Genomic DNA, 144,179 nt, shown 5'->3' with positions numbered 1-144,179 from the left:
ATTAGATTTAAGATAATTATTTTAATTTCATTTATTTTTTATTAGATACAGTTGATTTCCCTAATATTAACGCGGATCGTTTTTGCTATTCGTAAAATCTTATGTAACGCCCCGAGTCCCTCAGGTTAGTTAGTCTCGAATCAGGAGATTTTCATTTAATTTTAAATTAAATTTATATATATCGGATTCCGTGTGATTGGTTTTATCTTAGGTTGGGATGAGTTTTTTTTTTCTTCTTTTGGGCTTGGTGATGTTGGGCTTTTAGTTTGGGTTGGTTTGGTTTTAAAACAAATGAAAAGAAAACTAATAAAAACAAAAACAAAAACCTAAACCTAAACCTAAGTTTACTTTCTTCCCCTCCTTTTGTTGCCCTAGCCGCCACCCACCCCTCTTCTTCTTCTTGTTCACCGGCGACGGTACCACTCTGACGGCGGACGACTCCTCACGCAGCAGCGCACGTGGTAGCAGCAAACTCCGACGTCCCTCTCTGCGACGGTGCGACGAAACTCATGCGATTTCAGCCCCCACCCGCGTTGTTGAACGGATCTGTTGAAGTTCGACGGCCGGTGACAAGCTCTGATCAAAACCGGTGGCGCGACAGCACTCCTGCAGCAGTCCACGACAGTCTGAGTTTCGATCCAGTGGCGGCGCGTTTTCCTTCAAAACCCGACGGTATCAGTGGCTGCCAATAAGATCCGGAAAGTCCGACAAACCAGCAGCGTTTTCGTTCAGATCTGACGTCCCACTAGCAAACGACGATCAGCTGTAGTCTTCTCTTCTATCCACGACCCCTCAACGACCCACGAACCCGCGACCAGCACGTGAATCAACGCTTCGGTGACCCGTTTTGTGATCCCAACGCGAGCAGTAGTATTCTGGCGCATTTTGGCTTAGACCCATACCAAATCGGAGCTCGATTCATGATACTCATCCTTGTTTGAAGCTAGAATTAAGTTACACACACCTATACGAAGTCGATTTTGTGGTAATGGGTCGTTTGAGCCCTCTTAGAATTGATTTCGAAGGCTGAATCATATATGTAAGTTACTCATCCTAGGTGTGAGATCGACGCAAAACTTAGGTGCGCGGTTGTGGGTAAGTAGACAAGAGGCGTGTGCGTGAGTTAATGTGTGTTAGTTGGTTTCTAATGTGTTGTTCTGTGATGCTTAATATTGATTTTGATGCGCTATTGTGCTAGGTAACTCTCGTTTGTGTTAATCTGTATACTTGGTGTAGTGTTGAATATTCGTTGGTGATAATGGTGGAATCTTGCCTTGTTAAACTGCTGAGAATTGTTGTGGGATGATGTGTGTTTACAAAGGATGCACGTTAAAATGGAATTATTGCGATTATGCTTTCTTATGATGTGGGCGTGCTAGTATAGTTTATATAAATGTTTCTTTATGATGTGAGCGTGCTGGTTGAGCATATATAAACGTTTCTTTATGACGCAAGCGTGCTGGTCTGAGTCATATTATTTTCTTATAAGATGTGGGTTTAATAGAAGCATATTTTCGGACCCTGTTTGCAGGCTAGGGGTTGATGTGGAATGGGTTATGAAGAGGAACGTTGGATTATTGGGGAAAGTGAATGGGTGAGTGTCAGGGCCTCGGGTATAAATGGTCGGGGGCTGATACGACACTAATTGAGTATCGAGGCCTCGGGTAAAAATGGTCGAGGGTCGATGCGATGAGTCTTTTGGAAGGAAAACTATTGGGGCCTTGTGTAAAAATGGTCAAGGGCCGATAGATGGTGAATTATCGGGGCCTTAGGTAAAAATGGTCGAGGGTCGATGCAGCAGTGTCAGGGCCCTGGGTAAAAATGGTCAGGGGCCGACTCTACTCGAAAGAGTTAGCTTTGGAAAGCTAGGATAGCTGTGATAAGCGTAGAGGTGCTTGAGATGTTAGGGAGCCTCGAGGTTGGTAGTTAAATTGTTCATGGTTGTGGTTATCGCCGAATCTTATAGAGCGTATCTATGTTTGATTGAATAATGTGATGAAGAGCATGACTATGAATGTTTCATGATTTTTGTTGAGCATGATGTTTGTGTGTTGTTGGTGAGGGCTACTTACGGAGTATATTTTATATACTCACCCCCCCCCCCTCTACAATTATTGTTTCAGGCGGAGGATTCGTTGGTGACCATGGTGATGAAGCGGAGGAGACATGACGAGCGAGGACCATAGGCTGCGTAGTTACTCTTGCTTAGCTTAGGTTTAGATGGTTAAAACTTTATGGTTTGGTCACAAACTACTTGTTATTATTTGAATAATTGGGAGGTTCCCACTCATTGTCTACTTTATTTCGGAATAGGTGTCTATTTTAGTTTTCTTCCATTCATTGAGTTTGCCTACTTGGAATAATGAAATTGCATCATGGGGTTGTCCACGGATGATGTTTGATTGATATTCTGTAAGGTTGATTTGTTGGTAAATTGATGGGAGTTGAAGCTTTATTTTACATAATTATTTCACAAGGAGTTGTTATCTCGTGTTTGGAGTTAAGGTTAGACAGGTGGGTAGTTAACGTGACCTAGAAGCGTGTGGAACGTTCTGGGGCATTACATCTTAAATCCCTAAAATTATGTATATATACCTAATTGGTTACGATGGTATATTTGTCAAAACATTTTCTCAGTATTTTTTAAGAAAAAATCATTTAAGCATTATTGCAATATCTCATAGGTTTAGCCATTTTTTAAAGAGATTAGTACATTGATGGTCTATTTAGGAATCATAATTACGTAAAAGGATTGAAAAGTATAGAATTTACACTTTTGTTATGAAACAATCCTAATTAAGATGGTACTCATCCCACAAATTACTAGTATATCCTTCAAGGATCCACCTCAATATTAAATAATTTTTAAAATCTAGAATTGGTAAATTGGGAGGTTACAATGTAAATCCCTTAAAATGTGCTTAATTATACTTTGCAAAATAAAAAAAAAATACCAAAACCCTAAAAATCCCAAAATCATCCATTTTCGAAACCCCTTTCTTCTTCCTCTGACCGTCTGTTCTTCTTCTCCGACTGTCCATCTTTGTTTGCGTTCCTTTCTGGCTGGCTCCGTTTTTCTCCGTTGCTAGAGCATCTCGTCTCTGTTTATCCCGTTCGAAAGACATTTTTGTCCGTTCTTCTTCTCCGGTCGTTTATGCCTACCTTTGTCTTCGGCTGATGTTTGTCTGCCTTCCTCTCCGTTCGCCTCCGTTTTTTTCCGTCACCTAAGCAGTTCGTCTCTATTTATCCTGAGCATTCCAAGGTTGTTTTCGATTTTTGATTTCATGTGAACTGTTGTATATATGGAATTTAGTTTATATCTGGATATATCCGAGGGTTGTAGTTGGAGAGTGAGTTGTTAACAGTGATTTTAGGAAGTTTATATGAAATTTAGTTTACATGCGGATATATCCGAGGGTTGTTGTTGGAGAGTGAGTTGCTAACAGTGATCTTAGGAAGTTTATATGGAATTTAGTTTACATCCGGATATATCCGAGGGTGGTTGTTGGAGAGTGAGTTGCTAACAGTGATTTTAGGAAGTTTATATAGAATTTAGTTTATATCCGGATATATCCAAGGATTGTAGTTGGAGAGTGAGTTGCTAAAAGTGATTTTAGGAAGTTTATATGGAATTTAGTTTATATCCGGATAAATCTGAGGGTTGTAGTTGGAAAATGAGTAGCTAACAGTGATTTTAGGAAGTTTATATGGAATTTAGTTTATACCTGGATACATCTGATGGTTGTTGTTGGAGAGTGAGTTGCTAACCGTGATTTTAGAAAGTTTATATGGTTATCCGGATATATCCGAGGGTTGTAGTTGGAGAGTGAGTTGCTAAAAGTAATTTTAGGAAGTTCATATGGAATTTAGTTTATATCCGGATAAATCTAAGGGTTGTAGTTGGAAAATGAGTTGCTAACAGTGATTTTAGGAAGTAGTTGGAAAATGAGTTGCTAACAGTGATTTTAGGAAGTTTATATGGAATTTAGTTTATATCTGGATACATCTGATGGTTGTTGGTTGTTGTTGGAGAGTGAGTTGCGAACAGTGATTTTAGGAAGTTTATATGGAATTTAGTTTATATCCGGAGATATATGAGGGTTATAGTTGGAGAGTGAGTTGCTAACAGTGATTTTAGGAAGTTTATATGGAATTTAGTTTATATCACTAGTAGAAATTCGATTTATCGCGACGTTTTTTTAACGTCGCAAAAATCTTTCGTGACGTTTTTAATGTCGTCACGTATGCGCCCATCACAAAAGGTATACGAGACGTTTAAAAAATGTCACAAAAATTAGCACACGTGACGATTAATTATCGTCATGAAAGACATGGACTTCCTTGACGTTCATAAAACGTCATGCAAAATGATTTCGTGACTGTGATACAAGGTCACGGAAAGACCTTGAACAGGGGAGGAGAGGTCACGTGACATCCTTTAGTACATTGATGGTCTATTTAGTACTGTATATAGCACATACTAGTCTTCTCATCTCTCCATAAATCATATCTAACTTACAAAGATAAGCACAAATTGTTTGAAAAATTAAATACAAGACTATGAAATATTTCAACTTGAACTAAAATACCAACCAATTGAACTAGAGATACGAAGCTTCCATTGCTCTAAATCCATCACTTGCTTCTATTGATTTTTTGTTGTTTAATTTTCTCCCTACTCCACAAAATCTAGAACATGTATTCCAGAGAAATAAGTTAACTCTTGAAATAACATAGCTCTTGAAACAAACATTCAGGCCAAACACTAAGAAAACTACCTTCATAGCTTGTTTCTGTCCAGCGTAATTAAATTATGTGAAAGGCATCATTTTGACGGTTAATTAGAATGCTATGCTTTTACATACAATATCATAGTAGCCCTTCAAGAATTTTAGGACTCAAGATGCTTGGAGATAATCAGTAGACTATAGAAAAATTGCATTTCAATATAAACTATTTTTCATGTATTAGAACCACCACGAATGTTCGTAGCTTCATAGCTTCCCTAATGGAATGTTCGTTTTTAATTTATATTTTTCATAGCTTCCCTCATGGAATGTTCATAGCTTCCTTAATGGAATGTCCGTCATTAAGAAACATGCAATTACTAATTACCTAAAACAAATGATATACCACTCATCTCTCTCTAAAATAAAACTAAACATACAAATATATCTAATTCACTAGGAGGATTCAATACCCATTCATCAAACACAAATCAAACAAAAAACTAAAAATAAAATTTCAGCATGTCTTATGCTAGAAATTACCACCTTCTTTATAAATATAGATTATTGTCCTAGCTATCAAGTGAACTATTAGCAAAAGGGAAAGACATTTTCTTCTCAGCTTCACAAACTCAAGATTATGGTATATTACAAGCAGAAACAACAACAACAATGAAGCTTTAGAAATGGAAGGACAAAATCGTTCTCACTCAAGGAAAAGAAAAATCAATTAGTCTTATCTCATTTATATTGATAAATGTTGTATATCAATAACTAGTGAATAACATTGGCTAATAAAATAACCTTACATCTATTGATGTCAAAGTGTGATGTAGAATTGTTGCACATGACAATTGAATATAAAGATAAAGGTAGTTGAAAATACACCTTTCCTATGAAAGCCAATAAACCACCAACCACATAAGAAAAACCACCTACAACAACGTAAGCAAAACCACCATCAGTAGGAGCTTTCTTAAAATAAGGAGCTTCAACATGTAACTTACAAAGATATGCAGAAAATTGTTTAAAAAAATCAATACAAGAGACCTTTCCACTTGAACTAAAGACCAACCAATTGAATTGGAGGTATGAAGCTTCCATATTGCTCTAAATCCATCATTTGCTTCCATTGATTTTTTGTTGTTTAATATTCTCCATACTCCACAAGAAATCTAGAACATGGACTTAAGAGAAATAAGTTAACTCTTGAAACAAACATTCAAACCAAATGCTAATGATTACTAATTTGAACTTAATGCTTCATCTTTAACATAATGAGAAACAAGATTTAATCATTCTAAAACACAATACTTAAGCGTGTCAATCAAAATCATTCATTCACAAATTTATCTAATCTACAATTCAAACAAAATGGACATGGACAATGAAACGATAGTCAAATATAATTATAAAAAAATGTTCATTTAGTAGAAGACTAAAACTGTACAATTCATAGCATTCACATATTGCAACTTGATATTGAAGTAATGGCAAGGATCCTTAGGATCTGCTTGCTCTGCAAATAAAACTATAATCATCGTGATAGTTCTTTAGCTGCAAAAAGAACATCGTCATAATGAATTTGAAGATCGAAAAATAGGTCGATAACACCACAATCATTTTATATCGAGAAGTTTAAATGAGTGGAGGGTCCCTAATACTTGAGAGCTGTAAGATCATAAACTCTTGTTGAGGATCAAGACAAGAACTAAAATAAGAAATTAACTTCTAAGATTGTAATTTAACCATTACGGAAGAGCATTTCAGTTTAGTCGAAAATCACAATAGAAACTCAACATATAATTATTCAAGATTAGAATAGACACACTATTTACCATAGAGTTAAAATGGTAAAAGTTGAACTCCACAAGAGGAACTCAACATGGAAATATTCAAGATTAGAATAGACACATTATTTACCATAGAGTTAAAATGGTAAAAGGTTCTCAAACATCAGATAAATTCAAAGCTTGTGCTAGAAAACACATTGCTTTCAAATTTATGAGCTTTGCTTCCCTGAAAATGAACAAAGCTTTCACTAAATTTACAAATTCTCATATTCCCATGTTACTTGAATAGAATCTATATTTGCTTCTTGTACTAAGCTAATTGTGTCTCTCCAAACCTTCAATGTTGGCGTCAACCATTTTCAATCTATAATTGAATAAGTAGAAAAAGATGATAGAAAGTATGGGGCAAAATGCAAGTTTTTAGACTTTATTATCAATTAAAGTTGAGCTAATGAGCTCAATAACATATGACATTGAGCAAGAATTTCCTTCTATAAATGGTTCATTGACAATGAGGAATTGGTCCAATTTGAAAGCGACAATCTGAGGTCCTGCATGAAACCGAAAGGCTGATAGAAAACTCCTTATCTAGCATGCAAAGGAATCCAAAAAAAAAAAAACACACAATTTTTAAGAGTAGTAATACCAAAGGATACAATATAGCTCGAAATAACCAACATAAGAAACAATTTTAAGGTCAACAATTGGTTGAGGTAGAGAGGATCTCACAACAAAAGCCAGACAGAAAATTCCTAAACAATAACTACTAGAGTAATCATGCTTTGATAACTAAACACATAAAGAACGTAGAAGAAGCAATAACCCACCATCATATTAGAAGGGGCAAGAACCCACCAGTAGAACTTCCACCGAATATATAACAATTTTTCATTAGAAGTCACAAAAATAACATGACAGAAAAATCAAATAAAATACAAAAGTTAGAGGTAAAAGTTCAAAGTCCAGAACTTCACAAAAAACATCTGAGTATATATTTGTAGGTAAAATTTAATTTGACTGAAGTATAGACCACCGCAGCCAACATACAATATATATATTTATAGCTTTCACTAGTTGCATAGAGGGGTTCATGGTATCAATCACCATAATTCTCAATCTCATTTGATATAACTTCTACTCAAAATAACCATAAACACCATTCCAACTTTCAAACAACCATCAGTCAAATGAAAGAGATCAATTAAGATCACCATATAAGAATCGAAATCTGAATGTTTGACCGGAGAAATTACAGAAGATTTGCTTGACTGTTCAGATATGGGTTGTGTCGTGCTCACCTTTTACATCTGGTCATCGTGCTCACTGTTCGACTCCTGGAGCTCGCCTCGATTTCACGTTGTAGGGTCGCCGTCGTTCAGATCTGAGTTGTACAGGCGTTGCCGTTCGATTGCAGAAGAATCGTGCATCTTTGAAAAAAGTACTGCTGTCCAGCAACGTGGGGTCGCCGCCGTTCGCGCTGCCGGAGTCTCCGCCGATCTTTGCTTGGAACGCTGAAAGGGACGGTGTCGTTCGTGCTTTAGGTCGTGGGGGTCGGGAGTCGTGCGAGTGAGACAGGCTGAGAAAACGTAAAATGGTAACCAAAAAAATGAAAATTGGGTAATTAAGTTGGGTTCACCGGCGTCCAGCGGCGACGGCGTTCACCGGCACTCTTAACACTAAAGCGGCTGCGACTGTGTTCGACCCTCAACGAGATTCAGCGGTGTTGAACGACGTCGATCTTCAACAGCCGCGTTCGATCCTCACCGGCGGCGACTAGCGGCGACATACAGCAGCATTCGCGGTGGCGGATGATCAGGCAGCATGGTCTGAACAATGGAGGAAAGGGCGGCGGTTCTTCACAATGGAGAAAGAGGGTAAAGAGATTTAGGACAGAGGAGAAAGGGTAACGATATTTCTTTAAGTAATTTTATCTTCTTTTTTTAATAAAGTCAAATAAATTATATTTCTTTTAATAATAATATAGTATTATATACTTTTTTCTACATTTTTAATAGCGTTCCATGAAAGGTTTTATGCATTTTTAAGAGGATTTTAATAACCTTCAATTAAAAGTAAAAGTTTTTTTTTACTGATAAAAAAACAAAAAAAATTAAGAGTAAAAGTTTTTGAACATTTTCCGGAGGTTTTCGAGTCACCTTTAGTAAAAGAAGTTAATATCTTTTTTGGCAACCTTTGGAAGTTAATAATTTCATAACTTTTTTTAAGGCTTCGACCCTCACCAGCATTGGATTCAACCGGCAGCGTTCGATTCCACCATCGGAGGCCTTTAATTCGACAGCAGCGCTCGATTCCACCGGGTGTGTTTAGTCTAGCAGCGTGGAGGTCGAAATCGTGCATAAAGGGTGAAGGGAGATTTAGGGATTTAGTGTAAAGGAGAATTTTTTACAAAGGGGTAACCTTTACCCTTTAGAGAATACAAAATAATTTTTAAAAGATTCCTTTAGTTAATTTTAATTTTTTCCTCTATTTTTTCTTTATGTTTTGAAATTTACATACTCCAAAAAAAAATTCTTTTTTTTTTCAAGATTTCCTTTCTTAAGATTGATTAAATTTTTTTGGATGGAAGGAAAAAAATATATGAAAATTTTGGGTATTAAATATATAGGTAAAATTACAAAGTACAAAGAAAAATTGCAATTATTTGGCCCTCAATATTTAAATAATATTTTCAGTGCAAAATTTCGAATAAATTTTAGGCTTTTAGACTTTTATGTTTTCTTAATTTAAATTCCAACAAATTAGCATAAAATGTCTATAAGTTAATTTCTCTATTTTTTTTCTCCAGTTTTGTAATTTACAAATTTCAACAAAAATTTACATTTTACTTTTCTTAAGATTTGCAATATCAAATTGCAATCTATTGTATTGAAAATGTAAGCATTATTTAAATCTTTTTGGATTGATGAAAAAAAATCCATGGAAAACTGACTCTATCACGAAAAGCAACTTTTAGTGACGTTTTATCAAACGTCACTAAAATATAGTTTTCCAACTTATAGTGACATATAAACAACGTCATGTAAAGCCATACCTTTTCACGAATAAAACTGGAATCTTCTTATCGTATCGTGATGATTCTAAAATGTCACAAAAAATAATATTTCGTGACGTTTTCTACGCGTCATGAAAAGCCGCCAATCCGAAAAACTCCGTCTTTTCCCGCCAAAAACGTGCCTCAAGTTTTTTGTAACGTTTTTTAGACGTCACGAAAAATAAGTTTTGGTCAACTTATCATGACGGATAAAATTCGTCACGAAAACACAACAATCCAAAACACTCCGTCATTTCCTGCCAAAAACGCGCCTCAAGTTTTTCGTGACGGAAAAAAGCGTCACGAAAGGCCAAAGATCCAGAACTCTCCGCTTTTTCCCTCTAAAAAAGCTTTCGTGACGTATTTAAACAACGTTGAACAGTATTTTACTGTTCACTACCGTCAAAAAATCAAAAATTCTAGTAGTGTATCCAAATATATCCGAGGGTTATTGTTGGAGAGTGAGTTGCTAACAGTGATTTTAGGAAGTTTATATGGAATTTAGTTTATATCCGGATATATCCGAGGGTTGTAGTTGGAGAGTAAGTTGCTAACAGTGATTTTAGGAAGTTTATATGGAATTTAGTTTATATCCAGATATATCCGAGGGTTTTTTTTGGAGAGTGAGTTGCTAACAGTGATTTTAGGAAGCTTATATGGAATTTAGTTTATATCCGGATATATTCGAAGGTTGTAGTCGGAGAGTGAGTTGCTAACAGTGATTTTAGGAAGTTTATATGGAATTTAGTTTATATCCAGATATACGTGAGGGCTGTTATTGGAGAGTGAGTTGATAATAGTGATTTTAGGAAGTTTATATGAAATTTAGTTTATATCCAGATATATTCGAGGGTTGTAGTTGGAGAGTGAGTTGCTAACAGTGATTTTAGGAAGTTTATATGGAATTTAGTTTATATTGGATAAATCTGAGGGTTGTAGTTGGAAAATGAGTTGCTAACAGTAATTTTAGAAAGTTTATATGGAATTTAGTTTATATATGGATATATCTGAGGGTTGTTGTTGGAGGGTGAGTTACTAATAGTGATTTTAGGAAGTTTATATGAAATTTAGTTTATATCCGGATATATTCGATGCTTATAGTTGGAGAGTGAGTTGCTAACAGTGATTTTAGGAAGTTTATATGGAATTTAGTTTATATACAGATATACCTGAGGGTTGTTGTTGGAGAGTGAGTTGCTAACAGTGATTTTAGGAAGTTTATATCCGGATATATTCGAGTGTTGTAATTGAAGAGTGAGTTGCTAACAGTGATTTTATGAAGTTTATATGGAAAAAACTCACATAGTTCTCGACATAATTTTCAACCTACCATGTCCCTTAAATCAAGAAAATCAATCTTTTTAAAGGAGTAAATTAAGGTTTTGAAGGAGTGAATTAAGGAGTTTGTGTTGAAATGTAGTATGTGTTGGGTGTGTTGCCCTAAACTTGTAGTTTGTATTTTGTAAAAACAAATGTCTATTTAATAAAGTTTTATTCAATAAATTTGTTGTTGAATCATAGCTTTGCATTGTTCAAAATTCAATAAACTAAACATCCAAGGTTATTTATGATGTAATTGGGACAGTATATATACTGGGTATATAGTTGATATACGGGGTATATATTTGATATACCCCTGATATATGAATGGATAATGTCCTGTGAATAACCTAAAGGGTCTATAGTATATGGATAAGGCTGGGTACCTTATCCTAGCAACACTATGGATACGACCCACTCTGTAAAGGTTACAGACGACTCGATCCAGGTCGTTCGTGTGGAGACATGCGAGTGGGGGTATCATATACAATGAGTTTGTATAAGACCAGACCACGAAATAGGCAATCTTTAGATGTAACACCGTTAACTAATAGGTTGCTATTTCTTAGGATGACCAGGCAACTCATTCTCAATCCTGAATGAGTTATGGACTCCTGCCCATGAGGGCTCGTCCTTTGATCTGTATGGGTGAGAGTGGCCCGAGTCGCAGACTCAACATTCCTACCATTTTGGGGACGAGATCGAGTGGGGAGCTGGGAACCTAACTTCACAAGATTGAATTCACTCCTCCCCAACCTTAGGGGAGTAGATGAGTGTTCCCTTAAATGCTCACTCCGGGACTTGAACAAGGGGCCCCACCCTCTCATTGGCCGAGAGGGACTTCCTGTTATTGGTTGGACCATAACCGGGTTGTTCATTAGAGGAGCAGTGGTGTTTAAGGAGTAAGATGTAACTCAGGGGTAAAACGGTAATTTGACCCAACTTGAGTTACGAACACTCGTGAAGGATTGACTCGTCATTAATGGTCAAATATCCATGGACACGAAAACATTCTGCAGTGAGAAGAGTGCAACTGCGGGTCTTTAGTGGAATGACCCGTAGTTAACGAATCTAGATTAACTCGGTCAATGAGTTTGACCGATTAATTTTGCATCGTTGGAGCTTCGGATCTGTAGGTCCATTAGGTCCTCTTGCTAGCTCATAACGGGTAAAACGATGATCAATTTTTTTGGAAGAATTTGAATTGTTCAAATTACTTAAGGGATTATATGTATATTGATACATTATAATATATATAGTTAATTGTAAATTAAAACTATATATTATGAGAGATATTATTTGAATGAGATTCAAATAAAATTAATATGAATAAGATTCATATTAAAACTATAGGTTAAAAATAATGTGCATAAGATGTACATTAAAACTATAGGTTATACGAGAGAAATGTTTTAAAATATGATTCTAATTTTATAATAAATAATTAAGTGTTAATTATTTATGTATATATATATTTATTAATTATTAATTGGATTAATAATTAATTATATTAATTAATTTGATTAATTAATTATATATATATTAATTATTATACATATATATTATTATATATATTTTTAATTATTATTATATATTATATATATATTACTATTATTATTATTATTATTATTATTATTAATATTATTATTAATATTATTATTATTAATATTATTATTAATATTAACTCCCTGCAAAATTGCAGGGGAGTGGGAGGTTTTGTGAGGTGGGGAGTTACCCCACGTCACCCTTCTTCTTCTCCAAGTGTTAGAGAATTAGACAGAAGGTTACACAGAACCAAAAAAAAAAAAAAAAAATCTCCCACCAATTCTCTCAAGGGTTCTCTCCATCTCTCCCTCTCGTTCCAAAGAAATTCTCCCACAAGAACGATCTCGTACCCAGAGGATAGCGAGGAAGGCTCGGTGGTGGTGTTCGTCGGAAATTTGTTGAAGAAACGTTCTTCAAAGGTATTGAATTTCCTCTGTATTTTTCTTCTTTAAACTTCGATTTTGTATCCCGAAAATCAGAAACGAAGATCCGCTTCCGCTCCGGGAATTACATCCCTTCAGTATGGACTCACAATAATTAAAGGATCATGATAATAATTTATGGAATTAAATCTTTTATATTTAAAAAAACAAATAACTATAATAAATGTAAATGCAACAAATAAGAGTAAAATCAGAATTAAAATAAAATCCTACATACAGAAATATAACCCCCTGTTTGGAAACTCCGATTTTGAGGGATTTCAAAATCTGAATGGATTTTGAAATCATTTCACGTGTTTGGATATATAAAGAAAAAAGAATTTGAAATCCCGAATGATTTTAAATTTAGTTTTTCGTTCAAATATTTTTCGTTCCAAATAGGTCGGATTTGTGAGGGGTTTAAATTTAAACTTAACAAATTCCGATTTTGCCCTACTTTGGTGGAAAAAAATACGTATCACTCCAACCTCCTTTGCAGATCATCATCAACCAAATTAATTTCAAATTTTGATTTGTCCTACTTTTTTTTTTAATTCTAATAACTATAAACTGACTCTCCTTATACATTTTTTTCATCACCATTCAAACAAACTAAGGTTGATTTTCTATTTTGTTTTTGGTGTATTTAATTTTCCTCATATTTCAATATTGTTTAGATCTTTATATTATGTTTTTTATTTAAATTGTTATGTTTAAGTTTTTTTTTTGTATGTTTTTCTTCTTTTTAATATTTGAATCCAGAATGCTAATAAAAACTGAATCAAGAGATTTGCAAGTTTTTTTTTTCAGTTTAGTTTTTAAAATAAATGTGACATTGATAAGTTTTAACTTTTGTTCAGTTTATTTGATTAAATTATTTATGTTTCCATGGTTGATATTACTCGTTTATTAATGATTTAGAATATTATAATATAATATTCTGCAAAATATTAAGGGCATAATAGTAAAATATTATACTTTGTTTTCATTTACTGTGAACATCCAAACAAAGGATTTTAATTTTAATGATTTAGAATCATTTTGGTTCCAAACGCAATTAGGAATTCGAAGTCATTTCCGTCATTTAAAATCCTGGAATTTGAAATCATTTCCTACCGGTTCCAGAGGCCAAACGGAGTATAAAAGACAAATTATATCCATGGATATAATGACTACATGCAACTCGATCCTTCACGAGTTGTTCATAATTATAGTTTGGTCAAAAGTCTGTTTTACCAAGACAATTACATTTTATACCTAAGTATCACTAATCTTCTAATGAACAATGTGTTATGATCAAACTATAAACTAAATCCCTCTTGGACCAGCGAGAGGGTGAGACTCTATTGTTCAAGTCCTGAAATTGGCACTTAAAAGAACTACTTATCTACTTAACTTATATGGGAAGAAGTGAATTACATCTTGTGAGGTTATATTCACAGCTTCTTATTTAGTCATGTCCCTAATTGTATGGCTTATTGAAACTAGTTATAAAAGCCATCATTATGGGCACGCTCTCACAGACATGAATTTATCATTAACCCAAGATTAAGATCGAGTTGCACATGATCATTACACTACTACAAAACTAGCCTTCCATGACAAGTAAAAATTGTCATTAACTTAATTCGTGACAGTTAATAACTGCATGGATTAAGACATCAAGGAAATGGAGAATGTGACAATGTTTTAACATTGTCATTAATGCATTTAAAATGATTGTTATATTTTGTCACAAATTGATCCTCCACCACAATTTAAAAATGTCACAAATAACTCATTTGATGATAGTTTGTAATTGTCACCGAATGAAGCAAAGACTTTGCTCTCCAGTCATCAAAAACATATTTATGACAATTTATAATTGTCATGACGACTATTTTGATGACATTCTTAATAAACATCACGACAGTATGTATAATGACAGTTTAACAATGTCATGAAACATATATTTAATGGTGACATTATGTAAACAGTCACGGCAATATGCATAACGACAACTTAAAACAATCATGGTACATTTAATAATGACATGTTTTAAATATCACGAAAATTGGTATAGTGACAATTTATGTTTTTGTAATTCACTTTTATCTTCTTTATTAACGAATTTATAACAAGAGATCAAATATTTTGTGGTCCAATCTTATAAACTCATTGTATATGATATCCCTACTCACATCTCTCCGCATGAACGATTTAAATTATTTGTAAAACTATTACAAAGTGGATTGTATCAATAGCCTTACAACGACAAGACACCAAATCTTATTCATGTACTAGTCATTTGTTAAATATGATTATCTTGTATGGTAACTATATATTGTTCAAGTCAACTAGAGCAAGGGGTATTCACGGGTTGGGCTGGATCGGGTTAAGGACATTTTCTGGACCAACCAAAATTTTCAGGTTGACCATCTTTACGAACTGATAGGCCCGAAATTAATGGCCAAATCAACCCAACCCAACCCAAAATTTGTGGGTTAGGTCGGGTTGCCATAATTTTTTTTACCTGGACTGAAGAAAAATTACAGAAAAATTGAAATCTTAATTCATTGGTGACCATGCGGATGGCTTCATGGCGGTAAGGGACGTACCGATATGGGTCAGCGACGAACAGATATACAGCTCTAGTCACGGGTGGATGGATATGCGACGACGGTTCACGGTTGCTCACATTTGATGGATCTGCAAACCTTATTCACCGGCGACGGTGCTACTACGGGGAGAATCAATGCACCTGCTTGGCTACTTCACCGGCAGATGGCTCACAGTGAGTCGCGGTTGCTACAGCGACGATGAAGTTCACATGGCAGCGACGATGCCAGACGAGATTCAGGGGTTGCTACGGTCGCGATTGAAAATGGAGGGTAGATTTGGGAGGGAAGAAAATGGATGAGAGAATAAGATACTTGACTTGGGTGAGATTGAATGTGGAAGAAGAGAAGATAAAAAGTTAAGTTGAAAGCCTTAAAAATAAAATGAATTGCTAGTATTAAAACAAAATGAAGGGTTGAGGGGTTAAACTTACCTATTTTATTATATATTTATTATTTATAACTAAAATATATATTATTCAGGTCAGATCAGGTTGACCCAACTTTTTAAATGGATAACCCGCGACCCGATTCAACCTGGTCGAGTTGGAATTTTTCCAACCCAACCCAAATCGAGCCTTCATCTAACTGAATCCAACCTATAGTTTGGGTTGGATTCGTCGAGTTCATTGGGTTGTTGGGTTTTTTTAACACCCCTAATCAGAGCATAGCTCAAAGAGTTAAGGTACATGTATCCAACCATGAGGTTGAGAGTTTGAATCCTCATCCCCACATGATCTATTAAAAAAAACTATGTATTGTTGAAAATTATATTTAGTAATTTTGGATTTTTACAAAATTAGATAATATTGCACATGGTAATAAAATAGTAATTAAATAATTATTTTATTCATGAATGAGAAAATGTTTACAAATTATGAAGTTTTAGAAGATAAATTCTTAGAAAATTTTCTAAACCTATATCCAAAAAAGTTTTGACTAACTAAGCCTAACCCATGCCCCAAACATCTATCTGTAATATATTAAAATGCTACTATCTGAGAAAAAACATTTTTACATCATTATGTCCCTTTACAATTTTAAAATTTACTAAATATACCATTTTTTGTTTTTAATAACTTTAATAAATAATAATATAGAAGTTATGAATATGAAGAGCTTAAATAGGAAAAGTTTGGTTTTTTATATCAACAATTTATGAATTTATATTTAATTGGAATTAATAATAGAATGTTGGAATCTCAAAAGTTTCCAACTTATATTTCTCCTACATGTATATATATGGAATTTCCATATCTTAGTTTACTTCTTTTTCATATCTTGATTTCTTCTAAGTTGTATAGCTTTAGTAGTGTATATTGATATTGCACACTCTTAGGTAGATGAAGGGGCTTTGTTTTTTAATAATGTAAAAAAAAAAGAACAAAAATAATGTATGTTTGAAAGTATTTCTAAAAGTATGGTAGCTAAATCGTGTACATTGTACACAATTTAGCGAATTCATGTCCATTGGACACGAATTCAGTAAACTCGCGTCCACGTGACGTGGCACCAATTGTGCAATTTGAGCCACGTGGGCGGTTAAATATCGTGTGTGATGCACACGATTTTCTCAACTACACACGAGTTCACTGCATTCAAACCCTAACTTTCAAAATTTCTGCTCTCTCGCCCAATCCTCCGCGGCCTCCGCCTCTCCCACCCGCCGCCGCCTACACCTGCGACCGCCTGCTGCCGCCACCTACGACCGCTTGCTGCCGCCCGCCGCTTCCAATATGCGCTCAACCCCTTTTCTTCTTTTTTTTGCTCAATCTTATTGCTTACTGTTTTTTTTTTCTCTCTCTCTTTTGTAATATAATATATTATTTGTGTTTGTTTTTGGTAATATTTTGTATTAGTAGTGTTTGATTTGAACATATTTGATTTTTTAATATTATTTTGTAGACTTAAATATTGAGTGATTTGCAAGTTTGTGACTTTTTTTATTCTTTTTTGTAATATGGTGTATTATTGGTGTTTGATTTTTGGAACGTGTTGAATTTTTTGGACGGTTTTGGTATGACTTTTTTTTAAGTTATATTTTTTTATCATTGTTTTGTACTATTATATGTTATTTATTGGTTGTACAAAAAGTTGACTATTTTTTATTTATTTGGATTTGTGGATTTTTGTTTGTTAATAGTGTGCTAAGTAGTATTTTTATTCATTTGTAGTGGATAGTTTTGATAATTATCATGTTTTTGTACTATTAGTTTTAAATTATTTTGTACAATTCTAGGTTAAAGATTTAGACTCATAAATCAAATTGACCAAATATGTCATTACTAGTAATAATATTGTTGTACTTGAACCTGGAAATGGTGAAGATACTGATATAGAAGTAGAAGTTGATGAGTTGTTTGGAACGGAATTATGCATGAATGCCCCAATAAACAACCCTTCTCCATGTCAAAATGAAGAAATACCTTCGGATATATTCACACAAATTGATTTTGAGACAGTTGATTCTATATGTGCAGAAGGGTCAACATTGGAGGAAGGGTTAATGTTTGTAGAAAATGATTCAAGCGATATATATATAAAGGTAGGAAATTTGTGACAGAAAAAGATGTACAGCTTGCAGTAAAAAAATATTGTGTTGCACAACATTGCCAAATTACTGTGGCAAAATCAAACCAAGATATTTGGTATGTGAAATGCATACAATGGAATGAAAGTTGTAAGTGGAGACTTCGAGCTAGTCGACGTAAAACCCACGGAATGTTTGAAATCACCATACTTGAGATGTAATGACCCCAATTTTTATATGTCATTAATAATATAATATTGAGATAATTATTCATAAAACATAATTTCATTAAAATAAAATAAGATAAAAATTTGTATTTTCATCTAATTATGAAAACGATAACTTAATAAGACTTAACTTATAAATCTTTAGCAGTGGAAATCACAAAGTTATTATCCTTAAATAAAACAAGTAAAAATGTGGTATAGTCATAATTAAAAGTATATATTATAAATAAAATTCAACTGTGTCTCATATCTTCTCCTCGTCAATGCCCAGGTCATCCTCGACGTTATTCTTTTCAACTATATAACTATCTGTAAAAAAATTGAAAAAACATGGAATGAGTATAAAAAAATACCCAATAAGTAATTCACATCATAAGGAACCTTTCATGCTCAAATACACATATCATGCTTATATGCATGCATACATCAACCTAACATATAAACCAACGAAAAACTTAACTTAAGATACTTGTGCTTGCTAGCCTAAACTTACATATCTAAATCCTTAATTTGGCGCCATGCTATGCAGAAATACCCCATACCATAACCGTCAATTCCGCATGTAATATTTATAGGGTAATTACCTCGCACAAGTACCATTAACATGAACTAATTTGTTACCTAGGGCCCAGCCTTTAGCAGAAACCATACATGTCATATCATACATCTAGCTGCATAACATAACTGCTTAATTTGGGTATTTCATGCATAACATTAATCTTACCTAAATCCATGACACATAAGACTACTAACTTAACTATGAATGCAATGCATCACACATTATGGCATGCTTTACCTAAACATGTTTTGCTATTAAACATACTTAAAATGACATGATAAAACCACGTAATCATAACATGTTTTGCAATACATCAAATTTAACCACAATCACCATTCAATAGCATAATATATTTAAACAACATGAATAATATAATTCAATAACAAACAAGATAACAAATAACATAATTCACTTACAGTCAAACATAATACAACAAAACATACAAGTAACTTATGATAGAATCCACTTACCTGAACTTCGTAAACTAAAGAAAATTCCTTAAAGCTTCCTAATAACAATTAACACAACTAAAATTAGGACTCAATTACCTAAACTAAGCTTTCTCCAATAAGTTCTCATAACTAGATATTAGAACTATTCTACTAGTAGAAATCCTTAATAATTAACCTAGTCCATAATAATCATAAAATATTATATATATATATATTTGTGAAAAGTAATTTTAAATCTTTATATTAGCCTCTCATTTATATACTATAATATCGATAAAAATAATTTACTGATTTTGCAAATTTACAAAAAAACTAGAGAAAACATGTAGCACTAGTTTTCACAATTTTAAACCGTAGGTAAAACTAATCATAAAAATCAATTTTAATACATTCAAATACATTTAAGGTTAGTTTAAAGGTGCCGGTCATGGTCTCAAAAATTCAGAATTAACAATCCAAAATTTGATACTAAACAAGTTAAGACTATGAAAATAACATAAACCGTTAAAAACTATTATGAAGCAATTTTATGAACATTTTTAGGACCTTTTAAATTCTGATTTTCAGATCTCAAATCAACAAAAATAAGGCCTAAACAGTACCTATTTTATCTTAATAATGAACCCTTAAAATAATTTACACAAGGAAGAATGATGCTTACCGTTGGTACGTTTTCCTCTCTACCGTAAAGAATAAAAAGAGAAAAGAGAGCTTGAAATGATGATGGAAACCTTAGAAAATGGATATGAACATTCTTAGGTTCTATAAAAATTATTAGGAAAAATCTACTTACAAAACTAGACTAAAAGAAACCGTTCTTATCGAAAAGACAAAACCGCAATGAACGATCCTTGAAGGGACTTGGAAAAGCAAGCACAACTCCTCTAGGGTGTGATTTAAAACATAGGATAGATGATTGAGAGGAAATTTTCAGATTTGTTTAGAAATATTCTTGGAGGAAAATGAATGAAACAAATATAGGTAACTTAAGGAGAATGACTTGGAAGATGAAACAAACATGAATCTTGGAAGGTGGAACAAACTTCTTCTCTCTCCTCATGCATGGCCAATTACTTAATGGGATTGTTAGAGTTTCTTGGTCTTCCTAGCTAACTTAATTACTACATGTGTCTCTTGGGTGGTAGGTGGGTTATATTGCCTAATCATGGTTAGTGGAAGGTGAGTTATATTGCCTAATCATGGTTATGAGTTAAGTAAAACTCTCTATATTCCCCCAATTAAGTTAATTTAATTAAGGTAGAAAAATAAAGAGTAAAATAAAAGAAATATGGGGCTTTACTTTGGTTAATTACCTTAAAATAAAACTTTGGATAAAATGTATGAAACTTTATAAATATTCAAATAATGCTACCATTACAATTACCATAATTCACAACATTTATCTAATTACTAAAGTGGTATTGTTAATTTTGTTACTTGAAATACAATTATAATCTCACTAATCTTATTAATCTCTTATGTATATTTATTTTTGATTATCATACTTAATTAATTAAATATTGATAAGATTAATCACTAAATTTTGTTGTAAATTTCTTTTAATAAGTAAATAAAATTAACTTGAGCTTAATTAATTAGAATATTGGAAGCCTACAATTATTAACTAGGATTGATTAAAGTTTATTGGCATAAAGATAATTAGATTTGACTAGCTTACCTAAAAAAAACAGTAATAATATAAAATCATGAAAATACCCTTATAGGTAATGCGGGGCATTACATGAGAAACTTCATTCGTGTTTATATTTAAGGGTCACAAAGGATCACTCACAATTGGATAGCTGCACAACAAGAAAACTATAAAAAAAAAACACTAGTTAAAGTTTTTGGTGATTGGGAGAAATCATATGAGGAACTTCCCTATTGAGTGAATGCTGCAGTACATTACAATATATGTACTAGAGTTGTATGAGATTTGATACCATCGCATGCTTCTGGATTCGTTATAGTCTTTGTCACGTGGCAAGTAACTTCAATAAGAAGTATAAATCGAGTCATCTGAAAGATTTGGTGTATCGTACGGGTTGTCAACATCAGAAGCATAAATTTGAAAAATATATGAAAGAGTTGGAATAACTAAGTCCAAATTGTTTTGAATTTTTCTCCCATATAAATGTAGAAAAATAGACACAATCACATGACAAAGAGTTTCAATATGGTTGGATGACAACTAACCTAGCAAAGTTTATTAATGATGTTTTCAAGGGAGCTAGAATGTTGCCGACCACTGCATTGGTTAAGTTCACGTTTTATCAAACAATTGCATATTTTGAGAAACGTAGAGAAAAGATTGATGAGGCATTAGCACGTGGTGAACAATATACGAAATATGCTTTGAATAAACTCAACAAGTGGGAGAAAATAGTAGCTTCACATTCAGTGACATCTATTGACCGAAGCACGAAAACTTTCCATGTTGAAACGGGAATGAATATGTTATCTCCTTACAAGGGTCAACATATACTCAAATTGTTTGTTCGACAGACAATACATATACTTGCAATAAGTGGCAATCATTCAAGATACCTTACTTTCATGCGATTGTAGTTTGCAAAAGTATTCGTTTGAAACATATGCCCTTTTTTGAGAAGTTGTACAGATTATCAGAATATGAACGATCTTATAAATCTCAATTTCACCTTATACAACATAGGGACTACTGGCCAGACGCAAAGTTTGATATCATTCATCCTAATCCGAATTTATTGAGAGAGCATGGTCGCCCAAAGACCTCGCACATTCACAATGAAATGGATTGGCGGGAGGCGAGAACAAAGCTTCATTCTGGACTTTGCAAGTGTCAAGGACACAATAATCGCACTTGTCCACCTCGTAATTCAAGCGTCGCTTATTCTAGACACATGGATGGATAAGGTCTTTTTTTTTTCAACTTCCCGTAATTATTTGTGATATTTTATTAATATTGAATTTAATTATATTATTTTATACTTACATATGGAAGCATATGAGATTACTTGATTCTCACTATCAAAATGGAATGTTTGGAGTTGTAATATATTAATGCAATTGCTTGGAGTGTTTGGACTATATTATTTATATTTTATTATGCATGACAATTCGTAGTATCTTCATTATTCGTTATATTCAGCATTAAATATGGATCAAGGACCTATAGATTTGACCTAATTATATTTACAACGTACACATCGATCAAAACATATATGAGATACTGGATCTACAGTAATTTTGAATTGTTGAAGACGAAAGGCTGTAGTTTGTTGCAACATTAGTTTAGATCAATGTATGATTCCATATTTACAACAATCTGGCTTTTGGGGAGTCGCTTAAATATGATCCATCCAGTTAGATTGACATCTTATCACAACTTTAGTTGAGCGGTGGAGGCAAGAAACGCATTCATTTGATATGCGTGGTGGAGAGTTAACCATTACATTACAGGATGTCGTAGTTCAATTTGGGCTACCGATTAATGGAGAGCCAATTACTGGATCTTTGTAATATGATTGGATTATGATGTGTGAGCATTTACTAAGAGTCTGACCTACTCAACTTAAGGGGTCTAGATTGAATATTCCATAGTTAGCATAGCAATTCACAGAATTACCACAAGATGCTAATGAAATTACGATACACAGATATACCAGAGCGTACATTATGCAGCTTATAGGAGGGTATCTGTTTGCTGATAAGTCTAACACATTTATGCATCTCATGTTTCTTCCTCTCCTAAGCGATGTTGAGACAGTTGGACAGTATTCATGGGATATTGCATGTCTTGCATGGTGGTATCGAGAATTGTGTCGAGCTAGTCGATCTGATGCTTTAAAAATAGTAGGACCACTTGTACCTTTTGCAAGTATGGGATTGGCATAGATTTCCCATCATTGCTCCACAACAACATTTAGTGACTCCTAATCAATACGTAAGACGTCCTCTTAGTTCTCGGTATGTTTATTATTTTTCTATGTTATATGCTCAAAATTTATATAATAAATTATATGTTATATACTTAAAACTCATTCATTTCATAAACTTGGAGATGGAATGGAGTTTTAATTGCTTCTGAGCAATTCACAAATATGTTGATCCAGTGTCGTATATGTTTTGATCGATTTATGCCCAGTCAGGTAAAATTTGCATTTTATTTACTACTTATGAATAAATAGATATCTATGTTATTAATACATTTATTATTAATTTCAGATTAATTGGGAACCATATACTCACCATATTATGACTTTATTGCTTGAATATTGTCACAATGGTAGAGATATATGGTTAACTGAAGGTTCTCTTATATGTTTTCATATTATCAAGTTTCATCAATCAAATCGGGTCTTACGACAATTTGGGCTAAGACAAACTATTCCATCATATTGTGATACGGACTCACAATTACATAAATTAAACTTGCAAGGAAAGCATGATCATGATTGGTGACACCAGCATGCAGCATATATAACAATGTGGCGTCAACGTCGTAACCAATGTATAATTGGTGATGTAACAGATAGGCCGACTACCTTGACTATTCAAATTGGTATAATTCTGTCATGAGAAAATATATTACACATAGAGTGCTTTTTACGATCAAACGGTGAGTATTACATTTCTTAAATTAATTAATTATGATATTAATTTAAATTTATATACTTTTTTTTAGAATTTTTTTGTCAATGAAGTGCAGAACGTTGCATTACCGCGGTTGGGTTCTTTATATGAGAACTTTATTCAAAACATAAACATCTAGGAGGGCACTAGTAGACCAGTTTCTTTCAACTTTGAGAGGCGTGCTCATCGTAGGCGACAACCACCTATACATGATAACATTAGAGATCTAGAGCTTCCAATAGTTGAAGATCAGATTACGACTACCACAGTTTAGTCAGATTTTATTATGATTCCTACACCTGTAGTTCATATAGACATCGCATAAAGTTCAATTCATCCACAGTTATCACCTATTGAGGTAACGCAGTAAGATATCGATAATATGATTCATCATTCATCATCACACATTGATAGGCTTCAACCTCATCGTGTAGGTCACCAGAGAAGACAACGACCATGTGGTACATGAGTTTTTATCCATATTTTGTAATATTTCAGTTTGTTTATTTTTCAACCAACTCGTGTAATGAACTCTTATTATTGGATTTGGATTTAGTTTGTAATTGAAATTAAATTTAAGTTTGTATACTTTCCGAATTCAGCCTGCAAATTATTATGGTTTAAAGAATAAATAACATAAAAAAAATTGGGTGAACTCGTGTAAATAGCCAACTCATCGCTTCGCATTATCTGGATCTAAAAAATCAACCAGGCAAGATATGTTATATTGGTAGCAAATAAAGCAAAGGCCTCCTCTTTTCGTCCGCTCTTCCCGAAGTGAGCAACTATACCGGTAGGAGCAATGGGATATCTTGCACCTGAGTGTGCAAATTTCTGGTTGCGGACCCGGAACCAGAAGTGATTCATAACTCGAAAGCTTCTCTGGCTCTTTGCTAAGAGGAGCTAAAACTCCAGAAATTAGAAAAAAAAATCGATAACTCACTCGTGAGAAAAGTTCTTCCCGCTTCGGCAGATCGCTTAGTCCCGTTCATCGTCGGCGCGATTCCTCTCGATCTTTAATTCAATACACAAATTAATTCCAAAAATCGAGTGTTGTCAAAAGGTGTTGGTGTCGATTCTTCCGCCATCCTACCGAATGAATTATTAGGATTCGTTTTCAAGTTCTTTTTCCCAAAGAAGTCTCTCTCCGCATAAAGGTTCCGATTCGAGCGAGAGCCCGAACAAGGGAGGCCGGTGGGGAATCCTCCCGAGTTGTCGCTCTGCTGCGTCTAGCCCCCTTGCCTCACCTTTTCTAGCCTCTCCTTCTTGCTTTCTTTTTCAATTCATCCATGGATTGTCATTTCTTATTTTTTGTCTCATATCATATAACAAATATAAAATATAATAAGAAAGAATTCAGTTCAGATGTGGGATATCTATCCAGAAGTTTTCGCAACTCAATCATATATGATGGAATCATCAAAGATTTGACAAATCCCTCGTAAGACTCCAGTTCCGGTCAATCGTGCTTCAGAATAGTAGAAAGCATTACAAGAGATATATACCCCTTTTCAACGATTTCTTTTTTTGTTCTAGTCACATTAGACATTTTTATTGTTGTGCTGGATCCGCAATTAAGCTCGTTCCAAGTTCGAAGTACCATTTGTACAAATAAGAACCCCCTTCGTTACATGGCTTCTCAGGTGATCGATCGGAAGGGCGAGCTATTACGCTTTCTTCAAAGGATGGCTGCTTCCAAGCCCACCTCCTAGCTGTCATCTCTCGATAACTTCCTTTTCCACTAAGTTATGTTTCTCATTCATTATACTCTTTCACAAGCGTATCTGAGCACTGCAATCTTTTTCTGTCCATGAGGATTCCAACAGAATCACACGTGCAAAATCTGAAAAAATACCACATGAATACTCTACCATAGTTGCAGGTTTTACATGAAGAAGATTGGGCTCAGCATGTTCTATTTGTGGGGTAAAGAACGATAAAAAATCGTTAAAAAAACACGCTTCCCCTGTAGTCATTAGCTCGTTCTTGACAGATCCAATTGGGAGAGAATCAACCGATTACTTTTCGGGAGCGATTCATCCTTCCCGAACGTTGCATACAACTCTCCATTGAACCTTTTGAATCACTACATTACTTGATTCAAATGGTTCTCACAAAAGCCCATGTTTGCAATTGAGAACATTGAAGCCGGGAATAAGTTTGTAGAAATGATCAGGCAATACTCCCCACGATTCCGATGCAGAGTATGCGCCTATTTCTAATTTTATAAAAAAAATTATTCCATAATCATTCTGTAGGAGAGTTGGTCGAGTGGTTGAAGGCGTAGCTGGGCACGAATCCAGTAGCCAGTTTCCCTAGCAGGCAGATCACACACTAATGTCGTGGGGAAGGTTTGGAACCCGAAAAGCTCCTTTCCTCGCTTTTGATGTACACGGTTTAATGTAAATTGTGTACTGTACACGATTTAGTCTACATCACCTTACATGTGTAAAATATATACATTGTCCACAATTTTTAACTTTGACTCAACTACCCTACTTTTGTCAATAGTTTTGAAATTCACCCTATTTTAGATTTTTATTATTTTATTTACATTTTTAATTATATTTTGTAATTTACCTTAAATTTGTAATTTCTTTTTTAAATTATATTATTTGAAAAATTAGCCCGTAGATGTGCAACTCTTCAAAAAGAGAGAGAAATAAAGTGACATATGTTTTGGCTCAATTAGCATTGAAGAACGAAGATCATCGTGTCTCACTCGAAGATTGGCAAAAGAATATTGCTTCCCTTGTGCAATAGGAGTTTGTTCCTCTTTCTTATGTTTATCCTTATTTTTTCTTTTGTCTAAAGAAAAAAAAAAGTAATATCGTAATTCATAATGCTCTATCATATTGAGAATTTCGATGTGTAAGAGTGACGAAGTAGTGTCATATTGCATAATGGTCTATCACATTGACAATTTCGATTTGTAAGAGTGACAAAGTAGTATTGTCCTACAATTAGATGTCATTGGATCCTATAAAATGGTTGATCTCAAATATCTACCAAATGTTGACAATCTTATATATTATTTTGAAATATCAATGTCTTCTATACAATCTATATCTATACTATATTAAAAAGTAACGATTTTTTAAAAACAGTTTTAGCCCATAACACTCTTTTTAATTAATATAAATTACAAAAGTGCCATTTAGAAATAACAATAGATGCATTGAAAATTATTAATATTAATTTATAATTATTTTATTACAGCTTCCACTTTAATAATATTTTTACAAATACATTAAACCATTCCATTGAAATGAAACCACCGTCCAATAAATTTCCCGTTATTGATAAAGTAATTGCTCTGAATTAATGTTATTATGTTAATTAAAGACAATTCAATTACAAAAATTAAAAAATTATAATTGTAATTACCAAAATGTAACTTAAAACTATTCCAATTCCTAATAGAATATATAAATATAACAATATTAGATTCAAACAAACTCCAAAAACTCAATTTTCCCAATTTTATAATTTGTGCAAGAAGAAGAGATAGATACACATGACACTGAAATTGGTTCTAACTAAGGCAGTTTTGGTGATTTCCAACAACAAGATGGAGATAGAGGGAGGAATGTAGCAAAAGTAACGGAATTAGTAATGCATCCTTGATGGCCAATGAGTAATGACAAAAGCGGGCAAGCGTGCAACAACGACGACGACAAAGGCATGCTATAACAAAAACGACGAGCTAGATACAGCAAATGCAGCCGAAGAAAATCAACTGAAATCCTATTTATTTCTCAGTGAGTAGAAAAAGTGGTAAAATGAAGTGAGAGTTTACTAGAGTTTTGAGAAAAAAAAACTCATTTCTAGAATTCGACTGTGTTTTATTTCTTTTTTATACGTGCAATAATATATTTTCTCAATTTCTTGGTTCAAATTTGTCATTTGAAATAAGAATTTTACTTTAGTATATATATATATATTCTCTGCCGGCCATCATATTTGTAAATGATATAAAAACTACATTTTTAGAATTATTTTTCTTTAATACAACATAGCTCAGCGGTAATTGACATATACCTCCAACCGGTTCTGAGTTTGAATTCCCTCCCGAACATGTTCTACATATTTAGAATTAAAAGTAAGAATAAATTGAAACGTACAACTCATAAATTTAACCAACAATTAATTAATTAATTAATTATTAACAATAATAAATATATGTAAAGTAAAAAGGTAGACTACGAAAAGTTTGGTTGTTTCATTATTCATTAATTTAAATATTTTGTTCTTTAATTTTAATTAATATTAGATCTCATAAGTTATGAATTCAAAAAGTTTAGTAATTTTTTTCATCATCTATTATAAAAAGCTAAGCTGTTTATTTCTCCACCAACATTTTAACTTCATTTTTTCCTTTATTTTTAGCCTTTATTGATCTCTCAATTTTCTTTAATTTTCTTGATCTCTCAAAGTTTCTTTAATTTTAAAATTAAAGTAGCTTGAGACATAATACATTAAAACAAAATCCTATTTTAAATTGTATATATAGATATAGTTTTGTTTCTTTACGTACTATATTACTTTTCATTTTTTTAATAACTAATATTATTTTCTAATTAAAACATTTTTCTAGTGCTTCTAATTAATACATTTGTGCACGAATTTGTTAACTCATTATAAGTTCAAATTTCATAAGAAATTTAGCATATTTTTGAAATATTTTCTCTTATTTTTTAAATAACAATTATCTAAAATAATATCATAAATAATTTTTTAAGTAAGTTACCTAATATTTGAATATTAGACAAAATTATTTAATTTAAAATGCAATATTCAATGTTTTTTTTATTGTAAGAGTCTATTAAAATTTGTAATAAATTCTAATAAAATTTATAATTTTATAATTTTATTTGAATGGTAAGTTTAAAAATATTATTAGTTCTAAAAAATATATCTTTTATTTAAATAATATAGATATGTTAATATAACACATTAACCAAATTTTATAAAACAAAAAATTGTATTATATTCTACCCATTATAATTAATCTATTGTTTGTATTTCATCTTAAAAATTATTCAAATAGTTAAATAAAAATTCGTGCATGACACGTGTAACTAACTAGTGTTTATAAATGGTTTCATAATTAGTTTTATTCTTATTTTTATTTAAAAAGTTTATGGAGAGTTATAAATTTGAAATATAATTATTACTATAATTTTTTTTATTTTTATAATTTATTTGTACTGGTCGATGATTATGAGTATAATTATAGTGTACTGGGTATCAATAAACTTCTAGCAAAGACAAATGAATACAGATAAGAATTGACCGACAAGACAAGTCCCTGACTGATGTCTTATCTCATTAGTAGAAAGTTGGTCTCCATGACAGTTGTGAACAGTAAACAAGATTGGATGAAAAAAAACTGTCATAAATGATGGGGGCGCGTTTTTGGCGGGAAAAAACGCTATTTTTCGAATTTTGTAAGTTTTATGACAGTTAAAAACGGTCGCGAAAATCGAAATTTTAATAACAGTGAAAAACTGTCACGAAATGGTGGAGGCGCGATTTTGGCAGGAAAAAACGACAATTTACGAAAATTTTCATGCTTCTATGACATTTTATAATTGTCAATGAAAATAAAAAAATTTCAAGTATTCCATGACAATTATCTAGACCATCTTGAGAATGTACGACATACAAAAACAAATGATTTTGAGCGCGTTTCATTTCTGTCGGAAAAACTGCAGCTTTGTTAACGATATTAATTATTTCGGGATTGTCCGGTCGCAATTCAAGTGAACACTGATGTTAAACGGTTTGTATTGGCCATATAGTGGGGTAAGCTTTTGAGTTTTTTCAAACGCTTTTATTCTCGATGCTGGGCAAACATCTTTTTCCCGATTAAAGAATAATAGTCGAGACTTTGCCGACTATTGACTCAAATAATCAGGAAAGGAATATATTTTTGACCTTTTTATCATCGACACTGGGTGAAGTTACTCTTACCGACGCTTTTGCCTAATAGTCGGGTAAGATTTTGTTTTTATATATTACCACTCCCGACGATTTTTGAAATAGTTGGTAGAGGTTTATATTCCCGACTATTTTATTATATAGTCGGACAAAATTTTTCTTAATTTTTTTTAAATTACCACTCCCGACTATTTTTAGAAAAAAAGTTGAATACTGGACTTTACACCAACTATTTTCGAAATTGTCGGGAAATATTAATATTCCCGACCATTCTAAAATAGCGTCGGTAATATATATATTTTTTAAATATTACAATCCCCAACACTTTTGAGAAATATGAGGCATCTAATGTTGGGGAAGAGGATATTGAGAAATATGATATCAGTACGTAACGTCCCATGTTTTCAAGTTATTTTTATTTTAAGATTTAAATTGTGCATTTGGATGTTCCCTTAAGCTGATAATTAAATTATTGGATCTTCTAATTTCAGAGATCTATTTTTGGGTAAATTAGAACTTAAAGTCCAATCTCGTTAGAGTGAGATGGATTAAGTTTTAAATTTTTTTACTAAATCTTAATCCAACGTTTAGGGAATTTAATTTTCCCTTTTGGATTTTATAGTTGGCTTTTGAAAGTTAATTATTTTTCCCAAATCCTTTTTGGAGTGGGATTTCGTTTGACATAAAGAATTTTAATTTATTTCAAATTTATTCTAAATTATTTCTTTCTATTTCATTTTGTTTTTTTATTTTATTCTGGATTGACGTGAGTTTGTTACGAATTTTAATTCTAATTGCGTTGGTGATTTCGCTTTGGTTTTTCTTCTGTAAATCGTAAGTTTTAAAGAAAATTAGAGTTTTAGTTTTACCCACGGGCCTCTTTTTAATTTGGGTCTTAGAAAAAAAAAGAAAACAAAACAAAAAAAAAAAAAAAAAAACAAAACCTAGACCATCATCTCTCTTCCCCTCTCTTTGTGACCAGTCGCACCCCCCTGGTTTGACCCCCCTGGTTTTCTTCTCTTCACAGCCCCCCCCCCCGGTTCCCCCCATTTTCTTCTCTTCGCAGCCACGTCTCTCTTCCCCTTTCTTTGTCACCAGCCGTGCCGCCCCCCCTCCCCGGTTCCCCCCGTTTTCTTCTCTTCGCAGCCGCGACTCTTCCTCGCTTTAAAGAGTCGACGACCCACGATGGCTTCTGCGTGATTTCACGGCGAGTCCCGTCGATTTTCTCTGCGGCACAGCTATCCAACGGCAACCCACAAACCTCAAACACACGCGCCCTCCTCGTTGTTCCTTTGGTGACTGAATCGACCTGCGGCAACTTTCGAACAGCTCGATTTTAGGTGCGTTTTCTTCCTTCAGATTTGACCCATAAGAAAATGACGTCGATTTGTGATACGTTGTCCCTGCTTATTAATTTTAGCGATTTCAGGGAATTTACACAGTAAGAACTACAACAATTATCCCTTTAACTTAATACTTCTTGAGACTCAGTTATCAATATTCGAATATTCAAGAACATCTTGATTCTTCTCAGATGATTCTCCAAAGTAGGCTTTCAAATTACACTGAGTACATTCTCCATTATACTCTCAATAATACTATGAAATCGGAGTATGTTTTTTTTTAATAATATATTTTTTTGTTCATTGTTTTTTTTATGTATTTTATAATCAAAACTTTAGTCAGATATATGAATTATGTAATTTATAACAAAATCTCGCTAGTCCTTTGTTAGAAAGCCAAAATAAGTAATCATTTGAGAAAGTGGCACAAGGAAAAAGGGCAAAATACTAACCGGAGATATTGTCGGACCAACATTGAGAGTTTTTAAGATAATTAATTATGAACTTATGATTTTATAGCAATAATGCCACAAACTGGCATTACAATACAACCTGTATTATACAATTTAATGGTTTGGATGGATATTATATATTGCAGGACTCGAGCAAGTTTACAGTCAAAGATGCGAAGGAAGAATAGAAGAAACAACCAGTGGAGTTGACTGCGAGGTAAACTGAACTTATTTCAAATTAAAGTAAAATTTAAACAAGTCTAGAGCATGTGATCATTCAATTACTTCATTAATTCTAATTGGCCACGAAGTTGATATTTTAGGTTTAGATTCTCTGAGATTGCAGTTTGTGTTGTTATTCAACAATATTGAAAATGTGATAAGTTTGTTAATATTTGAAAACTTTTTGACATTTTTTTCCAATATTGAAAATGAGATAAGTTTGCTTGTAAAAATGTTTCGTTTGTTGGTTTAGTAACTACATGCTATTGGTTACTTCTGTGTGTTTTTCTTTTTGGGGTTTTGATGAAAGACCAACGACCATAAAAGAAGACATGGGGTCTTTTTTTTTCTTTAAATATTTTTAATAAAGCGATTCTTATTTTTTCCATCTCCTTTTACTTTGGTTTTGACTCTGTGTTTCTGGATCAGGACAGCAGCAAGAATTGGTAAGATAACTTTATTTTGTTTCTTTTAACTTGTTCTTTAATGGTCTCTTTGACAGCTTGGCTTGGTTCTTCCTTCTCTCTTTTACTTGCAAAAATATTTATTGTTCAAAATTGGCATGCCCTCTAATAATAATTGAATAGGGTTTTTAAATTCACTCACATATTGCCCAAATTGGTTCAGCGAGATTTAGTAGGTAATGAATATTAAGGTGTTAGTGACGCGTTAGGACCCTTTGGTTAGTAGTTCTTAAAGGTAGTTAAACTTTAAATTACACTTGCTATATTGTTAATAAACTATTGGATACACATGTTGGTTCTTGTTTAGTTCTGAACACGTGGGATTGAATATTTTTTTCTGGAATTGATGGACGTGTTTCTGAATGGTGTTTACTAAGTTGCTTGCTTGTTTATTTGCTATATTTTAGGGAATATGAAATAGGAATAGGAATAAGAATAGGAAGGTTTCTATTTTTTCCATGTTAGTTTAGTTAAATTATACCTTATGAGAGTTGTCTAATTGTTAAACTAACCAAGTTAGATACTATATTTAGATATTTGCTAGCCTCCATATCTTTGCAAGTTTGTTTGTTTCTAGGAAACTTCTCATTTCAATGACCATTATACGTCATGGTAGTTTCTTTATTGGGATGGTCCTCCCTACGATGCCTTTCATGGGATGATCTCATGCTCTTGAAGTTTGACCACAAGTTTAATCATACTGTCCATATTTGATGCACTTTGAATAAACCTTAAAATTAGTCTCGACTTGTAGTTTCTTTCTTTTCCATATTATCATCAGCAAATTGTTTACCTCATAATTTAATAAGTTATCTAATATCAGGACAATGGACAAATCATGGATGAAAAAAAATAGATTGTCTGAGGATTATGAGTTAGGAGTCGAGTGTGGTACTTTATCGAAGCATGAGCGAGATGAAAACGTTTTAAAAAAGGAGAATATAGATGAGGTAAGTGTTTATGTTACCAAGTTTTCTTATAAGAAATGTAATGCACGTAGTTACCAATACTTAACTGATGTTACTGTATGTGTTCACTTGAAGATATTGGACAAGGAAGAAACTTTGGAGTTCAAGGTAAGTGTTCACCAGCTTTTCAATTTAAGGAAACAAGAAATATAACGTCGTCAACTGCTTATAAATATTGTTATCGATACAGGAGGGAACTCATTGTCGTCTGGCACTTGGGTCCATCGATAATGTTGTCGTTGCAGGCACTATATTTGAATCTGGGAGGAATGATGGAAACGTGAAAGTGTGCATAGACGTGATGGTTCATGACGACTCTCGACTTCCAATTCCGACGCATGGAGGAAATGATATTCTCTCGCAAGAAATAGGTTCACATATATTATGGCCACAAAGTCTAGTCATATCTGATAATGAAAAGGTAACATCTCGTAGTTGATTGTAAGAATTCATTAGTTCATCGTTAACAACCATATTATCTTGAATTGAAGAAAATAAAACATTCGATGGAGCTGTTCAGATTGGCAAGTGGAAAATCTCAAACACAACCTGCGCCCGTTAGTCTAACATTTTTAACTCGTGAGATAAACTACATTGGAAGGGCAATTCAAATGATTATATCAAAGGATGTGTTCGGTCATGAACATAAGTTGTTTATCATGGTGGAAGATGTACAGAAGTTGTTTCATATGGAACCGACAACTACTCTGTGCATTGATGCCTACACGACGTAAGCTAATTGCTTTCAAGTTGATTTTTTGTTGGTTGTAGAGTACATTATGTTGATCAATATATTGCTTTATTAAATACTGAACTTTCAACGCCTTTGTGTAGGTTCTTACATAGATCGTTGGGCAATGAAAATGAATCAAGCCCGTACAAGTTTCTAGATGCTGGGGTCACTTCCATAACTAATCTGTCTAAAGAAAACCGCATGCAAGTATTGACTAAAAGACTCTCAGAATTGGAGTTGAACCAACTGCTGATGTCTCCATATCATTTCGGGTAAGTTTTCGTATTGGCCATAGATAAATATTTTGTACGTGTGAATAAGTAATTATTAACTTGGATTTGTAGAGATCATTGGACATTGATAGTGATGTCTCCTGCAAAGAATATGACATTTTTCTTGACTCGATGAGAAATCGCCTGACAGATGATATTCTTAGTGTCATCACCATGTAAGTGTACTGCATGCCTCCTCATGTAGTATTGAATATTTCTTAGCATATATAATGATGAAATATCTTATATGAGTCACTTGGTGTAGGGCTGTAAGAAATATACAGAAAAAACCATTTACTCTAAAGCGTGTACCGGTAAAGCGTTTTTCTAGTTCAATTATTTGTCTGGATTTATATGTAATTTATTAATTGTGGTGTATTATTTATATGTTATATTCACAGTGCCCAAAACAACCGAATGCAGTAGAATGTGGATACTATGTCATGCGATTCATGCGTGATATAGTCTTCGCTCGTAACACAAAAATCCCAGAATGCATACGTATATAGCCTAGTGTGAATGTTTGAATAATAATATATATTCTCACATCGCATTGATTTGACTTTGATATAAATATGTATAGATGAAAGGGGCACCACAATGTTACACACAGGAGCACTTTGATGTGATTAGAAGGGAGTTGGTAGAGTTCATACTCTCGCACATATACTTTTCGTAGTATATGTGCTATCTTGTTTTTTGGCTTCACCGTTTATGTAACTCATTGTCGTTTTGTTGGTCACTGCATGTTGGAGATTGAAAATTTTTGTTCAGTGAAAGGTTCCATCAAATACTTTTGGGCAATACCCTCGGCATGAACCACATATACTGTAACGGTATATTGAGGTATGGTTCTCAGTCACTGTTAACGCCTCATGTTATTGACTATATTCTTGAGCTGAAACATATCGTATGATCTTGAGAAGCATGTTGGTCATAGTTGAATTATTTGTTGTGTCATTTACCACCCCATCAAATCAGTTAAACATTATGTTTTCATGTCTTCTGAAGGAATGGAGAATGTATATATAGTTTCCGTTTGTGTTTGTTAAAGCTATGTTGTTTAGATTGGTGTGTTCATATCTTGTTTCTGGTTGTCTTTCTCTCCCGTTCTGGCTACTTATGTGGTCTCTTTTGTGAATATCGTGCATTGATTTTAGGCTTGACTTGCTTATGTAAGATTGTGCAAGTAGCCAATTAAGACTTGATGTTTATATGTGTCATGAATATAGTATAATGTCTCATTGGATAATTGTGTAGTTGAAAGTTTAGTTGGATAATTGTGTGACTATCCTGCAGCAAAGATAGCCAATTACGATTTAGATAAGTAGATTGTTTTTGTTTGTTAGTGTTCAACATCTGTGTTGTTCCTAAATCAGTTTTATTTTGGTAAAGTCTTTAGTATTTTGAGAATTTCAAAAACCGTTTGATATTGCCTTTTTGTGCATTTGTTTTTGTGAAAGAAGGGTTTTGTATGAGTGATTTGAAGGAAAGAAAAATATCTTAGGTGCGTATTGTGATTGTTAGCTCTCTGGCACTGCATAAAGGCTATGAAAGTGTGTTGATTCCGAAGGTCTGAAATATAATTTTCTTTTCTAGTATGCTAACCTTTACAATGAGTAGAAAGAGGAAGTAAACTCAGTGTAAGAGATTTGAAAGTTTAGGTTCTCCACTTTTGTGTATGTTTGCTGAAGTTAGATTCGTGTTTTCTTAATTGTTTATTTTGAATATGTTGTTCAGCATGTGGGAGCAAGGGTTGAAGGAAGCAGGGCCGAGCGTTTCTGTAATATGTTAGCTACATTTTGTAGTTTGACCTTTCACGTTTACACGGTATGAACTCTAACAACATATAATAGTAATATGTTAGCTATATTTGTTGTAGTTTGACCTTTTGCATATACTGTTGTGAAATATTTGAGGTTTTTGTCCATTGCTTAGGTCTTCCAAGAAGAGTCTGGAGAACCACGACGGGTAGCTACTTGTAATATCTAAAAGATGATTGTTGGGCCATTTTTTGTTCGGTTAGTAGTTACTTGGTATAGTTTGTTTATGTACAGGGTTGATGGACATGAAAAACCTTCGTTCATGTATATATAATTTACTATATGTATACACTTTATATTTGTAGGTGGGTTGGTGTACTAATGGATATATGTTCTTGTTTGTAAAATATGTTACAATTGACAGGTACAGGTACAACTATGGAAAGCGATTTTTAGAAACATTTCAAAACAAGTTTATATGAAATGTTACATTTATAAATGTCAACAAAATAGATTTCGTGACAAAACAAAATTAAAACTGTTTCTTGACAATTAAATGTTGACATTATCAAGTACATCATGATAGTTCTAAATTGTCGTTGTAAACCTTTACGTGACATTTATCGAATGTCATTATTTAATGTTGCATGACATTTTTAAGTTGTCATTATACAATTTTTCGTGACTGTTAAAACTGGCAATATTGACTATTAAAACTATCACTACAAAAAGTTTTCATGACAGTCATAAATAATCGTTAAAAAAAAATTCATATCAATCTTTAACTGTCGTTAAAAACTAGTTCATGACAATTTATAAATTGTCGTCTTTAGGTATTTATTGACAGAATGTCAAAAATATTTGATTATTTTAGTGACCCTTATAAATTGTAATTAAATAACTTTTCGTGACATTTATTAATTGTGATGGAAAATCTATTCATGACAAAGTATAACTGTAGTTGAAAATGCATTGATAACAATTTTTCAAATTTGTCATCTTTTCCTCTTTCTTAATGCCTTAATAGATGACAATAACATAATTGTCATGAATGATGTTAATGACAGAATTTAACTGTCATTGAAGACCGACTTTCTACTAGTGTCTCTTTGGAATCTACTTTATGAAAAGTAAAGATAAGACTGGGCCCACAAGTGTGGCCGACAAGATAATTTTATCTTTCAAAATAAGAAAAGTAAAAGCAATAAAGCTAAAGCCTAAAGATGCTTAAAGTAAAGTGGAAATAATTACAAACTGACATAATACTTTACCAAAAGTAAAATTGATAGATTTCACATTATCGTCAAGCATCTCATTGCTTCTTCTTTGATAAGGAAATTTGATGACGCCACCCAGCTCCTTCGAGGTACTTCGCACAGTCGTGAACAAGAAGTTCTCGAAAGTCTGACGTCACCCAGCTTCTTCGAGGTACTTCGCACAATCGTGAACAAGAAGTTCTCGAAAGTCACTCCTCCGGATATAGGATGAATAACTACGGACTTACAAAACGGCTATCCACGCCTAACACTACCACCATACATCCAAGACACTTCCATTGGAATAAGTACGAGTATATTCTTGTATACTCACGACACTCTGTGTAAACACTGTGATGTGCACGGTCTTGGTCAGCCTACCGCTCTTTTCTGAAGTTATCTCCATCATGCCCCCGCCTTATCGAGGATTCCTAGAATCAACGAGATAAATACAGAATAAAACTTTATAGAAGAAAAAATACTAAATTACAAGAAAAACAGCTACCAATTGGTTACTGAAAAGCACTTTTTTTTATGAATTGATCGAAGATCACACCTCAATAGGGTTGTATATCTAGAAACGGATCATTTACGTCTATCCCGACGTATGGATCAGGGTTGCCACCGACTACGAACTTGATGAAGAAATAGTGATGCGTTCGCTGACATCATCATCTGAGAGATGGTTTGCGACGCGCTGTATGAGAGAGTTAAACTCTTCCGTTGAATGAGTGCACTGGGGAGATGGAGTCAGGGGCCCATCCTCAAATGTTCAGGGTTTTAACACACCAAATATTGTTGTACCCTAAGTTATATGAGTAGAATATGGTAAGAAGATGGAGCCTCCGATATTAAATATATGTGTACTTTTTTTGTCCTTGAACAAAATCTAGGTACACCTATGTTAATTAAACAATAATTTTAATCACACATTACTTTTGTTTTTGTTTTTTGTTTTTCTTTTCCAAAAATCTTAACTTTTTGTTAAGAAGAGTTTAAGGTGTATTTGACATGACTTCATAAGTGATTTTGGAGGGCCATTCATTCATTTATTTTTTATGTCTAAAATCTAGAAGGTTTTTACTAGCGAATAAAAATGACTTTTCAAATTATCAAATTGATTTAAACTTACTTTTAAAATAAACACATTAAAAGTTAATTACTCAAAAAGCAATTCTGAAGTAATTAATTGACAATCACTTTAAAATAACTCTATAGTAATTTTCCATTCGTAGAATCACTTATAAAGGTAAGGTAACCAAACAAACTTTGGATTAAAATCACTTTTAACCAAAATCATTGTTGGGACCCACATCAAGAATGCACGACTTTTTTGCTAAGATTGGGCCAAGAAATGAAATACTGTGCAGCACTGCCAAGGAAAGAAATGCAACACTTAGGCACAATTATAGCTCATATATTGTAGCCCATATACCAAACATTTATGCACAATTATAGCTCATATACTGCAACCCATGCACTAAACACCTAGCCCATGTACCAAGGAAGGATCATTATATTGCAACTGCACACTAAAGTAATGCGACTAACGCCATAGCGTTGCGGCACCTTAGCGCGCCCAAAGCATAGCGCAACTGTAACCTATGAATCTAGCAATCAACCCCCCTCCTATAAATATGGGAGAGGAGCAACCCTTCAAGGTAAGTGGAATCAGCTGAATACATATCCTTACCTATCTCTATAGTCAAGTTCGTTAATTAACTTAAGCATCAGAGTATGGTTGACAAACACCACACTGATGTTAAGTTTTAAAATTTTCTTTTAATCACAGGTTGCAAGGAGATTTGGTTCGGATCTGACCTTCATACCCTCTGATGGTCTGCCCGATTGATTTTGCGAAAGTCTTCTTCTTTTCCCGATCGGGTTCCCCAAAAATTATTTCAACAGTTGGCGCCGTCTGTGGGGACGACTGTCAATCTACTATACTTATGGATCCATACCATAGCCACCCAGTTCAAGAAGGCAATCCAGTCCCAGGACAGGGATACTCACCTATTCCTTCCCGAAGGCTTGGAGGGCCGCAACCTAGCTTCCAGCACCCTATTCATGGGGCAAAGGGAGCAAACGAAAATCTTACGATCACCACGCACTTTGTGGATGAGTCAGAAGTGCTCCGACGTCGACAAAGTCGGTACACACAAATTAATCAAGGTGTACAGGGTCTAAAAGGAGATATGGTCCAGGTCCTAACTCTTCTAAAACAAAAAGAGAATCTCGGAACATGCGCAGTTCTTCCTCCCACGATCATCCTGTTAGAGACCCGATAAAAGGAAAATCCCCGATGGAAGTGGAAGATGAATCACAGATAAATCGTCCTCCGAATCCACCCGAGAAATTAATCCTAGAGGGAATAATCGATTAAGAGATCCCCCAAGAGCGTCAACTCTCCCAAAACTCATCTCCCTAGTAAGCGAAGGGGCCATCCGGCACGATCGCAAGTGGATTTAGACGAAGTAGGTGTTGATGATTTAAGAGAGTCTCTAAAAAATCGACGAAAGGAAAATGCAAGTCAAGAGCATAAAGACCTGCGCACCTTCCTCAATGATCGGTGTCAGAACCCAGTCATAGATCAACCAGCTCTTACACCCGCTAATCCTAATGGCCACATCGACAAAGCATCAAATGAGGGAAATTTTTAGAGGAATCTAGTGCGCCCTTTGTAGATAACATCATGACAGTAGCCATAGCTCCAAAATTCAAATGGCCTATTATGAAACAGTATGACGGCACCAAAGATGATTATGTGGACACTTTTAGTGCATGGATGGATTTGTAGAAGGCTCGAGATGAAATCAATTGTCGAGCATTTTCATTAACTCTCGCTGGTTCAACCAATACTTAGTACCGAAACTTAAAAAAACGATCCATAACTTCATTTAAAGAGTTAACTCAGGCTTTTCGTACTCAGTTTGTAGGAGGACGCAAGCAGAAAAGACCAGCCACATACCTGTTAACAATTCGACAAAAAGCCAACGAGAGCCTTCGTGACTATATAGTCTATTTCAATAATGAAGCCTTGAAAGTTGAAGGAGGAACTGATGGAACCGCTCTGACGGCCATCATGGTAGGACTTCGGGATGAAAAATTCCTGTGGTCATTAGGAAAAAAGACGTCGGTCACCTTCGACGACTTCATCGCCAAAGCCCAGCAACACATGCATGTTAGAGAGTTACTTAGCGCCCGCAGCAATCCAGGGGACATCACTCATGATCCTGAACCCAAAAGAGGTAAACAGGATTTTAGGCAAGATCTTGCAAGAAAAAGTCGGACTAATGATCTGCTCAAAGAACGACGTTTTCCGCTAGACGCTCGTAAATACACTACCACCACAGTACCAGTTGACCATAATCAAAGATCAAAATCTATTGAACTCGCTTGCCAAGAGGCCACAAGGGAATTTTCCCAAGGACCCAAGCCGTTATTGCTTATTCCATAAGGAAAATGGACATAACACCTCAGAGTGCGTACGTTTGAAAGAAGATATTGAAACCCTAATACAACGAGGGTACCTCCAGGAATTTGTCGATAAAAGGGGAAGGGGAAAACACCCTCCCCCACAAGAAAGATTGCAGGCTGACAAACAGCCTAATCAACGAGAGATACGAAAAATTTTTGGTGGATCTACCGTAGGAGAATCTAGTCGAAAAAGAAAAGCTCAAACTCGCTAGGCAAGGCAGGAATCTTACAATTATACTATTTGTGCCGCCTCCTCAGCACGTTTTGAGGTAACCATAAGCTTTAATCAATCCGATGAGCAGAACTTAGATCAGCCACACAACGACGCTCTAATAGTCGCCCTTCCCATCGCCAACATCCAAGTGCACCAGATCTTAGTCGATGGAGGTAGCTCGGTTGACATTCTCGCTCTTCTAACCTTTGACGCCATGAATATCGAAAGAGAGCAACTGAGAACGTGCAATACCCCTTGGTTGGATTCAGTGAAGAGCGAGTTTACCCAGTAGGTGGCATCGAGTTGCCTGTTGCTTTTAAAGAAAACTCGTGCGTTCTCAATAGAATAATGACATGCCAGACATAATGCTGACGTGTTCGCTTGGTCACACAGTGACATGCTAGGTATTAATCCACAAGTAATAGTGCATCGACTCATTGTGGATCCTAATACCAAACTTATGGCGCAAAGGCGAAGGCCCTTCAATGCTGAACGAAACCAAGCCATTGTAGGAGAAGTAACAGAACTTCTTGAAGCAGGATTTATACGTGAAGTATATTATCCGCAATGGTTGTCTAATGTCGTCATGGTAAAGAAACCTAATAGCAAATGGCGAATGTGTGTTGATTTTATAGATTTAAACAAAGCCTGCCCAAAAGACAGCTTCCCCCTACCTCGAATAGACCAACTAGTAGATGCAACTGCGGGTCATAAAATGTTAAGCTTTATGGATGCGTACTCCAGATATAATGAATTGCAAACATACGAACCCGATCAGGAGAAGACGTCTTTCACAACGGAGCAGGGGCTCTATTGCTATCGAGTCATGATCCTTGACCTTAAAAATGCAGGTGCCACTTACCAAAGGTTAGACAATAAAATGTTCGCACAATTAATTGGTAAGAATATGGAAGTCTTTGTGGATGACATATTGGTCAAAATTCGATACTCAACCTAACATAAGTCGGATTTAGAAGAAGCATTCAACATTTTGTGGAAATATCAAATGAAGCTGAACCCCAATAAATGTACCTTTGGGGTATCATCAGGCAAGTTTTAAGGATATCTAGTCCACCAAAATGGAATTGAGGCAGATCCTGACAAAGTACGGGCTGTAATGGAAATGATGTCCCAAAAAACCTTGCGTCAATTACAGAGCCTCAACGGGAGAATCGCAGCATTAAATCGGTTCATATCCCGAGCTACTGATAAATGTTTGCCATTTTTCCAAGTACTTAGAAAGAGTGGCCAATTTTAGTGGACCGAGCAATGCAAAAAAGTATTCACCCAATTAAAGGAATATCGTAGCACTACCTCATTGCTTGCTAAGCCTCTTCCAGGTGATGAATTGTTCATATACCTAGCTACTTCAAAACGGCGGTAAGTTCGGCACTAATCAATGAAGAAAATGGTCATCAAATACCGGTATACTACACCAGTAAAGCGCTATTAGATGCTGAAACACGCTACCCGCCAATTGAAAAAATGGCGCTAGCATTGATTGTGGTAGCTCGACGTTTGCGACCTTACTTTCAAGCTCATGCCATCACTGTACTCACAGACCTACCTCTAAAACAGGTTCTTCAAAAACCTGAAACTTTGAGGTGATTAATGAAGTGGGCCATCGAGTTAGGAGAATATAACCTGCGGTACAAGCCTCGAACTGCGATTAAAGGACAAGTCATGGCTGACTTTATTGCCGACTTAACTCCAAACATGGAATTACAAGAAAAGAATGATGTTGATAATGTTACCCCACAAAGTTCTCCCGACCCTGAACTTTGGACCGTTTACATTGACGGATCCTCTAATCAACAAGGATGCAAGGCAAGAGTAATAATACTGTCACCAAAAGAAAAACGTATATAGATTGCATTGAGATTTGGGTTCAAGGCTTCCAACAACGAAGTTGAATATGAAGCACTGATTGTCGGTCTTCAAACGGCTAAGAGTCATGAAGCTAAAAATTTGTTAGTCCTCAGTGACTCAATGTTAGTCGTCAACCAAGTCAAGGGAGATTGTCAGTAAAGGGAGAAAAGCTAAATACACATAAGACACGGGTACAACAATTGCTCACCTTGTTTTCAAAATGGGAAGTAATCCGACAAGTCCCCCGATCAGAAAACAGAAACGTCAATGCACTGACTCAACTAGTAACTGCCTATCAAACTTATATAGGACGCATAATACCTGTTAAATTTGTGCCTCATCCCAATGTGCAACAAGTAGTACATGCCAATACTATGAACACCCCGAACAATACGTCATGGATGAACCCGATGTTAATTATTTGACCACCGGAGAACTACCTACCGAAGAAACTGAGGCCCGACGATTGAAACGACAAGCAGCCCGATATACACTCGTTCAGGGGCTTTGTACAAGCGGGGTTACTCTCAATCGCTCTTGAAATGTCTTGACAAAAGAGACGCCGAGTACGTAATGCGAGAAATTCACTAAGGAATTTGTGGTAATCATTTAGGAGCACGATCGTTGCCCCATAAAATTATCCAAGAAGGATACTAATGGCCAACCTTACGATGTGATACTCAGTAATATACCAAAATATGCGACCGATGCCAATAATTCACCCCAATTCCAAGAATGTCGGTCGAACCATTATCTATCATAGTTATCCCTTGGCCTTTCGCACAATGGAGAATTGATATCATAGGACCATTGCCACGAGGAAAGGGACAAACTAAGTATGTAGTAGTGGTCGCGGACTATTTTACTAAGTGGGCTGAAGCTGAAGCCGTAGCCACTATTGCCGAAAATAAAATCACAAAGTTCGTATGGCAAAATATTGTGTGTCGATTTGGTGTCCCATATGCCATCATCTCAGATAATGGAAAACAATTTGACAATACCAACTTCCGGAATTTTTGTGAGCAACTTAGCATCCACCATTTCGCTTTTCGCCGGCTTACCCACAGTCCAACGGGCAGGTGGAAGCTGTAAACAAAATCATCAGCAACATTTGAAAATCCACCTGGAATCGTTAAAAAGAGCATGGACGGAAGAACTACCCAACATGTTATGGACCTACTGGACGACAACAAAGACTGCGACAGGGGAAACTCCTTTTTCTCTCGCTTTTGTAATTGAAGTTGTGATCCCCGTTGAAATAGGCCTCCCGTCATTGCGGGTAGTGGAATACAACCCAACAATTAATGATGAGCGTCTCAGGCTCCATCTTGATATGATAAAAGAATTACGGGAAGTATCTCAACAACGGATTCAAACCCGTCAACAACAAATCTCTCAACGTTACAACATAAATGTTTGGCCAAGAGCATTTGAAGAAAGAGATTGGGTGCTACAACGAGTGGCACAAAACACTAAAGAAACCACAGATGGAGTATTAGGACCTAACTGGGAAAGCCCATACAAAGTCGTTCGAGTTGCTTGACCAGGTACCTATTATCTAGCAAACTCTAGAGGCAAGCAATTGAAGCATCCATGGAATGTGGAGCATCTCAAGAAATATTATCCATAAAAGTGTACGTTGCTAAAGAAAAGTCTAAGTTATATTGTAAAAATACAAGCATAAAAGTTTTCAGTACATAAAACCATCGAGTGTTTAAAAATAAAGAAAGCAGGCAAAGTTATGATACCACTAGCTCTGGGACTCTTCCCTAGTTAATGGTACATCAAGTCGAGCCACTAAATCCCTCAGATGGGTGCCTTCAGAAGGGCTAAAATCAACAGGTGAAACCCCATCACCAGAGGAACCCGATCTCATTGTATCAGTAAGAATAGTTGTTACGCTCCCGCTAGCATTATCTATCCTTGTCTCGCTAGTACCCAAGGCACATCCCACGACAATCTCGGAAGGCCCAACGTACGAGGTCCACCCCATTTGGCACGAATCAAAGTAGAAAGAAACTCAAATTCTATATCGGGGAACTTCCCACTAACCTGGTCTATGACCCAGCCCACACTTAACTCCATAATCTCCCGTTCAAGGGTGTCGTACGCTTTGATCTTTTGCATGGCCTCTTCCAGCCTCTTCGCATTGCCCAGGATAGCTTTAAATCGAGCACGCTGAGCCTCGAACAGAGAATGCTCAACCTTTAACTCAGCTTTGTGTTCAGCCTCACGACGCTCAAGGGCAACCCTCATCTCGTTCATCTCGGTCTCTGCTCGACTTTAATCAGAGCGCGCTTGCTCCATAGAAGTTTCTAACTCCGTTATTCGCAGCTCGAACTGGCGTGAAAGAGCCTGAGCCTCTTTCTCAACATCTGCCTTCTGCTTCCAAGCATATGAGAGTTCGATCCCCATGCGGTGAGTTGCCGAACTAATACGTGTGCCAGCCTGGAAAGGAAAAGCAAGTAACAATGCATTAGCAAGATTTAAATTGAAAGACACTTACAATACAGAAGTAAAACTGACCCTACGTATATCAAAAAAGGCCTGACAAAGTTCCCGATCCCCAACTGCAAATACTTCAGGCAGTGTCAAAGTCTGTAGCCTATCATAGACACGTTGACCCTCATTGTCAGCAACCCGTTGGGGGTGGGGGCTTGATAGGGGCCTGGGAAATTGAAAAATGGAAACAAAGTCTCTGGAGGAGAAGAAGAGCCTCCCTCAAGGGGAGCTGTTGGGACTTTTTGTACCTTTAAAAAGATTAGAGACTTGTGCAAGCGCACACGGTCACAAGTAATACTCGCAAGTAATCCAAAGTCAAATCCTCAGGGCCTTGTTGGTTTTCAAAATCAAGTAATGCAGTGAAATGGTCCAAATATGCAATTGTGATTTAGGAAGAAAAATGTGATGGAATGTTGTTGTTTGGGGTTTTAACTAACAAGCAATTTAATGAAACTCAACCTCTTTGTTTCCTACCTTGGTTTTGATGCAAAACATGGAAAACACACTATGTTGGGAAAATGCACCAGGTGCAATTCCTGACTTTTCTTGGGATTTGAGTTCTACTCTTTCACTACCGCTTTTGGTTGCTGTAGAGACTAGGGTAACCTACAATCATATTCCTATGTGTGATTACAATCCTAGAGAATATCTACCAACTCATTTGCATTATGGATCAGAAGGCCTATGCCTTGGACCATGTTTTATGCGTTTATTCCTAAGTCACATCCCATATTGGTTTCCTATTATTTTACCTAACTCACATTTCCCAAGGTCGGGCTTTGGTGTATAAATCAAGTTCCCACTGGCCAAATGGAAAAAAGACGTAAAGAAAAGTTTTTAGAAACCAACCTAACAAAGTGCCAGGTGCAATCTGGCCAAAATCCTGAGCGTGTTGAAAATCAAATCATTTGACTAAGGCATTCCACAAGGAGGTTGATAACTAATTTAGAACATAATTAAATGAAAGTAAATGCATGAAAACATAAAGAAAGTATTTTTCATTGAATTTAAATGAATAAATAAGTCGTACAAGAAGTTCTAGCTTGACCCTCTTCTCTCTCGAGCGTGAGGGGAGTTGAAACTCGCTAAAGAACTTTAAAATAACAGAATGAACAAAGAACGGAAGTAAGAACTCGAATTAAAAGCACTACAAAATGTAAAAGCGTGAAAAAGGAAGAAATGAACAGCTAGAACATGAACATAAACCCTAAAAATGTGTTCTACAACTAGAGAGCATCTAAAAGAAGATGAAATTAAGCTTGGAAGTGATGATTTGCTGAGGGATGGATGACTTCCTTTTATAGCACCATAGGTTGGTTGAAACTCCCCTCCATTTTAGGTGGAAAATGGTTGAGATTCACCTAACCACCTCACTTGGACTTGGACTCACGGTTTTGAACATGTGAGAAATGTCCTCCTTGCCCTTCATTAATCAAAACATGCGTTTTGACAAATTGCCCTCCAAAAATGCGCAGGGCGCAATTATGCAAAAAACAGAATTCTGTTATTTTCTTCCAACTTTGACCGCATTTATCTCATATTTTCTTAAAGTATCATAGTTTGACTTTTATGCAGAAATAATCTATGTATGTTCTACTTTAAGAATATGTGGTCCTTTTTGGCAAATAATAATGGGAAATGGGTCAAAAATGTGGTCAAATAGGACTATCGACACATGTTTCTACAGTAAAAAGTCAATCCTAACAGGAGCCCTGACAAATGGAGGCCCGGCCGATGGAGTAACACTCCTCAGTTAGGTAGAAGCAAGTAATGGAGGACCCATCACAGTAGAAGGTGAATCTGATGGCTCAGTCGAATAAGAGGCTTCTATCAAACGATGTCGTTGGAGAGACTCCGAAGCCATACTCGAAGCATCTCCTTGAACAGCTTTTCTCTTTTGCGCACAAAAACGTTGGAGAGGATTTATCATCACCCGACTAATAGGTGGTTGGATGGCAGGCGACGAATGAGGAGTAGGTCATTCAAAACCTAAAAAATAGAATGGAAATGACATAAGAATACAAAGATAAGGTACATAAAGACATAACCGAATACGAAGTTTCCTTACTAAAAAGAAGTTCCTCAAGTGTTGTTGTATCACTATCTGAGTCACCAATAGACGCTGCGTTGATCCAATCGTCATCCAGTTCATGTGAGGGAGAGATCAATCGAGACAAGCCATATTGCGCAGATTGGATTCGAACAATAGGTCAACCTCCTTACCTACTAGAGATAACGATCTCTTGAGAAAAATGACCCCATGGTCTAGTGGAGCACAAGCAGACACTAGAGAATCACACAAAACTCAGAATCACACCATAAAAAATAAATGAAAATACCAATTGAGTAAAAATAAAGTTAATAAGCAAACCAAGATGTTAGTTAAACATGTAAAAAGGGGAAAGAGGAAACACTAACCGAGTGTCCCGAATCTGGAAGGAACCACGTAATTTCCCGCACTACTTACGAGCCAATCCCCACTCACCAAAAACCAAGACTTTTTCCAATGTCTGTTAGAACTAGGACAGGTAACCATTTGCTGAGAACGACATACGGATATCCTCGAACGGACCTCTCCTCGAGATTCCCACCCTTCTATAATCCTGAGACTAGGATCAACTTCCTCCTCTTCAGCCCCTTGGTCAATTCCAGCTTCACTCTCTCTCTCATCCAAGTGTCTTCTCTCCTTCTTCCTTGAAAGATATACGAACAGATTCTCCCTGGATGAGGCTACCCTTAGAGTAAACACATGTAAAACATTAGAAATATCGAGTTCTTCCCCTCTTTTAAAACGCCTCCAGGCAATATAACTACCGAGTAACATGTTCCAACTGTTTGGGGGTAACTGCGCCGGGGCTACCTGGAGCTTGCATAAGAAACGCTAGATAAACGGATGGAGATGCGATCGCACCCCGTTCTCAAACATTTTTGTATATAAAGTTGTCTCTCCCTCAAGAGGATGTGTTATACGCTCATGAGGTTCAGGGACTCTCATCTGATGTTGGAATACAATATTAAGAGCGATAAAAATCCAAGTCTTCCTGCACAATCCGTGAAAGGATCCCCGTTGATACTGCACCAATTCACATCCAGATACATGCACTATATCCATCCCTCTATTAGTAACTATCGGTTCCAGTATCTCTCTTTCCCCAGAAGACCCAACACCGGGAGGCCCGTTAATCATCCTATCAAAACTATAAATCCAGTTGCTATTAACATCTTCAAAATTTATAGCAGAACATTCAAAGGAACCATTCCTCATCAAATCATCAAGAAGTGAAGCAAGAAATGGAAACCTCTCCATAAATGGAGAATCTACTGTTGACAAGCCTAAATCTCGTAATTCATGGTACAACGGACTTAGCCGCTCATAATCCCACATATTACAATCCTCACCATCTAGGCCAAACATGTTGAAAAGTAAAAAATCAAAGAATATCAAGGTTACCTTACAAAGCCAAGTGCACAATTCTTTCAAACTTCAAGTTGCTCTTCACTGTCCTTCACCGGTCCAAAAATTTAGCTATTAAAAGGAAAAATTACCTTCTTATACCCACACCCAAAGCACCCTAAAATAAGGGACCACAGTTCGACAGTTACACCCAAATTCACAATTAAGGATAGCTCTACAAAGATACTTCACTCAATATTCATCCAAATTAGAGGTAAAGGTAGCACAACCAGGGAAAGCAGAGGTGAAGTAAGTAACAGAGATATTGAGCAACATCCAAAATTTAACTGACAGAAGAAAGTAGTCAAACACCGCACAAAAGGCCAGAGAACGAAAAATAGAGGCGGGAACCATTTATGCAACACTAAATTAGTCGAGCTTGAGCAAACCCATGCGCAAAACAAGGCAGATATGGTGAAAACAGAGCTAGGGGGGGTATAGTGCGATCAAGGAGAAAACGAAGAAGCTTCACAATGTCACAATGTTTGTGTGGATTGAAAGATATAGCAACTCGAAAGGAAAGACTTACAGTGTAGTGCGTGACATGCGGCGCAAAAAATAGCGCAACACGGAAGGTAGAAGGCACGTGCACAATAGCTTGTTTCAACGCAAAAAAAAAAAAATAGAAATAACAGATGGTCGGTGGTGGCAAGAAGGAAAAGAGGAAGGGAAGACCAAAAATGATTTCACCTCGGATTAGAAGAGCCCTAGAACTTGAGGTGAGGGGGCTCGTGTTGGGACTCACATCAAGAATGCACTATCTTTTGTGCTAAGATCGGGCCAAGAAATGAAACATTGTGCAACACTAAAATATTTTTTTGTGATAAGTTGGGCCAAGGAAAGAAATGCAAATACTTAGGCACAATTATAGCTCATATATTGCAGCCCATATACCAAACATTTATGCACAATTATAGCTCGTATACTGCAGTCCAAAATTATGGCTCGTATACTGCAGTCCATGTACCAAAGAAGGATCATTACAGTGCAGCCGCGCACTAAAATAATGCGGCTAACGCCATAGCGCGCCCAAAACATAACACAACCGTAACCTATGAATCTAGCAATCAACCCTCCCGTATAAATATGGGGGAGGAGCAAACCCTTCAAGGTAAGTGGAATTAGTTAAATACATTTCCTTACCTATCTCTATAGTCAAGTTCGTTAACTGACTTAAGCATCGGAGTGTGGTTGTCCAACACCACGCCGGCGTGAGTTTTATAATTTTCTTTTAATCACACGTTTCAAGGAGATTTGATCCGGATCTGACCTTCATAACCTCTGACGGTCTGCCCGATCGGTTTTGTGAAATTCTTCTTCTTTTCCCGATCGGGTTCCCAAAAATTGTTTCAACATTCACAAGTATTTTACTTAATTTTTATTTTATTTTTTCATTTTAATAAAAAAGTATTAAAATGTGATTAAAAAAAGTGTTTAAATTCGAAATTAAGAAACAAATTAGGAATTTTAGAAAATCAAGAAACAAATCGAGAAGTATAGATTGGCGCTCAACGTGTTTTCAATGAAAAAGAGTGCATAAGCGTCCTTCCCTCATCCTTCCTCGCGACCTTTAATCGGAAACTCCCACCGCCGCCGGCCGCCGGCCGCCGTCGTACTGCCATTGAAGCCGGAGCTGATTCTTCATCGGTACGTTTCCTCTTCCTTTTGGCGAGAGATATGGATTACGAGAGAAGGCTCAGAGCCGCTGCGAAGCTCATACTTCTCGACGATTCTCGCACCGATAACTTGCCAGAAGCCTGCCCGGACTTCGGAGTTACGGCGACTCTGAAACCCTACCAAGTCGAAGGAGTTCTATGGCTTATCAGGCGATATCTTCTCGGCGTCAACGTCATTCTTGGTTACACTTCTATCTCATTCTTTTTTCGGCTTCAATCTGCCAAAAAATAAAAAAGAAATTCATTGTAGAAGAAAGTTAATCAGGATTTAGAGATTGTAGATTCTAGATGAGCTGAAGAGCCGTAATTTTATAGGTTCCTTTTGTTATGTAGACTTTGAAACTAGTTCTGTTTCAGAAATGTAGAGATTGCCACAGATTTCCCTTCATAGGGTCATATTTACTCTATGTTGTTCATTTTTTTTTCCTGAAAGAAAAAATCATAGTAATTTGTACAGTTTGCTGCGAGTCCAGTAGTCAACTGATAATCCGAGAATTTTGACTGTGCCTCTTTAGTTTGTAATTCATCATTTGATAATCAATGTTAAAACTAAAAATTTTCTGTAGTAATCGTAAGCAAATCTCGAGTTTAGTTAAAATATCTGACAACTCCATTGTGGTCTTTGAGTGCTAAAGCTAGCTGGGGCAAATTTCTAGTGAGTTTAGTACCTTCCATTCAAATGTATTCTGTTTAAGGCCTTAGCTGCTAAAATTTCTGCATACTTTGCTCATAATCCATGCTTGTGTATCCGTTTCTTATACTATTCATTGATTCTTGTAACTTTGCAAAATCAATAACCCATTTGAAATTGGGGTCTTGGTGGAACATTAAAATTCTGCTCTAGTTTCAAAAATTTTTAACTGAAAAGATGACCACATAGTATAAATTATTTGCACAATCCATGTTAACAAGATATTTTCCTTTGCTAATGCTTGCCATATTTTTTCTGTTAGGATGTTTGCTTTTTGGGCGCCATCTTTTGCCTTCTTTTAGACATTTTAGAAAGCACTTTAATATTTCAATTATATATAAAGTGGGACAACTTGTTAAATCGAAAACTCTACTTTGCATGAACCTCTCGTTATGTTTCCAGCAATCTCATACAGTAATTTTTAAAATTTTTTTTCTGGGTCGACCTTCAAATATTTATATGCGGTCTATGAGTTATTTTGGTTGGAAAGTGCATTTTGATAATGACTTCCTTTGTTTTGTTTTTTCTTCCAGGTGATGAGGTATGGTTTCTCTACCTTCACAGGATTGGAGTGTGTTTTCATTACACTCAATGCACTTTTTGCTTGAAAATAAACGTTTTTTGGGGGGTAATCCTTGAAATTTAGGATTGTGCTTGGGCACTTTGGATGTGCAAGGTCGATTCCCAGCTTGCAATTTATACATTTAAAAATTTTTTTTGGAGGTGCGAAATGCTCGAAAGATACTATTTAAGTTAAGTGAGGTGATGTTCAAACGTGGGAAAATTATGCACGTAAATAGATGATATAATATAGTACAACATTATATGAAATATATGATTTTGCATAAACACATTTTCTTCAATGACAACCTGACAATCTGTCAATGGAAGAGGATATTTAGAGTAAAGTTGCTCTATTACATGTTTAAGCATATATATATAATTTTTCTGGATATTATATTATAATTGTACCCATTCCTAGAAAGGAAAAAGAAAAAAAAAACAAAGGCTTCAGCAAAAGGAAGGCTCAGTTAAAGGCAAAAGCAAGCAATATGTAATATTGTTTATATGTTTTCTGTTATGAAGAAAACTGATTGAGAAATTTCTGTTGGAACTGGACTTCTGTTCATTTTTCCTTTTCTGAAAACATTCTATAAAATGTTATGTGAAGGAATAGTGAAGAGAATTGAATGCCTGGTGGATTTGTTGATATTTTCCCTTTTTCTCTTTTGTCGTTTTGGCTTATTTATTAAAATATTTAAATAAAAAATAATGATTTTGCCTTTCTAATCCTTGAAAGTTTTATTCATTTGGTTCCTTTTTAATTCTATGTACCTTTCGAATTTAAATGAGTTATGAACAGATGGGGTTGGGCAAGACCTTGCAAGCTATTTCTTTTCTGAGTTATTTGAAGGTCCATCAGATATCACCTACCCCATTTTGTGAGTTCAGTACATATTTCTATTTTATAGTATTTTATTGATTTTTAAAACCTTGGATCAGTTACTTCTTCACAGGTTTGGATTTATATGCTTTTTGTTTCATGATTTTCCACAGTGGTATTATGTCCTTTAAGCGTGACAGATGGTTGGCTATCAGAGATTGTCAGATTTGCTCCATGTCTACATGTTCTTCAATATGTTGGAGATAAAGAAACTAGACGAAATGCTCGCAGATGTATTTTTGAGCATGCAACAGCACATTCAGTATCTGATGTGAGTTTGATGACATTATATGCATTTTCTCCTCGAAGATGAGGTTATTTGAAATTAAGATGTTCAGTTTTTGTCTTTTTGACGTGTTAAGTAATTGGAGATATTGACAGGTCTTATTCCCTTTTGACGTTCTGTTGACAACATATGACATAGCATTGATGGATCAGGATTTCCTCTCTCAGATACCCTGGCAATATGCTGTCATTGATGAAGCACAGAGACTTAAAAACCCTTTAAGCGTACGTAAAGGCATAATATGCCCCCTCCTTTACTCACGAACATATACTATCCCTAATTTGGAAGAGGAGTTATGTTAAAGAATCAAGGAAAGAATATTATGAAGGGGATTTACAATTTGAAAAGGCTGGCTATGTAAAATCTAGGCCCAAAAGAATACAAGGGGACAAAAACAGTCGTTACATAGAAGTACTTCATACTATATGACAGAAGAACAGATAAAAGATAATATATCCCCAGTTGTAAGAACTGGAGTTCTTACATGGAAAAGTAGAATATGGCTAATTGTTTTGATGAATTAGCTAATTTTGATGAACTGCGGTTTAACAAATTTTGTGTTATTTGAAGTTGCACCTGAATGTGGAATCTTATAAAGACTGGCAATACTTAAATTGAGTGTTTTTAGATGTTGAGTGGGTAGGATCTAAGAAAGATACAAGATCAACATCAAGTTATTGTATATTTGTCAGAGTTGATTTGATTTCATGGAAAAGTAATAATTAGAATGCGGTCTCTCACTCAGCGGTGAATTAGAATGTAGAGTAGTGACATAGTTTGTATGTGCAGTAATGTGGATACATAATTTTTAATTGAGTTAGGTTTCAGATTCATCATTCTGATCAAATTTATGAAGTGACAATCAAGCTGTCTTCATATTGTATCCAATCCAATAATTCATGTGTGAAAAATCGTAAGGAAGCTGATTGTCATTTGGTTCATGAAAAAAATACAAGGTTAAGTATCCACGGGATATGTAAATATTCCGAAGTAATGGAGACATATCTTTATCATTTTAAAATAAGCCGTGCTGTGTATGATTAACATGCTCATGCTTAACAGGGACCGTTATAGCATGTAAATTATTTTATCATGTAAATATTGGGACCCATCAGTGAATTGTCCTTTTTGTAAATTTAAATTCTATTCGGTAGGGATTTCCATGCGTATGACTCTAGTAAATGAAATATCATTGAGGGTTTTCTCTCAAACCTCTCTCATTTTGTTAGATTACAAACAGGACTTAGATATCAGACTATTTTACGTAGCTAGTTACCTTGAGTTTGAAATTATTAGCTGATTGCAAAAGTGTTCTCTCTTTTGCAGTTCTTATTGCATAGATGCATAGATGTTTAATATTATGTGGAAACAGGTTCTCTACAATGTACTTAAAGAGCGTTTTCTTATCCCAAGGCGGTTATTGATGACTGGAACTCCTATTCAGAACAATCTCAGTGAACTTTGGGCTTTATTGCATTTCTGCATGCCTTCAGTCTTTGGATCACTAGATCAGTTTATTTCTACCTTCAAGGAAACTGGAGATCTGACTTCCGGTAATCCATCATACCTTCTGTTCGAACATTCTTTTGCTAGCCTTCTGGGATAACACATGTTACTTTTAAAAATGAATGTATATGCTAGTATATAAAATTTTGAGCAACAAATTTCATCAAGCATGACAAAAGTGAAAAAGGAATTTCGTTAGAAATGAATACTTGAAAAGACTATCTTGGTATTTTATTTTCTGTTTGTGCAGAAAGGAAAAGTTGTTATAATTTAAGAATGACTTAGAGTTCTCTTCCTCCAAAAAGTTATATATCTAGGTTTGTTGTTGCCAGTGTTTTCGAGGCGCAAGGCACACCGCAAGGCGACGAGTCCTTTGATCGCCTTGAGGCGAGAGGCGATACAAAGGTGACGCCCGATTGAAGCGAGGCGCACCTTGATAAATAAGTAAAAATTATATATATAGTGCATAAATTACCTTAAAAAAATCAATACCAAAATAGTAAATGTCAACAAGATGCATAAAACAACCAAATTCTATAAGTTTAGTTCCAAATAAAGACAATCAACATTAAGAAATTGTAGAGTCTGAAATAGAACAAAAAGTAAATATAAGTAATCAAAGCTCATCATCCTCACCTAAATCTAAATTCTCTCCATCTTGGACGTCCTCACAATCTTCCTTTTCCAATTCTTCTTCTTCTTCTTCTTCTTCGGTGTCATCATCATCATCACTAACCACAACTTGCACTGATTTTCGAACTCTTGAAGTTGTAGGAGCGGGAGTAGCAGGCGACTTTCCTTTAGATTTTGCATATGTTCTAGTTTGCCTTATGGTTCTCTAACACCACTGGCCTCGGCTACATCTCCCCATGTGAGGTCGTCATCATCAAAGACCAACTCATTTTCTTCTTGACCATCTTCTTCTTCGAGTGTTCCGATCAACCATTCATTACTTTCATCAATATGATTCAAAGTAATTGGATCAAGTTGGTCTTGTAGAGTGTAGCGCTCTTTAAGGGCTTGGTTATATTTTATATAAACCAAGTCATTAAGACGCTTTTGCTCTAACCTGTTCCTCTTCTTGGAATGAGTCAAAAGTGGATTTTTCAATCTTCAACTAACAAGGGAAAAACCAAATTATTCTCACTTACGTGTTCAAAAACACTCCAATTGCGCTCACAGCCAGAAGCGCTGCACGTTAGACTAAGGACTCTCATGGCTAACTTTCGTAAAATTGGAGCATTAACACCATAAAGAGACCACCATGCAGCTGTGCACATATTAAACAAATGATTTAGAATTTTAGTAGTTCAAACTTAAATATGTCTATTAAAAATTTAAAACTAAAAGTAATAAATAATGTCATTACCTGGTGTTTTAACACCCCTCGTCCTTATTGCTACATTACTCGAAAACATGCCTTTTGCTTCATTGTACAATTCTAATTCGATTGAACATTGAACTTGATCATCGATAGATGGTATTAATCGTTCTATAACTTTGATCAGACCATCCATGACCTCAGGATCTTGCATTATTCTCTCTTTGTTGTCATAAAAAAGAGATGGATTCAAATAATATCCGGCTGCATGTAAAGGCCGATGAAGTTGACAATCCCACCTTTTATCAACAATCTCCCAAATCGGTCTATACTTCGTCTCATTTCCATTAAAACCACTCTTAATAGCCTCCTTTGCCCTATCCATAGCTTCGTAAATATAACCCATAGCCGGTTTATCACCATCTACTAGCCTCAACACACGAACTAAAGGGCCCGATGCTTTCAAAGTATACACAACTGAATTCCAAAAAGATGGCATCATAACGGTTTCAGCTGCTCTCTTCCCCTTTAGGTCCTTCGCCCATTTAGAGGTGGTCCATTTCTCAGAAATAAACATCTTCCTCAAATTGGCTTTATTTCTGTGAATACTGGCTAGGGTTAAAAATGAAGTTGCGAAGCGAGTCAGTGCTGGTCTTACCAATTCATGTTGGTTAGTAAATTCTCTCATCATGTTTAGCACGTACAAGTGGTTGTAAATAAAACCACTAAGTGCCACAGCCTTCCGAAGACACCTTTTCACCTACTCAATCTTTCCAATATCCTCCAAAATTAAATCTAGACAATGAGCAGCGCATGGTGTCCAATATAGATGAGGTCGCTTGGCTTCTAAAAGTTTTCCAGCTAGGACATAGTTTGAGGCATTATCCTTCACAACTTGGACAACGTTTTCTTCTCCAATCTTCTCCACCATTCCATCTAAGAGTTGAAAAATCTTTTCTCCAGTTTTGATGCATGAAGATGCATCGATGAATTCCATAAACAACGTTCCAACAGATGAATGAACTAAAAAGTTGATTAGTGTCCTATCCCTCCTATCAATCCACCCATCTGACATCAGCGAACAACCATTTCTCTTCCATTCTACCTCATGATCGCCCATAAGATTTTTTGTGTATTGTACTTCTTTTTTCAAGTACGTTACTCGAGCTTCATGATAAGAAGGAGGTATCAAACCAGGGCCAAATTGCCCCACAGCTTCTAGCATCACTTCAAAACTTCTCAAGCGAATAGTATTTAGAGGAATACCTGCTTGATATATCCAACGCATGATGAATTGCAATGTAGCATCTCTCCCTTCTTTATCATATTTTTCAGTAATAGTTGATTGCTTCAACCTCTTCAATCGATTTCTATCATCAACAACTTTTTCAGGATGTTGATAAACAAATTTATCTATTGGCCCCTTTGGTCGCGGTGGTTTTAACACTGATGGACTACAAGAGTTACTACTTCCACTTCCACTTCCACTTCCTCTCCCTCTCCCACCCATACTACTCACATTATCACCTGTGTTTATTCTTGTTCGCTTGTTCATTGGGGTTGATGTTGATCCAGATCCACTACCACTACCACCAACTACTTCCATTTCATCTTCATCATCTTCTTCAATCAAAGTTAAATCTTCATACGTTGGGAGGGCATTACTCTCTTCCCTTCTTGCTTTTGTTCTTGCTTGATACTCCTTCAATTCTTCTCTCACATTAGTTGGGCATTTCAAACATGCCTTTACATTTCTATTTCCCCCAACCAAATGGTTTGTTGCTCGGCAAACTCCACCTTTGGTAATTTTTCCACAAAACACGCATTTGCACGTGTTTGTATCTTTTGGATCATCCAATATGATGTATTGCCAACTGTGATGCTTGCGTTTGTTTCCACCTTCTTCCATCCTAATATAATTCAAATTTGGAAGATAAAAAAAAATGCAAAGGAAAGAGTAAAGAGCCACTGTGAAGTGTGAAGAAAGCCAAAGATTTTTGTGTGAAATAAAAGAGAGGAAACGAAAAGGAGTAAATGAGATATAAGAAATTTAAAAAAAAAAAAAAACCTACGAAAGTCAGACTATCGCCTATCGGAGTGAGCGGCGGCGGCGGCGGCGGCGGCGGCGGGGGCAGACAGCGACGGTGGTGGTCGAAGACGGGGTCGGCGGCCACTGGGGCAGACGGCGACGGTGGTGGTCGGAGACGGGGCCGGCAGCGACGGGGGCAGACTGCGACGGTGGTGGTCGGAGACGGGGCCGGCGAAGACGACGATGGTGAAGGGCAGGTCGAAGATGAACGTCGAGAGGGAGGCAGATGGGTTTCGTTGTCGAGAGGAAGGGAAGGGTTTTTAAAAAGTAAAACCCTTTAAAAATTAAAAAAAAAAATAATAATAAGACGATCGCCTCCTTGAATTAAAAAAAAAATAATAATAAGACGATCGCCTCCTTGAAGGAGGCGATCGCCTTGCCTCAGGCGACAGGCGCGCCAAGGCGCCCAAAGGCGAGCGCCCGATTGAAGGCGCTCGCCTGGGCACCTTGCGAGGCGCACCTGGGCGAAAACGCCTCGCCTCTCGCCTGAGGCGAGCGCCCGGGTGCGCCTCGAAAACACTGCTTGTTGCTTGAATTAGTGGAAATTCTAATTCTATTTGAGGCCACTTATATTCGTTTCAGCTTTATTTGCTTAATATCACAATACTATTTCTACAGTTGGAGGAGGTAAAAGGGAACAATTTTCTTTCTAATTCATAAATGTGTTGTAACAACCGGGAAAAAATATATATATATATACATATATATATAAATATATATATTTAAATTATTATTTTTATTTGGTTGTTTTCTTTATTTTCTCAAAAATATAAATTTTTGTTTTAAAAATTATTTTTAAAAGATAATTTGTTCTAAGGATTTAAAAAATAAAAAGAAAGAGTTTTATTAAATCTTTATCTTTTCATTATCCTTTTTAAATAAGGATTCATTAGGGTTTGTTATAAAAGCCCTTAGACTCTAGGTTTTATTTTCTTAAACTGTTAGACTTATATTTCTCTCCAAGAGAAAAAGAAAAGGAAAGAAGAATAATTTTGATATTTTCTCTCAAAGATCGGTAAGCTTTTTTCTTGCTCATTGTTTTAGTTTTATTCTTCTTGATATGTAGTTCTTAATTCAGTTTATTGAGAAAAGTTTTGAGATCTTTGTTTTCATAATAAAAGATTTTAAGGACTTTTTACCCTAAAAATTTTCCAGAATTTTTGGTTTGAATCTTTTTGTTTACGAGACTGTTTTTTGGCTATTTTGAGACTCTTTTTGCATAAAAAGTTTACCTATTTGTATCCTATAAATTATAGTTTGTTGTTACGATTTTTACATGAAAAATTATATGTTTTTACCAAGTTTTAAAGGTTTTCCATACAGTTTTCAAATCTGATTTTTCTATAAAAATCAGTAAATTGTTAATTGTTTTATGGAAAATTCTTGGAAGTTTTATTTTATAAAACATAAAATTTTCCAGATTTAAAATCCCCAAATTTTCAATTGATTATAAGGCTTTTAAACTTGTTTTGTTGAGAAACTTTTTGTAAATTTTGTCTGTATTAATTTATACCGATTCTTGTATTTTTAAAGGTTGTTATTGTTGATTTTAGAGGCTTTTTAACCCAGTTTTCAGATCTGGTTTTGTAGTCCCAAATCCATACTTTCTTAATTATTTTGCATAAAAAAGTGTTTTGAATGGGAAAATTGGGTAGATAAGATTTGGTTAGTAATTGGTTGAATTTTAAATCATTTGATAGGATTTAAAGATTGATTTTGGATATTGGTTGTTTCTAGGCCTCTAAGTTGACAACTACCAAGGAAGAAGTTAATTAGATTCGTAGGATTTCTCAAAGAGGTAAGTGATTTACACTATCCCTTCGAAAAGTGTTGTAATGATTTGTCATATCCTTTTCAAAACTAAAATGTATTTTGGATTTGATACGACGATTTGAAATTGATATCTTGCATATGAAATTCAAGTTTTATTATGGATTTGAAAAATAATTTGACAATTGATATTATGTTTATTTGCAAAGTATTTGAAATATTCTTATATGATTTGATAAAGTTTTGTTTCGACTGATTTAAAGGTTTGAAATTGATATTTTGTTTATTTGTGAAATATTTGAAATCATGTTTTGGAGGATTGATAAAATTTGTTTTAAATTATCTCAATGTTTTGAATTAATTTAATATTGAAAGTAAGTATTTGTGTTGCATTCTATTTGAAAGATATTTTGATTGATTTGATACGGCTATCTGGATATGCCATGATTTTGTTTTGAGGAACGTTTTGCTTATTTGGGGTAGTAACCTAATTTGGAATTGATAGATTTCTGTTTGGCTTATTTGTGGGAAGACACTTTTGTGGTTTGGCATTCCTTGGGAATGAAGATTCATGTGTGTGTTATTCACTCACATGGCCTCACACTTAAGTAACCGTTCTGTCTATTCTGGTCGATATTATTTTGACAACTCTGTTCTGGTCGATATTAATTCGACAACTCTGATAGAAGCTTCTGATTGATTGGTGTTACCGACAGGTAACCACATATGTTCTGTAGGCTACCCAAATAATGCAACCTTCCACTCTGATTTTGAAAGTATGAATGAATGTAAGATTGTTTCGAATGTTGAATGATTTAGCTATTCGAAAGTTTGAAAGTTGTACCAAATGTTTTAGAAGGAATTTTGAAAGTTTTGATTGAAAGAAAGTTTGTTTCGAAGGATTTGAAGTTTGATCAAATGAAAGTTCGTTTTGAATGAATGAAAGTTTGTTTTGAAAGAATGAAAGTTTGTTTTGATTGACTGGAAATTTTACCTTATTTGAAGACTTTGTTTCCGAAAATCTAGTTTATTTTGAGAGTTTTGAAAATTGTATTAAATATTTTAAAGGACTTTATAAGTTTCGATGTGTTCGTATTTTTGTTTACAAATGGTTTTAAAGGAAAATGAACTTCGAAATTCGATATGGAAATTGCTTATTGAGTATTTTTGTACTCATTTTTTTTTTGTTTTTTCTAAATGTTTTCAGATGAAGGTTCAAATGACTGCTCAGATAGTGATTGAGGAATAGCGTTCTGGTACGAGGAGTTGAAATCTTTAGTATTTTCCATTGTTTTTAACTTATGAGAACTTAGTTAGTTCTGGTAGTTATTCTTTGGCTTTATTATAGTGTAGGTTTTTTTGTTTCAAAGTTGGACTTGTCCTTATCTTTTGTCATAGTATCAAATTAAATAAAGAAGTTTTTTCATTAATTTAGTGTTTATTTGTTTACGCTTCCACATTTTGTCAGAATGACCGCATTAGAAAATACGGGTTGTTACATGTGTTACGTTATTATTTACAGGTCATGGCAAAGTTAAAGGAAATGAACAATTTAAGAGTTTAAAGTATATACTATCAGCTTTCCTCCTGAGAAGAACAAAAGTCAAGCTTAGTGAATCTGGAGTTCTGTTGCTACCGCCTCTTACTGAGACAACAGTGTAATCATTGTTCTAACTGCTTCTGTAGATACGCATATAATTAGTTTAATGTTTTATTGCTTTTCCATGAAGGATGGTACCTCTGGTTAACCTTCAAAGGAAGGTCTACATGTCAATATTGAGAAAGGAGCTGCCTAAGCTACTTGCACTTTCTCCTGGATCCTCAAACCACCAATCTTTACAGAATATCGTATGTCATTTTTTTAACTTCCATGCTTCACTCTGGGTTATGTCATCTGGCAGTTGTAGGAGATGTATGGCTGTTTATGATGGGTCATTGCCTAAATCTCCAAATCTTGAGTTATCTGATGAGTGATGATAGGGTTCCTTGCCACATTTTAGGTGTTTTTGGTTGAAGTGAAATAATCTAAGGCAACAAGTTCTACATGACTTGCAAATTTTACAACTTATCTTTTGTTTTGCCATTAATTTTTATTAATTTTTTTTTGACAAGATACGAATTTCTTTCCATTGATAGATGAAAAGGAACAAAATTGTTGCTACTAACTCCCCAAGGAGTGATAGGAAATAGAACATAAACATAAGAGAATCAAAATTAAAATACACTAAAATAAAACTGAAATAAAAAATCAAAACTAAAATACAAGCTGCCATTAATTTTTCTTTAAAAATAAATTCGATGGATATGAGCATTTTGTTTCACATTTTCTAAACGGTGACAATACTTTTATCAAGCCGATGTTGGGAGACTATATTGTAGTGTTCATATGTTACTGCGTATGTTCTTTGAATATATTTTAGCTTTTGCTTTGCAGGTGATTCAACTTCGAAAAGCTTGTAGCCATCCTTATCTCTTTCCTGGAATTGAGCCTGAACCTTACGAAGAAGGCGAGCATTTGGTTCAGGTAGCCTGTTCTTTGTTTAGCTAATGTAACTTTCTTTTCTCATCCCCTCATCCAACCATTGTAACTTACTTTTCTGTGCCCATAGCCGACGTTCCTTCACAATAACTTTCGAGAGTTCAGACTTAAGGGCCAATCTGCTTTTCCATAGGTTTGTACCAGCAAGACCTTTGTCCTCTGCATCATCTATGGCTACAATACGCTCCATGATACGACCTTTGTCCTCTGCATCATCTATGGCTACAATACACTCCATGATACTCTTCTTTCTATCTGCAATGTGCCCAAAGGTCTCTTTGTTTCGTTTAATTAATAGAGATTTAAGACGTTTAAGTTTTTCCATAAAATTATACCCATGCCATCCCTCAGCCTTAATTGAAGACCACCATCCCTCAACCGACGGGCCAGATTTTTGCACACCCATAATTAGGACAAAAGGAAAATCATCCAAGGTGGATTCTTGTAAGCCCATCAACTGTGTATTCCTTGAAAAAAGCTGTCTGATCTTTGGTGATGAGGAAACAATCTATTTTTGTAGAAATCAAAGATTTTCTAAGATTTGACTAGGATAAATTGCCGTTGCTAAGGGGTAGGGGTACATCTAACAAGTCACAGTTTGGATTAAAGGAGTTGAAAGAATTGATACTCTTGGTGACCCTACCACTGTTTGATTTCTTGGATGCCCATCTAACCGCCACCAATAACACTACCGCGCATGACACAAACCAAACAAATCTTCTAGATCCCTCCAAGAAAAATGACCTACCAGAGGGGTAGATGGGTCATAGACCTATGTGAACCACCAACTAAAGAGGTTACTGAAACTTTAAAAAACGGAGACAAAAAATTCATCTATAATGGACTCCAAAACATCGAAACTGTTCTCTTTCCATATAACCAAAACACCACCAGCTGAACCTTTTAAGTCAAGGGCCACCCGTCCTACATGTCTCGAGTTCCAAAGGGATTTTGCAATTTTTTGGTCTATAACCCGAAGCTTCGTCTCCTGGAGGTAGACAATATCTGAGCTTAAACTAACTAAAGTGCTCTTAACCACAGCTCCTTTGGAGAAAGTTCCCATACTTCTCACGTTCCAAGATAGCACCTTCATGGAGAACTCGAACTTCCTTGGGCTATGCTGCTACTGTTTGCTATGACGGAGTTAGCTTCCTTTTTTCATGAAATTAATAAATTTTTTAGTTCCCAAGTATAGGGGTAAAAATTCATTTGGTCGGCGTCGGTGTTGGGCACAAATTGATGTTGATCTTTGATGGGTCGGTTTTCAACAGTTGGAAATTGATATGAATCGAAGTGTCTTAGTCATGCCACAAGGACTTCAAGAAGATGTCGGGGATTTATCCTACATGCTCTCGTTGACAACAAGATAGAGTTTCATTAAATGCACTCAGACTTCATTTATGATGAATTGAGGTTAAACTTAAGTTACATTAAAGGAAATCTAGTTGCATTAAAGTTGAACTCAAGTTGGATTAAACATTAAAGGAACTCTAAGTTGCATCAAATATATTCAAATTAAATGCATCTCAAGCTTAGTCAAGCATCATTTAATGGAGCTAAACCTCAAGCTACTCCAATTAGGACTTCATTTACACCCAAGACTTACCACTGCATTTTTGGAAAAGAAATTGTTTTGAATGCTTAGGAACATATTTTGGGAGGTTAGTGGGCATTTCTTCAAAACCTTGAATTTGATCGATTGCATAAAAGCTTATATAAGGGTAGAAGAAAATTCTTGTGGTTTCTTACTTGCCTCAGTAGAAATACTGAATACTGATCGTGTTTTAGGTCTTTTGATATCAAAGTTTTGACCACTGGTAATTCAGAAATTAGGATAAATATTAGAAGGAATTTGTTTGCTAATCTCAATCTGAAGAACTTCTCCAATCCTCTTGATCTTGAGAGGATTCAATTAGTCTTGAAAGACGAAAAACCCCTTGCTGTAGAATTGGTCGAAGAAGAGTTGATATGGAAGAGCAAAGCCTTGGATGCTTGTATCACCAAAAGATTCCCGGAGCCTTTGCATAGCGAGGGAGATTTCAGGATTTTGGAAGATGAAAGGTCTGACCTTCCTAACCAGCCATTTTATACGCATAACGAACCTTCTTCTATGCAGGAATTAATGAACATTGAAGATGACGCTGATACCTCTATGCAGCCAATCAATATTAATGATCCGACAAGGGCATTCAATGAAGAAACAGAAAAGTCTGGCAATATGCACTGAGACCTTTTAAATTTTGCGGTTCTGAATGAAGGACCAGAGGGTAGCCCAAAAGATCTTCATATTTTGGAAAACAAATCACCGAGATTCATGAGAAACGAATTAAGTAAAGAATCTCTTCCATTTAAAGGTGAAAAGGCAGCCAAGACAGCTGGTGATTTGGTTGATTGTAGCTTTAGATTTAACCCTGATTTACTGCCTCCTTGCCCTATATTATTAAAAAAGGAAGCAATCTTCGAGGTTTTTAAATGGCATTGACTCACTAAAGGTAGCTGGCCTAGATCAAACCAATCTAGAAAAAGATTTTATGGAGGAGAAAGAAGGGAACCAGAAGGGTAAAAGTCTTTCACATTTGTCGCTTGGTACACTTTCCTGTTTTCTTGGATGAAAAGACATTTAAAGGTAATTCATCACTCATCCATGGTATTATTAATTCGACGAATGAGCAGTCAATTAAACACAAAAAGTTAACAAAAAGGATAACCTTTTGTCTGATGATGAGGAAAGTTACATTGTTAGAGTCAGTAGTTAGGATTCTTCAGGTTTTTCGGGAGATCAAGAGGTTGCTAATGAAGATTTATTAGAGGTTTCCCTTACAGAAGATTTTAATATGCTTTTTTTTTTGGTAGAAGATCAAGTCCCTTAATCTCTCCTGGAAAGTGGATGCCTTGCTTTCTCCTTCTAGCCAACAGTCTTTGGCAGTAACAACACCTCACGATTCCGTTTTAATTCAAAATATTACAAAAGAGCAAGAACAACGCGAAGGCAACAAAATGACCCACCAATCCGAGAGGGTAGGGAATCTCTCCCTAACAACCCAAAAGCTAACAAGCACAAAATTCTAGAATGCGCCCCTCTGCCTACATTCCCTTCCCTTATAGGTAATCTTCCTTCCTACCTACGTATAGCTGGTCCCCGTTCTTCTCTCTCTTGGCCATTATGGCCCTCTCCCCCTACAATGACTTTACCCTTCCTACTATATGTTTTCACAATTAGAGGCCTAACATCACTCCCCCCCCCCCCCCCCCCCCCCCCCCCCCCCCCCCGTTACCTTGTCCTCAAGGTGGAACATAGGAAATTGCTTGCTTATGTTGCGGACAGTCTCCCAACTGGCAACTGGCTTCTTCTTCAGGTAAACCCTTCCAGTTGATTAGGACTTCCCTCTCTCCCGTAGTGGGATTGTGTTCTGAAATGCAAACACCAAATCTGGTTCAGCGATCCACTCCCAATCTTCTGTGAGCTGTGTTGTGATTAGTTGAGCTGCTGATGCGGTCCCAATAGCTTTCTTCAGTTGTGACACATGGAAGACATGATGAATTCGGGCTCCCACTGGTAGGTCCAAGAGATAGGCAACCTTGCCAATCCGCTGTAAGGCTGCATAGGGCCCGAAGAACTTAGGCTGCAGCTTCTCGTTCCTTCGTTTGGCTAGAGAGGGTTTGCGGTATGGTCGCACTTTTAGGAACACTAGATCCCCAACATCATATTCCACCTCTCTACGCGACTTATCTGCTTGTTTCTTCATACGATCTTGAGCTTTCTGCAAGTGCTTCTTTAGTCGGGCAAGAGCAAGGTCTCTCTAGCTGAGTTGCTGATCCAGAGTGACATTGTCTGTTTTCTGACTTCCATATGATATCAATGGTGGAGGGGCTCTCCGTACACTGCTTGGAATGGTGTGGAACTCAGGGAGTTGTGGTATGTGGTGTTATACCAATGCTCTGCCCACGCCAACCATTGCCCCCGGTGCTTAGGCTTCTCACTACAAAAGCATCTCAAATATGTTTCTTGACAACGATTCACTCTCTCTGATTGCCCGTCTGTCTAAGGGTGATAGGCGGTGCTCCACTTCAAGGTGGTTCCTTGCAACCTAAATAACTCCGTCTAAAAATGGCTGATAAATACTTTATCCCTATCTGAGATGATGGACCTCGGGAAACCGTGAAGCCTAACAATTTCCTTAATGAAAGCCATAGCTACAATCTCAGCTGAAAAAGGATGACTCAAAGGAATGAAATGTGCGTACTTACTTAAGCAGTCTACCACCACCAGAATCGTGTCCTGCCCCATTGATTTAGGCAAGCCGTCTACGAAATCCATCGTCAAATACTCCCAAATGCGGTCGAGTAGCGGTAGAGGCTGAAGAAGCCATGTGGGGGCTAATGACTCTGCTTTGTGCCTTTGACACACCTCACATTCACTGACATGGTGTTTCGCATCTTCCTTCATCCCTGGCCAATACAACTCTCCTGTCAGTCTCTTGTATGTTCTCAGGAAGCCCGAGTGTCCTCCAACCACTGTGTTATGGTACATCTGTAGGATAGTTGGTATCAAAGATGATGACCGTGTCAAGACCAATCGGTTCTTGTGTTAATTGATAAGAAAAGAAAATAATTCTTACTTGATTACCACAAATGATTGATACAAGGCTATAAATAACAGTCACAAAGAAGAAACTAAAAAGAAATTCTTGCCTATTAGGATAAGGAAACACTTACCTATTAGAAGAATAAAACCCCAACCTAAATAAAATAGGAAACCTTTAAAATAAAATAAACTATAATTTAACACTCCCCCTCAAGCTGGTGAATGAATATTTTCTATTCCCAGCTTGTTAATCAAATGCTCAAAGTTGATGTTGTTCAATCCTTTTGTAAGAATATCTGCTATTTGATTGTTTGTTGGTACAAATGGAGTACATATGAGGTCGCTATCTAACTTCTCTTTTATGAAGTGTCTATCAACTTCAACATGCTTGGTTCTATCATGTTGAACTGGATTATGTGCAATACTGATGGCAGACTTGTTATCATAATAAAGTTTCATAGGCCCTTCCCATGGAATCTTCAAATCTTGTAAAATAATCTTTATCCACAGTAATTCGCAGATGCCCAATGCCATTGCTCTAAATTCCGCTTCTGAACTTGATCTTGCAACTACATTTTGTTTTTTACTTCTCCACGTCACTAAGTTCGCACCTAAGAAAGTACAATAGCTAGAAGTGGATTTCTATCGTCTACTGATCCTGCATAATTTGCATCTGTATAAACTTCTAGATTAAGTTTATCGCCTTTCTTAAACAACAATCCTCTCCCAATGGAGTTCTTCAAATAGTGAAGTATTCGGTACACAGCTTGAAGATGAATTTCTTTTGGACTATGCATAAATTGACTTACCACTCCTACAGCATACGCAATATCTGGTATCGTATGAGAAAGATATATTAATTTTCCAACTAACCTCTGGTAAGTTTCCTTATTTACTGGAGGACTCTCTTCAGATTCACATAATCTATGGTTTTGATCAATCGGCGTTCCTATTGGTCTGCTGCCAAGCTTTCCTGTTTTAGAAAGTAAGTCAATCACATATTTCTGTTGTGATAAGAATATGCCTAGTTTAGAATAGGCTACTTCTATCCCAAGAAAATATTTCAGTCTTCCCAGTTCTTTAACTTAAGACTCTTGGATTAAACAATTTCTCAGTTTATCTTGCTCATTATTATCATTGCCAGTGACGATAATATCGTCCAATAAACAATCAATGCTGTTACTTCCCCTGTAGCAGAATGTTTTATAAACAATGTATGATCTCCTTGACTTTGTTTATAGTCCATCTTCCTCGTAACTCGAGAAAATCTACCAAACCATGCCCTAGGAGATTGCTTTAATCCATACAACGCCTTTTTTAATTTACAAACTTTATTTCCTGCTTGTTAATACCCAGGTGGAATCTCCATATAAATTTCTTCTTCAAGATCACTATGTAGAAAAACATTTTTTACATCATATTGTAACATGTCCCATCCATGATTTACAGCAAGAGATAGAAGTATTCGTACTGTGTTCATCTTGGCAACAGACGCAAAGGTTTCAAGATAATCAACTCCATATGTTTGAGTATATCCCTTAGCAACCAACCGTGCTTTGTACCACTCGAGTGTTCCATCTACTTTATACTTTACAATATATATCCATCGACATCCTACAGCTTTCTTATCTTTAGGCATAGTAACCAACTCCCATGTTTTATTTTTTTCTAAAGCTTGCATTTCAAGATTCATTGCTTGCCTCCATTCTTCATGTTGTAATGCCTCCATATATGTTTTTGGAATATTTACCTGAGTAAGGTTAACCATAAAACTTTTGTACTGACTTCAGAGTTTGTCATATGATACAAAGTGAGACAATGGATACTGAGTACAAGTCCGTTTTTCCTTCTTTAAAGGAATCGGCAAATCCAGGTCTGACTCATCATTAGCAGATATTGTAATATCTGACTCATCATTAGTAGATACTATAATGTCCGATTCATCACTGATTATTTTCTCGTCAATTTCAGTTACAAGGATATGTTTAGACTCTTGGACTTGCTTATCTTTTTCAGTGTTCCTTCTTGAATAAACCTGTAATGGTGTAGTAGTAGAAGGGTTAGATGGTCCCGGTAAGGTGTCTAAGGGTGGTGGTAAAGGATTTGATATAGGAAATGTGAGGTTGGGAATGGGCAAATCCTTATCTTCTAATAATAGTTCCTCCCCCTGAAGATAAGGTGAGGTAAAGAAGCTGGTGTCTTCATAGAAGGTAACATCAGCAGAGATGTAGAACCTTTTTGAAGGAGGATGATAGCATTTATATCCCTTTTGAGTGTTTGAGTATTCGGCAAAAATACACTTGAGTGCTCGTGGATCAAGTTTACCTCGCTGATGACTATGAACATGAACAAAAGCTACACAACCAAATACTCGAGGAGTCAAGTTATTTGTTGTTCGAAAATCAGGATAATATTTTGATAGGATATTCATAGGAGTTTTATGGTCTAGAGTAGCAGATGGTAATCGATTGATTAAATAAGTGGTTGTTAACACAGCTTCCCCCAGAAGGATTAAGGAACATTTTTTTGAAAAAGAATGGCACGTGTCACAGAAAAGATGTGACCAATTTTTCTTTCGGCCACTCCATTTTGGTGAGGAGTGTCCACACAAGACGACTCATGGATGACTCCATTTTTTTCAAAGGAGGTTAAGTTTTGATTGAAGTAATCTCGAGCATTGTCAGAGCGGAATTGTTCGGGTTTGATTCCGAATTGGTTTTCTATCATATGAAAGAATGTTTGAATGGTAGAACAACATCAGATTTTGTTTTAAAAGATAAACCCATGAGACTCGAGTACAGTCATCAATGAACACAATAAACCAACGAAATTTGGAAACATTTGGAACATTGGAGGGACACCAAACATCAGTATGAATGAGAGAGAAGGGAACTGATATTCGTTTATTATTACTAGGGAAGGGTACATGCTTGTGTTTAGCGGATTCACAAACTTCACATTGAATTGACTCCGGATTAAGATTTTGGAACAAGTCAGGAAACAATATTTTAAGAGTTCGAAATGAAGGATGTCCTAGTCTATAATGATTCAACAAAAGCTTACTTGAAGGATGATGAGTTTGTGAGGTGAAGGAGACTGGAACACTAGTCTGATCGACAAGTTCATTAAGATAATAAAGTCCATCTTTTACATTAGCAAGTCCAATAATATTCCCATTGCCCTGGTCCTGTAAAATACAAGAAGAATCAGAAAAAATTACTCTGCAACCTAAATCTTTGATCAAATTATTTACTGATATCAAAGTAACAGTTAAACGTGGTATATGAAGCACATTCTTTAAAGTAATGTTTGAATTTATCTTGATGTCTCCTTGACCAGCCACTGTTACCAAGGATCTTTGATGAAATTATTTACTGATATCAAAGTAACAGTTAAACATGGTATATGAAACACATTCTTTAAAGTAATGTTTGAATTTATCTTGATGTCTCCTTGACCAGCCACTGTTACCAAGGTACCATCTGCTGTAGAAATTTTCTTATTGCTCGGACAAATACTATAAGAGATAAAATGACAGCTTCTGTTGCACCAGAATCAATAATCCATGTACAACGTTTAGACTGAGAAGTTGTACTCGTCAAAGTTACCGAACCTGTACCTTGACTAGGAGCATTATCCAAAGTTTTTAAGAAGCTCCTTAATTGTTTGATCTCATGTATGTCCAACCTTTTCGTAATTTTGGACGATTGTGACATTGATACCAAGACTAAACAACAACTAAAAAAATGAAGAACCACGCACAAAACTGAAAAATCAGCACTAAACCGAACCGAAAGAGGGCTGAACCGATCAAAACCAGTTGAATCGAACCAAAATATGCCGAACCGAACCAGATCTGATTGAAACGAACCACTGTGAGAATCGAACCAACTGCCGAACTGGCTGAACCGGACTATCTGAACCGAACCGTCCGAATCGGGTTGATTGAACTGAACCGACCGAACCGGCAAATGTTCTGAAGCAGAAACCCTAACAGATGCTACCCCACGACAACCAGAGGGGCGAAGGCGACGAGTGGTGATTGGCGGTGACGAAAGCACACGGTGACGGCGACAGTGATTGGCGGCGAGAAGAAACTCACGAACAGCAATCGGAAAACAGCAGCACTGGCGAATCAGCAAACTGCAGCGGCAGCGACGGTCGGCAGTCGGCGGTTGGTGGCGGCGGTGGTGGTCGGCGGTACTGCAGTGGGTTGGGTACAATGAACACTTGCAAAAAAGTGTTCAAAACTTCTAACCCTAATGGGTACAAAATCCTAATGGACACAAAACCCTAATTCCCACAAAAATTTTAGAGGAAACCTAGAGCTCTGATACCATGTTAATTGATAAGAAAAGAAAATAATTCTTACTTGATTGCAACAAATGATTGATACAAGGCTATATAAATAGCAGTCACAAAGAAGAAACTAAAAAGAAATTATTGCCTATTAGGATAAGGAAACACTTACCTATTAGAACAATAAAACCCTAACCTAAATAAAATAGGAAACCTTTAAAATAAAATAAACTATAATTTAACATCTTGTAATGCAGAGCTCCGTTCTGCAGATGGAACTTTCCTACACTGTCCGGATCATCGTTTAAACTAGCCAGCAGCTTAGCAAAGTGAGGATCCTCAGAGACTTCCTTTTTGATAACTTCCACATCAATATACCGCAGGGGCTGAGAGGACTGGTAGCGTAGGGGTCGCAGGCATTCTTGACAACGCATTAGCTGTCTAATTTTCCAACCCAGGCTTGTACTGTATTTCAAAATCGTACCCCAGCAACTTGGAAATCCACTTCTGATATTCGGGTTGGACTATGCGCTGCTCTAGGAGGTATTTGAGGGCCTGCGGATCAATTCGAACAATGAACTTCTATCCCACAAGATAAGGTCTCTAGCGTTGGATCGCCAAAACGACAGCCATCAATTCCCTTTCATAAACTGACTTAGCTTAGTTCTGCAAGGCAAGTGTATGGCTGAAGTAAGCGATAGGACGTTGGTTTTGAGTGTGCACCGCCCCTAGTCCCGTTCCTGATGCATCGGTCTCGATAACAAAGGGGATCGTAAAATCCGGCAAAGCCAAGACTGGCAGTGTCACCATCGCTCTCTTGAGTTGCTCAAAGGCAGTAGTAGCCTGATCCGACCATTGGACACCATCTTTCTTGAGCAGTTGGGTAAGATGGGCTGCTATAGTGCCATAGTTTGAAACAAATTTCGTGTAGTACCTAGTGAGCCCCAAAAATCCCCTCAATTCTTTTACGTTCTTAGGTTCTGGCCATTGGATCATGGCAACTATCTTGGAGGGATCAACTTTTACTCCCTTTGCCAAGACCCAATATCCCAGATACTTGATGCGTTCGACTGTGAACTGGCACTTCTTCAGGTTCACAAAGAGTGACTTGTCCCTCAGCACGTTGAAGACCATGGCGAGATGTGTAAGGTGCATCTGCAAGTCAGGACTATAGACCAAAATATCGTCAAAGAATACCAAAACGCACCTTCGAAGGAATGGTCTGAAAACATTGTTCATAAGTGCCTGAAAGGTGGAGGGTGCGTTGATGAGGCCAAATGACATCACTAGGAACTCATAATGCCCCTCGTGAGTTCTGAAGGCCGTCTTATGAGTGTCTTCCTCTACCATTCTAATCTGGTGGTAGCTGGAATGAAGATCAAGCTTCGAGTACACTTTGGATCCGTGTAACACATCTAGCAATTCTTCCACCACAGGTATTGGAAACTTGTTGAGGGTCCTATAGTCTACACAAAATCACTAGCTGCCATCCTTCTTCTTTACTAAGATCACTGGGCTAGAAAAAGGACTCACACTCGGCTTGATAATCTCTGATTCCAGCATTTCGTTGATTAGACTCTCTATCTCCTCTTTCTGAGCATGGGCATATCGGTAGGGTCGTACATTGACGGGGGCTTGCCCTTCCTTCAACGGAATCTGGTGGTCCACTGCTCTATTAGGAGGTAGCTCTTGGGGTTTTTGGAGCAAATCAAGGTATTCATGGATGAGTTCTTCCACTAGAGGGGACAGGGCATCGAAAACTTCCTCTGTTTCTCCCTCTAGCGTAATTAGGGTTCGCAGCTCCACTAAATATCCTTGGTCGTGGTTTTCCCATTGTTTCGCCAATCTCTTCATTGTTACCTCCAGACGTTCCAAGGTCGGATCACCCTGAATGGTAATCTGTTTACCCCTCTATCAAATCTCAACGTCAGAGCAAGCCAGTCGGCCTCCATTTTGCCCATGGTTTGGAGCCACTGCATCCCTAGGACAACATCTAGGGTTCCCAGCTCTAAGGGAAGAAAATCCTCCTGCATCGTAAGCTCTGGTAGAGACAACACAATCCCTTTACAGATGCCATTTCCCTTCACCGCAATTCTAGCCCCCTTATCACCCCATAGCTCACTGTTTCTGTTTTAGCCAAACTCAGTTCGTCTGCCAACGACAGTGATATGAAGTTGTGAGTTGCTCCACAATCTATCAACACCACTACCTCTCGTCTTTAGATTGCCCCTTTTACCTTAATCGTCCCAGGTGTTGAAATCCTTTGACAATCCACGATCTTTCCCGCCTTTTCTTCAGTATCTTCTTTCTTTTATTCTGGTAATGTTTTGTCTTCCATCTCAAACATTTCTTTGTTGTGTACTACGAAGACTCGGAGCTCTCGATTTCGACACTTATGGCCAACCATGTACTTTTCCTTACTGCGAAAACACAGCCCTCGTTCCTTCCTCTTCTGAAACTCAGCCTCTGTTAATTTCTTGAAGGGAGATTCCTTCTTCGTTGTCTGCGATGTTCTTGCTACTTGCGTCGATAAGGGAACCTTACTTGAAAGTGTTACAGTACAAGTGGGTATTACCTCTAGGGTTTTGGAGACTGTTTTCCCCATTGTTGGGCCAACTTGGGCCTTCTCCGTGGTGTTTTGTCCTTCAGCTTCCAAACTCGCAGTATTAACGTCATCGATGAGTTGGGCCTTTCGCACCACTTGATCCAACCCTTAGGGTTCCAGGGCCCGAACTTCTGCACGCATCACTGGGTTGAGCCCATTTAAGAAAGCAGTTTCCAGCACCTCGTCGGAAAGTTGAGGAAGAGTCGCCGCCAGAGCTTCGAACATCTGGCGATACTCCGCGAATGTTCCCTCCTGTTTGATCGATAATAATCGTGCGCATTGCCTTCCTTCTCTTGCCGGATGGAATTGGTCTCGTAGTCGTCCTTCAAGATCGTTCCAGTCGCAGAATTTCTCTCTGTTATCAGTATACCGATACCAAGCCAAGGCTATACCGTCAAAAGTGATGATGGCCACGATCATCTTCTCATCCTCCGACAACTTTGGATTTCGTAATATCGCTCAGCTCGAAAAATCCAAGACTCTAGCTCCAGACCTGCAAAAATCGGCATCTCGACCTTTTTAAAATGATTTCTATTAGTTGTCTGGTTTTCTGAGACTTCTTCCCTAGTTGTTTTCCCTTTCGTTACCGAAGTGTCTCGTTACCGTCGAAATGGATTGGGATTTGCCTCCGATGACTTGCACCATGAACGCCTTCAGCGTCGCATGAATACATTTGCTCAACTTCTACTGCTCATCAAACTTTTGATGTAGCAACGTGATTTCAACCTTCACCTCTGCGATGTCCTTCTACACGGCCTCACACCTGGTTTCAAGTTCCTTCACCGTCATTTTTGCTTCAATGTGCCCGGTATCGACGCGCTCTGATACCAATTTGTGAGGTAACAACGCCTCACGATTCCGTTAAACTTCAAAATATAAACCCGGAGTGATTCAATAGAGCAAGAACAGCCCGAAGGCAATAAAATGACCCACCAATCTGAGAGGGTGGGGAATCTCTCCCTAACAGCCCAAAAGCTAACAAGCACAAAATTCTAGAATGCTCTGCTCGGCCTACATTCCCTTCCCTTGTAGGTAATCTTCCTTCCTACCTACGTATAGCTGGTCCCCCCTTCTCTCTCTTGGCCGCTATGACCCTCCCCCCCTACAATGACTTCTTTACCTTTCCTACTATATTTTTTTACAATTGGAGGCATAACAACTTTTTCTTGGCTTTAAAGGAGAGCATTAAGGGGTAAAGGAGCTTTATTTTCGGTTGGTTTTTGTGGGGATTTGAAGAGTCTATTTGCAGCTTTCATTGGGATGTTTATACCCATTTGGTTCGGATTGGTCATTGTTTCGTTCACCAAGGAGTCATTTATTCTTTCCAGTTTTCAAATGGCTGAGAATTTGAAGAGTCTGTTCGCAACATTAGGTTTCTTCCTTTTTAAAGAAATAGATTCTGTATATTGTCTTTTACATTTGAAGTATATCTTTGGAAAGCTGTGAGGTTTCTCCTCCTGCATCAAGTGCTTTCTTTACAAACTTCTCTTTACAAACTTCAAAGGAAGACCTCCTGGATTTTCTTCTTCAAGTGTGAAAAGAAGACATTATTTCATCTATCAAGTTTATCTCTAGCTTATCTCCCTTGCAATTGGATGATTATTCGTCCTTGCTGAAATCCAAGATTGTCAAGCTCCATGAAAAAAGGGCTGACAGTTTATAAAAGCACTCTAGAAGAAGGCAGGAGTTGAAAGCCGAACGGGATAAAGAGATTGCTGAAATTGGGGCTAAATGAAGAAAGGGCTTTGTATCACTCACTGACCGAGCGACCACGATCCATTTTGTCTTAAACCAATGCAAGAGTGGGTGAATGAGGTGAAGAATAATAAAACTCACGAGGAAAGGATGACGGGGAGGAGAGAAGAGAGAAAGCGAGAAGAAGAGATAGAGAGAAGGGGAAGTGAGAGAAGAGATAAGGGAAGAAGAAAGAAGGTGGGAGGAGAGAAGTGGAGAAAGGAGAAAAAAAGAAGAGAGAGAAGGAAATGAAAATTAAACATTTTTTTTGGCTAAAATACACTTTTAGTCTCTGAATTAAAGATGTCTGTTTAGTCCTTAAGTTTAAAATAGTAAACGTTTGGTCATTGGCCTTCAGAAAATGGTTCTAAATGGTCCCTGGGCTTATTTGACCGTTAGTTGACTAACGAAAAAATAATGTGTCATAATTGAGTTGACAAATTTTAAATGATGTGGCAAGATTAAATAATTTTATATTATTTTTATCTTATGATTTTTTTTATGATTTTTTTCTCTCTTTCCATCTCTCTCTTCGCTCCTGTTTTTCTCTCTTCCTCCTTCTTCTTCTCCAATTTTGGCTAATCGAGGCTTGACGTCATCCCAAGCGGCCCCCTCTAAGGCATTGGCGGAGGCCGTCTCTGTTGGTGGTTTGGGTAGTAATTGGAAATGGCCAAACCAAGGGGTGGGGGGTTTCCGACTAACCACATGGGTGGTGGCCCAGTAGTTTGTAAAAGGGGTCTTGGTTGGCTTTAATCAATATGAATTATGAAATACGTTTCTCCCGAGTATATGAACAAGTTTTTCACTTTGAATGGCTCCATGTAATGCCATCTGCTTCAACCACCCTCATATTATGACCCTGTTCCACCAAAAAAAAAAAAGAAAGAAAGAAAGAAAAAAAACAGAGCAATTTTAGTACTCATTCAGACCCATTTTTTTTAGTCATTATAGCGAGTGAAGTGAAATTAGATGTGATCTCACCTCAATTTTGAAACTGAGGGCTGCAAGAGAAGTGAGGCTTGAAACCCTCAATTGGTAAGTTTTTTCGGGTACGACTGTTAGTGCATGAGGAAAACATTCTCGGCTGGATGAGTTGCAGCGACCTAAATCTGAAGTTGAAGAACCCAGCTGAGAGCAATTGAATCTCCCCCTTCCTTGGATCAGAAGCGACTGCGAGAATTATAAAAACGAAGAACCCAATTAGTAAAATCAATTAGATGTGGTTAGCCTGCGTGGAACGACGTTAGGCCCGATTAGCTGAAACTGGAGAAGAAGGGGAGGAAGAGAGAGGAAGAGGAGGGAAGAGAGAGGAAAGAGAAAAAAATAACATATAATTATTTAATCTTGCCACATCATTTAAAATTTGCCAACTCAATTATGCCACATCATTTTTCCGTTAGTCAACTAACGATCAAATAAGCTCAGGGACCATTTAGAACCATTTTCTAAAGGTTAGGGACAAAACTGTTACTTTTTTAAACTTAAAAGGATCAAATAGACACTTATCCTCAAATTCAAGGATTAAAAGTGTATTTTACCCACTTTTTTTAATTAATGTACATTTTTTATTCTGGTTGTATAAAGTGGACTGCAGTATTGCACAACAGACTATAATTGAAACGATTGAATGTTGATTTTTATATATAAAAAACTGATGCTGACCGAGTTGACCAATATCAGCTCGATCGGTTTTCGTCAGTTGGGTTGGTTTTTCATTGTTGTGTGTTCATTTCTACCCTAGTACACTTTACTAACTGCACTCCCCTTTACACGATGATGGATTAAGCCTGGTGCAGATTGTGCATCTTCAATGCTGCTACTTTTCTTTGTAAATGGAAAACGAGGGCTAGAGTTTGTCAATTCCTCCTCCCCCTTTTCTGCCCTATCCTTTATAATTGTCTTCGCTACTACAAGATGCTGTCACTCGATCATCTCTTCGAGCCTCAACCATCTCAAGCACTACCTCTTCTTCTTGAAAACAAGTGTAGAACTGACCTGGTAATTCATCTGATTGATCATCAAATGGTGAGGTATCCTCCATGGGCTTGAAATGGACATATCCGAGGGACTTTAACGTATTTAAAAAAGAAAAAAGAACTGGGATTACATTTTCTTGTCAAATACGGTTTCCTGATCCTAAAAGAGGCAGGTTTATGTTCTATTGTTCTATGTCTCATTCGTTTCAAATTATTGAGAATTTTCATCTTTGTTTTTGCATTTTCTGACTTTCCAATTGCTTTTGTTTCATGGCTTTCTAATCAGGCTAGTGGCAAGCTTATGGTTCTAGATCAACTACTTCAGAAACTACATAATTCTGGACATCGTGTCCTCTTATTTGCTCAGATGACCCAGACACTTGATATAATACAGGTTTGAGGTTTCTCTTAACACATTCAAGCTCATTGATTTATATTTTCATTGAGCCATAAAAGCCAATGTCATGTTTAAAGCATCTGATATGTTTCTCACACATTAGGACTTCTTGGAGCTGCGGAAGTTTTCCTATGAGCGTCTTGATGGATCAATTCGAGCCGAGGAGCGTTTTGCTGCAATAAGGAGCTTCAGCTTGAATTGTGCTGGGGGGACTTCTCAAGCAACTCGTACTGATGCTTTTGTCTTTTTGATCTCTACGAGAGCTGGGGGAGTTGGCTTGAATCTGGTGTCAGCTGATACAGTAAGCTTTTAACTTTTTATATGTTTTGTGAGTTTAAAAGGAAAGGTTCTTTCTATTATTATTATTTTTTGATAAAACACAAAATTTTATCAATAAAGTGGAATATCCAAGGTGGGACCAAGGGAGATACTAAAAGATCTCCACATAAAGAATAGTTACAAAAAGTTTTAGATTTGAGACACAGAGAGTTAGCACATAAAACAATAACATCCAAACTTCCCAAAACAAAGTACTAGTGTTCTATTGATGATTGATCCAAAGCACCTTTTTTTCTTTGAAACTATGACCGTATAAACTCGTCTTAATAAAAATTTCATAGGTTTAATTCCTAAGGAGTGAGCTTCAATAATCAAAGACTTTAGACTGATCAGTCTTACTACTATCTATGAAGATCTAGATTACAGGGATATTGAAGTATGTTATGTCATCCACAATTTCAAATAATCAAAGCAACTTTATTGAAGGAAGGCAAATTCTAGATCCAATTGTTATTGCCAATGAAGTTACGGAGGAATATAAATCCAAAACAGGAGAGTGGTTGGCTTCTAAACTCACAAATACAGACACTAAATGGCGAAGTGGGCGGTGACTTGGGCGGCAAGGGGCAGCAAACTCGATGGTTCGACGAAGTGGGCAATTTCTTCCTTGCAGACACAACCTTGTTTCTACACATTTAGTTTTTTTTTACCTGTTTTTTTCCTTTTTATTTTATAAATTTGTGCTTGAGGTCCGATTTTGATAGAACCACGATTTTATTATTTTTGTTCAGAGAAGAATTACAAGGGCCTAGAAAGATTTCGAGAGCTCTCTATTCTCCCCATGTTAACTCTTACCAAAACAAGCAAAGAGATACCATTCTGTCATCCTCCCAGCCAAAATATATCCTACACTATTGTCCATCTTGTATTATCAGTAGCCTTCCAAGTAGCCTACCATCTTCCCACCAAACCAGGACCTCAGTGTCCTTCAATTTGGGCGATTGAATGATCCCTAAAATTTTAGTAGGTTGTAGTGGGGTGGCAAGTCTTACGTGGAAAAGTAAATACTTTGGATCGTATTCAAAGGTGTTCTCCCTTCTTTTTGGGTCTGCAGTGGTGTGTGCTTTGCGGAGGTGTTTTAAAAGAATCTTGACCATATTCTATAGTCCTTGTCAGTTTGTGCGTGGTATTTGGGATCGTTTTTTTAGTACATTGGAATGTCTTTGGTTAATAAAAAGGACTGTTGGGCAATGATAAAGGAGGTGCTATTGTCCCCCCTTCAGGATAGGATAAAATTTTTGTGGCTGACCTGTTTCCTCGCTATTTTGTGGTGTTTGGCTTGAGAGAAACAATAGAATTTTTAAGGATAGAGGATCCAGGGAGTATGTTTGGGAGCTTATAGAATTAATATTTTCCCTCGGGAGGTTGGTTTCTAAGAATTTTTGTAATTATTAGTTAGGCGTTATTCTTTTGGATTGGAGCCCCTTTCTCTGGGGGTATCCTTTGGTTGGACTTTTTTTTTTTTTTTTTTTGTATGCTCTTGTATATTTTTTATTTCTTTCAATGAAAGCTCGGTTTCTTACAAAAAATACACGGTTGTGATTGGAAATGAGATTCAAGGGGATGTCGAGTTAGCCAAAATTGTTCAAGATTTGAAGGGAGCACGACAATGTTTGACAAGTATACTCTTTGGAAGGGTAATTTGTACTATAGATGGCGGTTGGTCCTTTCACCCAGTCCCCTTCCATTCCTTTACTCCTGCTGGAGTTCCATTGCTCCCCAATTGGTGGCCATGGGGAATTTTTAAAGACACTTCAGTGGTCAGCAGTGAAGTGTATTGGAAATGATCGCAGAATCGGGTTCGTAGGCTTTTCAGGGAATACGTGATCTATCAACAAGCCAAATACTTGGCTTTGTCCCCTGTGGGACTACTCCCAATGTGACAACCGAAAAAAATATATAAATATATACATTTAAATTATTATTATTTTTTAGTTGTTTTCTTTTGTTTTTTCAAAGATAAACCTTTTTGTTTTAAAAATTATTTTTAAAAGATAATTTGTTCTTAGAATTTAAAAAATAAAAAGAAAGAGTTTTATTAAATCTTTATCTTTTTATGTTAATCCTTTTTAAAAAAGGATTAATTGGGGTTTGTTATAAAAGCCTTTAAACCCTAGGTTTTATTTTTCCTAAACTGCTAGACCTAGTTTTCTCTCAAAGAGAAAAAGAAAAGAAAAGAAGAGTTTTGGTATTTTCTCTCAAATATCGGTAAGTTTTTCTTCCTCGTTGTTTTAGTTTTATTTTTCTTGATTTGTAGTTCTTTGATTCAGTTTATTGGGAAAAGTTTTGAGGTCTTTGTTTTTTTAGAATAAAAGATTTTAAGGACTTTTTACCCTAAAAATTTTCCAGAATTTTTGGTTTGAATCTTTTTGTTTATGAGACTGTTTTTAGGCTATTTTGATACTCTTTTTGCATAAAAAGTTTACCTATTTGTATCCTATAAATTATAATTTGATTGTTATGATTTTTACATGAAAAATTATATGTTTTTACCAAGTTTTAAAAGTTTTCTATACAGTTTTCAGATCTGATTTTTCAGAAAAATCAGTAAATTGTTAATTGTTTTATGGAAAATTCTTGGAAGTTTATTTTATAAAACATAAAATTTTCCAGATTTAAAATCCCCGAATTTTCAATTGATTATAAGGCTTTTAAACTTGTTTTGTTGAGAAACTTTTTGTAAATTTTGTTCGTATTAATTTATACCAATTCTTGTAATTTTAAAGGTTATTGTTGATTTTAGAGGCTTTTTAACCCAGTTTTCAGATCTGGTTTTGTAGCCTCAAATCTATACTTTCCTAATTATTTTGCATAAAAAATGTTTTGAATGGAAAAATTGGGTAGATAAGATTTGGTTAGTAATTGGTTGAATTTTAAATCCTTGGATAGGATTTAAGAAATGATTTTGGATATTGGTTGTTTCTAGGTCTCTAAGTTAACAACTACCAAGGAAGAAGTTAATTAGATTCGTAGGATTTTTGAAAGAGGTCAGTGATTTACCGTATCCCTTCGAAAAGTGTTGTAGGTAATTTCCCATATCTTTTCGAAAAGTATTGTAAGTGTTTTGCCATATCCCTTCCAAAACTAAAATGTATTTTGGATTTGATATGACGATTTGAAATTGATATCTTGCATATGAAATTCAAGTTTTATTATGGATTTGAAAAATAATTTGGCAATTGATATTATGTTTATTTGCAAAGTATTTGAAATATTCTTATATGATTTGATAAAGTTTTGTTTCGATTGATTTAAAGGTTTGAAATTGATATTTTGTTTATTTGTGAAATATTTGAAATCATGTTTTGGAGGATTGATAAAATTTGTTTTAAATTAGTTCAATGTTTTGAATTAATTTAATATTGAAAGTAAGTATTTGTGTTGTATTTTATTTGAAAGATATTTTGATTGATTTGATACGGCTATCCGGATATGCCATGATTTTGTTTTGAGGAACATTTTGCTTATTTGGGGTAGTAGCCTAATTTGGAATTGATGGATTTCTGTTTGGCTGGAAGACACTTTTGTGGTTTGGCATTCCTTGGGAATGAAGATTCATGTGTGTTATTCACTCACATGGCCTCACACTTAAGTAACTGTTCTGTTTGTTCTGGTCGATATTATTTTGACAACTCTGTTCTGGTCGATATTAATTCGACAACTCTGATAGAAGCTTCTGATTGATTGGTGTTACCGACAGGTAACCACATATGTTCTGTAGGCTACCCAAATAATGCAACCTTCCACTCTGATTTTGAAAGTATGAATGAATGTAAGATTGTTTCGAATGTTGAATGATTTAGCTATTCGAAAGTTTGAAAGTTGTACCAAATGTTTTAGAAGGAATTTTGAAAGTTTTGATTGAAAGAAAGTTTGATTGAATGAAAGTTTGTTTCGAATGAATGGAAGATTGTTTTGAATTATTAAAAGCTCTTTTTTGAATGAAAGTTTGTTTTGGAAGAATGAAAGTTTGTTTTGATTGACTGGAAATTTTATCTTATTTGAAGACTTTGTTTCTGAAAATCTAGTTTGTTTTGAAAGTTTTGAAAATTGTATTAAATATTTTATAGGACTTTATAAGTTTTAATCTGTTCGTATTTTTGTTTACAAATGTTTTTAAAGGAAAATGAATTCTGAAATTCGATATGGAAATTCCTTATTGAGTATTTTTGTACTCATTTTTTCTGTTTTCTAAATGTTTTTTAGATTAAGGATTGAATGATCCTTCTGGTAGAAGGTGAAGTTTACTGGCATGAGTTTGAAAGTCATCTTCCTATTTGGTTAAATTAGTTTAGAAAAATTCTGTAAAGAAATTGCTTCTGCTGAATAATTTTAGTTCTTAAAGTTTCTTGAAAGTTAAGTTTCCGCATTTTGTCAGAATGATTGTATTAGAAAATACGGGTTGTTACACCCGAAGTTTTAAAAATAGAAAGAGGTGTGCGCCTTGGGGCGAGGTAGATGTATAGGGCCTTGACACTTATGCATACAATAAATAAAAAATAGGTGTACGCCTCTAAAAATAGAAGCATAAGCCTCTGTGCTTACGTCTTTGAGGTTTGAAATGCGTAAGCCCTTACGTTGAATGGGCTTTCGAGGTGTGATAGGTTGGAATTCATGCAATTTTCAAGCACGAAAAAGAATTTAACCATTGAAAAGGCAACAAATTAATTGCCTTCGAGATGTAAAAGGTTTGTTGCATTTCTTTAGAAATAAAATATAGGTTAAAATACACTTTTGGTAAGTTTAGGTTTCCATATAGTTCCAAAGTTTAAAAGATTGACTGTTTAGTCCTCGACCTTTAAAAAATAGTTCTAAAATATCTATGGAGTCAAACTTCTATCAGTGTCACTAACAGAATGCTGTTGTAGAAGTTTGAGGTACTAGGTGACATTTGCTTATATATTGTATTTATTTTAAATGATGTGGCATTTGTATATTTTTTTTTAAACAAATACTTGATTTACGAAAAATCTGCGTTATGTGTTTTGGAAAAGAAACCAGATGGAGAGTTTTCGGATTTGATTTACGAAAAATCTGGGTTATGTGTTTTGGAAAAGAAACGAGATGGAGAGTTTTCGAATGACAGCGAAGCCGAAAAGGCAACGGCGATCCGAGCCACTTTAGGCGTCAAAACCGTCCATGCTTATGGCATTCTTCTCTTGCCTTGCTTGGATTTATTTTGTTGGCAGCATACTTCTTCTTCCTTAATTCTATTTCTCATTTCTTCTCGCACCTGAGGCAATGTTGGAACTTGGAAGGCAAAATATGAATCTATGAAACTATGGCACAAGGTTCTATTTTCTTTTCGGTGTCTTTTAGGTAGAATCAGATCTTCTTCCTTTTAAATTGAAGTTGACTCGATGATCGACTATACAGACATGTTACATCTTCACATTTATTCTCGACGTTGTTACCTTACTAGCGACGTCCTTAATTTTGGGACTATTTTCTATTGCAACTTGCTGCATTACCTTGTGATGAGCAGGAAATGCATCCCCCTCCCAACGGTAAAAAATAAAAGAAAAAATGGTAAAAATGTATTTCCTGATGCATCGCCCTTTCCTTTCTGGCTGTCTTTGGCAAACTCTCCATCTCGTTTCTTTTCCAAAACCCATAACTCAGATTTATTAAATCAAGTATTTGTTAAAAAGAAAACATAAATACCACATCATTTAAAATAAATCATTAACAAATACTATTTAGTACCTCAAACTTCCATGTCAGCATTCCGTTAGTGACACTATCAGAAGTTTGACTCCAACATCTTTTAGAACCATTTTCTAATGGTCGGGACCAAACTGTCAGCTTTTGAAACTTCGGGAGCAAATAAAAACAACTCAAACTTAGGGATTAATAGTGTATTTTACCCTAAAATATATCGCTGTGCCATTAAAAAGCAATGGAAATTAAAAAAAAATGATAGAAAAATAAAACCCACCAAAGGTAATACTAAAAGACAACGTCTAGGTTGTCTTCTTTTGGATGGTCAACAAAAAAGAAAATATTCAAGTGGTGGTGGAGTCTGTTGAGTGATGTAAAATGATCAAAGAAGCAAAAAGGTTAGACTCTTTTTGTTTCTTTCCCTCTCCCTTATCTATGCTGTTCGCCCTTCTATTTTATTTTCTTTTACGTTTTCTTTGGTTTATTATTCCTACCTTACGGCTGATTTTCAGTTTCTTTTCGATTTTGTTTTTTTTTCCCTCCTTTTTCTCTCCTCCCTCATCTATGTTGTTAACCCTTCTGTTTTATTTTCTTTAGTTCATTAGTCCTACCTTACTGTCAAATATATTTTCTTTTATGTCTTCTTTGGTTTATAAGTTACCTTACCTGCTGCCAATCTAAGAAGCACGGACACGGACACGATAGGACACGGCGATACGTCAATTCCTAAAAAATTAGGACACGGACACGTTGGGGATAGGTTTATTTTTTTAATATTTTTTAGGATATATGTAAATTTAATACAAAAAATGCTAAATACAATGAAATGCATAAATATGAAGTCAATTACATCCTTCAACAAAAGTTAAAAAAGAAAGTTCCAAAAGACCAATATAGTGACAAAACAAAGAAGGGATGTAAAAGAGGATTGTTTTTATTAGAGTTTACCTAAGAAAAATGAAAAACAGAGGCAGAAAACAGAGACGGAGGAGTTTACCTAAGGAAAAAAAAAAAAAGAAAAACAGAGGCAGGGGCGTCGGTGGCGGCAATAAGGGCGGGCTGCGGCGGTGTCGGCGTCGGCGTCGGCGGCAAAGAACGCGTGCAGCGGCGTCGGCTTCGTGGGGGAGGGGTGGTGGTGGGTGGGTATTAGGTTTTTATCATTTATTTGTTTTTTTTTTAAATTACTCATGGGCATTGGGCCTTTTTATTTGGGCCCAGAAAACCTCCAAGGCCGTGTCCAGGCCGTGTCCCAGCCGTGTCTGATTTAAAAAAAAAAAAAAAAATCAGACACGCGTTTTGGCGTGTCCGACACGTGTCCGGCGCGTGTCCGGGCGTATCCGTGTCGGACACGTGTCCGACACAGATACTTCGCCCAAAAATAAGTGTCCGTGTTTCCTTGCTGCCAATTTTTGATTTTGTTTCCTTTTTATTTCTCTCGCTTTTTTACCTCAAGATTTTATTTTTCCTTTTTTATGAACAATATTCTTTCTTTATTTCCCCAACTCTTTTTTTTTTCCCAATTCTTTCAATGTTTTTGTTTTTTTCTATAGAGATGGTTGGAAATGTTAAAAAAACCAATTAAAGGAGCAAGAAAAGATCCAGAAAGAATAGTACTTAAAGTGCAAAATTGGAAAATTCTATATTTATACTGAATACAATTTTTGTAACATAATTATTAAAGGAGGTGTTATAAAAAATCATCTTGGAGGAACGCATAAAAATGTTGTACTATGAAATCAAGAACCTGATGAAGTTAAACGAGAGATTCAAGATTATCTAAAAAAAGAGAAATGACTAAGATGACAAGTCAAAAGCAATTTGAAGATATGGTTGGAGGGGCTTCATATTATCATAGTGCAACTTTTCAAGTAGTTGTGGTGTTTCTTCGAGAGGAATTTAAGGGCCAATGGATCAATTTATGGTGGTTGAATCTGGTGGTGGAAATGGGTTCAAAATTAAGTCACAATAAATGCAAAAGAGGCTCGCAATTCTGTTAGTGTAGATATGGAGGTTTTTTTTTTTTTTTTTTTTCTAAAAATGATATTTCATTTAATGTGGCTACAAGTGCTTCCTTTGTGAATGTGTCAATCTATTGGTTTATATGGTCGAGGTTTGAAACCAACCACCAATTACGCATGAACTAGTTCATGGATTTTGAAAAAGGATATAAAAACTAAAAGTAATTTTGTGGGTGACATATGCAAGACATGAGCAAACATTGGAGTGTTAATCTTATTTAATGGATGGAAGGATATGAGAGAACGAAGTTTAATTAAACTTCTTGTGAACTCACCAATTGGAATAGTTTTTTTTGAAATCTATTGATACTTATAATGCAGTAAAGGATTCAAACATGTTATTTTGGCTTCTGGATGATGTAGTGGATGAAATTGGAGAGAATCTTGTAGTTCAAGTTGTGCAGATAATGCATCGAACTACAAGTCGGCGTCGTGGGTTGTTCTCCATCGTTGCCGTCTGCTCTGTTGATTCGAAGGTCGTCGTTTGGGGTCGTTGAGATCCGTTGCCATCTCTGCTGTACGAGCCTTGCACTTCTGTTCCACCACCACCTACTACTGTTCTGTTCGTCGTTGATCGGCTGTGCATCGCCATTCGCTGCTGTCAGAGCCGCCACCATCCGCTACTACTTCACAGATCTGCTTCTGTGGTGTGGATCGTGAGTCGTACATCTGCAACTGTTGTCTGCTGCTTCACTATTTCGTGGGTTGTGGGAGTCTTACAAACCCTAGACCGATTTGGTTGGTTCGTCCAATCCAGTCCGGTTCATCCAGTTCGGCTCGGTTCACTCAGATTTGCTTGGTTTGCTCAGTTTTCCCAGATCAGTTTGGTTCGTCTGGTTTGGTTTGGTTCACCTGGTTCGCCCATTTTTTTGATTTGGCTTTCTTGGTTATTTGATTATCTCCTCTCTAATATCAGTTTGTGGTCTAGTTTGCTTCAGTTAAAGTACTATCATGGTTGAAGAAATCGTTGAAATTACTCAAAGTCTAGCAGAAATGGAGCAAGTTTACACAAATAGTGTTGAATCAAATCCTTTTAATAGAGAGCATCTATCAGAATAGCTGTATCAACTATCGTCCGAAATATGGCTCTCTCCTCTCTCCTCTGCTCTCTCCCTTCTCCCCTCATCCTTTTCGTCCATCTTCATCTCAACACCATCCTTTCCGTGACATGGCTTCACTGACCTCACCGTCGACACTGTTTTTGGCTTCGATATGGCAAATCGGCGTTTGAATGTGAGGATAGAGAACAAATCCTTTTCATTCTCCTTCGATGAACGGTCTAAAGGTAGAGTGATCTTGATAGAAGAGTTCCACTTGCAACGAAGATTTTTTGTGTCTTTAGAAGAAGTTGTTGTGGTGTGGCTTTCAGAGTCGATAGATGACCTTCTTCTCTCCCCCCAAGCTCAGAAGTTTTTTTAGGAAGACACAGTGTATCAATGGCTTTGTTTTTATCCTGAAAACTACCAATAAACGAGGCAGTTTCATTGAAATCACTAAAGTGCAGAATTCAGGTGGAAAAACAAACATTGTGGTTCCTGTAGGAGAAGACTTCAGAGGCTGGGGTGATTTTAAGCAACTTCTTCTTGATTTTCTTAATGGTTTTGAAACCCGAAGCAAAGAGAAAAGTATTAAACACACAAAACAACCAAACCAGAAAATTTCATTTGTGGATGCAGTGACCAAATCCCCTAACCTGACTGAACAAAAGAAGTGTCATCCTCAAAAGAAAGAAATAAGACCCATAAATTGGAACCAAGTGCTAGTTCTTACCCGAAGAGATTTACACGACAATTGGGGGAAAATTTTAGAAACTTTAGAGAGTCAACTCCAAGTAAGTCTTATTCTTAATGCTTTCCACCCTGACAAAGCCATTCTTCGGTGCCCCAATGAAGATCTGGCCCATTTGTTGAGTATGAATAAAGTCTGGGTTACTTTTGGTGATTTAGCTCTTAGAGTGGAAAAATGGAACTAGGAGAAACACGGGTATAGCACTGTGGTCCCATCCTATGGTGGATGGATAAAGTTCAGAAATATCCCCCTGCATCTTTGGAGTGAAGATTTGTTTCAGAAGATAGGGAACTGTTTTGGAGGTTTTATTGATTATGCTGATGAAAATGCTGCTAGACTTGAATGTATGGACGTTGCAATTAAAGTTAAAGGCAATTATTGTGGTTTTGTTCCAGCTGGTCTCACCATTAAAGAAAATGAAGATGTTTTCCACGTGCAGACAGCAACGTTTGAAGATATTAAGTTTTTGGTCGGAAAAGAGGTCTCCATCCGTGGCGGTTTCTCGCCGGAGGCGGCCGCAAATTTTCAGTGTGGTCCGGCCAGCCACCCGGGACCTTGTTTGGTGGATAGATGGAGGGTGGATGATGGATTCTCTTACCCGGTGGTCCATATCTTCCCTCCACTGTTTGAAATTTGTGCAGCCTCAAAAACAGATAAAAGTTTGACAGATTTAGGGCAGAAAGGACAGCCTACTTTTTTGTCAAAAGTTCCCACGGGTGAAAAAAGTACAAAAGGGACCTTTTATAGAAACGAGGACTGTCAAATGCAAAAGCAAGCTCAATCCTATCACAAAAAAGGGATCTTGAAAAAACACTCCGATCTGACAGCTCTAAACACGGTTCCCCAACCAAGGAAAGTGGCTTTTACAAAAGGACAAAAGGGTTCCCCATCCTTCCAAAAAGGTATAGTCTTTTCAACTGAAGAGGAAAGGCATCAGAAGAGAAAATTGGCTAGGGAGGAAGAAATAGCGAAAAAAGAAAAGAAAAAAGGTAAACAAATTGAGGTTTCATCAGAATCCTCTTGGTCCAGTGAAGAAATTGATTGTCCAGACAGTCCACATCCTGTTGACTTTGTGCAAAATTTTCCAGAAGGTTACCAAGCCTGTTTTGAGGAGTCGCATGACAATGACTTGATGGACAGGGGAAGGAGTTGATGTGAGGCAGAATCTTTAGCTAGTAACGACCTTGATAGGGCGGAGGAAGAATCACCAGAAGTTTCTTCGCCACAAAAGGTCTTCCCCTTTACAAAAAAGATGGTGGTTCTTCTTTGGGAGAACAATCTTTGTATTCGTCCAATCCCAAATAAAAACAAAGCTACAAGCAAAGGTACAAAATCAAACAATACAGAGAGTAGGGAGCTGAAGAATCTGTTGGCTACTTGGGAAAATGAGGCAAAGATAGCAAGGCAGAATGTAGATGAGGGCCTTTCGGTGGCTCAATGAAGCTGATCTCTTGGAATGTGAGGGGTATGGGAGCTGCCTCAAAAAGAGCTCTGATCAAGGATCTTCTTCGTAAAGAAGATCCAGACATAGTTTGTTTGCAGGAGACAAAGAAAAGCTCGGTAGATAGGAGGTTAATTAAGTCAATTTGGAGCTCTCGTAATATTCGCTGGCCGGCTCTTGAGGCAGAGGACACTGCTGGGGGTATCCTGGTGTTATGGAATGAACAAAAGTTAACTATTTTAGATTCTTTGTTGGGTTCCTTCTCTGTCTCCCTTAATTTCAGATTTTTTGATGGCAGGACAGGGTGGTTCTCAGGTATCTATGGACCTCCTTCTACTAGAGGCAAACAACGACCTCCTGGACCCTCCTTTGGACAATGGTTCTTACACTTGGTCAAATATGCGTTCCTCCCCAATTCTTTCGAGGTTAGATCGTTTTCTTTTATCTAAGGGATGGGTCTCAATTTTTGCAGATCAAAGGGCTACTAGACTCTTTCGCACCATTTCTGACCATTATCCAATTAAAATGGCATCTAAAGATATTAAATGGGGCCCTACTCCTTTTAGATTTGAAAATGCTTGGTTAGAGTCCCATCTCTTGATGCCGTTTGTTGATCAATGGTGGAAAACTAATCCTCTTCAAGGATGGCCGGGTTATGGTTTCATGAAGAAACTTCAGGGTCTGAAACGGGTGCTCACCAAATGCAACAGAGAGGTTTTTGGCCACATTGGATTTCTTCAGAGTCAAGCTGATCATACCATTTTCTATAAACGTTCTGGAAATAATAAAATTGCAATTTTGATTGTCTACGTAGATGATATTGTGCTTACAGGTGATGATGAAGTAGAATTGGCCACTTTAAAGAAAAGACTTGCATGCGAATTTCAAATCAAGGACCTAGGAACGTTAAAATACTTCCTAGGTATGGAGTTTGCAAGATCTAAGAAAGGTATCTTTGTTAATCAAAGAAAATACATTCTTGATTTACTTGAAGAAACAGGTTTGCTTGGATGCAAGATAGCTGAGACTCCTATTGAACCTAATTTGAAATTGGAAGCTGCAAAAGAAGAAGTGAAGGATAAGGAACGATATCAAAGCCTTATGGGAAGACTCATTTACTTATCTCACACACGTCCAGATATTACTTTTGCAGTGAGTATGGTAAGCCAATTTATGCATTCACCAGGACCAGTCACTTTGAAGCTAGCTGCCTATAGAATTTTAAGATATCTGAAAGGAACCCCCAGGAAAAGGTATATTGTTCAAAAAACACAACCATTTATAGGTTGAAGTTTATACCGATGCTGATTGGGCAGGAAGTACGATAGATAGAAGATCTACTTCAGGTTACTGTTCGTTTGTTGGAGGTAACTTAGTCACTTGGCGAAGTAAAAAGCAAAATGTAGTAGCCAGAAGTAGCGCTGAAGCTGAATTTAGGGCCTTAGCCCATGGTATTTGTGAAGGGATATGGATAAGAAGATTGCTTGAAGAATTGAAAGTCTCTCAGAACGCACCCATATGAGTTTATTGGGACAACAAGGCTGCCATCTCCATAGCCCACAATCCAGTCCAACATGATAGGACTAAGCATATTGAAATTGACAAATATTTCATAAAGGAAAAAGTGGACACTGGTGTGATATGTATCCCTTATCTCCCAACAATAGAACAGACTGCTGATGTGTTGACGAAAGGACTACCAAAAGTACAATTTGACAGGATGATTGACAAGCTAGCAATGGAAGATATCTTTAAACCAGCTTAAGGGGGAGTGTTGGTTTATTTGTGAATATTTGTGAATATTAGTTGTAATTAGGTGTAAATATTAATTATTATTCTATTCTTATTTACATTCCTTTTATGTATTTTGCCTTTCTCCTATATAAGAAGGCTATGTATTTCTTACTTATGAGACATTGGAATACAAATAATTTTATTCCATCAAAACTAAGTATTTCAAATCATTCAAAATCATGTGGTATCAAACAGCAGAATTCTTTTGAAATCCGTTATGATTTTGAAATCCTTCAAAATTCGAGGTACCAAACAGAGTAGAAGTGTTTACTTATCCTAATAGATAAGGGGTTCGTTTTCTTTCTTCTTTCCAACTGCTATTTATACTCTTGTATCCACTCTTTAAAGTTTTTAAGTAAGAATAATTATTTTTCTTATTAATTAACAGGTATGAAAACGGTAATAATTATTACTTCAGTTTTTTCATTGATCAATGTTTATGATATTGTAGGTTATATTCTATGAACAAGATTGGAATCCACAGGTGGACAAGCAAGCTTTACAAAGGGCGCATCGAATTGGTCAAATGAATCATGTGTTGTCGATAAATCTTGTTACATCCCAATCTGTCGAAGAAGTAAGATCTGCCGCGTAATATTTGAAACAAACGTGGTCACCTTAGTCCTTTGTGATTCTGGATTATTTGTGCAGGTTATTATGAGAAGGGCAGAAAGGAAATTGCAACTTAGCCAAAAGGTTGTAGGTGATGATTATATTGATCAGGAAGCTGAAGAAATTGCAGTAAATGAAACTGGTGGCTTACGATCTATCATATTTGGGTTGCATATTTTTGATCAAGGGCAAATGGACACTGAAAAACCAGGAGAGTTTGAGGTGTCAAATATTAGTGCAATGGCTGAAAGAGTTATTGCTCTGCGCCATAAAAAATTATCAAACAAGGATGATGGGAAATTTTTGGTTAATCCAATGAATTTATCAGATGGTTGCGATCTTTCTATTGGAGAAGGTACTACCAATGCCAATTTTGACCCGGGTCTTGATGAAGTCTCATATCGGTCATGGATAGAGAAGTTTAAGGAAGCATCTCAATCTGGTGCTAATCAAAACATGGAGTTGGGAAACCGGAAAACTGTATCTAGAGATAAGAGTCTAAAACTTGAGGCTGTAAAGAAGAAGGCAGAAGAAAAGAAACTGTCTAAATGGGATGCCCTTGGATATCATTCATTAACTGTTGAAGATCCAATCTTACCTGTTGATGGTGATCTAATTTCAGATTCTGGCTCTGTTCACTTTGTCTATGGAGATTGCACACATCCGTCAATCCATTGTATATCTGAGCCTACAATCGCATTCAGGTTTGAGCTTTATGCCTTTGTAACTTTGGCAAAAAATATTCATGATCCTCTCTTTTACTTTGTTTTCTCAATTATTTTATTACGTACATGTTATTCTTGGTGCCTTTTTGCTTTATTATCTTGTTGGTATTTAACTGCTAAGGATCCCATATTGAAAAAACAAGAGATCTGACTAGGATTTATAATATAAGTGGGCTATTGCCAAGTTTTCTTATTGTCAATTTGTTTTGAGATGAAATCCCATGAATATTGATATGATATCCAGGCCCAAAAACTCAAACGAGCATCCGATCCAAAAATGGGATCTGATCAAGATTGGTGAATCAAAAAGAGGCACCATCTTGAGGGGGCAAGGGTCCCTCATTGAAATGATAAGGGACCTAATAAGGGTTTATAATATAAGTGACCTACTACTCTCATTGCCAATTGATTCTAAGATAGAAACTCATGAATGTTGATACTAACGATACGAAATAAATTCTTGCTTACTTACAAATGAGGGATATAAGGGTAGACTAAGTGCTAATTACAAGGAAGAACAAAAAAAATGAAAAATGAAATAGAAAAAATACATAAGGAAACACTTACCTATTATATAAGTAAAAATAAGGAAATAAAATACGGAGAAAGAGCTATACAAATATAATTTTAACACGAACACCTCCAAGCTGGTGAATGAATATAATTTTAACGCTATTGTTTTAAATTTTGCTTCTGAACTCGATCTTGCAACTAAATTTTGCTTTTTACTGTCACTCAGTTTCTACTGGAGAAAACACAATGGGCAAAATTTGATTTTCTATTGTGTATTGATCTTGCATATTCTGCATCTATATAAACTTTTAGATTTTCTCAACTGTCTTAAACAAAAATCCTCTTCAATGGAGTTCTTCAAATAATGAAGTATCTAGCACATTGCTGGGAGGTGAATTTCTTTTGGACTATGCATAAATTGACTTAGCACTTCTACGACATACACTGGTCTTGTATAAGAGATATATTAATTTTCCAACTAACCTGTGGTAAGTTTCTTATTTACTAGAGGACTCTCTTCGGTTGCACATAATCCATGATTTTGATCAATTTGGCATTCTCATTGGTCTGCTACAAAGCTTTCTTGTTTCAAAAAGTAGTTAACCATATCTTTATGTTGTAATAAGAATATGTCAATATGTCATGTTTAGAATAGGCGACTTCTATCCCAAGAAAATATTTTAGCTTTCCACGTTCTTTAACTTCAAACTCATGGATCAAACAATTTCTTAGCTTATGATGTTCCTTACCATCATTGCTAGTGACAATGATATCATCGACATAAACAATCAATGTTGTCACTCTCCCTGCAGCAGAATGTTTTATAATCAATGTATTATCTCCTTGATTTTGTTTGTAGTCCATCTTCCTCGTAACCTTAAAAAATATTGATACAACTATTTAGTATTTAAATTAAATCGACTTAAATAATTAATAAAAAAGAATTTTTTTTATAAAAAAAAAATATTGTAAGAAAGTGATACTATGAATAAAATTTAAACAACACAAATCCTTAAATAATCTCATCTATTAGTCATGGAAAAAGCATTACCTAGACATAATTATTGGAAGAGAAAAATTGCCACTTGTTAGTCATAGAGGAGACATATTGCATGCACGTGGCTATCATCTGACTTTTCTTCTTTTTATTTTTGTTCTTCTCTTCTAAGTTCTTTTTGTTCTCATTCTTCTACGTATCTTTTCCTATTCACAGTTGTGTTGATGATTCTGGAAACTGGGGGCGTGGTGGGATGTTTGATGCGCTGGAAAAACTTTCTGAAAGCATCTCTTGTGCATATCAACGAGCTTCCGAATTCGAGGACCTACATCTTGGTGATCTTCATCTCATAAAACTTGGTCAGTGTTTGCTTTTTCTCTCTCAGTGCTAAGATTTCTATGATTCAAGTTGCTCCATGTTTGTATAATTAGTGGTGCGTACGATTCCATCCTGATATCGGAGAAATTGTTTATTTTTGGAAACCAACTAGCTTGATTGAATAGAAAAGGAGTATAGGGAAAAAAATATAATTCATTATTTAGAAAATTTTATATTTTAATAAATGTATCCTTGTCATGTCCTAAATTTTCAGAAAATGATGTGTCACTGTATCTGTGTTGTTTCATATCTGTGTCTCATATCCGTATCTGTCCTTCCTAGTTTATAACTAAACTAATTATAGGGACCAAAGATAAAACTTTCCTAATGAGACAAGTAAACTATACAGCTACGAAGTTATGTGATGAAGCTGGAAAATATTTAGTCATAATCCAAAACTTTCTGATACACTAAACCACCGTTGAAAATAATACTTTTTGTATTTGGAAATTATTTATTTATCTAATTTTATTAATATTCTTTGATCTAGTTTATCTCTTGAATTTAAATTGAACTTTATCTCTTGAATTTTTTTGGTTCAGCTTGAATTCTTCAATTTTGTCCATTACATAGTTGTTTCCTGTGGGGAAAAAAGAGTGGTTATTCTTCCTTTTCATTTGTAGTATTCGAGTAAGGTCAAGTTAAGTTGATAAGCTGATAGAACTTCGATTGTATTATTCATGTTCAAAGAAGAATCAAGGGCCAAGTGAGATTTCGAGAGCTCCCTATCCTCTCCACGTTATAGCTAAACAAAACCAAATGAAAGATGCTCTTACCTCACACTCCCCAGCCTATATACCATACTACTATTTACTGTAATGCCATCGAACTGACTTCGGCCCTCTAACAGAATTTCCTAACGTCTCTCGTGGCTCAGCCTCTCTCCCCTGCTCCCTAGAATATAACTTTGTAATTGGAGGCCTAACATGAGGTTTAATAACTATAGAAAAGCCAGCTTATAGTGGCCACAGAAATTTTGGCGAGCTGCAGCCACATCAAGGGAAGAAGCCTCAGCTTATATTGGGCTTCCTCCCTTTAGTGTCTGCAGTTAACAATCTGTTGATAAAAATGCAAGCTATCGTAGTTCCGAATGAAGGATGCTTCAAAGGAATAAAATGGGCATACTTTGATAGGTCAACAGCGACTATAAGAAGAATTACAGCCTTCAGATTTTGGTAACCCTTCCACAAAGTCCACCGAAATATCCTGTCTAACCCCATACGGAATAGGTAGTGACGAACGACATACTTACTGACGAACATCCAGACTCTTGCCTTCAACTTTTTCCCAATAAACTTCCTTGGCCAGCCATTGATACGTCCTAAGAATGCCTCCATAACTATTCCTCTCTGGCAACAACGGAATAGTAGGGGAATTCAAAAGTGTTTTTAAAGTGAATACTTATTGTTGAATTAGTTAGAAGTTAAAGATTATGTGGACTTAGTTAGAAGTTGTTTAGATTTTGTATTTAAATTTAGCAAATAAATCTCCTTTTTTTGTTAGGGAAGTTAGGAGGTTATTCCTAGATTTTGTTTCCTCTTGTAACCTATAAATAGTGTCTCTATTCCTCATCTTTGATCAATCAATTTGAGAATTTATTTCTTCTCTCTTTTCTCGTATATGTCTCTTTGGTGTCTCTATCCTTAGTTTTTATGGTATCAGAGCTAGGTTTAGATTGACACCAGAGTGGTTAAAACAGCCATGATGACTGATGTGCGCAAGGATGAGAGTTCCGACGGATCGAATACGACCTCAATTTCTCTCCCTAAAAGCACATCCACGACACCTCACATCTCTATCTCTTAAAACACTTCGCTCCAAATTACCTCTCCAAAACTCAACGGAAAAAATTTTCTGCAATGGTCTCGATCGGCCCTCCTAGTTATTCGTGGCCGCAGTCGACTCGGGTACATCAATGGCACGATAGCAGAACCAGATGAAGCTGACCCTTCTTTTTCCGTGTGGGATGCACAAAACTCAATGGTCATGACATGACTCATTAACTCGATGGAGGAGGACATTAAAGAATCCTTCATCTTCTACTCAACAGCAAATGATCTTTGGAATGCGCTCACTATGGCTTTTTCTGATTTTGATAACTTGGCTCAATTGTTTGAATTACGCAGTAAGGCACGTTCCTTACGACAAGGTGAATCCGATGTTACCCAATACTACAGCTCATTACTTAGGTTGTGGGCTGAACTTGATTTATGTCTCAATCTCGAATGGGAGAACTCGAAGGATGCTGAACGCTTCCGCAAACACGTCGAGAAGGAACGAATTTATGATTTTCTTGCAAGTCTTCGTCCGGAATTAGATGATGTGCGTGGTCGCTTACTTGCCACAAAGCCAATCCCAGCCATTGACGAAATCTTCGCAGAAGTTCGCTGGGAGTCAAGCCGTAAACGTGTGATGATGGGTGATACACACACAAAACTTCTGTCCCTCCCACTGGAATCATCAGCTCTGGCGGCACGAGGTTCACCACCACCTTCATCCCGATCTACTCGGCGGAACAACCTATGGTGTGATCATTGTAAGCGCACAAACCATACAAAAGATCGGTGTTGGGAACTCCATGGTCGTCCTCAACGGAAGAATTTATCAGGGGATTATCGGCCACCTCCACCTACAAATACTCCATCTTCTCGAACCAGCTCCTCCGGCTATCAAGTGGGCCCTAGTGTGTCAAACTCCCAAGATTTGGCCATTTCTCTCCCTCCATTTTCGAAGGCACAACTTGAACAGCTCTATCGCCTCTTAACACCGCCGGTTGAGTCTACTCTTTCGTCAAGTTTTGTGGCACAACGAGGTATTTTTAGTGCAGCTTTAACAAGTCAGCAGCATTCCGATCAGTGGATCTTAGATTCGGGTGCAACTGATCATATGACCGCTTTTCATGATATGTTTACCATGTACTCACCCAACCCGATTCAGACACATGTCAAGCTTGCAAATGGGTCATCGGCCATTATTAAGAGCTTTGATTCTGTTATTCTTAGCCCAAACATTACATTGCACTCAGTGCTCCATGTGCCTAAATTATGTTGCAATCTAATTTCTGTTCAGAAGTTGACTCATGATTTAAAGTGTCAAGCCCTGTTCACTGACTCTAAGTGTTTGTTTCAGGACTTGATAACGGGAACGACGATTGGCAATGCTGATGGCTTTGAAGGGCTCTACTACTTCAGAGGACCAAGTCTAAGAAATAAACAAGTTCTCCAGGTTGGTAGTGAGTCGAATTCTAGGGAACAACAAATTCTACTTTTACATCACCGTTTAGGGCACCCGAGTTTTCAGTATCTTAAACATTTGTACCCTTCACTTTTTCATAAAAATGACCTTTTTACTTGCAAAGTGTGTCAACTTGCAAAACACTCTGCAAAACACTCTCGTACATCTTATCCTTCTGTTGAGTATATACCATCCAGTCCATTCACAATGATTCATAGTGATTTATGGGGGTCGTCTCGCATCAAAACTATGTCCGGTAAACGTTGGTTCCTTACCTTCACTGATGACCACACTAGGGTTTGTTGGGTCTATTTACTTAAAGAAAAATCAGAAACTGCATCAATCTTTCAACAGTTTCATTCTCTCATTCATAATCAATTTAATACGAGAATCAAAATTCTTCGCACAGATAAGGGGACAAAATATTTTAATCAAATATTGGGAACTTTCCTGTCTCAAAATGGAATCATTCACCAAAGTTCCTGTGTCATTACCCCCCCAACAAAATGGTATAGCTGAAAGAAAAAATAGGCATCTTTTAGAAACTGCTCGTGCTCTCATGTTCACCAATTTTGTTCCTAACTGTTTTTGGGGTGATGCTGTCCTTACTGCTTGTTATCTCATTAATCGGATGCCGTCTCGTGTTCTGAAATTTAACACTCCACTAGAAATCTTACTCACTATCTATCCGCAAATCCGATCTGTCCTCACAATTCCCCTCAAAATATTTGGATGTACTGCATTCACTCATGTTTATGATCATGAACGTCACAAATTGGAGCCAAAAGCCAGAAAGTGTGTCTTCCTTGGTTACTCTTCTACTCATAAAGGCTATAAATGCTATTGTCCATTCACCAATAAATTTTACACTACCATGGATGTCACATTTTTTGAGTCTCAATCTTTTTTCTCCCTAAATTCCCCTCAGGGGGAGACTGAGCCTATTAGAAGTAGTCTTGATGGAAATTTTTGGGAGATTGACGATCTAAATACCAGAATTGAGTCCCTTCAGTCAAAAATACCTGAGATTGATGGTCTAAATACCGAGTCACCTCAGCCAAAAATACCTATCCCGATCGTCCCAATTACTCAGATAGAAGAGTCAGTTCCTATTATTTCCTGTAATAATGAAGATGATCAAGTCAACCCAAATCGAAGTGACAAGCAACCTGAGACTCTTGTTTATTCTCGGCGACAAACGGTTCAAAGAGGAGTGGAGCCACCACAGCCTCAACAGAAAAGTCATGAATCCATCTCGTCCTTAGGTACTGAACAATCTACCCTTGTGCCTCAAGACAAGACTAATGATCTTGATCTTCCTATTGCACTTAGGAAGGGTGTGAGATCGTGTACTCAACATCCAATTGCTCGATGTATTGGTTATAGTCATTTATCTTCAGCAGTTCAGACCTTGGCTCTTAATCTGGAAGCCAATGAGGTACCAAAATCCATTCAAGAGGCTATGAGCAATCCACAGTGGAAAAATGCGGTAGATGATGAAATGAAGGCTTTGAAGCTTAATGATACGTGGACAGTAGTTGATCGTCCTCAAGATAAACCAACGGTAGGATGCCGATGGATCTTTACTGGCAAATATAAGGCTGATGGGTCCATTGAAAGGTATAAAGCAAGATTGGTGGCCAAAGGATACTCTCAGACTTTTGGGGTAGACTATCAGGAGACATTTGCACCCGTTGCAAAATTAAACACAATCCGTGTCCTCTTGTCTCTTGCTGCAAATCTGGATTGGAAACTACAACAACTGGATGTCAAGAATGCATTCCTCAATGGAGATTTGGAAGAAGAGGTGTACATGGACCTTCCTCCTGGATTTGACATTGATAAGTATGATGGAAAGGTGTGTAAGCTGAAGAAATCTCTCTATGGTTTAAAACAATCCCCACGTGCATGGTTCGGGCGATTTTCAAAGGCTGTTTGTAAACAAGGATATACCCAAGCTCAAACTGACCATACAATGTTCTATAGGCACTCTCAAGGTAAGATCACCATCCTCATTGTTTATGTCGATGATATTATTGTCACAGGTGACCATCATGAAGAAATAGAGAGACTAAAACAGGCACTTGGAAAGGAATTCGAAATAAAGGACCTGGGAACACTTCGGTATTTTCTAGGGATGGAAGTTGCTAGGAGCACAACCGGTATATCTGTGTGTCAAAGAAAATATGTACTAGACCTCTTGAAGGAAATCGGAATGCTTGGATGTAAACCATCTGATACTCCAATAAGTCCCAATCATAAGTTGGGAGAGAGCCTAGATGGGGTACCCGTTGATAAAGGGAGATATCAGCGTCTTGTTGGAAGATTAATCTATTTATCCCACACTAGGCCGGATATTGCATTTGCAGTGAGTGTTGTAAGTCAATACATGCATGCTCCTACTGAAGAACACATGGAAGCCGTGTATCATATTCTTAGATATCTTAAAGGAACTCCAAGGCTTGGATTATTTTTCGGAAAGGATGATGACAGAAAGATTAAGGTGTTTACAGATGCTGATTGGGCAGGTTCTATTCAAGATAGGAGATCTACGACAGGATATTGTACCTTCGTATGGGGTAATCTTGTTACATGGAGGAGTAAGAAACAACCAGTTGTTGCAAGAAGTAGTGCTGAGGCTGAATTCAGGGCATTATCTCATGGTATTTGTGAGATAATGTGGCTGAAACTCCTCCTCCAAGAACTCAAGATCAGGTTTGATAGTTCAATGGAAGTCTATTGTGACAACAAGGCTGCAATTGCTATTGCACACAATCCAGTGCATCATGATTGTACTAAACATGTTGAGGTTGACAGGCATTTTATCAAGGAGAAGATTGAAGAGAAAATTATAAATCTGATGTATGTTCCATCATCAGATCAAGTTGCACATATCCTAACAAAAGGACTCTTAAGACCCGTATTTGAAAGGTTGTTGATCAAGCTGAAACTGTTCAATCTGTATAGTCCAGCTTGAGGGGGAGTGTTGAATTAGTTAGAAGTTAAGATTATGTGGACTTAGTTAGAAGTTGTTTTAAAGTTGTTTAGATTTTGTGTTTAAATTTAGCAAATAAATCTCCTTTTTTTGTTACGGAAGTTAGGAGGTTATTCCTAGATTTTGTTTCCTCTTGTAACCTATAAATAGTGCCTCTATTCCTCATCTTTGATCAATCAATTTGAGAATTTATTTCTTCTCTCTTTTCTCGTGCCTCTATTCCTCATCTTTGATCAATCAATTTGAGAATTTATTTCTTCTCTCTTTTCTCGTGTATGTCTCTCTGGTGTCTCTATCCTTAGTTTTTACTTATTATACAAGTTAATCAATATTGGAAGCTTCCTCTAACTAGTAGATTAAGTGCTTTTTATTTGTTTTTATAACTTGAACTACTTTTGATTATAAAAAGCACTTTTTTTTTTAATCAGTATGCTTTTACATGATACTGAAGCTCACAGCAGGAAGCTTTTACATGATCAAATTGAAAATAGTTTAGACTATATTTCCCTTGTGCAGAGGACAACAGTGATAATGCTCCTCAATGGGTTGCTTTGGGTGTTGTACAATCTTATAATCCGAGGCGAAAAGTCCCAAGATCCAACATTTCTCTTCCACATTTGGACAACTGCATATTAAAGGCATCCTCCGTAGCAGCACAAAATTCTGGTAACCATTGCACTTCTTGATCTCTGCCTTGCGCTTCATGTCATGCTTTAAAAACCCGACATCATTGTCGATAAGCTGTCCTCTCACACTTTGATTCTCTTTTTGTCAACTATTGTTTGTGTGTCATTATATTGAATGGCTATTCATTTCCTTGTTAAAAGCTTCAATCCACATGCCACGGATTGGCTACCAAGACGGATCAGATCGCTCCGAGTGGTACGCTGTGGAACGTCTTCTTCGAAAATATGCCTCGATTTACAACATTAAAATCTATGTGTACGTCTCTATTTCTCTCATTTTCCACACGATTTCTTTGTTGGTGGCGAGATATAAGTTATAAGTTGATGAGTTCTCTTGCAGGTACTACTACCGAAGGACAGGTTGACGCTCAAACTTTCTAACTTTGTTGCAAATATTGCCATTCTTGGCAAATGTTGTTTTGTATGTATATATACATATTATAAAGTGGATTAGAATCTTCCACTTTTTCTGGGGGGATCGAAGCTAAAAGGGAGGACTGTTTTTAAAGAGTATATTATGAATTTAATAACAAGTTACTATTATAAATCTTGTTCACCGAGGACTTATTCTTTGCTCCCCAAGTCCATAAAAGTCTATAGAAGGGTGATGCCTTTGTTGAATAACACACCCAAAAGGAAAATCTAAGAAGAAAAGAAGAAAAGCGTTTCTCAAATTCACAACTCTTATTTTGGCACGAGTCTTGCCATTTTCATAAAGTTAAAAGGTACGTTATTTATTTTTTCTTTGTTGTGATCAATAAGTTAATAAGTTATACGTAGTTTTGCATGTTTGGTGTATATTCAATTTCTAATATAAATACATCTCTTTGTGATAATTTTATTGTTGACAAAGTTGGAGGGCTATAACTCTTGATATTAATTGTGAAAATAATTGTCATGGATGAAATCCATGTGAATGCTATGAATCTGGAAAATTCACATTGTAGATACGTGTGTTTAAATTATGTTTTCGATAAAGTTTAAAAAATGTAAGCTCACTTTGATTAATATGCACTTGAAGAAATAAGTGCTCGGTTTGATTGCATGCACTTGAAGTTGTGTAAGTGATTTTAAAGTAATGCATATATGGTATATACTCCTGTAGTAGCAATATTAAGAAACTTGATATGAAAGGTATATTATGAGTTATGTATCATGTCTTCTAGTGATCAAACAAATCAATGAGTTTTTAAATGAAAAGTCAAATCTCACCCAACTGTGTTGAAATAATTGATAATTGTGTTAAATTTTGAGATCATCAAAGTATTGAAAAATGTTTGCGTAAAGTGAATGATACCTGTCATGCTAAGTTTTTGGTTGATTTTTTTTAAAAGCCTCGTTGAAGAAAAAGGGAAAGAATGTTTGAAAGCAAAGTTTGCATATACATAATAGTTCTTTTGACCCTCCTAATATAAAATACTTGGATGTTGCAAATTTTGTTAAGTCTTCCAAAGAGATAGTGGACATTATTGAAGTAGTTTTTAGATCTCCTAAAGAGATTATGAATCTCAAATCTATGCCTCATAGATAGTGCAATTATGCACATGATACTTAAAAGTAAAAAGTATTCTAAAATATATTTCAAAAATATTAATATTTGTAGCAAAAGTCAATACAATATTAAGTTTTAAACTTGATTGAAGGTTTGGAAAAGCAAATGTTATTTTGTCTAGAGGAACAAAATTCGCGATTGATAATGCATTATTCTCTAATAAATCAATGAGAAATCTACTAAGTTTTATAGATAAACGTTGTTGATTCGTCCCAAGCTTGGGACTGCAAATGTAGGTTAAACTGTGATGTGAAGATTACAATGGGCTTATTTTTTACTCTAGAACAATGGCTACCTAGCTTCTAAGCACACAACAATGACTACGTAGCTTCTAAGCACCACGATAATGACTAGTTAAGGAACACAGAATGAAAAACCTCACAAGAATTGTGAGAACTAGCTTTCGACGATGCTCCACATACCAAGTTCTTTTTCTTCCTCTCTGCCGAAGAACTGCCCACTTTCTGCTACTTTTTTAATCTCACGAAAAAACTACATATAAAAGTAGGTAATGGCTAAAATTAACGAAGAAGATAATAAAATGGTTTAGATTCTAGGCCCAAATCTCATTTCCCAATACTTGCAATGTCTTTTCTTTTTCTTCCTCTACTCTCCCAACAATTTCTCACTTTGAGACAAAACATCAATCTCACATTCTACTGCTTCAATGTTCTTGTAACACCAAGTTTCTACTCCTACTGAACTTTTAAACTTCTTGGTAAACACCAAGGCTCCTTTTATAACAATTTATGATCTTTTTGGAAATTCTAAAGCTCCTCCCGCAAATTTAGTAAACTTGCAAAAAACATAATATCATAAAAATATTTGTTTTCATCAGTATTGCCTTGAGGTTGGACAACCTATGTGGATTCGTCTCCCATACATAAAAGACACATCGACATACTCCCACTAAAACTAAGTGGTAACACTTGATGCTTCTTTCTTCAATTGATTTGTTTCATGTCTTCGATGCAAGCTTGTTGCCAAGTTTGAGACTTCATTCTTAACCTCAACACCTACTATGGTCTTCCTCTTTAATGCAACCTTTTGCCTATGTAACTTTATCAATTCGCTAATCCATCTGACAATTGGGGTTACCACATGACAATCAATTGAACTATCTTTCTATTTATGACTTCCCAATTTTTGAACCTTAATTGATGATTTGCATCTTATGTCTCATTGATCTTTCGACAGCACTAAAACTTGATGTGTACACTGTAGAAGTTTTGTGGCCAACAACCACTAGCTTGAACGCTCTGATGAGTTTCTATATGTTCCCACCAAACTCACTTCAATAACCACAATCGTCCAACTTACATATAGAGATAAGATTCATTGTAATACTGGGTACATACTTGACATCTTGCAGAACCAACTCAGTCCCACTATTAGTCTTTAAACTAACATTTTCAATCCCTTTTGTCTTGGAAAGTCTTCCATTTTCTATCTTCACTAGACCACGATTGCCTGTAATGAAAGATTTGAACAATCTCCTATCTAAAGATAAGCGTACAAAAGTTGCACTGTCTATTACCTATTCTGATGACTAGTCTTCTATTATTGCGTTACTCCCAACACGAACGAGGGTATCATGCACAACTACATTTGCATTTGCCTACAGCTTTTCAGATCCTCCAATTTTCTATAGTGCCTCTTGAAGTGATCATTCTTGTGGCAGTAATAACATTTGATTTCTCCATTCTCATTCCTCATTCTATTTCTATATTGTCTATCATCATATTTAACATTTTCTTTACCTTTCAGCTGAACTGCCAATGCTGAGCTAGAACCAGAACCAGAAGTGGATTCTTTTCCACTTTCTTTCCTGCTAATTTGCTCATCAATTATAGCATCACATAATTATTTAAATTTTAAACTCTTACGTCCTAACAAATTAGACACACTTGTCTTCCTCGTTTCCCAACTTCCAGATGAAAAAGTCAATAATAAAATAGCATTTGCCTCATCACTTAATGTATTCTTAAGAGAAGCTAACTGGTTGATTAATTAGTGACTTCATTTATATGAGAATTCACAGAAGCATTCTCATCCATACGTGCAAATGTTAAAATATCTCCTAACAAGATATACTTTATTACTGGTAGAGGATTCTTCGTACCTGTTCCTCAATGCATTCACAGACCTATTGATGTTGTCTCATTTACCACGGGACTCGCCACATTCATTGATAGATACAAGATAATGATAACAACTGCCTGTTCATCCACATCTTCCCAATCTTCATCCTTCATTCAGCTGGTCGTTCCTTCAAAATTTTGTGCACCTTTTTGCAGGTTAAGTAAGCCTTAATATTAATTTTCCAATATCCAAACTTGGCTCCATTAAACGTCATAATTCCTTCAAAACTAGAGTGCTCGCCAAATGCCATTATTTTGAACCAAAAGAGCTATGATACCAGTTGTTGGGAAAAATATAAAACACAGTCCTCCTATAAGAGCTATCCAGCATGATTTAACTAATTTCCACTTCCTTAGAATGAAGCAGATCACAGTTTAATCATTAATAAAGGAAATACGAGATAGATATAGAAAATTAAACACCATAAAATATCTGGTTCATTCCAAGCTCGGGGCTACTTCCAATCTTCTGCAAATGCATGTTCCATTATGAAGAGAAGATTACAATGGACCTCTGCTTTCGCTCTCAACGCTCTTTAGATACCACAACAATGACTACTTAGCTTCTAAGCACCACGAAAATGGTTACTTAGGAATACAAAATGAAAAACCTCACAAGAATCGTGAGAAAGGGCTGCAGACAATGCTCCACATACCAAGTTCTCCTTTTTCTTTCTCATTGTTTGAAGAACTGTCGCCATTCGCTGCTACTTTTTTAATATCACGAAAAACTCTATATAAAAGAAGGCAATAACTAAAGGGAAATTCTTAGGATGGCTACGCATAGGTTACCGTTAAGAAAAATGGCCAAAATTTTTCTGTCATGGCCAAATTTGGTTCCCTCAAAATTTTGGGGAAGTGTATAATTTCATATTTATCCCTCCATACATTTCATGTCCATATTGCCCTTGCAGCCTTTCTCAATTTTACCCATCCACGTTTTTAGCCTCCCACATTCGACAAATCACATGTTCAAACGAATCCCTAAAATCTCTCCCCAACTAGTAAGATGTTATCAACTTAATATTGGAACCACCCTAACTACAAAATCTAAATAATTCCTAAAATCTTTCCACAAAATTGAAACCACCAAATCTATTTATATCATTCAAGCTAGTTTAAAATATTATTAATTTTTTTTAACCTAACTAATTGGTTTGAAAATTCTACTGCAATCAGCAACCTTAAATACGGTGTCTCTTTAATATTCTTGCACAATGTGTCATTAATCCCCACCCATTTTCTTGTTACATTTTTTCAGGAATTAAACCAATCAACGCAGGAACACTATATGATCATTCTTAGCCAGATTTTACATGATGGAAGTTTTACAATTGTAAAATTTGTGTAAGTAACAAAATGTTGGCAGTAGATTACAAGTTATAGACTAAGTAAACTATTTTCAGTACTGTGTAAGTTTTATTATATACGACGTATGAATAAGAAGATACCGCAATTTCATCCTCGTCTCGCTGCTTCAGCATGCTTGTAGTGTTCTCCTTTTGTCCTTTATTCTTATCCTTGATTGGAACCGTCTTTGTAGGGTCTTTTTTTACAATGATCTGAAATAAAAAAAAAAATTACCACATTGTTTCTAAAGATATAAGATTCTACAGAAACAATGTAGTAAATGAATACATCAAGATTTCAAAAGAATGTTTATTGAGAAAGGAAAGTGAGAAAGTTGCTATCCTATCTCACAAAATAAGCAAGAGATGTCAATACAACGGGGTAGATATAAGATTCTACGGAGTAGATGACCATTTTGTTAGTTTGTATCACTACAACCCACCTACTTAAAAAGTTAAGATCTAAGCAAGCAGCCAAATTAACAGAGTCATTACATGATTAGAGTTGAATATGGAGACTCCTAGAAATCCAAGAAGGATAGAAGTGATAGAATATGTTATCCTCAAACATCTAATATCCAAGTGTGTGGTTGAAGTTCACAAACATGCTATAGGGCATCTTTTAAAATAGAAGTTCATCAAAAATATTTTCTTATTAGAAAAACATATTAAATAGCTATTTTCTATAACCTATTATTTCTTGTTTTCCTTTAATATATTCTCGCATAAAGACTTAGCTTATGGAATAAATAGAGTTAATCTAGGCACATTATGAGCAACATGTTTTTTAATAACCCAGAATCATAACTCTTAACTTTTTTCCCCATGAATAAACCAATGGCTGTAATCCTCAGTAAATAAAATCAATGCAAATGTTTCAAATAAATACAAAGTTGAACATATTCTTAGTGACCATGGAAACAAAGAGCCCCCTCACCATTGAACACATTCCTCAGTAAATGTAACTTCTTTATACAATATAGGCAGTAGGTAAATACAAAAAGCCCCTCACCGTTTTATAATCTGTCGTTCTTTTTTTTTTTTTTTTTGTAATCCTCTATTATTTCTCTCATTCCTCGTGACCATGGAAACTCAAGGTGGACATATTCTGGAACTCCAAAGTGTTTCGCAATCTAATTTCCCGAAGTGTCGAGGCTTTCAGTACTTTGCCTAAAATTCTTCCCTGTAGATGTTATTTAAAATTTTTGCAATCTAAGCTACACAGCAATATGATTTTAACAATATTTTTATTATTTATAACTATATTTTGCAATATAATCTTCTCCAACCGATCATATCTACAAAGTGTCCAACAGAATCTGTTGTGTCAACAAAATCCCTTGAATATCAGAGGTTGGTAATAGATTAAGAAACATTCACAGAAACAAATAGATGTGTAAATATGCTGTAAAAAAACTTGGGTCAAAACAAGATCAAGTTTTTTTGCACGAGTTCCCAATTTTTCACCCACCCTGAGAAAAAATGCGCCTCAAGTTCCCTCATTTAGTGTTTTTCCTCGATCTAAACCACAACTAAGTTTGTGCCCAAGTAAAAGACATGTTATACAAACTTGTGCAAAAACAAAATTGTGCAAAATTTTGTTTAAAAATATAACTCCTTTAAAAAGATTGGGTGTTTCTGAACAAGTTTGTTTTTGGACAAGTTTTTTCACAAGTTTGTTTAACCTATCTTTGACTTGGTCACTCACTTGGCCAGGTTTTATGCTCGTTTCATTTCACTCATACAAAAATTTTCAAAAGAATTTCACATTTCGCCCATCACAGAAAACATCCAATCACATTTTCACAACAGACTAAAACCATAAATCATTCAAAATCATCCAAAACCCTAACCTAAGAAACGATTGAAATAGATGAAATCAAACTTAACTTGAAGATTCGACGTCCTCTAAGAAACGATTGAATTCTGAAGAGAGAAGAAGAGAAATTTGGGGCTTGATTCGTTGTTTGGAAACATGTCGGAGGGGAGGGTCTTCGTTGCACCAGAAACGTCGGAGTGTCACCACTGCTTCACGTCTTCTCAAAGAATCATTGGTTCGCCGGAGTGTTGCTGCTCGCCGTCGTGTGTTGTTCGCACTGCCACAAGACACGCTGCCGAAGCCTTCATTGTGGATCATAGGTTGCGTGTTTGGTAAGGAAGGTTAGCGGAGAGAAAACAGGGGCGGAAAGGAAAATTGGAAGTTGAAAGGGTTTGGGTCCAATGTTACTAATAGGAGGGGCATGATAGTACTTTCACCTATCCGGCTTCTTCAGAAAATAACTTTTTTAGGTTCTTTTTGTCAATTTCCCTTAAACACTCATCCCCTTTGAGTTAGTAGGTAACAACTCACTTACAATGAATTTTGATTCAATAAAAGTAGTTTTAGTTAGTTTCTAACCCAAGTTCGGTTGCCTTTGATTTAGAGAATCCTTCGGCGAGCTTAGTAGCGTGTTAGGACCCTTGTTTGTAAGTAGTTCTTACTTGTGGGGATGTTTGTTATTTGATGTATGAATTGTTGTGTGAGCTTGTGTACCTATGGGCATTGTTTGCATGAGTGCTTGCGGTTGATATTACGTAAATGTTGTTATTGATATAGTGATGATGAGTTTAAACATGTTGGACATGTTGGTTTAAATCTTGTTGGTTATCTGGAGATTGATAATGTGTCCTGGAAATTGTGATTGATCATGTACTAAGTTGGTTGTGCCTTTTAAAGATTGTCAGTTATGTTGTCGCTTGCTTGGTTTATGTTTGAAAAGCATACTGAACTTTTGTGAGAAGTCTGTTGTGTTGAAGCATGTTGATATATGTTGGTCATAGTGTTGGTTGCATTTTCTTTTGTAAACTTTACATGTTCTGGTTTTGGAAATATGTTGGACTATTATGAGCTGAATATTGTTTGGTATGTCGCATGCTAAATTTTGTTGAGAGTTGTTTAATACATGAGGCATGCCATAGAAAGTATGTTGCAGGACTTATGTGTAAGAGTTGTTCTGTTGAAGTGAATGGGTGAGTATTGGGGTCAGGGGCTGATACGTCACTAGTTGCGTTCGAGGCTTCGGGTAAAAATGGTCGTTGATCGATACGTCAAATTTTGGATCGCCAAGTTTTGGATAAGATGAGTGTTGACGCCTCGGCTAAAAATGGTCGAGGGTCGATGCAATGAGTCTAATTGGTAGGCAAGTATTGGGGCCTTGGGCAGAAACAATTAATGGCCAATACGTTGCGAAGTCATCGAGGCCTTGGGTTATGGTCAAGGGTCGAACGCCAAGCGCCATAGAGAAATATCAAGGCTCTTGGTAGATGGTCAGGGGTCGATACGACTCGAAGGAGTAAGTCATGGAGGAATAGGATAGAGATCTAGTGAGTTGTGATGTGAGGCTTGGGTTTGGCATGTAGGTTGCATGTTTGGTTAAACATATGCATAAACGGTTCCATTTTATTTAAAGCATGATATTAATGATAAGCATGATGTTTTGTTGTTGTGTAAGCATGTTGCTGGTGTGTGACCCTTTAGGTAAAGCTTGCTTACTGAGTATTAGTTGTTGTATTCACCCCCTTCCTTTTCCCCCTATATTTTGCAGGTAACGAGGTAACTCATGAGAATGGTGATGGCGAGAAGGAGGCTTGACTGGAAGAGACCATTAGCTGCGTAGTTTAGTTTTGTTCTAGTTATTGATTTTTAGTAGGATAGTTGCAGTGGACCTTAGAAGTAGTTGTAGTTGCTTCTTTTAGTTTGATTTTGTTATTTGGTTAATAGGTTAGTTTTGTTTAGTTTCCTATTTAAATAATGTTTTAAAGTTGTCAATTTACTATTCTTTTGAGAACTCTAATTTTGGTTAATTGTTCGAGTTGTGGAAATGGAAACTTATTGAGGCTAACATTTTGTAGTTGAATAGCTTTTGCTTCAATGTGACTTTAAGAGTTAATATTCGTTTAGTTGAGAACTAATGGTGTTGAAACTTAGAAATGGTTAATAAAGTCGCTTTAGTTAAAATTTATGGATAAAATATAGTCCTGTCATCTTGTTTGTGCTAAGCTCTATAGGAGATTTTAGTAACGTGTCCTATTTGAGTTGTTTGAAATTTGGGGGCGTTACAACCTCTATATGATCTAAGCATTTTTATTTTCTTCTCAAGTTGATTTTCAATTTCTGCATTATATGTTTTGAAAACATCTAAGATCTCATCTTTACTGTATAATAAATATACATAGCGATATTTACTACAATCATCAATTAAGGTGACAAAATATCTCTTACCACCTCTTGTGGGTGTACTTTTCACTTATTTGAGATTTTAGTAACGTGCCTTATTTGAGTTGTTTGAAATTTGTCGGCTTACAACTTCTATATGATCTAAGCACTTTTATTTTCTGTTGAAGTTGATTTTCAACTTCTGCATTATATGTTTTGAAAACATCTAAGATCTCATCTTTACTGTATAATAAATATACATAGCGATATTTAATACAATCATCAATGAACGTGACAAAATATCTCTTACCACCTCTTGTGGGAGTACTTTTCAAGTCACATACATCATTATGGATTAAATCAAGTAACTTATTACTTCTTTCCATAGATGAAAAATGACTTTCTAAAAAACTTTGATTCAACACAAATTGCGCATTTGTGTTTATTATCAATGTTAAAATTAGGCAATAGTTCTAAACTTACCATTCTTTGTAAAGAATGATAATTTACATGCTCCAGCCTAGAATGCCATACATCACACATGTAACACCCCATAATCTTATAAGGTATTTTAGTAGTTTAAATTGCATGACTAAATAGACAACCTTTCCTTTTTAACTTCCTTATTGATAGGATTTTTCTTAATTTAGTCTTCCTTTTGAAAGTAAGCAAAAGAAAGGAGTTATGAAGAGTTATGAAGGGAGTAGGAACATTTTTCTTTTTGGTTAAAGTTGCTAAATTAAAAATGGTTTAAAAAAAAGAATTAGAAAAAAATGTTTATTAGAAAAACAAGTAATATAGAAAAGAGAAAAAAAATTATAACAGAGACAAACTAACTAACGTGGTATTTTTAAAAGAAAAAAAAAAACAAGAATATTTTTATATTTAAAAAAAAATCTCAAATTCCTCCGAATTTTGAAAAGTTAAAATTGAGATTTGAAATTTTGAAAATTTGTTGGAGATCAAGGATTCCTCATTTAAAAACAAATAAATAAAATCTTCATCTCCTACTAGCTCTCTATTGCTATCTTTCTTTTTCTCCTCTTTTGGTTTTCCCTTTCACATTTGGGTTAAATACCAATTTCATTATTAACAGTAAGTAAAAGTAAATTTATGTTTTTATTTTTTTCTAATCTCATAATCATTTATTTCCTAAACTAATGTTCAGTTTCAAGGAAAAAGAATATTATTTACTTGAAAAAGAATATTATTTACTGTGTTTGAATTTTTTTTTTCATTTTAATTTGCTTTAGGTTGTGTTAATTGAGCCGATAATTAATTTTGGATCTATTAAGGTATGTTACTTTGCTTTCATAATGACTTTAGGGCTAGGTTGGAAATTGTATATGATTTTTTAATGGCTAGGTATGGATGTTGCTTATGAATAGACTATTATGTGAATTGTTGTGTTGCATTACAGAAAATATAATTATGGGACCTCATGCATGATCTTGAATGTGAAAATGTTTCTTTTTTTATATATAAAAGTTGTGGCAATACCCTAATGTAATGCACAGACTATACTGAAATTGAGGACCTAGGTACCATAATAGAGTTGGTATCGTCTGTATATGGATTGGATTAATTGCTCACATTGGCCAAAAGGAAAGTGAAAAGGAAAAGGAAAATGATATTGACAAATTTATGTATGTGTATGCATGTGTGATCCTATTAGCTGGGTTACTTACTAGTTATTTTTGTTACTCACTATTTTTCTGAAATTTTTTTGGCAAGACATATTAGGCGAGGGACATGTTGTTTGCTGAAGGCGCCATGGGGACTGCGTCAACATCATTTTATTTCTCCATTCCGTATTGAATCATGTTGAAGTGTTTTAGTTTAAAAATTTAGAGATAATGTTTTCTTTTTACTCACAATTTTATATATATATATTTGGAAATTGCTTCATTTGTTTACCTTTTTTTTATCCCAAACAAAGGTTTTTAACTATCTTGTAAGTGATGAAATTTTCGCTATGGCGTTCTTGTTTGTTACCATTTTGTTTAAATTTAAAACATTGAAAGCATGCATGTAGTAACGTCCCAAGTTAGTCTAAGTCCAAAAAGTCAGGTCGTTACAACATAACTCAACAATATAAGCAGAAGAGTTACTATTATTATTATTATTATTGGACACTTGTGCCAATACATTCAATTTGAATATGTCATCATTTAGATAACTCTTTCCCACATACATATCCCTTAGTCAAAATAAACGTATCTTACTCAAATACAAGATTAAACCCATTTTTATTGAGTAGGGTTCTGGATAATAGATTCTTTCAAATCTCTGGCACATGTCACACATTAGTATGGATAAGTATCTTTAGAAAAGTTCATTTCAACAAGACTTTTCATCTTCCTTCCACATAGGCTATTGAATCATTTATCATGTACAATTTATCACTGTCATCTAGCTTCTCATAGGTGGTGAAAAATGATTTATCCCCACAAACATGCCTAGTAACACCAGTATCAATCCACCAACATTTGGTGTTAGAGGCCATATTTACTTGAGAGATGACAGAATTAGATTGTCATCTTCCATAGTGTTGGTCTGGTTGGAGTTTTATCCCTTCTTTTGTTTACAGTTTGCAGCTATATGCCCATTCTTACCACAAACCTAGCAGATTCCACGAATGCGCTTGTTAGCGTCATTCTTTGGCCCAAGATTCACATTTTTTTTCTTTGATTGGTTTTTCTTGTGATGACACCTTGAAGCTTCAACAATATGTGCATTAGCTTAACCTTTCTGTGGTTTTTTGTCTCACTTTTTGTTGTCCTTTTCGATGTGGAGTTTCACAGTAAGATTCTCCATGGACAACTTCTTTTGCTTGTGTTTGAGATAACATTTGATTCTCTCCCAGCAAGAGGCAATTTCTCAATCACAGCAGCAACTTGGAATCCTTCACTTGGAAATCACTAATGATAGTTTCTGATTCTTCCAATTGATTAATTAACAACTTGGTAGCAACTATTTTATAATCTAAGAATTTTCCAACAAGGAATTTCTTAGTACCAACATCTTCTAGCTTATACTTATTGTCTAATGTCTCCCACAATTACCTTGAAGTATCAAAGGCATTGCAGTAGACATTATACAAGGTGTCCTCCAAGCAACTCAAAATAATGTAGTTGCGACATAGAAAGTCTGAATGCATCCACGCCTGCTTGACAACTTCAGTTTCAGTAGTGATTGCTTCTAGTGGAGTAGTTGGACATACCTCTATGTTATAAGCAAGATTTAGAGTGGTGAGGTAGAAGATCATCTTATGTTGCCATCTTTTGATGTTTTCTCCCTTAAGCTTCTCTAGTTTTTTAACATGAGTTTTGACAATGATCTACCCTATCATCGAAGAAGCATTAGTAAAAGTGTTTGCAGCCATCAATTATTTGCCTTCAGCTTGTTGGGTAAATATATGTTGTATATGTAAACTGAATAACACTTGCAAATAAGATTATAACATAATTGGCTACAAACAATTACAGATCTTGACAACTTGATGAACACCAAAACTTTATGAAATGTAGTCGAGGCACGCTTCAATAACATTGACCTGAAGACAAATATTCGCACGACACAAGTTGCTACCAGGCTATAGCAATTGTCGCAGCAAGATATAATGAATAAGTTCTGTAGAACAGCAACCTTGAACTACTCAGATCTGGCAGAACTTTTAGATACTTGCTTTCAACATAAACATGAACAACAAGACAAAAGAACAGCGAATTATTGTGGGAGTAGGAGAATACTCAATTGTGGTATGCTTGGATATCTCAAATGAAGGAAACCAACAATTATATATAGTAACCTCTCACAGAAACATTAAACACATATGTAACTTTTTTACATATGTAACTTTAACACATAAATGTAAAAAAACAACTTCTCATTCAAGAAATAACTTAAGTTTAACATATATATATTTTTAACACATATAAAGTTACAAATGTATAACAATTTTGACACAAAATTAAACAAAACACTCAAGATGTTGTATATGTGAGTAATTTCTTTTTAAGTTCACTTTCTTTCGCTCATAAAAGTCCAACAGATATAACTTCTCACTATAACATATATAACAAGTACAACATCTAAATCTTAGTTCTAAAAAGATATAAAAAAAAAAAGCATCTAAATCGTAAATTTTACTTTTAAGCTTTCTCACACTCCCACTGCCATCTAACCCTCATCTTCTTTTTCAATCTAGAGAGAGAAATACACATACAAAGATAGAGAAAGTTCAAGTTATTTCTCTTCCGAGTTTTATTCCGAAAAATAAAAAAAAAACAAAGAAAAAGAAAAACTTTTTTTCACTTATCTCCATTTTTATGGCTTTTTTCTATATCTTTTTATGATTTTCTCTTCTGAGTTTTGTCTATTTGAAACTCAAATAAATAAATAAAAACAAACAAACAAACAATAAGAAAAAAGAAAATCATATTTTTTCCCTAACTCAATTTTTACAATTTTTTTATTACTGATTGACATTTATTTTTAACACGTCATCAAAGAGTTGAGTAAAAGAGAACACGTGCAGGGAACGTGCGTACTAATGGCATCAGTTCAGACAAATGTCGAACTGAACACTCGTCTACTGAATTCGGCCACCCTTAAAAACTCAACTGATTTCCCTCCACTACGCATATGGTTACCAGCATTTACGAATTGGAAACGCAAATTCAAATGGAAAACCTTCCTCATTCCAATGGTTACTTTTCAAGCTCTATAAATATTCATAAGATGAGATAGTGGGGGTATGAGAAATTATTTATCTTCAACTTAAAACTTTTTATAGAACATGACACTGACAAAATCTTCGGAGTGCTAACTCTTTTTTGCAGGTCTTTTATCTTGGAATGTTCTCGAAGATCTATTGTGACTATCTAAAGTTTTTCAGTACGAACAATTGGCGCCATCTATGGGGAACGAAAAGTTCCTATCTTTTTCTTATTATAGATTCTTTGATACCAGCAATGCAATGGCAGACGATAATATGTCACAACAGTCCTTTACAAGCAGCAGACCCATACTTCTGTTCGCACGCCTACACAAGGGCAAGGAAGACCTCCACTGATGCGAGGTGGAGGAGCAAGAAGGAACGCCCCACGACCTGGCAAATCAAACAATGCGAGGCAGATGGGGCAAGAGTTAATGGGGCTACGCGTAGAGCTAAATGAAGTTCGCTCAGAACTCGGTGGTGTTGCTCACTTACGGGCAGAAATTGCAGAGTTAACGGCAGTCGTGCGCTGAAGTCAAATTCTAGAAGATATAACTAGAGATATCCTGAAACCGTCAGTCAGGGTCAAAGAAAGAGATGTTGGTGAAGATACCGCTGATTCACCAATTCCGAGAGACCCAGGGTGAGGTAAGGCTTCAACACAGTCGGAAGAAGGTAATGCAGGTAACTTACGACCGCGAGTATCAGTACATGAACGGCTGAATCTAGGATCCAGGAGAACGACTACCATTGATCCTCAAGATGGACCCCGAGTACATATTACCTTGGAGATGCCAGATTTGCGACATACAATGAGCGGGCGCAACAAGGGCCAACAAGAAGAACAACAAACCCCATTAACACAGAATTTGGGATCAATCCGACTACTAGAGGAGTACAGTCAAACGCCCATGCACAGGGGCGGACAACGACGACAACGACTACATCTATATATTAGGCTACAGTTGAAATACCGAAAGTTCATGATCCAATGAAGGAAGTGGTCAGCAAATTACAGAGTGATTTGAAGCTCTGCGACAAAGTTGCAATCCAGATGATGCAACTTGGGTAAAGCTTGGTGAAAGGGAAGATCCACCCTTCACAGCTCTAGTAATGGCATATCCACTCCTCCTCAAAGATGAAAATGCCTGACATGAAGCCGTGACAGATCGATAGATCCTACTGACCACATCGAGTTATACGAGGGGTTGATGGAGTTAAATGTAGCAGGCAACGAAATGAAGTGTCGAGCTTTCTCTCTGACCTTGAAAGGTCAAGCTCGATCATGGTACCGACAATTGAGGTCACATTCCATCGCCTCTTGGAGGCAGTTGAGGAAGGTCTTCATCAATCAGTTCTCTACTCAACATGACAGGAAGAAGTCAGACACACATATGTTGACTATTCATCAGGAAGATGGTGAATTGTTACGCGAGTTCGTCGGGAGGTTATGGCAGAGAAAATAAAAGTGCCAGATTGCTTGGATGATGTAGCAAGAATGACATTCATTTATGCCATAAATAATTCCGACTTGAACCAATCATATGCCTTGCAACCGGCACGTACGTATAGTAAAGCTATACAACGCGCTCGAAAGTACATGTATGTAGAAGATGTACTTAAGGCTAAACAACTCGAGCACCAGACCATTACTTCTAAACATGTCCAAGCTCAGAGCCAAAGTTCTCAATCTAAGAAGAACTATTCGGGCAAGGACCAAGAATAGAAGAAGTGGAATTATGAAAACCGCCAACGACAAATCGGACAGTACGAGTCCATGACCGACGAATACGAGAATTCGACCATTATACACCATTCAACATATCGCTCGTCGAAGTCTTGACAAATATTGAAAACAGCGACTTGCATACTATGTTGGAAAGGCTTGGAAAAATGAAGTCGAGCCCGGATAAGAGGAACAAAAAAAAGTATTGTAGGTTCCATCGGGACCATGGGCATAACACCTCACAATGCTATGACCTGAGAGATCAAATCGAAAACTTAATTCGGAGAGCCCACCTGAAAAAGTATGTAGGTAAGAACGATAATTGTTCTTCACAGGGGAAAGAAAATATGATCGTTCTGACAGGGATGACAAAGATCGGTCACCTTCACCAAAAAAGATGGAGACCGAAGGGAAAATGCCGGCAGTGATAAACACCATCTTTAGTGGACACAGTGGAGGTCATTCAAGCAATAAAATGAAGGTCTTAATCCGCAAGGCGCAACATGAAGTTAATACCTCCTATGTCAGACTAGTAGTTGCAATAACATTCTCTGCTGAAGATTTCGAAGGAAGCCACCTACCGCATAATGATGGCCTGGTCGTTTCTCCCGTGATTGACAATGTACGAGTCAAAAGAGTTCTTATTGATGGAGGAGCATCTACCAATATACTCTCTCTCTCAACTTATCTAGACTTGGGCTGGGAGAGGTCGCAATTGAAGTGGTGCCTAACTCTTCTGGTAAGATTTTCCGGTGAGTCTGTCACGGTGGAAGGCTGTATTGACTCCCTGTTATCATCGGCGAAGGAAAAGACGAAGTTTGGAACGGGTTTGTCATAGTTGATGGTGCTTCGACATACAATACTATGCTTGGAAGACCGTATATCGACGATTTGCAGGCCGTTCTGTCTACTTACCATCAGATGATGAAGTACCCTACTGTCGATGGGGTAGGAATAATATAGGGGAAGCAAAAAGCCTCAAGGGAATGTTATGCCACAACACTAAAAGGAGTCCGAACTTGTGCAATAGTTCTTGGAGGGCCCCCAATCCTGGATCCAATGGGCGAAGAAAAATTACAAAACGAGTCGGCCAAAGGAGCAGAAAGTTAGGGCACGTTAACGGAAGAGCTCGAACATATCCAGTTAGGGTCTACCGAAATAAAAGTTAGCATTGGAATGGGAATGCAGGCCTCTTTAAAAGGCTAGCTTGTTAGCTTTTTGCAAACAAATTCAAATGTATTTGCATGGTCCCATGAGGACATGCCGGGAATCGACCTTGATGTAATAGTCCATAGACTTAATATAGAACCGGATTATAAACCGGTCAAACAAAAGCGCTGACCTGTGGACGCTGCTCGAAGTGCTGTAATCTCTGATGAGGTTGGTAAACTTCTCAAGGCTAATTTTATTAAGGAAGTTTATTATCCTGCGTGGCTCTCTAATTTGGTGATGGTAAAAAAAGCAAACGGAAAATGGAGGATGTGTTTAGATTTTACAAATCTTAACAAAGCATGTCCAAAAGATAGTTTCCCTCTACCATGGATTGATCAATTAGTAGATGCGACGGCAGGACATGAATGCTTAAACGATCCAATAACCTGAAACGGTTATTGGATAGCCGCTTTAAATCGGTTTGTCTCATGATCTATAGTCAAATGTCTATCGTTCTTCAAAATCCTTAGAACTAAAGGAAAGTTCGACTAGACAGAGGAGTGCGAGCAAGTGTTCAACCGATTGAAAGAGTACTTGGGCACAACACCGTTGCTTTCGAAACATGAGCCAGGCGATCATTTTTACCTGTACCTTACTGTTTCGGACTTGACGGTCGGTTCGATCCTCGTCCGGAACAGTGAAGGTCGGTAAAATCTAGCATATTACACTAGCAAGTCGATGATAGATGCGGAAACAAGATATCCAAGCATCGAAAAGCTAGCATTGGCTTTGGTCACGTCCGCCTGACGGTTGCGGCCGTACTTTCAAGCTCATAAGGTTGTAGTTCTAACAAATTTCACTTTAAGGCAAGTCTTTTAAAAACCAAAGACTTGAGGTAGACTGATGAATTGGGCGTTAGAACTAAGCGAGTACGACATCAGCTTCGAGCCTCGAGTATCTTTGAAAGGGCAAGCGGTAGCTGATTTTGTGGTAGAATTAACACCGAACCAACTGACAACTGATTCAAAGCAGCAGTGGACTCTATATGTCGATGGATTATACAATAAAAAAGGATGCGGAGCTAGAATTATTCTACAATCCCCATAAAGAACACGATTCGAGTATGCATTAAGGTTCAATTTCAGGATGTCCAACAATGAAGCTGAGTACGAGGCTTTATTGGCTGGAATTCAGATGGCCCAGAGTATGGGTGCGACATGTTTGCTAATTCTTAGCTATTCCTAACTCATAGTTAACCAGATTACAGAGGAGTTTTAAGTGAAAGATGGCAAAATAGCCAAGTACTTAGAAAAAGCGCGAGCAAGTTTGGCAAGATTTAAAGATTTTGTAATTAGACAAATCCCTCATTCAGAAAATTCAAATGCTGATGCTTTAGCGAAGTTGGCCTCTGCTTATGAAACAGACTTACCTCGTATCGTCCCAATCGAAGTATTGGGCACACCATCCATAAGTGAAGCAGAACAATATGATGTCACAATGCGCACACGTTGTTGGAAAGATCTAATAATAGAATTCCTTCAAGGGATACAACCAAAGGATCTGCATGAGATGAGAAAGCTGAGAAGACAGGCTGCACATTATCTGCTCATAAATGGAACACTGTATAAAAGAGGGTTCTCACTACTATTACTAAAGTGTCTGGCCCCGGCGAAGTAGAGTACGTGATCCGTGAGATTCACGAAGGAGTTTGTGGTAATCACACTGGGCCTCGAACTTTAATGTCTAAGATAATCCGACAAGGGTATTACTGGCCTAACATTAGCAAAGATACGAAAAATTTTGTATAAAAATGTGGTAAGTGCCAAAGACATGCTAATATACTTAGGCAGCCACTAGAGAATTTGACACCCATCTCGACCCCTTGGACGTTTGCTCAATGGAGAATTGATTTGATTGGACAACTTCCTTTTGGGAAGGGACAAACTAAGTTCGCCATTGTTTCAGTTGATTGTTTCACCAAATGGGCAAAAGTCGAAACGCTTGCAACAATTACAGAGGCAAAAGTAAGGAATTTTGTGTGGAGGAATATAATCTGTCGATTTGGGATACCGTGTACAATAATCACGGATAACAGAAAATAGTTCTACAATACAAAATTCAATCATTTTTGTGCCGATTTAGGACTTAAACATGTTACTTCCTCACCTGCTCATCCGCAAGCTAATGAACAGGTTGAGACCGTAAATAAAATTCTGAAGCGATGACTCAAAATGAGGTTAGAAGAGCTTATAGGAAACTAGGCGGAAGAGCTTTCTAGCATCTTATGGCCTTATCGGACCACACCTAGGGGTTCCACGAACCAGACAACGTGCTCGCCTTTGGTTCAGAAGCAATCATTTCAGTAGAAATTGGACTGCCCTCAGAACGGACTGAATGAAATTTCGATGAACAACAGAACTCGGAGACATTGTGCTTAAACTTATGTCTACTTGAGGAACAAAGAAGTATTTCACAGTTACGAAATGTTGAATATCAGAACCGTATGATGAAATACTACAATGCCAGAGTGAAGCATCAAAGCTTTAAACTAGGAGATTTAGTAGTAAAAATGGTGCTTTAGAAAATTAGGGCTTTAAAACCTAATTGGGATGTCCCATATAAAATTAAGAAAGTAGTCCGAACTGGGACCTATCAATTGACAGATTTGAGCGGAAGACAACTTGCGCATCCCTGGAATGTCGAACATTTGAAAATGTATCAGTGACTTCGGTAATTTGTTCATTACTTTACAATTATTGATCAAATTAGGGGCTATCAGTGTCTTCATTATGTATTCATGCACGTCACTTTTAATTCATACTTCACTGGATTTTATATTGGATTTTGTATTCCTTCACTGGTTATATGGTTATATATTATGTGTGCTTACTTAAATTGAAACTCTTTTAGAATTAGTGATGAACGCATACAAATAAGAAAAGTTGGGTTTACGAGTGCATAGCAGATACAAAGAAACGGTGGCGCATATTTGATTCATATATCCCAACAATATATTCCAACAAAAAATTAAAAATTGAGTACCATAATACTCGTCTATCTTCACACAAGAAAGAGAGAGAGAGAGAGAGAGAGAGAGGAAACTTTGGGATATTCATCAAAAAAGTAAGGGGATAGAAACCCTACATCATCCACACATTAGGGCCACGACCTCGCCATTTTTCTATAGCCAACCGTCTCTCAAGAAAATAAATCCTCCTCTTCATAGTACGCTTCTCTTCCTCCTAGGTCGCCTTGTCCTCCTCTAATGACTTGCACTCAAATTCGAATTTAAGAGCTTTGATGGTGGTCTCTTGCACCTCAGCCTCGAGTTTAGTGATCTTTTCAGTCGCTTTCTTCATTTCGCAACGAGTAGAAGGTGGGGTGAACCGCCGCGACCGTCTATTGGAAGGTCCTTCACCCGCCAAAGAAGGTCTAGAGGAGTTTGGGGGAGCGTCGAAAGGAGAAGACGAAGAAGAAGAAGACTCCCTCGAATGGTTGGAGGAAATCTCCAAGAAAGTAATGAGGGACCGTTTACTTCCTTATACATCTCTTGTTAAGAGAGAATAGAAGAAGTGTTTAAGAAAAGCTGATTGATTAAGGAGAAAAAGTGAGTTTCAATAAAGAAATTTAGGGTTTACGAGGAGTTGGTCATAGTTTAATGAGGGCATGGGAATTCGGAGCGACGTTAGATGTTTGATGAGGACGTCTGTGCATGCATTTAATGAAGAATGATGAGAAGGATCAGAGAATCCAATTTTAAATTTAATATGTTCATACGAATAGACGCCGCCATTTATGGGTAGTTACATTGCAAATACATGACAAGGGTTTTTACAAACTAAGTTAAGAAATGAAATAATTAAAATAAGCTATGCAAGTTCGGAATCAACAACTTCGGCATTTTCAGCAACTTCGCACATCTCGATCTCCTAAACTGAGACAGATTTTAACGTTGAAGTGGTGGGTGAAAGGTCGGCCATTTCATTTGATCCAATCTGCTCTGAAACTCATTATTGTCGCTCGGTTGGACTTCAACTGCGGCGAGAGCGTGCTCTGCACAAGGTTGTCTGAGTTCGGAAGTTTGATCTTTGGTCTTCTTATTGTGTGTTCCCAATCTTGATCGAACATAGAGACTAACTGGTCAGAGTTGACATCAGGAGCGTAGTTCTTCAACCATTGAACTGCATAGTTGAGGCCACTATACTCCAAGTCTTTCTTGAGCTCCTTAAAATCCAGGAATTGAGAGATGACTTCATAGAGCAGTTCGAAATTCCCCAATTGACTCTCTGCATTAGCAAACCTGGACTCTGCATCTGCTAGTTTAGTCACTAATTCAGCAACCATTTTCTCGGACTCGTGAAAATTGGACTCGATTTCAGTCAAGCTTGATTCGGCCTGTCTAAGTTTATATTTGGCCTCTGCTAGTTCGAACTCAACTTGGGACCTTCTGTCAGTCTCGAATCTCAATAGATTATCCGATGAAATCTTGTGTTCGCAAAGTCACTTTTCAACTGTTCATTCACAGATTTCACTTTCACGACCTCGGATTTCATCTTAGCGGCCTCAGACAGCAAACGGTGATTCTCTTCCTCCAGCTGAGTTTGTTGGGCTTTGTACCTATTGTTCTCTATAATGCTTTTCTCAGCCGCTGCCAACACTGTGATGGCCTCTCGCTTCAGAGTTTGAAACTCTTTTTTTTTTTCTTTCGTCAGCATTTCCTATTCCTTCTTCAATTCCTCCAGAAGCGAGTTGTATTCGGCTAATTGGGAATAACATGTTTCAGCTTTTCTGGTAGTGATAACTCTCCAAAAGAGAGTTATTTGTGCAAGAATTCATATAAATTAGCTAAGGATAGCATCACTAACACCCAATCTACACTGATTTTGTGCAAAGAACATTATAAATTGACTATCTTCCTTATTTTTATGATGATGTTGAGATTTATGAAGAACGACCTAATTTTGAATGTTTTGCTACAGCATTGTTGATGCTGCAGCATCGAAGTCAAAAAGGCAGAAAAAGACAGAGTTTACATTTACAGCTTTTACCTGAGAAATTACTGCAGTAAAACGGAAAAATACTTGATATGCGGAGCTGTGGCCCACTTTCTCATTTGTGTTGCACTAAAATCAAGAGGGGTATAAAAGCTTGCAATTAGGGTTGCCTCCAACAACCGTCCAACATTCTTCATCCCATCACTTCACTCTCACTTGAAAAAAGCTCCCAAGAAATCGTTGAAGAAGACAACAAAAAGAGAAGGGCTGCTGTTATTCTTCATTTTCTTCTTCTTTTGTACTGTTTAGTGCACGGGTTTTGTATTTTTTTCTTTCCTTTTCTTGTATGACATTGAGTTGCTAAGTTTATTTGTAAGGGGGAGGATGTTGTGAACTTGTTCTTGGGCTATAAACTTTGCTTTCGCTTTATGATGATATATATATGTTGAGTTGAAGTTGTTTTTAACGTTTTATTTTCAATGTGCTCGGCCAACATATTAGAATATCTTCTTATTAACTCTCGGAAAATTGTAATAGGATGTGTTTGACTTCAACTAGTCCTAGATCTACTTGAGTTTAGAGTGTGGGTACTTACGAATAAGGTTCACCTAGCAAGGTTATAAATTGAGTATATATGCTGTCAAGTTTGTCTAAAAACATGAATAGCAGAAAATCTGGGAATCTGGGAAGATTTCGTGTCTGTTTGGCCAGTTTATCAACATCGTTAATGTTGTAGCATCATTAGAGTAGCCCAAAACAAGTCACATAAACTCTTCCCCCTGACCATTTTAAACATCAGTATTTAATCTCTTATTTGCATATTTTTCTTTAATCGATATGGTTTTGCTTATTTCTGCCTTATTTTTAATCAGCAAATCATATATGCACTATTTTGTTTGAGTTCCTTTAGTTTTTCTTGTTCAAAACATATTTTTATTAATTTGTTTGATTTTCTTTTGTAATTGTTGAAGTGTTTAGTTATCAATCCCTGTGGATACGATCTTTTTATCACTTGCTACAACGGTTGTGTATACTTGCACAAAGGGTTCTAAACCGTAGACAACAAGTAGCTTTAGCGAGTTTGATCTTGTTTTCCTCCTAGCGGTGTCACGCTGAGAAAGCTCAGTGCCAATGGAAGCTATTCCCCGACACGAGAGAGCCAAAGCCTAAGAGTGACACAACGATTGAAGAATTAATTTAAGGAGGGAAGATAAAATTAGCAGAGTTAAAATTGAAGACTACCTTGACAATGTGGGTAGCAACGTCTTTGAAGAGTTCACTAGCAGACGATGGGTTGACGTCACAAGCGTGTTTTTTCAAGTCTTTGGAGAAGTAGGGGCAGAGTTTGTATGTAAGAGACAAAACGTCGTCCCCACACATGTTCAACAAAAATGGTGGCAGTTCGAATGAGAATTCAGTAGAAGAACGGAGACCTCGAATGAAGTCTCCCTAGTTCTAGATGGGCCAGCTTTTGGAGCAGCATTGCCCTTGTCAGCAAAAGGTATTCAGGATTGGGCCTCATCAAGCTCTTGGAGGGATATCCTGGGAACCTCAAGTAAAATTTCGTATTCAAAATCCATCTCCTTTGGTGATGGTGGGTTAATGTTAGGAATGATGGGGGAAAAAGGCGCTTCTGTTCGACCATCTAGAAGTTCGCTTGCCAAGGGATTCTTAGAGGTCGTAGTGACAAAATTATCATCACCGTGTACTCTCTTCCTCCTTAATAGCTGTGCCTCATCTTCTTCACTTTTTGCAGAGTCTTCAGCAGGCGTAGATGAGTTGTTTGCGCCAAAAGTAGGGACTCCTGCATTCCCTATCTGATTGTCAACCATCAAAGAAGTTAACTTCCTCTTAGCTGGCCTCTTCGGATCGAGATAACTTGGCAGTGGAGGTTGGCCCTATTTTGATTACGATGGCCTAGTCTCAACTGTAGGTTGGGGCTATTGGATGCCACTACTCCTATTAATATCCCACTGTCCATCCCTTAGCTACGAAGAGCTCGCAAGCCTTTTTTCCTTTATCGAGGGGATCAGTCACTCGACAGTCACTTCGCTTCCAAAGGGAGTGTTACGATGTCGACTGCTACTAAATCTAGAAGGTCGAGGATTCATCTCTTCTGCATTACAGATGTAGATGTGTTAGCAATTCAATTTTTCTGAAATAGAGTAAATAAACAAGGAGAAAAATCTAACCTTTGGTGAGCTTAGCAGCAAGACCACAACTCCTTAAATTCCTATTGGTTAAAAGGTCTAGACTATAGCGGTCCCCGACTGATAAAACAGTACAACCAACCAAAACTTATATGGTTTCTTTGGTTAATTTTGGTGGAGGGTCGATCAATGCTGGAGAATCCAAGACAGCGTAATTAGTTAATACAGCATAAATTTGCTTCAGAGAAGAAAACGAGTCTCAAGAGCTTACATAGCCTATCGAACTCCATGGGAACTTCATAGTACGGAGCCCCGACCCCTCGGTGGTGGTCATCAACTAGTTACCCGATACATAAAACCATTTTTGCTTCCAATTCTTTATGGAGGTGGGTCCCTTGACAATAGAGGAGAAGCCTTTCTCCATTACAGGGCCATTCACCAGCTTTGCGAGGCCAAGAAGGCAACTCAAATAAAAACGACCGGGAGCCCTATAAGACTTTTTTATGGTATGGACAGCCAACATTTGTTCAACAGAAATGATACAAGTTCTATCGCTACAAAAACGCCACCAAAAGGTACCAAAATCCCGTCAAGGTACCCCAACCATTAGACGTCAATTGGGCAGGGGCTAAATTGACAGCATTAAGGAAAAATTGGGCGAAAGGGTGTAAAGATAATCTAACCTCGTACTCGAACATTTGGGGATAAAAACTAACACAACCTATGGGAGGCTTATCAATTGTTTCACCTTCCACGGGAACTCTCAACTCAATGTCCTTTGGGATTGAATAGTTGTATCTAAGGATTCCTAACAGTTCCTCGGGGCAATTCGAGTAAGAATAGTCGGAGCAGTCTCCACTGTTTTCTGAGGATTCACTCCGTTTATGGCGACGAGATTTTTTGCTTTTAGGCGGTGGACTTTCTTGAGGAGGACCTTGGGAAGAGGAAGGTCTATGAGAGCCAAGGTTGAACGATTTGGTCCTAGCCATCTATCGACTACAAACAAAAGGAGAAGAAAAAGAATTGAATCTGGGTATGAAAATTACCTAGCAGTGAAAGGACGATGGAGACAACAAGCCCTCCTGATTCGCAGCAATTGGAGGTGAAATCCCTTGCCCTAAGCGTTTAAAGTGAATTGTAAGAAAGCTAAGATTGAACGAAAACGTGCGCTAGGAAGGGATAAATACTCGACAACTTAGAGTACCAGTTCGTAAGAGTGGGGGGAAATTATTTTGATTTTTGATGACGTAAGGGAACTCTACCTCTGAACTAGTCGCTACTCCAAGAATATCAAGTCGAACTTCTTAAATCTTCCCGAAGTAGGGGGCTATTGATTGACATTTATTTTTAACACGTCATCAAAGGCTTGAGTAAAAGAGAACACGTGCAGGGAACGTGCGTATTAATGGCATCAGTTCAGACAAATGCCGAACTGAACACTCATCTACCGAATTCGGCCACCCTTAACAACTCAACCGATTTCCCTCCACTACGCATATGGTTACCTACATTTACGGATTGGAAACCACAAATTCAAATGAAAAACCTCCCTCATGCCAACGGTTACATTTCAAGCTCTATAAATATTCCTAAGATGAGAATGTGAGGGTATGCAAAATTGTTTATCCCTCGTGCTAACTCTTTTTTGCAGGTCTTTTATCTTGGAATGTTCTCGAAGATCTATTGTGACTATCGAAAATTTTTCGGTACGAACAATTACCATATCTTCTTCTGATCTCTTATTCACGATCTTCTTCTTCTCTGTTGCTCAACTTTTGATTTGGTGTTCCCAGAGCTCAAAATTCTTCTTAGATTTCTATTTTTCCAATTTCTCCGGGCTATTTTTAAACATTCCCCACAATAATTAAAAAAGAAAAGACACTCTCGGATGAATTGATATCTTTCCTACCGTTCTATTGCTAATCAATTACATGCAATGAATGATCAATTTCAAGAAGCAAGACAAAGAAGGTTCAAAAGGCTTTCACACTACATCAAATGTTGGCTAATGCACAAGAAGAAACAAGGATTTTGAGCCCAAAGCTCTTTATAATGTTACTTGAACAAGTCAAGAAGAGAATGAGGTAAAGATGACATGAAAAAAGTTGTCCATTTTGAGAGATGACACGGAGGATAAAAGTGTCAAATATGTCAAAGTTTTAGTCACAAAATAAAAAATTCAAAGATCTATTAGACATACATAGATCTATCATACACATTCTTTTCTAGTCCAGAGATCTATACAAACTTGAAAGCTTTGGACTTTTATTGCGTCAGGGTTTGCTTTTCTCACAGCAATAGGAAAAATTGTTTAGTTTTCCATCCAACAAGTTTTTTAGTACATCATGTGAGGATGGAGAATCGGACTCACAACCTCTTGATTAAAGATATATGTCAATTACCGCTTTGATGCCAACATTCCATTTTTAATAAAATATTGAAGGATATTCTATCAGTAATAAAAGACATGATTTAATTTTACATCGATATTAATTTACTATTATTATTTTTGTTTCTGTTTCCAAATGTGGCAAGAGTCACCTCCCTCCGTGAATTTTTTTCGGTCCATGGCAACCTCAACATAGCTAATCAGCTCAATTGATTAGGGGACATATCTCCAACTAAAAAATCGTGATTTTAAATCCTCACCGGCACATGTCGTACTAAAAAACATCTCAATTCATACAAAATTATGGAACATTCTCCAACAATTTTTTCTTTTTAAATTTTGTTGGGTAACTTTAAGAACTTCTACCAACTTCTCACCTCTTTGGAATGATATCCGCTCCTAACTAAATATTTTTCATCTCGCTCATAATGCGAAATAAGTTTATCTTTCTCACACATCGTATTCTCAGAATGAGGAATGATAAATCTGATCCAGTTTTTATCACCATATTTCTAAATCATTTTTTATTGACTGAAAAAATTAATTATTTATTTACAACATGACAATTAACGGTTTTATAAGGCTTATTCAATTTTAGAGATGAAGTCACCAAAAAATGAAATTATAAAGTTGAGATTACAAAATGTTAGGTTCAAACTCATAAAAAAAAATTAGGTTAAAATACTATTTTGCTCCCTATACTTGCAGTTAGGTTCGTTTTAGTCCTCATACCTTGAAAATGCTCATTTTAGTCCCTCTATTTTAAACTTTGGTTCATTTACTCTCCATATTTTGAAAATATTCATTTTGATTCCTGCACTTTTAAAACGTAATCATTTTAATCCCTCCTTACAAAATGTTAATACAAATTTTACGCATAACAGAAACTCTTTAGTATAAAGTAATGTTTATATTTTGATAAATATATTGGTTTTAATGTCGTGTTGAAATTGTGATAGAAAAAAAAATAAAATTAAGGGACCAAAATGAACATTTTGAAAAGACATAGATTAAAATGAACAAAAAGTTTAAACCAAACAAATATTTTGAAAGTACAAGGACCAGGCTAGTACATAGATCAAATTAGTATTTTAACCTAAAAGTTACTATATTCAAAATCACATGTATATAGCCATTAGTGATGGTAAAGACTAAATGAAAATCATTGAATACATGAAGGGATAAATTGAAAGGCCAAAACATCAAGGACTAGACTGCAAATAAGAAAAATAAGCTGACCAGAAGTTGTGAAAAGAGTTAATTGCAACAATATTACTTAATCCCTTTTCTTTTTTCAATAAGAGGAATGAGTTTTTGCTGCAACAATTGAGTAGCAAACAAATTCCCATTAAACAGTGAGATCCATTTTATGTTACAGAGAACCATAATGAAATCCAAGTAACCAAACTAACAACACAACAGCAAGAAATGGCAATCTTTGCACTTTCAGAAACAAAACCTTAAATTTATATCTGAAGACTGAAGAGGGTACCATTTCATGGTGTCTCCAAGCTGTGTTATGTACAAGAACCACAGTACGTTCGTAAAACCGGATCTGCATTAATCAAACACGTTAAAAGAGTCAGGCTTGATCCCAGTAATGACCAACGAGAGCAATAAAGAAATATACAATCGCGTTTACTGAATAGAACCTGAATGAGTCATGGATCTGGCAACTTAGATCAAGTGTTGCTACAACTAATTATGCTACGACTAACACTTCATAATGTCTGATTTTTAAGAATGTTTTGAATGAAGAGTGACAACGATCAAGCGGTTGACTCAACCGCACCTATGCTGAAAAGAAATTTGAAGAGTATGCATGCTGATGCTTGATTGAACAGTTGATGAATTTAATAGGGGTTTATTTCAACGGGCGAAACTATCTGGAAACAATCAACAAAGTTGCAGTTTGAAATATTTGTTTGAAGATGATTATGAAAATAAGAAGCAAAATTAGTACCCTGTTGTGCTCACAATGCTTATCAATCCCAATTATTGACTGCTAGGGCCGCCAAGATCGAAGTCAATAGTGTAATCATATTCGATGGTTGGAATAACGGAGGCGACAAATTTTAAGAACAGGAAAAGGTACCTACAGAAAATAGAGGAGCAAACAACTAATAAGCTGAAGAGTTTGAGATGGTTAAGGTAAGGAGGAACTAGGATAGATTGTCTCCATAACTAAATCAGTTGTTTCAAATGTGTAGTTTGAGATAGCTTACTTGTGAACTTCAGGTTCTACACCTCGGGACATTAACACGTCAATTATCTTCTTCATCACAGCCCCATGTCGGCAGGGATGTACAGAAGCATGCTTTCCAGGAAGGTGGGGATGGTCCTCAATGGTCACCTGTATTCCCAAAGATTGAATTTAACAACATAATTGGAAATCATGTTTCACAAAACAGCACAATCCAATATCAGTGGAAGTTCAACCACCATAGTTTGGGAGGGTAAATTTGGAGAAAATAAAATATTTGCATGGGTCCTCCTGACTCCCCCAATGAGTTCAGCATACAACACCACAAACAAGAGTTAACTAACACCATACCAGTCCTGAACAAAAACAAATTGAATTGGGAATAAAAATTCCTTCTCCTTGTCTCCATTATAGATTCATCTATAAAATTCTGGTGCATCTTGATGGACATCAAAGTACAAAGAGTACAGGGAATTTTTTAACTACTTGAAGAAATACTTAGATTTCTTATTGTTACATTTTGTTAAGGAATTTGACTAAATTCACTTCATATAAATCAAATTAAAGTCTAAATTCTTCTCTCATTTCAAATAGATCTACTGCTCATTAAAAGTGTTCCTCATTGCCCGTGATACTCTTATCTTTTCAACATTATATGTATATAATTGATCAAATAAAATAGACTTCACACTTTCTGAATCATAATGAGATATACATTTTTTCAGAAAAAGTAATCTAATATTTGGGGAAATAAAGAAGACATAGCAAAAGTAAGGATATGTCGTTAGCCGACCGATTTTTTTCATATTCATGCGAAATTTAGAACAAGCACAAATAATTTGCAACTTCAATGATCGTAGACTTGAGATCTTAAAATCAATATATGTAGTGAACAATCTTGCTCATTTACAATTAGAAATGAATTTCACACAAAATCCCATGGGCTCAAGGCTTCAAGCAGCCCATATTTACTGTGATATCAAGTATCAACTAATATGTTACTTACTTGAACCAGATCTGTTTGGTTGTATAACTGTGTCCTTGGGTTCTAAAAAGTATCCAATATGATGAGGTTCATTCCTCATCCGATAGATATTAATGTCCTCTATTTAAGGGGGAAGCTCATCATTCCTTCTTTCTTTTTTTCTTTTTTCCTTTTCTTCCTAACATTTTTTCCATTGTTCCTTTGAACGATGTGGCATAGCAAGATATCACAACTACATTATTACATATTCACAACTTACTGTTTTTCGTGCATGATCTTGACTAACATCTTCAAGCACTAGTTCTGGCTGCAAGAGCATCCTTGACTGACATAATTCCACAGAGACTTGATTAAGCATGTATATTGCTAATTGAAGTTGTGTAAAACAAGCATTAAAAGAACTTGCAAAGAAACAGAAAAATAAAAATGCTGTCCATTGTAAAAAACGTACTCAATACATTGTTTCTGTAGCAAGAAAACTTTATCACAATGGATAAGAAATGTCAGCAATGTAAAATTGATCATGCAATATATAATAATGCTTCGATAATTTTTTCTTCATGAAACAGATAATATTGTACTTGTCAAAAAACAATAATGTGAAATAAGGGATAAATAATCTAGAAATAAGAAGATATGCATCTAAGAAGATAAATAGATAAATAGGTTGATCCAACTTAACTTTATATTTATCAAAAAAAAAAAGAACATTTTATATTCCACACCAATGATAAACTAAAAAATTGAATTTCACTCTATTCCATTCACTGCCTGGATCTTCTTCAAAGTTGGTGTATCACACTCCATTCTACCCATAAAACCCACTAAAAAAGTCAAGATCAAGAACAAGTATCCAAGATGTGTTCTTAAAAATTAAATTATTATAATTTCTTTTTTTTTTTTTTTGAAAACATAAATTATTATAATTAATGTTTTGTTATCTTACTAATCACATTTTCTGATTTATACATATAGAAATACATACATAGTGTACATATATGCATATATATGGGCAGAAATAAAGCATGCACGCCATTGGACCATGAGCACACACTACACTAGTTCAATAAAAATAAGCCTGCATACAGGTAAACGTATAGGCAACCCTGAGGTTTCTAGAATGGACAGCACACAGCATATATTCGAGCCTCGAAGAAAGAAAACACAATATAGAAGATCCTTTTAAGCTCATAGGCATAAGAAATTTGAACTCCATTTTCACAGCAATTCTACTAGCATTTCGCCAAGTACTAAATGCTCTTAATAACTTCGAATATACCGAAATATCTAAAGAGGAAAAGAAAATCCAGTTCTCTCACGGTGTCTTTCAAAATGGATTGTTGGTTGCTATCCCATTCATTACTTTCTAAGGTAAAAAAATTAAACCCCAAACTAATGGTACCTGCCTTAATTCAGATGTCTTAGTAATAAATGCATGATGATCAGATGTACAAGTTCAAAAGTTTCCCCAGAAACAAAAAATGGAAACAGAATACAAATACAAACCTCATCGTAGCCTGTAAGCCAAACACGCGGCGTCTGATAATATTTATCGTACCTGATATGACAAAAATAGCATCATTTTCAAATTTTTAGTCAACTATCTGTTTTTGACAGCCTAGAAAGCATAATTATTGGTCATAAATGAACCTCATTGTTAGGTCATACATGATATGATACAATAATGATACCTAACCCACACTTCCAAAAAATACATAGCTAATGCAAATATATATTGAGCATTTTTTTTAACAAGAAACAAAGATTCGTGTAAATGAAGAAAAATGTTCAAACGTACAATCTCCCAAAGGGAGAGAAAAAGAACTACAAGAGACTAAAACATTGAACAACGAAACACCTAATATCTTGAAAAAACGAGTCAAAACAACCAAAACTTCAAGCTAAACTCTTCAGATGGCAAATAGGAAAATCATAAAAATTTCTTCAAACTTCAAAAAGGCTCATTCTCCTTTAAATGAAAAGATTGACACTTCTTCAAAAGAATGACGGTGAGCCAAAACTTTTTTTTCCTTCAGTGTGACCGACCAATTTCTCGGAGGAATTTGATACTTTGGCTCCCGTTGTATTCAAAAGGACCATCGGTTGCCCAATTAAAGAACTCTTCATATGAGGAATCCTCAACAACTTCTGAATTAATGAGCTCTTCATGCAAGGAATCCACAATTACTAACTCTTCATGCAAAATATCTATTAAATCCTCTTCATGCAAGGAATTTGCAATCACTTCCTCTTCATGCAAAACATATCTTAAATGCTCTTCATGCATCAAAATTGCAATAACTTCCTCAACCAAAACCCATCATGCAAAGAACCTACCCCGTTAAATGCAATTTTGGGCTCAACAAAATTAAAATACTCATGGCCATCAAGGAGAATAAAACCTCAAAACATGTATTAAATAGTTTCTATGGTTATTTCCTTACTTGCATGAATGAAGATATGTATTTCATAAGCTATTGGTAATCACTAACCAACAGGAAAAACTCTGATGGAAAACTAAAACTTCTTTTAATAACAATGAAATGGTTCCCCAATTCCTTCATATTCAGCAGGTTCTAAACTGAGACCTGCCAGGCTGCCACCTTCTCCAAAGGATTTTAAAGCAAGGGCAGTCAGATTGAAGCCAAGATCACGCCTGATTATGAAGATTTTAGACCCAGGATAACTCAGGTTGAAGCCAAGAACATCTACCTACATGCCCAACCGGAAGAGTTCAGCTGGGTCGATGATAATTTTCCTACTGAACAAAAATGACAAGGATTTGACTCCCTGAGTAATGCACCAGTGCTCCAAGTAATGAACTTTCTATTTATTATTTCCTGAAGTTCTGAATTATAAAGATGCCTTCCTCAAAAAACTAAGTAAAACAAACAGAATGTAACCTTCATCTGGGCTATCTGCTGCAAATCTTTTACAACTCTCCCCTCAGAGGAAAAATTCTTTGATTAATGCAGTCTTCGCAGTTCCTCGGAGATTTGGAGTGAAAGAAAGAAGAGAGTTTCATAGACAGGAAAAATTTTATGGGAGGTTTAGAATTGCATTAAAATTTAAGCTGCATGTTGAGTATCCTGTATGCATTTCTAAGCAACTTCCAACTACCCTCGTGTGTTATTTACTCTACCTGCATCTATTTTTTTCTTTTCATAACTTGTTTAGCTGGTCCGAAGGTTTCTTTCCCATGAACTCTAATCTATTTTAATTCAATATATTACAAAAGTTTCATTTAAAGAATTAAGAAAAAGGCAAAAGGTGCAGCGAAGGGGTCTCCTTACGTGATGCTAACATCATAAGTTCGCGTTCGTAGGATATTATCGTCATCAGGTTCATGGGCAACTTGGTAGGTCAATGGAAGAGTGGCCTACAATGAAAATGTGAACATTGAATACCTTATCAAAATCACAATTATGTAGGATGTGAGCATAAAGTTCTTTATTCCAAAATGGTAAGTATGTGGATATGATGATGAAGAAACAAGAACTTTTATCAAAACCAAGAGACTTTTTTCAAGATGAGATACCAAGCCACACAAAAATTATACAAAATAGACTCATTATTTTCCACATTCCATAAATTAAGTGAGCATGGGTGCTTTGAGAGGGGGTAGGGTAGCCATACCGGATCAGCATCAATAACGTTGTCAGTTTCTTCAATATCAGCCAGGTCAGGAATATCTTCTTCATCTTCACCACCGAAATAGTTGGGAATTGACTTAACAACCTTGTTCCTGGTAGTCTCAAGAGCTTCCAGGGAAGGCAAATTTTCCACTTCATCAATTTTTTCTTCTGCGTGAAAGAGCACACGTTATTTACCAAATGTAAATCCTTTGCTTCACACTGAAAGATTAAGGTCGGTACCCTTCGGTTTCCCATGGGTTGCCAGCCAGCCATCACCATCTTCATTATCAAGAAGAACTTCACCACCTGCAGCTTCATACTCCTCTTCTACAGATGCAGCCCGGCGCGGGCAAGGAACTGCAAAGGAAGTGAACAATCATCCTTACTCTTTATAATGGCTGAACAAAGTTGAAGTCTAGATATGCCAAAGAATTCATTCAATATTTATTACAATATTAATAGTTTAAAATAGTAAACCATCATTGACTTAAAGACAGGCCACAACATAATGCCAAATCACTAGTTGCTATAAGGTATAATAGACAACGTTACTGGTGCTGAAATAGTTACCAAAGAATTTCTTCGGTAATTAGTAACAGGTTAAATACTAATTACTAAGAAAGATACACCTACTGACCTACAGACGTGTATCTCATGTCTCAATGGTGCAGTAGTTGTTGAGAAAGAAGTTATGCTTTGCATTGAAACTTCATAAAGACTTCAGTTGTCTCTGCTAACTGGGTTCCCTACCAAGTTTGATGTCTTAATGTAAAGAGTAATTCAATTTTGAAGCATGAGTAGAAAGACAAAGGTTTAAGGACAAGAGGCCCACTAACAGGCAATAGTGTACTTTCATGGTACTATTTGAGAGCAATGCCCATAAATCAATAGAAGGGTACGGAAAGAGAAGCATAAATGGCAAAAGCACATGAACTATAATTCTTTATGGGAAAGGAAATCACATGGGCCTAAACCAAACAAGAAATTATGATTGAGTGTTTGAAATTAATTTTAAAACACGAGGTAGGAATTTCACAATAGCCAAACAGTAAGGATGAGATTGTAATTATCCCTTATAATTACTATAGAACAAAAAAGTTTATGGTCGTGAAGTTATACCATTTCTGGTGATCAAGAATTGCTTGTCGGGGGGCAAGTATGATTTCCTCTTGTTCAGGTCACCTGACTCCCTAAAATCATGAAAAAGGAAAACATATCTTAACACATACTAGACAAATTTAAAACACTTACAAAACTGAAGGAAGAAAATGAATAGATTAAGTGGTAAAATTAAAAGCACAACTGTTCACGTGAGCCACCAAAAATGTCAGTTTACATGGGATTGTGCAAAGATCCACATTGTCCGTCTGAAAAGAGACAGGACGGGATAACATACACTGGACAATACACATCTGGATTAAGACTGTCCTTCCAGACTAGAAAGAACATACACTAAGTACACACACAGAAACTATGAATACCGTAAGTTTTCCACCAATTTTTATACTTCAAAACAAATTTCCAACTTACTTCCCAACAAAAGTCGTAGACATAATTTCAGAAATATAAGAAAAACCAATGGGGGATGTCCCTCTGGGTTTGGTAGAAAGAAAGAAATGAACAAAGATTGAAAGAATCAGAAAATTGGAATCTCTGTGACATTGTTTTTACCACATTTTAAAGATCATGTGTTGTTAAAGGAAAAGAGGGGAGTAGTTTTCCAAGCCAGCATCCACAGTGACTAGCTGAGAAAGACTGATACCGTTCTTTGAGAAGCAGAAACACAATTTTTGATTGGTTAAGTGAAAAGTTCACAAAAAATTATATCAGCCGCTAGAGCTACCAACCACCATGGTTGCACTAGTGGCCTTGAGCCAATGAGAAAAGTAAAGAACTTAGAGGAAATGGGTTAGAGCCACGAGGACCCTACCTAGAATTTAATATCTTACAAGTTTCTTGACCAAATGTGTAAGGCCAAACATTAGTCCCGTGAGATTAGTCAAGGTGCATGCAAGCTTGTCCAGGCACTCATAAATATCAATAAAAAATAAATAAACAAACCACTAGCTTCTACCAAAAACATAAAAGGGGTATGGGAACAAAAAGGTCTCAGCGCTATACATTAAATCTACCCTTTTCTACCGCCTCTGAAGAATTCCATTGACGCCCATTAAACAGACTGCTTTAATTGGGGGGTTTAGACCATAAGATCTTCCTCTTCTTTATGAAAGAATGGTTGCATAATTCTCTGTACATTTAATTTTACAGAAACACAACACCCACTTGAAATTAACTAAACCCAAAATATCGATCCAGCACTTTTGCTGTAACTGAATGGGGTACAGATAAAGAATGCCTTCCTTCTCCCTGGCATAACACAGAAGTTGGGAAAAAGCAACCAATTGGGGCACCTTTTTTCTGCAGCTTTTCAGCTGTATTTGAAGTTCTACCGGCCACTAAAATGGAGGTAGCTACCCTCCTTCATCGAAGTCTATGTTGAAACGCTTAAACTTCGGCACAGACCTCACTTTCGTGGCCCCGAGACTAAGGAAAAAAAAAACTACAAGAACGGGAAACGAGAGTAATAAATCATTATTCAACTTCAACTACAGTAATCGACCTTGATGTGCTTTCAACAACCACAAACGACCTCCATCAAGTATCTGGGAAAATAGAATACGTACAAATTTTGGGATTTATATGAATCATCTTGTAATAGAGACATTCGTTGAATTCAGGTTGATTAAAATCAGTATTTCCGTTACCCACTTGGAGAATATAAGTCTGTAATTACTTACAAGATTGAAAAAGAACCAAAAACAAGGAAAGAAATACGAATTGGAGAAGGGAAAAGGGTGGAATGGCGGAAAAATACCAAGACCAGGTGCGACACTTGGAGACCAGATTGTCACCGGCGATGATGAACTCAGAGACACTGAGAACGCCTTTTTCTTTGAAGGCGGAGACCGTTCGAGGCCCTGTGATCCTCTCGACTGTTCCCTTGAAGGCCTCGTGAAGCTTCTGCGACAAAACCATGTTCTCTCTCCAAAATTGTTGAATTCAGACGCAAGATTTTGGAAAGAGAACAGAAATTTGGAATCACCAGCAGAAGCTCGACTCTGATCCACCACCGAATTTTGGCTATGGAGCTGAAACGAGACCCTCGAGTTGTTTTCTCGTTAAAGGATTCCCAACTTGAAAATTTGATTTTAAAATGCCAGCTTTTAGATCACAATAAATTTCAAATGTTTTTTTTTTTAAGGAAATATTAGTTGCCTACCTTGTAAAAAAACTTTAAAATCAAATCTCTATGTAATTTTTATTTTTATTTTTTTGGAAAAAATATACTTTTGTCTTTGAGCTAGAAATATTTTTAATCTTTAAAATTTCATAGACAATTTTGGTTCCTGAAATTCGAAAAATGGTTCTTGAGTATATGTCAATTACCGCTGAGTTATGCTCGTTTTGACAGTCATTGAATTGAGTTGACTATACATAATATTGATTAGGCTATTGACATGGCTTGATGACTTGTGAATTTCTTTGTATATTATGTGCAAATGAGTTAGAAAACTAGAAGAGGTAAATTTGAGGTGGTAAAAGTTAAAATTAAAAACAAAAGGAAATAAAAAACTAATCTTGAAAATTTCGGGTTAAGTTTTAAAATAATCACATTTTAAAAAGAAATTACAAATATAATGTTAATTTAAAAATAATAACTAAATAAAGGTAAATTAAATAAATAAATACAAAAGTAACTTAGGTTTTTGAAACTATTGACAAAAATAGGTTAGGTCAAAGGAGGGGTCAAAACTCGCGTACATTGGACGCTACTTCCGTGCAACGTGTATTGTCTATGTGGTGGGTGAGTTGTCGTTGACGTGTAAGTCACGTACAATGGACGCGACTCGATGTACGCGACTTCCACATATTTTCCTTCTTTTTTTTTTTTGGGTGGAAGTCGCGTAGTGAGTTTTCATATTTTTTTATTGTTATATACTTTTATTAATATTGCAAAATTATTTTTATTAATATTGCGAAAATTTTAATTAAGATGTAATTAATTATTTTATTTTTTGTTATTATATTTCAAATTTTGATTAAAATGTGATTAAAGTTTAAAGTTTTAAAATTAGACTAAAATTGTAACAACCCGTATTTTCTAATACGGTCATTCTGACAAAATGCGGAAACGTAACTTTCAAGAAACCTTAAGAACTAAAATTATTCAGCGGAAGCAATTTCTTTACAGAATTTTTAACTAACTTAACTAAATAGGAGGATGACTTTCAAACTCATGCCAGTATGCTAAACTTCACCTTCTACCAGAACGATCATTCAATCCTTCATCTGAAAAATATTTAGAAAAACAAAGATGAGTACAAAAATACTCAATAAGTAATTTCCATATCAAATTTCAAAATTCATTTTCCTTTTAAAACATTCGTAAAAAAAATACGAATAGATCAAAACTTTTAAAGTCCTTTAAAATATTTAATATAATTTTCAAAATTTTCAAAACAAACTAAATTTTCAGAAACAAAGTCTTCAAATAAGGTAAAATTTTCAGTCAATCAAAACAAACTTTCATTCTTTCAAAACAAACTTTCATTCATTCAAAACGAACTTTTATTTGATCAAACTCAAAATCCTTCAAAACAAACTTTCTTCCAATCAAAACCTTCAAAATTCCTTCTAAAACATTAGGTACAACTTTCAAACTTTCGAATAACTAAATCATTCAAACATTCAAAACAATCTTACATTCATTCATACTTTCAAAATCAGAGTGGAATGTTGCATTATTTGGGTAGCCTACAGAACATATGTGGTTACCCGTCGGTAACACCAACCAATCAGAAGCTTCTATCAGAGTTGTGGAATTAATATCGACTAGAACAGAGTTGTCGAAATAATATCGACCAGAACAGAGTTACTTAAGTGTGAGGCCATGTGAGTGAATAACACACACATGAATCTTCATTCCCAAGGAATGCCAAACCACAAAAGTGCCTTCCCACAAATAAGCCAGAACAGAAATCCATCAATTCCAAATTAGGCTACTACCCCAAATAAGCAAAACATTCCTCAAAACAAAATCATGGCATATCCGGATAGCCCTATGAAATCAATCAAAATATTTTTCAAATGAAATGCAAAACAAATACTTACTTTCAATATTAAATTAATTCAAAACATTGAAAATAATTTAAAACAAACTTTATCAATCGTCCAAAACAGGATTTCAAATATTTCACAAATAAACAAAATATCAATTTCAAACCTTTAAATAAATTTAAGCAAAATTTTATCAAATCATTTAAGAATACTTCAAATACTTTACAAATAAACATAATTTCAATTGCCAAATTAGTTTTCAAATCCATAATAAAACTTCAATTTCATATGCAAGATATCAAATTCAAATCTTCCTATCAAATCCAAAATACATTTTAGTTTTTGAAATATGACAAATCACTTACAAAACTTTTCGAAGGGATACGGTAAATTACTTACAATACTTATTCGAAGGGATATGACAAATTACTTACAATACTTTTTCGAAGGGATATGACAAATTACTTACAATACTTTTCGAAAGATACGGTAAATCACTTACAATACTTTTTCGAAGGGATATGACAAATTACTTACCTCAGAAATCCTACGAATCTAATTTACTTCTTCCTTGGTAGTTGTCAACTTAGAGGCCTAGAAACAACCAATATCCAAAATCAATTCTTAAATCCCATCCAAGGATTTAAAATTCAACCAATTACTAACCCAAATCTTATCTACCCAATTTTCCCATTCAAAACACTTTTTTATGCAAAATAATTAGGAAAGTATGGATTTGGGGTTACAAAACCAGATCTGAAAACTAGGTTAAAAAGCCTCTAATTTCAATAATAACAAATTTTAAAATTAGAAGAATCGATATAAATCAATACAAACTAAATTTACAAAAAGTTTCTCAATAAAACCAGCTTAAAAACCTTCTAAACAATTGAAAATTTGGGGATTTTAAATCTGAAAAATTTTCTATTTTACAAAATAAAACTTCCAAGAATTTTCTATAAAACAATTAACAATTTATTGATTTTTATAGAAAAATCAGATCTGAAAACTTTATAGAAAACCTTTAAAATTTGGTAAAAACATATAATTTTTCATGTAAAAATCATAACAACAGACTATAATTTATAGGATACAAATAGGTAGACTTTTTATGCAAAAAAAGTCTCAAAATAACCCAAAAACAGTCTCATAAACAAAAAAATTCAAACAAAAAATTCTGGAAAATTTTTAGGATAAAAAGTCCTTAAAATCTTTTATTCTAAAAAACAAAGACCTCAAAACTTTTCCCAATAAACTGAATTAAAGAACTACAAATCAAGAAAAAATAAAACTAAAACAATGAGAAGAAAATCTTACCGATCTTTGAGAGAAAATACCAAACTCCTCTTCCTTTCTTTTCTTTTTCTCTTTGAGAAAAAACTAGGTCTAACAGTTTAAGAAAATAAAACCTAGAGTTTAAGGGCTTTTATAATAAACCCTAATGAATCCTTATTTAAAAAGGATAATAAAAAGATAAAGATTTAATAAAACTCTTTCTTTCTATTTTTTTTTTCGAATTCTAAGAACAAATATCTTTTAAAAATAATTTTTAAAACAAAAAGGTTTATCCTTGAGAAAATAAAAGAAAACGACTAAAAAATAATAATTTAAATATATATATATTTATATATTTTTTTTCGGTTGTTACAAAAATCAATGAATTATAAGGTTTTTTTTTTTCATTTGTTTATATTATAAAGTAAACATTTGTCAAATATCAAATTTTACACCTGAAAAACATATTTGATACAAAAAGTTGTCTTAAAATTTTAAACATATTACAAAACATAGATAATCATGTACCACATTGTTGTGGCCTTCTTACGCGACGTCCATGACGAGGTTCTTGCTGAACAGGTGATGGGTCAGGTTGATGAGCTGAAGTAGATGCAGTGTCTAAATGAACTCCTAGCGTAGGAATCATTAGAAAATGTGATTGTATAGGAGTATTCATAATCTGTTAATCTCTTATAGCATCTTCATTTTGTTCCTGAACTTGTTTAGCTTCTTGTGCTTCTTCTTGAACTTCTTCATTTGGCTGTGCTTGGTTGCGCCTACGACGAGAACGCCTCATTTTGAAGTTTGAAGCTACTTTTGGATAAACTGAATTTGATTCAGTTATGCTAATGCAAGTATCACACATTGATTTTAATACAGGTAGATTTTCTTGTATTGCAAAATCTTGTATGTTGCTAACAAAAGAATCTTGTAATTGATATAATAATTATTAATATTAAATTTGATTTAAATATTGTAATTAAAAAATATAAGAAATATAATACTAACCATGTAACCATGATAAGCAGATTCACGTGTGATATACTTTCTTGTAATCGAATCATATCATTATTGATAATCATCTGACACGGCCAACATACCTGTCGCATCACTAAATGCACACCGATCATGACGATGATGCCATAGTGATATATATGCTGCATGTTGACATTGCCAATTGTGATCATGTTTTCCTCATAGGTCGATCTGATGTAGACTCGTGTCAGTATTACAATATGACGATTTATTCTGTAAAAGCCCAAATTGTCGCAACACTCGATTTGGTAGATGTCACTCGATAATATGAAAACATATAAGAGGGCTTGAAGTCAACCAAATATCTCACCCATTATGACAATATTAAGGTAATAGAGTCATAATGTCGTGATTGTACAATGTCCAAATAATCTGAAATCATTAATAAATAATAATTAATATTATTACTAAGTTAATTATAATTATTTATTTCTAAGTAATATACTTCGTTGGGCTTAAGTCGATCCAAACATGTTTGATATTGAACCAACATGTTCGTAGATTGTTCAGAAGCTATCAAAACTTCATTACATCTGCATTATGTAAAACTTATTCAGTTACGTATAATTTAAAAATCACATATAAATAAATGAAAATGAATGTACCGTGCACTAAGAGGACGTCCAACATATTGTTCAAGAGTGAGTACACGGTGATGTGGAGCAATTGTAGGAAACCTATCCCACGCCTACACTTGTAAAAGTATCAACGGACCTGCAGAGTAACTTTTTCTGATTCTTCTTGCATTTTACAAGACCAGGGCAATGGGAAGATTATTGGACTTGCTAATGAAAAAGATGGACTTTATTATCTTAATGATCTTGTCGGTCAGACTAGTGTTCCAGTCTCCTTCACCTCACAAACTCATCATCCCTCAAGTAAGCTTTTGTTGAATCATTATAGACTAGGACATCCTTCATTTCGAACTCTTAAAATATTGTTTCCCGATTTATTCCAAAATCTTAATCCTGAGTCACTTCACTGTGAAGTTTGTGAATTCGCTAAACACAAGCGTGTACCCTTCCCTAGTAATAATAAACGAATATCAGTTCCCTTCTCTCTTATTCATACTGATGTGTGGGGTCCCTCCAATGTTCCAAATGTTTCCAAATTTCGTTGGTTTATTGTATTCATTGATGACTGTACTCGAGTCTCATGGGTTTATCTTTTAAAACAAAAATCTGACGTTGGTTCTACCATTCAAACATTCTTTCATATGATAGAAAACCAATTCGGAATCAAACCCAAACGATTCCGTTCTGACAATGCTCGAGATTACTTCAATCAAAACTTAACATCCTTCTTTCAAAAACATGGAATCATCCATGAGTCGTCTTGTGTGGACACTCCTCAACAGAATGGAGTGGCCGAAAGAAAAATTGGTCACATCCTTTCTGTGACACGTGCCATTCTTTTTCAAAGAAATGTTCCTAAATCCTTCTGGGGGGAAGCTGTGTTAACATCCACTTATTTAATCAATCAGTTACCATCTGCTACTCTAGACCATAGAACTCCTATGAATATCCTATCAAAATATTATCCTGATTTTCAAACAACAAATAACTTGACTCCTCTAATATTTGGTTGTGTAGCCTTTGTTCATGTTCACAGTCATCAGCGAGGTAAACTTGATCCACGAGCACTCAAGTGTATTTTTGTCGGATACTCGAACACTCAAAAGGGATATAAATGCTATCATCCTCCTTCAAAAAGGTTCTTCATCTCTGCTGATGTTACCTTTTATGAAGACACCAGCTTCTTTACCTCACCTTATCTTCATGGGGAGGAACTATTATTGGAAGATAAGGATTTGCCCATTCCCAACCTCACATTTCCTATATCAAATCCTTTACCACCCCCCTTAGACACCTTACCAGGACCATCTAATCCTTCTACTACTACACCATTACAGGTTTATTCAAGAAGGAACATTGAAAAAGATAAGCACGTCCAAGAGTCTGAACATATCCCTGTAACTGAAATTTACGAGAAAATAATCAATGATGAATCAGACATTATAGTATCTACTAATGATGAGTCAGACATTACAATATCTGCTAATGATGAGTCAGACCTGGATTTGTCGATTGCTTTAAGAAAGGGAAAACGGACTTGTACTCAATATCCATTGTCTCACTTTGTATCATATGACAAACTCTCAAGTCAGTACAGAAGTTTTATGGTTAACCTTACTCAGATAAATATTCCAAAAACATATATAGAGGCAATACAACATGAAGAATGGAGGCAAGCAATGAATCTTGAAATGCAAGCTTTAGAAAAAAATAAAACATGGGAGTTGGTTACTATGCCTAAAGATAAGAAAGCTGTAGGATGTCGATGGATATATACTGTAAAGTATAAAGCAGATGGAACACTCGAGAGGTACAAAGCACGATTGGTTGCTAAGGGATATACTCAAACATATGAAGTTGATTACCTTGAAACATTTGCGCATGTTGCCAAGATGAACACAGTACGAATACTTCTATCTCTCGCTGTAAATCATGGATGGGACATGTTACAATATGATGTAAAAAATGCTTTTCTACATGGTGATCTTGAAGAAGAAATTTATATGGAGATTCCACCTGGATATCAGCAAGCAGGAAATAAAGTTTGTAAATTAAAAAAGGCGTTGTATGGATTAAAGCAATCTCCTAGGGCATGGTTTGGTAGATTTTCTCA

At 36.0% G+C, this 144,179-nt stretch overlaps 4 protein-coding genes, 3 long non-coding RNA genes and 2 pseudogenes across 14 annotated transcripts; 5 read left to right on the top strand and 4 right to left on the bottom strand.

Moving 5' to 3' along the window:
- Positions 1-5,442: 5,442 nt before the first annotated feature.
- LOC111020759 (uncharacterized) lies at positions 5,443-8,473 on the bottom strand. 2 transcript variants are annotated; one of them, XR_002602743.2, is made up of 3 exons: positions 7,819-8,435; positions 5,778-5,902; positions 5,443-5,662 (listed from the first exon to the last, which is right to left on the bottom strand). It is a non-coding gene; the product is annotated as an uncharacterized LOC111020759 (long non-coding RNA). The 2 variants fall into 2 exon arrangements; XR_015792317.1 differs by lacking the exon at positions 5,443-5,662 and having other exon boundaries at positions 5,674-5,902; positions 7,819-8,473.
- A 13,889-nt stretch (positions 8,474-22,362) lies between these two features.
- Positions 22,363-23,667, top strand: LOC148210261 (serine/threonine-protein phosphatase 7 long form homolog; annotated as a pseudogene).
- Positions 23,668-30,937: 7,270 nt separating this feature from the next.
- LOC148210260 (uncharacterized) lies at positions 30,938-36,397 on the top strand. 2 transcript variants are annotated; one of them, XM_088126678.1, is made up of 11 exons: positions 30,938-31,121; positions 31,723-31,793; positions 33,086-33,212; positions 33,306-33,338; positions 33,421-33,651; positions 33,722-33,960; positions 34,065-34,411; positions 34,501-34,878; positions 34,991-35,071; positions 35,976-36,065; positions 36,174-36,397. In XM_088126678.1, the coding sequence occupies exons 3-7, from the start codon at positions 33,090-33,092 to the stop codon at positions 34,237-34,239; spliced, it is 801 nt and encodes a 266-aa protein (XP_087982804.1). In that variant the 5' UTR covers positions 30,938-31,121; positions 31,723-31,793; positions 33,086-33,089; the 3' UTR covers positions 34,240-34,411; positions 34,501-34,878; positions 34,991-35,071; positions 35,976-36,065; positions 36,174-36,397. The 2 variants fall into 2 exon arrangements, with proteins under 2 accessions (XP_087982804.1, XP_087982803.1); XM_088126677.1 differs by lacking the exon at positions 34,991-35,071.
- A 14,090-nt stretch (positions 36,398-50,487) lies between these two features.
- On the top strand, positions 50,488-101,425 carry ASG3 (SNF2 domain-containing protein / helicase domain-containing protein). Of its 4 annotated transcripts, XM_088126418.1 has the most exons (16): positions 50,488-50,628; positions 52,501-52,579; positions 52,695-52,852; positions 52,963-53,091; positions 54,240-54,420; positions 61,076-61,211; positions 61,284-61,401; positions 61,988-62,077; positions 77,578-77,685; positions 77,792-77,989; positions 91,181-91,306; positions 91,381-92,045; positions 93,793-93,935; positions 100,700-100,849; positions 101,011-101,125; positions 101,210-101,425. In XM_088126418.1, the coding sequence occupies exons 2-16, from the start codon at positions 52,501-52,503 to the stop codon at positions 101,232-101,234; spliced, it is 2,421 nt and encodes an 806-aa protein (XP_087982544.1). In that variant the 5' UTR covers positions 50,488-50,628; the 3' UTR covers positions 101,235-101,425. The 4 variants fall into 4 exon arrangements, 3 of the variants coding, with proteins under 3 accessions (XP_087982544.1, XP_087982545.1, XP_087982543.1); XM_088126417.1 differs by lacking the exon at positions 50,488-50,628 and having other exon boundaries at positions 51,801-52,579; XR_015792202.1 differs by lacking the exons at positions 50,488-50,628; positions 101,011-101,125; positions 101,210-101,425 and adding an exon at positions 97,084-97,179 and having other exon boundaries at positions 51,796-52,579; positions 100,700-100,837.
- LOC148210259 (uncharacterized) lies at positions 54,433-56,934 on the bottom strand (annotated as a pseudogene). The gene is made up of 2 exons (XR_015792203.1): positions 55,743-56,934; positions 54,433-55,643 (listed from the first exon to the last, which is right to left on the bottom strand). The product of XR_015792203.1 is annotated as an uncharacterized LOC148210259 (transcript).
- LOC148210258 (uncharacterized) lies at positions 94,366-97,064 on the top strand. The gene is made up of 2 exons (XM_088126574.1): positions 94,366-97,000; positions 97,045-97,064. The coding sequence occupies exons 1-2, from the start codon at positions 95,962-95,964 to the stop codon at positions 97,062-97,064; spliced, it is 1,059 nt and encodes a 352-aa protein (XP_087982700.1). The 5' UTR covers positions 94,366-95,961.
- A 4,401-nt stretch (positions 101,426-105,826) lies between the features above and the next one.
- On the bottom strand, positions 105,827-108,102 carry LOC111020743 (uncharacterized). The gene is made up of 2 exons (XR_002602738.2): positions 107,802-108,102; positions 105,827-106,124 (listed from the first exon to the last, which is right to left on the bottom strand). It is a non-coding gene; the product is annotated as an uncharacterized LOC111020743 (long non-coding RNA).
- A 127-nt stretch (positions 108,103-108,229) lies between these two features.
- On the top strand, positions 108,230-109,809 carry LOC111020744 (uncharacterized). Its single transcript, XR_002602739.2, has 2 exons — positions 108,230-108,377; positions 109,496-109,809. It is a non-coding gene; the product is annotated as an uncharacterized LOC111020744 (long non-coding RNA).
- An 18,673-nt stretch (positions 109,810-128,482) lies between these two features.
- On the bottom strand, positions 128,483-137,263 carry LOC111020749 (autophagy-related protein 3). Of its 2 annotated transcripts, none has more exons than XM_022297502.2 (10): positions 136,936-137,263; positions 135,180-135,250; positions 134,301-134,417; positions 134,062-134,225; positions 133,719-133,804; positions 131,932-131,983; positions 130,685-130,750; positions 129,463-129,590; positions 129,201-129,332; positions 128,483-128,792 (listed from the first exon to the last, which is right to left on the bottom strand). In XM_022297502.2, the coding sequence occupies exons 1-9, from the start codon at positions 137,094-137,096 to the stop codon at positions 129,233-129,235; spliced, it is 945 nt and encodes a 314-aa protein (XP_022153194.1). In that variant the 5' UTR covers positions 137,097-137,263; the 3' UTR covers positions 128,483-128,792; positions 129,201-129,232. The 2 variants fall into 2 exon arrangements, with proteins under 2 accessions (XP_022153194.1, XP_022153193.1); XM_022297501.2 differs by having other exon boundaries at positions 134,062-134,228; positions 136,936-137,262.
- Positions 137,264-144,179: the final 6,916 nt, after the last annotated feature.

Source organism: Momordica charantia (genome assembly GCF_013281855.1).
Source record: "Momordica charantia cultivar OHB3-1 chromosome 7 unlocalized genomic scaffold, Mcharantia_2.0 BLBB01000007.1, whole genome shotgun sequence".
NCBI classification, from domain to species: domain Eukaryota; kingdom Viridiplantae; phylum Streptophyta; class Magnoliopsida; order Cucurbitales; family Cucurbitaceae; genus Momordica; species Momordica charantia.
Note: the sequence above shows the minus strand (reverse complement) of the source record. Positions and strands in the feature narration are given on the sequence as shown.

Coding starts and splice junctions, on each gene's coding strand:
- LOC148210260 (XM_088126677.1), top strand. CDS start 33,090: ATGGACAAATCATGGATGAAAAAAAATAGATTGTCTGAGGATTATGAG. Junction 33,213..33,305: donor AAAAGGAGAATATAGATGAG/GTAAGTGTTTAT, acceptor GTTCACTTGAAG/ATATTGGACAAGGAAGAAAC. Junction 33,961..34,064: donor TGCATTGATGCCTACACGAC/GTAAGCTAATTG, acceptor GCCTTTGTGTAG/GTTCTTACATAGATCGTTGG.
- ASG3 (XM_088126417.1), top strand. CDS start 52,486: ATGAGTTATGAACAGATGGGGTTGGGCAAGACCTTGCAAGCTATTTCT. Junction 53,092..54,239: donor GACTTAAAAACCCTTTAAGC/GTACGTAAAGGC, acceptor ATGTGGAAACAG/GTTCTCTACAATGTACTTAA. Junction 91,307..91,380: donor CATCCCAATCTGTCGAAGAA/GTAAGATCTGCC, acceptor TTATTTGTGCAG/GTTATTATGAGAAGGGCAGA.
- LOC148210258 (XM_088126574.1), top strand. CDS start 95,962: ATGGAGGAGGACATTAAAGAATCCTTCATCTTCTACTCAACAGCAAAT. Junction 97,001..97,044: donor GCTCCATGTGCCTAAATTAT/GTTGCAATCTAA, acceptor CATGATTTAAAG/TGTCAAGCCCTGTTCACTGA.
- LOC111020749 (XM_022297501.2), bottom strand. CDS start 137,096: ATGGTTTTGTCGCAGAAGCTTCACGAGGCCTTCAAGGGAACAGTCGAG. Junction 130,751..131,931: donor GGCTTACAGGCTACGATGAG/GTTTGTATTTGT, acceptor GAATTATGTCAG/TCAAGGATGCTCTTGCAGCC. Junction 129,333..129,462: donor GTAGAACCTGAAGTTCACAA/GTAAGCTATCTC, acceptor TATTTTCTGTAG/GTACCTTTTCCTGTTCTTAA.